Source organism: Mustela putorius, unplaced genomic scaffold, assembly GCF_011764305.1.
Source record: "Mustela putorius furo isolate JIRA1106 unplaced genomic scaffold, ASM1176430v1.1 tig00003899_pilon_pilon_pilon, whole genome shotgun sequence".
Classification (NCBI taxonomy): Eukaryota; Metazoa; Chordata; class Mammalia; order Carnivora; family Mustelidae; genus Mustela; species Mustela putorius.
The window spans coordinates 20,208,416-20,331,713 of NW_025422048.1; the positions used below are offsets into that span (position 1 = coordinate 20,208,416).

At 46.9% G+C, this 123,298-nt stretch overlaps 3 protein-coding genes across 4 annotated transcripts; 1 reads left to right on the forward strand and 2 right to left on the reverse strand.

The window, feature by feature from the left end:
* The first annotated feature begins 3,505 nt into the window (after positions 1 to 3,505).
* ZDHHC9 (zinc finger DHHC-type palmitoyltransferase 9) lies at positions 3,506 to 36,057 on the forward strand. 2 transcript variants are annotated; one of them, XM_013050011.2, is made up of 11 exons: positions 3,506 to 3,721; positions 4,070 to 4,138; positions 5,346 to 5,647; positions 15,997 to 16,157; positions 20,405 to 20,563; positions 26,944 to 27,081; positions 28,010 to 28,058; positions 28,820 to 28,922; positions 29,762 to 29,865; positions 30,475 to 30,571; positions 34,499 to 36,057. In XM_013050011.2, the coding sequence occupies exons 3-11, from the start codon at positions 5,481 to 5,483 to the stop codon at positions 34,613 to 34,615; spliced, it is 1,095 nt and encodes a 364-aa protein (XP_012905465.1). In that variant the 5' UTR covers positions 3,506 to 3,721; positions 4,070 to 4,138; positions 5,346 to 5,480; the 3' UTR covers positions 34,616 to 36,057. The 2 variants fall into 2 exon arrangements, with proteins under 2 accessions (XP_012905465.1, XP_004780593.1); XM_004780536.3 differs by lacking the exon at positions 4,070 to 4,138.
* Positions 36,058 to 45,475: 9,418 nt separating this feature from the next.
* SASH3 (SAM and SH3 domain containing 3) lies at positions 45,476 to 59,194 on the reverse strand. The gene is made up of 8 exons (XM_004780538.3): positions 58,945 to 59,194; positions 51,987 to 52,082; positions 51,170 to 51,316; positions 49,364 to 49,505; positions 48,213 to 48,361; positions 47,853 to 48,062; positions 47,563 to 47,713; positions 45,476 to 47,005 (listed from the first exon to the last, which is right to left on the reverse strand). Exons 1-8 carry the CDS (start codon positions 58,999 to 59,001, stop codon positions 46,815 to 46,817), a joined length of 1,143 nt encoding a protein of 380 aa, XP_004780595.1. The 5' UTR covers positions 59,002 to 59,194; the 3' UTR covers positions 45,476 to 46,814.
* Positions 59,195 to 67,025: 7,831 nt separating this feature from the next.
* XPNPEP2 (X-prolyl aminopeptidase 2) lies at positions 67,026 to 94,930 on the reverse strand. Its single transcript, XM_004780535.3, has 21 exons — positions 94,668 to 94,930; positions 92,325 to 92,401; positions 90,765 to 90,875; positions 89,600 to 89,663; positions 88,561 to 88,665; positions 88,225 to 88,311; positions 87,160 to 87,306; positions 83,999 to 84,100; positions 83,276 to 83,357; positions 82,792 to 82,987; positions 81,954 to 82,043; positions 80,654 to 80,763; positions 79,821 to 79,898; positions 78,535 to 78,606; positions 76,446 to 76,506; positions 75,033 to 75,102; positions 74,484 to 74,588; positions 73,983 to 74,042; positions 73,432 to 73,508; positions 69,597 to 69,686; positions 67,026 to 69,032 (listed from the first exon to the last, which is right to left on the reverse strand). Exons 1-21 carry the CDS (start codon positions 94,714 to 94,716, stop codon positions 68,838 to 68,840), a joined length of 2,028 nt encoding a protein of 675 aa, XP_004780592.1. The 5' UTR covers positions 94,717 to 94,930; the 3' UTR covers positions 67,026 to 68,837.
* Between the last annotated feature and the right edge of the window lie 28,368 nt (positions 94,931 to 123,298).

The following is a 123,298-nucleotide window of genomic DNA, read 5'->3' on the forward strand; positions in this document are numbered from 1 at the left end:
GTGGGTGCTCAGTACATACTTAGTGATTGGCTGATAAACCAGTTTATATTTCGGGCCACACAATCCCTTGAGGTCAGCTCCTGGAATGAGAAGCTGGACAGAGTCAGAGACTAGGGCTGTGCTGGGTCAGTATCAGATGCTGTCACTTGGATATCAAATTTAGACCATAATCTAGGAACCTCATTTACATAAAACACCTAACATAATCCCTGGCTCAGAAGAGGTTCTTAATAAGTGGTCTTTATTGATGAGAGAGTTGTCTTAGGGCTAGTGTTGAGGGTTCAAGCACAGCACCTAAAACCATTCAGCCTGGAATGGCTAGAAATCCAGTCTAGAGATGAAACAAAATTGAGAACCAGCAGGAGCAGACAGGTATCACAGGCAGAGACAGAGGCTTGGTTTGAGTTCAGCAGTGTTGGGGATTCATCTGAGACAACAGTGCTAGAGAACAGCCATTTGGCTAGAACAAGATTACTGCCCAAGCTTTTCCTAATCAGGAGTGGGGGTGCCCCTAGAACTGGGAAACCAAGAGGTCAGTCAGATAAGGATTAACTTCAGTGACAAATTTAGAGGCTCAGAAAACACGGATGACACAGATTCAACAAAGTGAAGAATGGGTTTCCTCCTTCGTACCCTTCTACCCCTAGTCAGCAGCACAGGTAAAGGAGGGAGGCGGGCCAGGTTTGCTACATATAGACGTTCATCATAACATATAGCATCGTGTTTCTCCTATATGCAAGACATTTCCTGCACATTATCTCTAATCTCCCTTATAACACTATGAAGTACGTATTAGCTCTATTTTACAGAAGCTTATACAAGCTACTGAGAGCCAGGATTTGAATCCAGGTCTATCTGGCCATAAAGCTTTTGTGCCTTCTGTTCTGCCTCTTCTGTGCCAGTCATAGCAGCTGGGGCCCCAGCGAAGTAGCTGCTGCCTAAGAACTAGTTGCTTATGTGTGGGCAGGGTGTCCCATGGTTCTTCCCTTTGCTCATCAATTCATTATACAAATATGTATTTATTTATAGCCACGGAGTTGGGAGAGGAGTGCAGGTCAGGTAGGCAGGGTGGTAAGGGACACACATGTGTGGGGGGAGGGCAAGGGAACATAGGAGGGCTGAAACTTGAGAAAGCAGAGCAAAAGAAAAGGGTCGTCATGAGCTGGAATGCAGGATGGGGCCTGATTTCGGGGCTCTGTTCTTGGATGCAGTACTAAATGGGTCTTTGGGTGTTTCCAGAAGAAATACGTGGAGCAACACTAGTAGGCAAGCTGTAGTCCACTGGCAGCCCTCAGACCTGCGCTTTATACCAACACATCCACAACACACACTAGCATGGGAGCCATAAATGTGGAGACAGGTAGGTATCTTTAAACAGGCACACCAAAATGTATATCACACAATGGCAGCTGATTGCAGTGGTGTTTCCAGTGCTCATCACATTACTGTTAACTCCCCTTCAAGGGAACCAGTGCTCATTTGGATACGTAAAGTCTGGGAGGTTTGTTGAGAGGAGAAGGAAAGAGAAGAGAAAAAAGAAACAAGCTCATTTTTTAGTCAAAATTTAGTTGTGTGTGTGCATTAAGACTTTAAGGATTATATGAAATGATGTAACTACAGAGAAGGAAGTGCTATGGAATGTTTGTCCATATAAATCTTACTTATATTTCTTTTAGTGGTAAACACAAGTCATAACAGATAGTAATAAAACAAGCCTGACCTACACAGCCACTTAATCCCAGAGAGATGTGACCCAGAGCAGGGAGGGGCAGAGCCCAGGAATGCATTGCTGTGACACATTGATTCCAGGACTCCTTGGGCTTCACCTGTGCCTGAGATATGGACAAAGTATGTTTGGAAGCTGCAGAGATTTATTTGTGACTGTTCCATAGTCAGGGGGATGGCAGCTAGGGTAAACATGCTATGCCTAAGGGCATCTAGTGTACAAAGGTTTGAGAATCCAGGGGTCTGATGGGGCTGAGGGAAGTTCCTCTCCCTTCCATACCAAGTGTGTGCAGTACCAGCACCCTCCAGTATTTAAAGGGGGGAATTGAAGACAATGATACTGATCTTACAGTTTATAGGGAATAAAGCAATGATTATAATCAGCATGAGTGCTAAGGAACAATAGAAGCTTTATAAAGACATACTTTACCCTACAAATTAATTATAACACATCTCTCTCATTAGAGAATTACCTAGCGATTTTTTAATCCTTTTAAATTTTTGATAGAAGGGTGGTGCCATGAAAGTGTCAAATGTAATTATCACTAAATAGCTTTTTTCTTCAAATCACGTGGGACCCAAATACTGTAAAGGAGAAATAGTTCCTGACCATGTATATGGTCCTTCAACTAACACACACAAAAACTGCCTTGGGAAGAGCTATGGCAATCTCCTCTCTATTAATTGCAAATACTCTCACCTTAGAGAAACTTGATTCAAGCTCAGAAATTGGCTAGCAACCTAGGCACTATCCCCAACAGTGTGACGGGTAAGGAGAGGCCACCGTCAGTCCTTTCTCATATTTCCCCTTGTATTTGGAAGCCAAGAGTCATACTCGCGGAAACAGACCTGATGTCTTTTAAAGTCCTCTGTATAATATTAATGCCCTTGTTCTCAATTGTTTTTCTCACTCCAATCTCGAACTTCTAAAGGATGTGGTTCACTCAGATCAGGAGCAGTAGCTCATTATGGCAGTAGCTGCAGAGGGGGGAAGCAGAGGGACAGAATCAATGTGGTTGGTGGGTGGGGATTGTGCCTTGTATCCCCGCCCCCCTCCAATTATCATAAGCTCTCCAAAGTGAACAGTAATTTACAACCTTCTTGGAAACCTTACTTCATTCCCTACCTGGAAGAATTTAAGCACTGGCAGTAGAGTTTCTCTAACTTCATCACAGTCAATTACTTGTTTTCGGTACCGCAAAATGATTCTGCGTTCCTGGGGACAGCTCTCCCTTTCAAGTTCCTTTTTATGTTTGTTGTGTTCAGGAAGCCTTAGAGATGCAGGCCAGGGTGACTGGGACAGAGGTGAGATCCCTAACTACTGAATGGGACTTGGGAGGGAGAGGACTTGTTTTTACGCTGATAAAGAGTAAAATCTGGAGTCGCGATCGATTTCAGGCACGTAGGGCGGAAGAGGCCCAGAGCAGACCGAGTATGGGGTGAACACCAGGATCTGTGAGCCAGTGTTGCTTCAGCGTCTCACCCTGTGTGTGAGGGGAGGCTGGTAGTCCGTCCCTCCTTGTCCCTTCAGCACTACCCCTCACCTCCGTCTCTGCGTAACTATATCAGTAGAAAGGGACGCTTCTCACATTGGCGCCCGGACCCCAAAGGGAGGCTCGCTGTGGCTTGGCAGGTGGGCACGAAGCCGGGAGATGGGTGGGGGAGTGGGGCGGAGGCAGCGTCGAGTGGCGTTTGGAGTAGCCAATGGTAGTTCGGGGCAGGGGTGGCAGGGGCGGAGGCACCAAGGCGGAGCAGCCAATGGCAGGCGAGCAACTACTGGAACGACCTGGTGACGTGAGGAGCGTTCCATTCGGCCAGCGGTGGGCGGTTGCCACAGCTGGTTTAGGGCCCCGACTATTGGGGCCCCTTGTCAAGAGGAGGCAGCCTCCGGGCTGGGGAGGAGAAGTCGCTGCCACCTCTGGCAGCTGACGCGGTCCCCTGGGAAGGTGCACTTCCTGCCCTCAGTTCCCGGCCGAGTTCGGTCTCCCGGGTTCAGGTAACGAGGGGTGGGGGTTGGGGTCTCCTGGGCTCGGCCGCATGGTGGGCTGCCAGCCCCTCCGCTGAGCCCGGCCGCGCGGACGTAGGCAACTGCCCTTTTCAGCCGGGCTGCTGCCGCCGAGCCCCTGGCCGCGGGTGACTACACGTGGCGGGCGTGTGTGAGTGTGTACGAGCGTGTGGAGGTGGCGCGCGTCCCAACCTGCCTGGGGCGGTGGTCCGCTGCGTGGCGGAGGCAGGGCTGGCCTCCCGAGGCCGCGCCTGCCGTCCGCCCCGGACTCGGGCCTCCGGTTCCCGGCTGGTGGGCCGGTCGCTGCCTCTCGATGGATTTTGATCTTTGTTCTCCCAGGGCCCGGCTCCCTTTCCTGGTCTCTCGTCTCCCGCTGGGCCGGTTTATCTGGAGGAGATTGTTTTCCAGGTTAGTTTTACACAAAGGAAGTGTTCTCTGCACCTCTGGTGCTCCCTCCCCTTGGCCAAGCCTTCTTGCTTTCTCATTTCCCTGCTCATCTCCTGGTCTCTGTTTGGACCTTTGCCCTCTCCAGCCCAGAGTGATTTTGGGTTGGTTGTTTCTCTCAGTCAGGCGGGCTGCAGGCTTCCACCTCATTCTTGCCAGCGTGGGGCATGTGGTGTCAGTAAATAGAGGCCACAGCACCACACCTGAGAGGAGAAGGGATACAGTGGTTGAGAGAGGCTGGGCCCCCGGGGTTCAGGACGCCAAGTAGAAATGGCACTTATGAAATGTCCCAGAAAGCAAGCACCTTTATGACGTTTCTTAGCTCATGACTCTGCCATGTCCACCCACCCCCACCCCCAACCATTCCAAAACCTCTCCTGCTTAAGTCAGCCTTTCGCCTATAGGTCTGTGATGTGGTTTCATTAAGATTCCCGCAAATGTTAGGCTAGGCTGGCAAGATTGGTTCATTTCCCGAACTCAGGAGGTTGCAGAGGGTTTGATTAGGGGAAATCTGTTTTGAGTAAATACAACCTGGGTATGTGTACAGAATGTCCAGAACCTCCTAGCCCTGCCAGAGGGTGACTTGTTCCCGGGTGTGATTCATATTTGAGTAGCTAATTGAAGAAAGAAGGTGAAGTGGAGGAGGGGAGGGAATGGCTCCTTAAGGACAGAAACTCTACTATTGTTTTTAGAGTCCTCTTACTGATGATTATAGAACAGTGTGGTATATGGAAAGTGCCTTGGACTGGAAGTCAGCTTACGTGTTTTCTTGGCTTAGCTTTGCAGCTGTGGGACGCTGGACAAGTTACTTCCTCTCTATGGTCTTAACTTTACTTATTTCCAAAACAAAGTAATTGGGGTTATCACCCATAAAATCCCTTCTAGTTCCAGGGTTTTATGATGATCAGATCATCAGTATTATATTGGAAGCATAGGGATTTACTTAAGAAGATATGTTAGCCCCCTTCTTTTTTTTTTTTTTTTTTTTTTTTGGAAAACCTTTAACCTTTTTTCCTTTTAGAGGACAAACGTGGATTGGAGATAAACTTTTCCCACTTCCCTACCCCTACCCCTTCAGGCAGTGCTCGTCTTTCCACCTGTGGGAAAGGAAGATTGAACTGCATTTTCTTGTTCCTGTCTCATTTTTTTTTCCTTTTGTGCTTTTTCTTAGGGCTAGAAATTGGACTTTTGATGATGTTTGACCCCGCGGCAGCAATAGCAGACATCGTGATATCAAAGCTGGGCTCAGCTTCTGTTTCTTCCCTCTTGTAATCACAAAACCCATTTTGGACCAGGAATTCCAATCATGTCTGTGATGGTGGTGAGAAAGAAGGTGACACGGAAGTGGGAGAAACTCCCAGGCAGGAACACCTTCTGCTGTGATGGGCGAGTCATGATGGCCCGGCAAAAGGGCATCTTCTATTTGACCCTCTTCCTCATCCTGGGGACATGTACACTCTTCTTCGCCTTTGAGTGAGTTTCCATTGAGTAGAGTTACCTGATGATGGTTTCTTTGGGGCTAGAGGAAGAACCTTCTTTCTGGGAAGTTTGTGGATGGTCTTTGGATGGCACTATCCTCTTAAGCTATGTCCTTAGATCATGCCAACCAAATTCATTTCTTTGTGCTTATAGCAGAGTACCTGCTTCCTAAAAAGGCCAAGACCTTTGACTCCAATTTTATAGCACTGATTTGGGGTTACCCCTGGCACACTTGGGTAATAAAGGAATTTGTCTTTGTTATTCACCTCTCCTTTTCAGTGGTCTCCTTAGGTGCTTAGTGAAAGACTCCCTCTTCTCCACCCCTTTTGGGGCTGGGGCAGCCCTCATGGTCATAACTCAATACCACAAAACTGACCTATTCTGTTATTCTGGGTCCTATTTCCTTAGAGCTCAGCTCTCTGCTACCTATTAAATTGAAAAGTCATCTGAATCGGGGACCTGCAGATCAGTTCCAGCCTCAAACTAGTTTGTACCACAAACTAGCCACCTGTGTGGTACATATGTGCTTATTAAATGTAAGTTTCTCTCAGGATCACTCAACATAAACAACTCTGTATTTTGTGTGAGCCTGATACTAGCCTTGAAGTTATTTTTTCTTCGATGTAAAGCTAATACTAGAGCCACTATTTGAATCCTGTATCAGTCGCTGCTCTAGGGAGGTGGCCAGTTGGATTCTAGGGTACAATGGCATGACTACTGGGTGTGCTGATATACTCTAGGGATGGGAGAAATGCTAATTGGTTTAGGATTATTATGGGGAGAGCTCTGAGGAGCCAAAAGGAGTATGTGTAGACTGTGAGCCACACCTGATACGAGCCTGCTATAGTTCATATACTACAGTGACCTGGAAATGGAGCTCCCATGCTGGGGCATGGCCATAGGAGGGAAGAGGGGGCTCCTTGGCCAACCTTTGTGGTAATTAAAATGAGCTCTGATCTCTTGGAGCTCAATTTTGCCCTTCTTCTGTAAGGGCTCCAGGCTTTCCCAGTGCATCAAGAGTGATTTTTCAGGCTGCTTTGCCAGACTTTCTGCTCGTTGCAGCTGGCTTGAATAACAGCGAGGGGGGGGGCAGTTTATAACAGGGCTAGGAAAGGAAGGTCAGAGAGGCTCTTTGTCAAAGGCACTTTTGCTGCTGCTGTTGCTGCTGACTTCGTGAAGTATTTGGCAAAGTCCGGTTGGTGATGGCTTCTTAGCTGCTTTCCAGTCTGAGGTTTATGGTGGGGTGTGTGTATGTGTGTACTTGTGTGTGGTACAAATGAGCATGTGCGGTCAGGCAGGAGTATGTGAAACATTAAAAAAAAAAAATGTTTCCCTTCTCACCATTCTCCCCAAGTTTTTGTTTTGTTTGTTGTTATCTTTGCTTTTTTTCCTGCCTTGCTTCTTTTTGAAAGTGCAAAGCCGAACTCGCTATCATTCTCCCTCTCTTTCAGTCCTCCCACTGCTGAATCACTAGCTCTTTCTGCCACCACACCCTTCCATCTTAGAGTTAAATTTTTGTGGTTGGAACCATTTGAAACAGGGATGAGATTTGTTTCCAGGCCCTGAGTGAGCTAGTAATTCTGGGCCCAGGAAACCTCTGGTTTGGCTGTCCAGGGGAACTTGAAATTTGGGGCTATTGGCGTTTGGCCCTTTCTGTATCTGGGAGCCAGACAGAATCTGATTTGAATCTGTCCCACTTAGGCTCCAGAGGCCTCTGAACAAAACTGCCTGTGGGATGAAGCTTATAATTAGCTAAGTTACTGTTTGATGGAGGCAGGTTGAGTTTTCTACCAAGATCACTTTTCCCCCCAAGTTATTTCTTGTGCTTTGCCCTCAGATATGAAGGATAACGTTGTTTGTGAACTGCCTTGAGTTCCAGCAATCTGTGTGATAGAGTAAATAGTTTTAAAAGACTTTATTTATTTATTTATTTATTTATTGGAGAGAGAGAGAGAGAACAAGCCAGGGGAGGAGCAGAGGGAAAGGGACATGCAGACTGTGCTGAGCATGGAGCCTAGTGCAGGCCTCCATCCCACAACCCTGAGATCATGACCTGCGCTGAAATCAGGAATCCAACACTTAACCAACTGAGCCACCCAGATGGAGTAAATATGTTTGAGGGTAGGGCTGGGGAGGGAGAAGGGAGAAAGAAGTTAATGTGTGAGCAAAGGAGTGGAATGGGAAAGCATAAAACTGACCAAAGGGGAGAGGACACTGGTGATGAATCCTTTTAACTGAGAGTGGTGGAATCTGTTTGTGCACATGTGTGTGTGTTTCTTTGTATGTGTGTGTTTGTGTGTGTGTCTCCCATGTGGAGACACACAAACACTCTGAGTGCTGGCTGCCTTATGCCTAGTTAATGACAGGCTGTACAAAGGACACCAGCATGCCTCTGAGGCATGAAATCTCTTTCTGGTCAACCTTTTCTTTGGAATATATAATTCACTACCAACCACACAGAGGGGGATAGCATTTGGGAGGCAGAATATGGACCCCTTTGTTAGCATTAGAATTTAAGGAGACCTCAGGATATCAGCTGATCTAGTCCCCTGCCTTCAGGCAGGTGAGGGCATCTGAACCACCAGTGACTGAGAGCTGTCTATTTTCATCCTCAAATTGCCTAGGAGTATAGATTCCACATCCTCTGGCTGCTGCATTTTTGCCTTAAGGAAGTATAGATCTTGCCGCACATCTGGACCTGCATTTTCATCATAGGGTCTTGCCTGTAGCAGGTGCTTAGGAACAAGTGCAAGTTGATTTATAGCTGCCCATGGCACAGCTCTGCTTTGGCCAGATGGCTGGAGAAATCTGGTCAGGCATGTGGGCACCCCTTGATGAAAAACATGCAGTATTAGTAGTACCAGTGTATATTTATATATTTTGTTTTTGATTTTGCCTTTACATGTTTAGACTTCTCAAAGGAGGATCCTATAATTTTCAGTGGACAGACAGTAGGTCGAATACGTAAAATGAAAGAAGGTTGTCCATCTAGGAGCTAGTTAGCTCTATATTGTTAGAAGTGTTTCCAAAGACACTGGGTGGCCATCTCTCAGGGCTGCTGTCTCAAAGTGGATTCCTGCCTAGGATGGGAAATTGGGCTAGATTATCACTAAGCCTCTTGCAACTCTGAGAGTCTGAAGTTCTGTGTAAGTTTGTCTAGAAGATTCAGATACACACACTGAAAAGGAAAGGTTGGATTTCCAGTAGGTAGCTGTATTTAAATATATTTCATATTTAAACACAATTATATCTATGGTAAATGTATTGACTTTAAAAGCAGAGTGAAAATTTTGCAGTGCTTAAAAAGAGGATTTCCTAATTTATTTTTAGGGTGAGGTATTTAGGAAATGTGAGTGAATATGCCAGTTTTAGCTTTGACCACATGAACCATTCTCGGTGTTTTCTGCCCAAACCCTGTCCAGCTTGTGTGAACACATAAGCTTGGCCACCAGCTTGCCAGTTATGTCAGAACATTCTAGTGGAATGACACAGACAACTGTGAGGTGTTCAGCTACTCAAAGACTATTATGGTGTTAGTCAAATTCAATTTCCTGATAAAGCTTGGGGGAAGGACCAAGTGCAGTGTCTTCTGGAATTGGCTTCCTATCTGTTTCTTTTAACTTTATGACCAGACTATAGGTGGGACTATAGTCTTCTATAGTCTTCTATAGACTTCTCTCGTGGCAAGAATGACTAAGTGACTCTTGACCCCTGAAGTATAAGCAGTTTGCTTCTATGCTCACTGCTTATGCCTCATTGTGCTCTTTGTAGAGGAAATTGTATCAAGGCACTATCAAACCCTGCTGGACTGACCCTTGCAGGTGATTTTGATGTGTAGAGGAGTCATTGAATTATATGAACTGAAAAAAGCTTTGTAGTGGTGCTTCGTAATTGACCCACTTCTAGCCTATCCAAATTCTACCTTTCTTTCACGTCCCTTCTTGAGTCTTCCTTCCTGAAACCTTTCCAGTAATTTCTGCACATACTGCTCATCTAACACATCATCATATGACATTTCTTAGGTTTCTAAATTCTATGATTATTACACTTTGAGCTCGTTCAATGCCAGGGATTATCTCCTATATCTGTGTAGCCCTCCATGGTGCCTTCCACCAGACCTTACGTAGAGTAGGTGGTTAATAAATGTTACTGAATTAATATGTTCTGGATACACTTAAAATATAACAGTCTTGACTCACAGAATCATAGAATGGTAGAACTGGAAGGGCCCTTGGAAACTATCTCCATCCTTTTGCAGGCGAGGAAACCAGGTGCACAGAAGAGAGGTCCCATTGTCAAGATCAGTCAGCCAGCCAGTGCCTCTGTATGACACTACCTTTCATTTCATTGTTCCCTTGAATATGGAATCCTGAAGACATTCAGATTTACTAAAGTGTGCATAGTGCCAAATGCTAAACTAGCGTATTCTAGGTTCTTGCTAACTAAGGATTGTATTACCTAGTGGCATCTAGGTTATTTGGGCCTCCTCCACTCAAGCTCCTGGGAAATGAAGGTGTCTTTGTAGAAAACTAGTAGCACTCTGGCATAGCATTCTGGTAGCCTTGCAGGAACAGAGAGGCCCATCTTTAAGTGTGAGCATAGAAGGGAAACTTTGTGAGTTAGGAGGGATCATCACCTCTGTGACTACTCATAGTCCCTGCTGCCCAAATGAGAATGGTTTGGAGAAAAATTAAGCAATGTGTGCTCCCTACCTCATTACTATGTGGGTGATCCTGATGAGAGGGGCATTGTGTCCCTGTGGAGAGACGGGAAAGACAATATGACAAAACAAAGTTACCAGGTTGAGGAAATACAGAGCTATGTAGACCAAAGCCAAACTGACATGGCAGAATATTGCGCTTATAGTTCCAATGTCCAGGTTCCTGAAGTTACTTAGATGAGATTGGGAAGATGAAAAAGTGACTTTGTCATGATCTCTAACCAAGAGAACGTTTTCTGGAAAATTTTTCTATGGAGGTTCTGCCTTGTGCTTTACCTAGCCCAAGATTCTAAGACTTGGCCAACCAAATAGCAGTTTTAGAAAGTCATAGTTGCCTTTCCGATATCAATCTGTTAAAGTACGTAGCTAAGTTCAACTTGCTGATAAAGCATGTTCCCTGGAGAAGGGTTGGATTATGTCTTCCAAATGGTATGCTTTCCTTTCTTTATAGTTCTGTCATTCAGAATTTATCTGTATATTTTCAGCCTTACTACCTTTTTTGGTGGTAAGTTTCACACTGTTGATCTCTACTGAATGCATTTCCCATCTTTTTTTTTTTTTTAAGATTTATTTCTTTATTTGAGAGAGAGAGAGAGAGAATGATCAGGAGGAGCAGAGGGAGAGGGAGAGAGGATCTCAAGCAGACTCCATGCTGAGTGCAGGGCCTGATGCGGGGCTCAATCCCAGGACCCTGAGATCATGATCTGAGCTGAAACAGAGAGTTGGATGCTTAACCAACTGTGACACTAGGCCCCCCTCCCATCTTTTGAGAATGAGTCTTAATTGAGTATAGTGATCTTCTATTTTGGGAAAAGCAAGCACAAAGAACAGGGATTTCCCCCAGCATGCTGATATCACTTGAGATGTTTATTGAGGTAAAGAAGGGATCTCCTAAATCTTCTTCCTCAGAGACACCCGAGCTGGTATCATGTTTAAGAACAAAGGAGGCACCTTATGCCTTTGCAATAGCAAGAAGCCAGTGAATTCAGGGTAATTAGGGGGAATATTTCTGGAACGGAGCAATGAGAAGGCAAAAACCTTATGATGGTTATTACATGAGGCCAGTTAATGGAGGGCCTCGGAATAACTGGCCTGTGGGGTTCGGGGATTAGCATAATAAGCAGCAGGGAATTGTTCTATGTTTTGGGCAGGAGTACATTATAATTGAAATTTGTTATTTATTATATTTGAAATTTTGCTATTTTTGTTATAATCGAAACATGAAATTTGCTGTTATCACTGCAGTTCAACAACTGCTTAGCAGGTTTGTCTGGCTAGAGATTTTGGCCCTCCTTAGTGAGAAGATGGCTCATTGCCTCAGAATTGAAAATGTCCCTGTTTGGTTAATTTTCCCCTTTGCTACTAGAGCAAAACAGACTTATGCCTTTTCCTTTGACCTTCACATAGCAGTCAAACTAGAGACTGATTTTAAATTATGTTTTCAGTGTCCAAGGAAACTTTTCCCTCTCAGCAAACTCTTGAGTGTCATCACGAGAGCCTTGAGCCAGTATAGGTGACTCTGCATGTTTACTGTGCTTCCGAAGTAGGTAGTGTGTAAGAGAACAGACAACTGTCCATATCAGTGGGGACTAATAGCAAAGGCTTATTACTATTATGTGGGACAAGGGCCATAGTGGGACTCTAATCTTGAGCCCTTTCTTCTGTTCTAAGCATAGCTTTTCCTTAAAGCCACCCTTAACAGCTGCTATGGGAGCAGTTTTAAGAAGCCACCAGCTTCCCAAGAGCTCTTCTCTGACCACTTATAGTCCTTAGAGTCTGAATCACCATCCTAACCCTTGATTATTGGTCTTATCTTATTCTTCAGCTATTTCATATGTTAGTTATGTTTTTCCCAACAAAATTAACTCCTATTTTCTCTTGTTCTTCATTTGTTAGAACCATAAACACTTGTTGGCTGATTGATTGCACTGAGCTATTAGGAAGACTTGGAGGTAGAGTATTGTATAGAATACCAATCCATGCTCCCAGTCTCTGAGGCAGAGCCCTGCTATGGAATCTGTCTGGTTTCTTACCAACTCCACTCATGAATCTCTTTTGAATTTTTTCCTATCAGTTAAAGTCTGTGTCATTATCATTGTCCCTCCAGTGAACTAGCATGCTAGGGATGGGGGATGGGACATGACACACCAGCCCAGCCTGGCACTGCTAGTTACTGCTAGACAGTACCACCATGCGGCCCATGGGACATGTGGAAGTCCAGTCATGTAGTCTGGCTATGAAAGCCCGAGGCCAATCAAGAGGTTGATAGAAGGTGGCTTAAAGTAATGATATTTCTTCAGGTGGCATAAAGGAAGACCTAGGGGAGACATGGTTGTGTTTATAAAATTCACAAGGGAGAAAAGCAACTTCTGAACCCTTTGGAAGGGGGAAAGCCTCTTGGTACTCTGAAGATAAAAGAGAGTTCTGTTTCAAAAAAGTATATGGATATCATTATTCCAAGAAGTGATATAAATGGAAAATACTGGGGGATTTAAAAAAAACAGTTAGCTTATATTCATGGATGACAGATCTAGTCTTCCAGTAAGACAAATTAGTGATTTAGGAGACTCCTGACTTTTCAGGTTGATATTGGGAATTGCCACCAGATTTTCACATACCCTGGTCCTGTCAGAGGCAGATCTCTAGCTTAGTGCAATTATGGGATTAATCCAAGGGGGTATTTAAAAAAATATTATATTATTTGAGATAGAGAGGTAGTGAAAGAGAGCAGGAGAAGTGGGGAGAGGGAGAAGCAGGCTTCTCACCGCTGAGCAGGGAGCTGGACATGGGGCTCAATCCCAGAACCCTAGAATCATGACCTGAGACAAAGGCAGAAGCTTAACCAACTGAGCCACCCAGGCGCCCCCTAAGGGGGTATTTTTGATCATAACTATTAAAGACAGACATACATGATAAGTTGTAGTTAACAGCAGTTTTAGCTACTGTCTCTCCAAGTTTCCTCTTACTTGGAGTGGAAAGGCCTGCTGGTCCCACATCTGCCTTCCCAGCCACACCCACTCACTAGTGACAACTGACTGCCAATAGCCTCATCTCTGGAGAACAGTACAATGGGCCTGTTGTGTACTTGTTGACATACAGAGTGGATTGTTTTAGCAGGTGCAGAAGATAGTCCGTGTGGAGATTACAGAGACCTTTATCCTTGATGGCATAGCATAATTCAAATTTAAGTTGTCCTTTGTCTGGTTAACAAGCAGGTGTTGGAATGAGACTTAGTTAATCTTAGGTCCTTCATGCATGGGGGCAACATTGATTGTGTGTGTGTGTGTGTGTGTGTGTGTGTGCATGTATGAGAGAGAAAGAGAGAGAGGAAAGAGAGTTCTGTTTTCTCTGTATCTTTTTCCTGTAATAAAATGATTTAAAATCCCTTTGGTGGCCAATCAGATAGCTCTGATTTTTCTGTTTATTGGAGACCATACACCCAGAGCAGTTCAAGTCCTAGAGAATTTGTTTGTTTTCAAGAGTGATCTTAGAAATAGGCAATGACTAGAAAGACGACGGTTTTCTGTTAGTGTGGTAATTTTACTTGGCTTGCTCATGAAACAGAGTCTTAATGTTTCTTCTGTATCCTCTGGGTTCCTGATAGGCAGAGGTAACTTTTGTTTCCAAATTCACTTTTTGGCTACTTGTTCTACTGAAGGTGGAACAATGGAAAAGAAGGTAATCCACAAGCTAGTGATCTGTAAGAACCTTAATTACCCTGTGTGTAGTCAGATCCTTCAGTTCTTCAAATTTTACCTCCTACCCTTAGCTTTTAGGGGAAGGAAGTAAATCATACAAAATCAGGCTATGACCGAGGATTTTGTTAAAAACAAACAGGCAAGCAAACAAAAAGCCACAAAATCATTTTGCAAGTTCACTACATATGTTCATCTTCTACTGACAAATTGCTCAGCCCAATATTATGTTGGTTCTCACCCGCCCACCCCTGCACTCGTGTGTGTGGCAGGGAGGCAGGGGGAGGATCTCGTGTGGATTTCCAAAACTACAGTGAATGTACAACCTGGGGTTAAATGTTTGCTTTGAGTGGACAGCAGCTTGCTTAATCCCCATGCCGATGAGGTAAGCCTTTTTCCTTAGCTTACTTTCTCCACTCTCCCTCTGGCCCTTGCTTATCCACTTGTAGTCTGCCTCCAAGAGAAGATCTCTGTATTGAAGGAAAAAATGTGCCTCAGGAGGAAAAGAATAAAAATAGGTCAGTGATAACTCTCATCACATATTCCTATTTGAAATTCAGCTGGATGCAACAAGTATTTGTGGATAGCTTCTTTGTTCCCATACTTGCATTAAGCTCTGGGAGATACAGAGCCACGATGGTAAGACGGGAACGCTAAGAGCTGACATTTACTTAACGTTTACTATGTGTCAGGTGCAGTTCTAAGCACTTTATTTATATTCATGCATTTGATGACACAGTGACCCTGTGTAGTACTATTACTATCCTCATTTCACAGCTAAGGAGACTGAAGTTAATTAAGTCACCCAAGTAGGAGCTGGCAGAGCCAGATTGCAAACCCAAACATTCCTACTTCACAAAGACAAGGTTTTTCCTCTTACAAAGTGCAGCTGGGGAAGACGAGGTCAATATAGTGAAAAGCAGCTAGGAAACAATACAAGGCTCTGGCAGTGAGGACTACGGCGGTAGAGAAGGGAGAGATTAGTGCAGCTTAGGCTAGGCCTCTCAGAAGAGGCAAGACTTCTCTAAATCCCAGATTCTCCAGCTATCCAATGGGTATAATAGACTTTATGTCATAGATTTAGTGTGAGAATTGAATGAGATAATGCATATAAATGGCTTAGTGCAGTGCCTGGTATATGCTGAGTGCTCAGTAAGTTGTGATGGTGGCAATGATGGCATTGATACCTCTGGGACCTGGAAGATGAGTAGATCTGGGATATCCAGAGAGGAAGAGGGGTGGCTTTCTGGGTGAATTATGAGGAAAGAGGGGGAGCAAACATGATGTTGGGAAGAGGTGCTGAGGAGATAAAATTTTCTTTTTCCTTTGCCTGAGGTCACTAAGTACCTACTAGCAGAGCAAATTGAGGAGAGAAGAGGATGGATGTTGCAAAGTCAGTCAGCAGCCCTGAAGCTTTTCACTAGCCTTGAAGCGTGCCAGAGGTACCCTCTGACGCTGGGACCCTGCTTCATGAATGGTCCTCATCTTTTCTTCCTCCTCTTTGAGCTCAGGCCTAATGCCAGATGAGTGATTATGAAAAGCTCTAGACATTCCCAGAGTGAGAGCAACCTGTGGTATTTACAAGTCCAGGCTCAGTTGCTTCCCTGACCCTAGTAGGTGTGAGCCTTTCCCAAGGCACAGAGGAAATGTGGTCCTCAGCAGGCTGACAGGAGGAATTGGACTTGGTGATGGGGGTTCCCTGGAGACTGTCTTCTGAGGTATAGGTGACATCAAGTAAGCGTTGAGCTCCTACTATGTGAAGAACCATATATTAGGAGTTATGGGTAGTTCAAGAGAAGAAAAAAGCATGGTCTCTTCCCTCCATGTACTGCTCACTTTATTGTAGAGACCAGATCGACATGCTGGTAACAGTTTGTGGTCAATATAGGGTGGATATAACTAAATGTTCAATCGCCCACTTTCTTCAGATGTCGCTACCTGGCTGTCCAGCTCTCTCCTGCCATCCCTGTGTTTGCTGCCATGCTCTTCCTTTTCTCCATGGCTACACTGTTGAGGACCAGCTTCAGTGACCCTGGAGTGATCCCTCGGGCCCTACCAGATGAAGCAGCTTTCATAGAAATGGAGATAGGTGAGTGTTCTAACCAGCTGGCAAGATGCTGTGGTGACTTTAATCACTAAAGGAGTGGAATCATAATAGTAGTTGCAGACTAAGAATAATATCTAGCCTTTTCCCTGTAAGATCCTGAATCTGAGATCATGGCTACCCTGTGGTTTTGGTAAGGCAGGGTTAGCAAGATTTGAAAGCCATATGCTTCATTCTTCTTGTGTTGGGTTGTGTCTCAGGAAGGGTTTGTCTTACTGCACTCTTCCTAAGAGGATGGGATTTTTTTTACCTTTGAGGGGTCATGAACTCATTTGATTTTTTTTTTATGAAAGCTATAAGCCTTCTTTTCATAAAAATATTCTTTTATGTTTGATTATACATATAATTTGGGATGTAATATGTAATTTCAGAGATTCACAGATCTTTTGAAGCACAGTCGTGGGCCCCACCAAGAACTCCTGCTTTAAGGCAATACACAAGGTGGGAGGAGACAGCTATGATGCCAGGAACCACTGAGAATTCTAGGAAGGTAAAGGGAGTAGTTACAGGCTCATTACGGTGCAGTTTTCAGCTCAGGGTAGGTCTCTTTGGGACAAAGATAAAGTGCTACAATAGCCAGGATCCAGGGTGGCTCCACAGATTGAACCAGAAGATCCCAGAGCTAGAGGAGGGACTATCCTAGGAGCTCACACTGGGAAAGAAGGCCAGGATATCAACACTCATGGGGACTGGGAGCCTCCCAGACTCCACAGCAGTGCTTGCCTAAATTGTTTGCAAGTCCAGTAGCCAAGTAGCTTGAGTTAGTGTCCAACCTAGATAGATTAGAAGAAAGGGGCCCAGGACTTATAAGACTAATAAGACTAAAAGCAGTGCCCACGGACCATCAATCTATGGTTAGCCTTTAGATTGTTAGGGTGATTGTTTTTGATTTTTATATTACTTTAATTAAAAATACACAAACATTAAAGTTATAATAGGTATTATATTACATTTATATTTTTGAGAGAATTTACATTTATATAATATTATCTGCCTATCCAAGAAAATACTATGTCTTCATTTTAAGATTGAATTTTATGCCCTTGAATAAAATTTTTATAGTTTTAAATTCTAGTTTCTATATTTCTTATATTGAGTTTATTCCTAATGTTTATATGCATGCTATCATCAATGAAATATTTTCTCCCATTTCCATTTGATGTTTTTTCCTCCAGTTTTATCAGGATGTAATTGACACAACATTGTGTAAGTTTAAAGTATACAATGAGTTGATTTGATACTCCTTTACAGTGCTTTGAAAGTGTCCAAGCTTTTGTATTTCTTTTGTTTGTTTTAGCTGCATTTCCCTCTAGCTTCTCAGTGAATTTCTTTTTGAAGAATTCTAGCCTGTTTTAGTTGAGCTAAGAGGGCATAGTTTGTGCACATCTGAGCTTGAACTACTTAGGGATGGGGTAAGAGTGGGAATAGTGGGGAAAAAGCAGAGGCCAGGTGTGTTGGTACAGCTGGAGTTCAGGGGAGACCTGGTAAGGCTGGGGTAGTTAGGAGTAAGATAGGAGGAGGGAGAGTTGTGTGTGCCATCTTTTCGCCATCTGTGATTATTCTTTTATCATCATCTTTCCATTCACATATGGAGAAACTGAAGGTCAAGGCAGTGCCTTGACTTGTCTTTTGCATCTCCCAGCAGGTGTTAGCAAGGTTAGTTCTGTTTTGCCAGATCACTGGGCCTGGAGCCCACGCTTGAGCTGTCACATTGTGACCTCTCCTTTTAGCATGTTTCTCTCCATAGAAGAATACATTCTTGCGTTCATTTGTATGTTTATGTTAGCAAGTTTTTGTCAATTTGCACTCATCCCTGTGCTGGAGGGATGGGGCAGATGTGCATGGAGGTTGGGGCAGAAGACAACATTGTGATTCCATTGCAGCATAGCGCCTCATGGGGAGGATGAACCATGAACTCTATCTCACAAGTGCGTTCATGTAAAGGTCATGCAAAGGAATATTAAGGTGGCATGCTGGTACTTACATCATTCTCTAATGAAGAGCTATCCCCATCCTTTTAAGACTTGTGGCACACAGTTATTGTTTGATTTCACAGCATCTACCCTACTTCGCAAAAAAAGGAAAAAAGTTCCATATGGCAGATATTTTTAAAATCAAAGTGAATTGAAAAATTATTCTGTTTTTAGAATTACCCTGCACATCTAGGGTGCAAGGAAACAGGCATTCTCATATGCTGCAGATGGATGGGCGTGCAAATTGATACAATCTGTCTGGGAAGCATTTTAGCAATAAGCAATATGGGCTTTAAGGATTCATACCCTTTGACACAGTAATTCCACTTCACTTAGAGTTTAGTTAAAGAAATAATCAGATTCATACAAATTACTGTAGAAGGATTTTCAGCATGTCATTTTTTTCTTTTTCCTTTTTTTTTCTTTTTAATGTGGGCCTAGCTGTTTTAATGCCAGCAACTTCATATATTACTGCTCAGACTTCAACATGCTTTTCTTTTTTTTCTTTCTGTTTTAGAAATTAATTTTAATGCATATTAAATAATATATATTCTCTTTTTTAAAAAAGATTTTCTTTATTTGAGAGAGAGGTGGGGGAAGGGGCAGAGGGAGAGGGAGAGAACCTCACGCCGACTCCAAGGTAAGACTGGAGCCCAACTCTCGGGGTTCAGTCTCACCACCCTGAGATCATGACCTGAGTTGACACCAAGGGTTGGATGCTCAACTGACTGGGCCACCCAGGTGCCCCAACATATGGATATATTGTTGAGAAGGGGAGGTGGAAATTGGGGTGGTGATCAGAGGGGATTTAAACTTTATCTGTAACATTTTAAGTTTTTTTCATATAACATCATTTAAATAGTAAAAGCCCAGAGGCCATTTAAATGCCCTACAATATGGAATGGTTAAATAAATAATAGTATGTACATATGATGGAATATTATATTGCCAGTATTAATATTTTTTGGAAGAGAAATTAACAATCATGGAGAAGTGTTCACCATATAGTGTTAAGCAAAAAATAGAGGATACAAAATTATATTTATAATGTGATCTCAAATTTTTAAAAATCATGAATGTTTATTTACCTGTTAAGGAAATACACCAAAACATATTCCTGAGTTGAGAGCCTATCAATGATTTTTTTTCTTACATACATCTTCTGTTTTTTTCCAAACTTTTATAATAAGCATGCATTACTCTTATTTTTAAATGATTATTTTTCTGATTCTAAGTATTACCAGCCTTTTTTATGCATATATTTTATTTTTGCAAGATAATATCCTTTTATGCATGTTACATGCCTTCTAGTGTACATTTTCATTTTGCAATATATTGTGAATATTGTCCTGTGTTTTCATTCACTTGTCTACATCATTTTAAATGGTTGCATAATATTCCATCCTATGCATGCATTTACTTAGCCAATCCCCTGTGACACTGAGGTTATTTTCAGGTTTTCACTGTTAAAAGGGACTCTGTGACAAATATCCTTCCATCAACATCTTTTGTGTATCTCTTTGTAGTTTTGTTAAATTCCTAGAAACAGAATTGCTGGGTCAAAAAATATATGCCTTTAAAGTTTTGGGAGCCAATGCTTTATCCCTTACTGATTATGTATAAAAATACCTTCCCATCCTTGCCAATCCTGGGTATTTTAATTATTTTTTTATTAAAGATTTTATTTATTTGTCAGAGAGAGAGAGAGGACACAAGCAGGGGGGAGCAGCAGGCAGAGGGAGAGGCAAGTGGAGGGAGAAGCAGGCTCCCCACTGAGCAAGGAGCTCAATGCTGGACTCAACCCCAGGACCCTGGGATCATGACCTGAGCTGAAGGCAGACACTTAACCGACTGAGCCACCCAGGCATCCCATTTTTATTCTTTTTAATATTTGTTAATATAGTAGGAGGTAACAGCATCTTTGTGCTGATTTTTATGCCTTTGATTCTTAGTGAATTTGAATGATTTCATTTCATATGCTTTTTAGCCATTTTTATTTCTTTTATAAATGTTTTTCTTTGTAATCTGCCGAAAAAGATGAAGAAACCTCTTTTCACATATGCAGAAAAGAATTGCATGGTATTCAGTGGAATTTGATGGGATACTTGATGATATTGACAGTGCCCTTAGGCAGTGCTAGTCTAGAAAAGACAGTGGGCCTAAGGAACTGGCGATTGCTCCCTCTGCTTTTGGAGAAGTGAGACTTTGGGGCTCAAATAATGACTGGCAGTGATATTAACTGTCTTTACTGACCTACAGAAGCTACCAATGGTGCAGTGCCCCAGGGCCAGCGACCACCTCCTCGTATCAAGAATTTCCAGATCAACAACCAGATTGTAAAGCTGAAATACTGTTATACATGCAAGATCTTCCGGCCTCCCCGGGCCTCCCATTGCAGCATCTGTGACAACTGTGTGGGTGAGTAAAACCGAAGGGGCTTTGTCTGGGGGAAAGGCTGAACTGAAGGAGAGGGTCAAGGTTATTTTTCTAGGGAAGAATCAGTAGTGGTGGGAAGATTGATTTAGATAGGAAATAAGCTAGATTTAGTTAGGAAACTTTAGGAAGCAAGGTACTGAACAGCTGTAGATCAATTGTACTTCTATAGATCATATCATAATTGAAATATCCTCTAGTCTGAAATGTATTTAAAAAACCTTTTTGATAAACGGGGAAGTAAACTTGACCTGTTTTTCAAATCCGGATTTGTTTCAAGTGGAGCCTGCCTTACTTGGGGGGAGGAGAGCTCTAGTCCACTGGAGGGCAGCATCGGGGAAGGAAGGGTTATGTAAGAAGTAGTGTTCCCAAGAAGAAAGTTGCTAGCATTTATTGAGTTCCTACTATATCCCAGGCACTGTGCTAAGTGCTTTCCCTTTCTCTTATTTAAGACTCATCAGAACCCCATGTGTTGAGTATTATCCCCTTTTTACGATGAGGAAATAGGTGATGCATCTTTGTGCCGGCTCACGTAATTAATATGATATGAAACTGGAGTAGGTCTGATTCCAAAACTGTCATTTCATCTTTCTCTGCCGATGTTGCAAGGGTGGTGGGTATGCATAGTACATGGGTCTGTGCTTCTGTCTGCATATATGTGGCTTAGTTGTAATCACTGCCTACTGTGTGTTGAACCCTGGGAAAGATCAGAAACAGGCAGTAAATATGTCTGTTCATAATATGCAACTCCTTACCTTACCAATAAGCATACTTTAAAAAAATTTTTTTTTTATTTGAGAGAGAGAACACAAGTGCACATGTGTGCGGGGTAGGGATTGGGGGAAGGAGCAGAGGGAGAGGGAAAAGGATAAACAGACTCTGTCCTGAGAACAGAGCCCAACACAGAGCTCGGGGTTGATCCCAGGACCCTGAGATCCTGATCTGAGCCAAAACCAAGAGTCAGATGCTTAACTGACTGAGCCACCAGGCTCCCCAAGCATACTTCTAGGACTCTTTGTATATGCCATGGAACATGCCTCACTGAGTACATTGCTTTCTTCTTATTAGCCAATTCTTTGGGCAAATGTTGGGAAGATAAAGCTTACTTTATTTGGTAAAAATCTGTATGTAGATAGGACTTTTATAAATTAAAACTTGTTTTAAATTAGCTAGGAAGCTTGATATTTCAAGAAGTTCTGATAAGAAGTTTTTTTTTAAAAAATATTTTATTTATTTATTTGACAGAGATCACAAGTAGGCAGAGGAGGAAGCAGGCTCCCCACTGAGCAGAGAGCCCCTGGGATCATGACCTGAGCCGAAGGCAGGGGCTTTAACCCACTGAGCCATGCAGGCGCCCCTAATGTGAAGGTTTTCATAAAGACTTTTCTCTCCTTATTAATATTCTTAAGTATAAAGAACTTTGATTTTTTAAAAAGAAGCACTAACATTCCAATAGAAATATGGACAGTTTGTAAAATAGGAAAGGTAATTAACTAGTTAACATGGAAAAGGGTCATCCCTACTAAAAATCAAAGAAATAAAAATTAAAACAGGGTCTCTTAAAATCTAGAACATTAGCAAATAAAACCTGATAATGCTTAGTGCTACCCTGACAGAAGTGTAAATTGGAACAAACTTTTTGGAAGACAACCTAGTGAGATTCATCAAAGCTTTAAAATATGTATACCCTTTGATGCCAGTGATTCCCTTTCTAGGGATAGATCTCTAGATAGAAAATAATAAAATAAAAATATTCTCTTTCTAGGGATAGGTCCCTAGATAGAAAATAATCAGGGATGTGGTAAAAGATTTAGGTATGGAAATATTTACCTCAGGATTATCATGATGATGAAAAATTGGATAAACCTAATTGACCACCCGTAGATAAATGGTCAAATAAATTGTGGGATGTCCATGCAATAGACTTGTGGGGAAAGCTCAGATCAGAAAGCTGAATGAAGGGCGCTGGCGTGGCTTAGTCGTTAAGCATCTGCCTTCAGCTCAGGTCATGACCCCGGGGTCTTGGGATGGAGGCCCGCATAGGGCTCCCTGCTCAGCGGGAAGCCTGCTTCGCCCTTTCCCACTCCCTCTGCTTGTGTTCCCTCTCGCTCTGTCTCTCTGTCAAGTAAATAAACAAAATCTTAGAAAAAAAAGAAAGCTAAATGAAATAAAATAGGAGATAGGCTACATTTATAGTGTGATCTCAGTTACACAGTTGAAAATATATATATAAAGATATATGCAAGGAAATATACCAGAATGCTTATGCTTATAGTTTCTTATCTATAGGTTGTGGAATTATGAGTGATTTTATTTCCTCTATTTTTCTTTTTTCTTTTGAGTTTTCTGTGATGAGCATATATTAGTTATATTATCAGAAAAAGTATGATTTAAGGGGCATCTGGGTGGCTCAGTGAGTTAAAGCCTCTGCCTTCAGCTCAGGTCATGATCCCAGGGTCCTGGGATCGAGCCCCACATCAGGCTCTCTGCTCAGCAGGGAGCCTGCTTCCCTTGCTCTCTCTCTCTCTGCCTGCCTCTCTGCCTACTTATGATCTTTGTCTGTCAAATAAATAAATAAAATCTTTAGAAAAGAAAAAGAAAAAGTATGATTTAAAATAGTAGGGGTGCCTGGGTGGCTCAGTCGGTTAAGGGTCCAACTCTTGATTTCAGCTCAGGTCATTAATCTCAGGGTCGTGAGGTCAAGCTCTGTGTCGGGCTTCACGCTTAGCATGGAGTCTGCTTGAGATCCTCTGTCTCCTTTCCCTCCACCCCTCCCACCATAAAATAAATAAATAAAATCTTAAAAAATAATATAATATACAGTAAAAATGTATCTGTATAAATCTACAGTTTTCAATGTTTTTATATGGCAGTTTTGCTTGAAGTGAGGCCATATCTGTAATTCTTCTTTTCTAATTTTTAAATTTTATTTTAAAAAAGATTTTATTTATTTATCTGACCCAGAGAGAGAGAGAGAGATCATAAGTAGGCAGAGCAGCTGGCAGAGGTGGGGGCGGGAAGCAGGCTCCCTGCTGAGCAGAGAGCCTGATGTGGGGCTTGATCCCAGGACCCTGAGATCATGACCAAAGCCAGAGACAGAGGCTTAACTCACTGAGCCACCCAGGTGCCCCAATGTCTGTAATTCTTGATCCAGATATTACCCTAATCAGTTGGATGTGTCTTTTCCACATATTCTTATCCTTTGCTGAGAAGATATATTGTAGCCATTTAGCCAGGAGATGTACCATTCTTACCGTCTTAATTTTGACCAGTACATAGCCCATTTTTTAAATGCTGTATTTTATTCATTAAAATAACACATGTTCATTGTAGAAAATATGGGAAGTACAGCAAGTATAAATAAAACTTAATCCCAAATTTACTCTCCATTTTTCTGTATCTCCTTCCACTGTCGCTTGTTTGGAAGTTAGAGCACACGTGATAGAGTTTTTTTTTTTAAGAATTTATTTATTTATTTGACAGACAGAGATCACTAGGAGGCAGAGAGAGAGGAAGGGAAGCAAGCTCCCTGCTGAGCAGAGAGCCTGATGCGAGGCTCAATCCCAGGACCCTGGGATCATGACCTGAGCCGAAGGCAGAGGCTTTAACCCACTGAGCCACCCAGGCACCCCACACATGATACAGTTTTTAATCCTGCCTTTGTCATTTAACATTATATCCTGAGCGTTTTTCTACATCTTTAATAAATATTTTTTGAATATATTATTTTAATGACTGCATAATCCATCATATGGCTATATTCTAGTTTATTTAGGTAGTTTCCTCTAATTAAATATTATTTACTATTCCATTTTACTCGTTATTATTACACTGCAATCAAAATGATTAAATTTAAGGATGTGAAGAAATTGGAACCTTCATATACTGCTGGTGGGAATATAAAATGGCGCAGCCACTGTGGAAAACAGTTTGGCAGTTCCTCAAAAAGTTAAACATGAAATTATCATATGATCCGGCAGTTCCACTCTTGGATGTGTGTGTGTGTGTGTGTGTGTGTGTATCTAAATTAGTCTGTTCAGACTACCATAACAAAATACCATAGACTGGGGAGCTTAAAAGAAATTTATTTTTTCACAGTTCTGGAGGTTAGAAGTCCAAGATCAGGGTGCTGACAGGATTGATGTCTGGTGAGGTCTCTGTCTCTGGCTTGCAGGGGCCTCTTTCTTGCTCTGTTCATATGGCTAGTTTTCTGTGCTCATGCACTCCTGGTGTCTCATCTTCTTCCTATAAGGATACCAGTCTGACGGGATTAAGGCCTTACTCTTATGACCTCATTTAATCTTAGCTACCTCCTTAGAAGCCCTGTCTCCAAATACAGTTACATTGGAGGTTAGAGCTTCAACATATAAATTTGGGGGGGGGGCGACACAATTCTGTCCATAAAAACACCAAAAAAGAATTGAAAATAGATACTCAAACATTTCTGTATATCAGTGTGCATGGCCGTATTGTTCACCATAGCCAAAAGATGGAAACAACATCCAACAACAGATGAATGAATAAACAAATGTGGTATATCCGTACAATGGAATATTTCTGAGCTATAAGGAGAAATGAAGTGCTGATATATGCTGCAATGTGGATGAATCTTGAAAACATTATGCTAGGTGAAAGAAGCCAGACAGAAGAAGTCAAATACCGTATGATTGCACTTATGTGAAATTTCTAGAATAGGTATAGAGACAGAAAGATTAGAGGTTACCAGGGTCTGGGGGAAGGGGAAAATAGAGAGTTACTCTTTAATGGGTACAGAGCTTCTCTTTGGTGTTGGTGAAAATTTTTGGAAATAGGTAGTGGTGATGGTTGCACAACACTGAATGTAATTAATGCCACTGAATTGTACACTTAAAATGAATAAATTGGCAAATTATGTATTATATATTTTGCCACAATAAAAAATCTAATAAAAAATTACTAAACTTAAATTTCTGTACACATCTCTATTTCCTTATGAGAAGCTACTGAAAATGGATTTATTTTGCCTAAGGGGTGTGAGCTTTATTATGGCCATTGATACACACATTGCTTTTCAGAAAGGCTCTCTGAATTTATACTCCCACAAAGAGTATATTAGTATCTATTTTATGCTATTCTTACCAGCACTGGATATTATTTTATTTTTTTTATATTCTTATTTTGATAGGCAAAATTCTTATTTTATACTAGTATTGCACTGAATTATTAGTGAATCTGAAAACATTTAAATATATGGTTATGTGGTATTTAACTGTTTTTGCCCTTTGGCTATTTTCTTGAAGGAGTATTTTGTATTTTGTTACTGATTTGTAAGGTTTTCTCAAATACTAAGGTACAAAATTGACATATATTTCCATTTTTTCCCTGTTTAATATTCTTTTATAGTATTTTTAACATGTATAAAATATTTTTAAGATTTATGGAATCAGGTATATTTTTCTTTAACATCTGTGTTTTCCTCTATTAATTTTATGCTTACTTAGAAAATCCTTATCTGTACAGTGGATAAGTGTTCATCTATTCTTTTTTTAAAAGACTTTATTTATTTTCGAGAGAGAGAACAAAAGCAGGAGCCCGAGGAGCAGAGAGAGAGAGAATCTCAAGCAGACTCTGTGTGGAGTGCAGAACCTGACTTGAGGCTCGATCTCACAATCCTGAGATCATGACCTGAGTCCAAACCAAGAGTTGGCCGCTCAACAGGCTGTGCCACCCAGGCACCCCTCATCTATTCTTTATGGTTATTTTTTTGTTATATTTTGTTTTTATATTTATTTTAAAAACTTTTTTAGAGAGGTGAAGGGGGCAGAGGGAGAAGGAGAAAGAGAATCTTAGGCAGGCTCCACACCCAGCTCAGAGCCCAGTGTGGGACTGGATCTCACAACCTTGAGATCCTGATCTGAGTGGAAATCAAAAGTCCGACACTTAACCAACTGAGTCACCCAGGTGCCACTGTAGTTTTATCATCTTTTTTAAGCTAGAGGTTAAGAAAAACCACACTACTCATTTTTCAAAATTTCCTTGGCTATTTTCACCTACTTATTCTTCCTGAACTTAGTAAGTCCACCTAAGATTTTTCTTTGGAAAAGCAAAATCTCTTGTCACCTGGCAGTGGGGCAGCTTGCTTGACCCCTCAGTGCCTTAGTTTCTTCAACTGCAATGTAAGAAAAGAGTATCTTCTTTTGCTTGACTTCCAGAGTGATTGTGGGGGTCAAATGAAATGGCTGAAAACATTGTGAAAAATAGAAACCAGTGTTTTTATAATCAAAATCGGCAGTGATCTTGGGGGTCTCTAAATCAGGCACTATGTGGAGGGCATGCTATGCTTTGTTTTGGAGGCTTTGACACTGGACTCTCTCTTTCTCCCACAGAGCGCTTCGACCATCACTGCCCCTGGGTGGGGAATTGTGTTGGAAAGAGGAACTACCGCTACTTCTACCTCTTTATCCTATCTCTCTCCCTCCTCACGATTTATGTGTTCGCCTTCAACATCGTCTATGTGGCTCTCAGTGAGTATGCAGGGCAGTGTCTGTTGGTGAAGGGTGGGAAAACATTTTGAGAGCTGAGGGGAGTGGTTGGGTTTCTTGGTGGGACTTTACCATTGCAGAGGCACCCTAGGACCAATTAGAAATGAATACTACCCTCTGCTCTCAAGCTTAGCGCCAAACCTCAGCTCACATCAATCCATATTCCTGAGAATGTTGACCTTGTCCTTGGCCTTCTGCTGAAGACCGAGGCTCTGATTACTGGTCTGTACCCAGAGTAGTGGGCATTTCTGAGGTGATCCCAAAGGTTGAGGATGTATTTTAGCTCCGCATCCTTTCTTCTGTCTTCTAAGACCTGCTCTGTGCCAGGTGGTAGAAGTGGTTATACAAGAGAAATGTCTTTCAGTAGGTCGTGGTCTACTTTGGGAGACAGAAAATACACACCCACATGTATGCATGTGCACACACGCACGTGTGCGCACACACGCACATGCACACACACCAAGTCACCCTAAAGCCAGATGGGGTGTGGAGTTAAAGGAGGCTTCTTCATCAAGAGATGAGTTCTCAGCTGGATTTTGAACAAGGGAGGTTGATGGATTGATGAGGAGAAAGGATTTTTCTTGAATATTTCTGATTTCTTTCATCTATGAATGAATATTCCCCATCCATGCCCATAGTTGGGGGCTCAGGAAAAGGGAGGGGAGCGGGAAGCTTGACTTCTGCCAGACTCTGTAGTCCAGTGCCAGGTCCCGCAGTGAGAATGTAAACTCTTTAGTGAGGATACTGCCAGCTTGTAGGTGAGAGTCCCTTGTTTGAATGAGGGCTTAATCTCTTAGCAGCTTGTAACACGGGATAAGGAGGGAAGGAAATGAGTGGGTACTAGGATAAATATGCATTTTTTTACCAAAGTCATTGATTTTTCTTTCTACTTGCCCTCCCAATTTAACAGAATCCTTGAAAATTGGCTTCCTGGAGACGTTGAAAGAAACTCCTGGAACATATCCTCCCCTGGCAGTATGTCCCTGTGACGCCCTCTTAAACTAGTTTCGAGTAGGCTTTCTCTCTGCATTTCTCCCACCATCTCATTTTTTATCTGTTAGAGAGTGCCAAGATCTAAAATTTAAAAAAAAAAAATGTAGTCTTAATGGTAGCAACCAGAATGGAAGATGGCCAGGGCTTAAAGGGAGGTCTTTCCCTCACCCTTTTCTCCACTGCCTCCCTCCCAAGTCCTTCTGACCCAGGCTCAGCCCTGCCTCCTCTAGTGGGCTGTGTTTGTTTCAGTACACCTCTTACATCACTTGACCGAAGTCCCCCCTTTCTGTTATAGCTCAGGCTTATTTTGTACAACAGTTGCATTTCTGAGAAAGAGATTCCGATGGGATTTCTGTAAGTCACGTTCTGTTTTTCCCACCAGTTTTTCATTTATAAAGTTTATTTTTTGATGGATTTTCCACTGGCAGTGAAGGCCAACATTATTTAGCTTTGGCCTTCTTCTAAACTTTCTCTTCAAAGAGCTAATGATGAATAAACAAACACTTAAAAACACCAGAAACATTAGACAGCTACTCGTAGGGAATAAATAGGAGTCCTTTACCTTTCATATATCCGATGAGTTTAGAATTCATCTGTTGTTATATATGGCTACTTGGCCATTTCTGATATATGTTCTGAGAGGTAAAGTCGGTATGATTGTTGCCATGAGGCTGAGGCATTGAGTTGCCTGGTGTAGCTTCTTCAACATTCCTTAGCATCACCTCACTGTCCTAGAAGTGCTTATTTGCTTCTTCACACTGTGGTCCGTCGTGGGACTGACTGGATTTCACACTTTCCTCGTGGCTCTCAACCAGACAACAAATGAAGACGTGAGTCAACTTTTCCTCTTCTTCATCGCGTTTTCTTCCTTCTCCAAAGCCTGTGCTCCCATTACCTGCCCGAGAACTGAGTCTCCAGGGCTGGGTAGGTCAAGGCAGACAGAAAGCTGGTTTGGGAGATTGTTAAATCCAGTGTGTGGAAGAGGAAGCACACTGCTTTTTTTGGGAAGAAGAGGTTCAGTGGTTAAGTGGGTACAAGGTCTTCAGCTGGTATAGGTCCTTACAGGCTAGTTAGGGCCTCTGGATTTGGAATGGAGAGGGACAGTTGCATTGAATAAATCCTTGCTTTTTAAAACTTACCAATTAAGGGGCACCTGGGTGGCTCAGCCATTAAAACTTACCAATTAATCCATGTTCATTGTAGAAAATCAGAAAATGCAGATGAGTAAATCACAGCAAGTAAGTCCCTGTAACTTTACCTTCTGGATTTCACCATGGTTTTGTTTTTTTAAGTTTTTATCTAAATTCACCATTGTTAATGGTATGATTTGTAGTCCTCCAGACTTGTTCCTGTGTTTGTTTAGATGAATATATATTTTGTATTTTTAATTGGAAATAATACATGCCGTTCAGCCTCTGATTTTTCACTCGATTGTCAATATTTTTCTATGGCTATGCGAGTATTTCTTTTTTTCCTGTTGTGGTAAAATATACCTATTATAAAATACACTGTCTTAGCCATGCTGAAATGTAGAATTCAGCGGCAGGAAGTACATTCATGTTGTTGTGCTACCATCACCACCATCCATCTCCAGAGCTTTTCATCTTTCCATGCTGCAGGTGTTTCTCTAACATATTTTTTACTATAGGCCTTGGCTTTTATCTTGCAGATCAAAGGCTCATGGACAGGGAAGAATCGTGTTCAGAATCCCTATAGCCATGGCAACATTGTGAAGAACTGCTGTGAAGTGCTGTGTGGTCCCTTGCCCCCCAGGTACTCAGCGGACTAGAAGATTCTGGGATTCTTGGGACAAGCAGTTCAACCTGATCCTATTACCTGGCCTGATGAATCCTTTTTTTTTTTTTTAATTAGAGAGAGAGCAAAAGTGGGGTGGGAGGGGGCAGAGAGAAAGGTAGAGAGAATCCTGAAGCAGATTCCCCGCTGAGTAGGGAGCCTAACACGGAGGCTCGATCTCGGGGCCCTGAGATCATGACCTGAGCCAAAATCAAGGGTTGGACACTTAACTGACTGAGCCCCCCAGGTGCCCCTGATGCATTCTTCTGACTGTGGCCTTTTGGGGTCAAATGGGCTTTCCTGGGGATTATCCCTTGTGCCGTATCTACATGGACCGCAGACCACAGGGATGACCTTTTTTTTTGAAGGGATGACCTTTCATTCTTATTTGTTTGTTCCCTGCCTAATGTGGTGTTCCCTGGTCTGTTGAAGAAAAAAACCATGGAAGACAGGAGGCATGTGCTAGGAAACACTAGGCTGCTAAAGGGCAGGTTCATGTTTTCTAGCACACACAGAGAGGTTCTGGTTGGGGCAGATGGGTGGAAGGGTGAGTACAAAGTGCTTTATTAATGGTCCTCTCTCCTTCAGTGTGCTGGACCGAAGGGGTATTTTGCCACTGGAGGAAAGTGGAAGCCGACCTCCCAGTACTCAAGAGACCAGTAGCAGCCTTTTGCCACAGAGCCCAGTAAGTATTCCTGACCTAACAGCTGAGTCAGTGATAGAAGGTGTAGGCTAATTTATACCTTTGAAATATAATTAGGCAATTTCATGTCCAGTCATTCCAGCTTCACTGTCTCTGCTTCTGCCCTGACATTGTCTTTAGATCTTTGTGCCCTTGAGGTGGATTAAGAGCTAATCATTTCTTAGACATTCTGTGCCAGTCACTGTGCTAGGTGCTAGGGATATGCTGGTGAACATGACAAACAATGTCCCTGATCTCAAGGAGCTCATTGTCTAGTGGGGATGTGAGACAAGAAAATATGCCATTGCTCAATGTTATGAAAAGTGACTTGAGGAGGAAAGCATTAAAGTGCTGTCAGACCTAAGACAGGGGTGAGGGCAGTAGGTTTGAGTTAATGGAGGGGTTATCTTGGTAGAAGGGGGCTTCTTCCCTGGCATACGCAGATGTTGTAGAAGATCTCCCAGTTCTCTTGCTCAGGATATGCTTTACAAAGTATGTTCCTAAAAAGTTGACATTTCTTTTTAAAATTTATTTATTTATTTATTTATGAGAGGGAGAGCACAAGCAGCGGGGAGGAGCAGAGGGAAAAGCAGACTCCCCACCCAGCGGGGAGCCAGCCGGATGTGGGGCTGACCCTGGGATCATGACCCTGAGATCATGACCTGAGCCAAAGGCAGATGCTTAACCATCTGAGCCGCCCAGGCAGCCCTTGACATTTCTATTTTTTCATAATAGCTTTATTGAGCTATAATTCACATATTATAAAATCCCTGTTTAAAGCCCCTTTACCAGTAGGGCCTGTCTTGTAAAGCCCCTTTATGGCTCACTGTAGCATATTCAGAGTTGTTCAATCATCAATTGAATCAATTTCAATTTCAATCAACAATCAATTTTAAAACATTTTCATGATCCCTCACCAAACTACTGCACCCATCAGCAGTCACTCTCTCTTTTCTTTCTAGTTCCCCCAACCCCATCCTTAGGCAACTATTAATTTACTTTCTTTTGCTATAGATTTTCCTCTTCTGTACATTCCATATAAATGGAATTACATCATGTGTGGTCATTTATGTCTGGCTTCTTTTATTTGACTTAATATTTTCAAGGTTCCTCCATGTTGTTTCATTCCTTTATATGGCTGAATAATATTCCCTTATATGGATAATACCACATTTTGTATTTACATTCCACCTTGGGTTCTTTGCATTTTTTGGTTATTACGAATAATGCAGTGATGAACTGTCCTGTGCAAGTTTTTGTGTAGACACATATTAATCATTTGTCTTGGGTGTATACCCAGGAGTGAAATCACTGGGTCATGTAATAACTCTATATTTAACCTTTTGAGTACCTGGTGGACTATTTTCCAAAGTGGCTGCACCTTTTTGCATCCCCTACCGTGAGTGTATGAGGGTGTCAGTTTCTCCACATTCTTGGCAACGCTTGTCATTATTTGCCATTTTGGTTCCAGCCATCATAGTGGGTGTGTAGTGGTATCTCATTATGGTTATGATTTGCATTTCCCTAATGATGTTGAGCATCTTGTCGTGAGCTTATCAGTCGTTTGTGTATCTTCTTTGGAGAAGTGTCTATTCAGATCCTTTATCCATTTTTAAATTGGGCATTTTTTTAAATTATTGTTGAGTACCAAGTGTTCTTTATATATTCTCTGTGTTAGTCCCTTATCAGGTATATGATCTGTGAATATTTTCTCCCATTCTGCGGGTTGTCTTTTCACTTTCTTGATGGTGTCCTTTAAAGCAGAAAAGTTTAAATTTTGACGTAGTCCAATGTATCTATTTTTTTTTCTTTTGTTTCTTGGGCTTTTGCTGTCAGATCTAATAAACCATTGTTTAATCCAAGGTCACAAAGACTTATGCCTCTGTGTTTTCCAAGAGTTTTATAGTTTTAGATCTTATGTTTAGATCTTTGATCCATTTTGAGCTAATTTCTATATATGGTGTGAGGTAGGAGGTTCAGATTCTTTCTTTTGCATGTGGATATCCAGTTGCCTCAGTATCCTTTGTTGAAAAGACTATTTCTTCCCCATTGAATTGTCTTGGCACCTTTGTCAAAAGTCAGTTGACTGTAAATTCAAGAGTTCGTTTCTGGAGTCTCAGTCCTATTTCACTGATCAATATATCAATTCTTGTGCCAGTATCACACAGTCTTGGTTATTGTAGTGTTGTAGTAAGTTTTGAAATTAGGAAGTGTGAGTAGTACAAATTTATTCTTTATTTATTCAATTGTTTTGGCTGTTCTGGGTCCCTTGAATGTTCATATGCATCTTAGGATCAGCTTGTCAATTTACAAAGAAGCCAACTGGAATTTTGATGAGGATTGCATTGAATCTATACTTTATTTTTGGAGTGTTGTCTCTCTAGTAAGATTAAATCTTCTAAACCATTATTAACATGGCTGTCTGCACTTTTTTAGGTCTTCTTTAATTTCTTCAACATGTTGTGTTTTTCAGAGTATAAGTTTTTAAATTTTATTTATTTATTTAGAGCGTGCACATGAGAGTGGGGGGAGGGGCAGAGGAAGAGGGAGAGAAAATCTCAAGCAGACTCTGTGCTGAGCACAGAGCCAAATGTGGGGCTTCATCTCATGACCCTGAGACCATGACTTGAGCTGAAATTAACAGTCAGATGCTTAATCATGTGAACCACCTAGGAGGCCCTAGTATAAGTTTTTTTTTTTAAGTTTTATTTATTTACTTATTTTTTTAAGATTTTATTTATTTATTTGACAGACAGAGGTCACAAATAGGTAGAGAGGCAGGCAGAGAGGGAGAGAGAGAGAGGCGGAAGCAGCCTCCCTGCTAAGCAGAGAGCCTGATGTGGGCCGTGATCCCAGGACCATGGGATCATGACCTGAGCTGAAGGCAGAGGTTTTAATCCACTGAGCCACCCAGGCGCCCCCAAGTTTTATTTATTTAAGTAATCTCTACACCCATCGTGGGGCTCAGACTCTTCTCCAACTGAGCCAATCAGGCACCCCCAGAGTGTAAGTTTTATACTACTTTTGTTACATTTATTCATAAGTATTTTATCCTTTTTGGTGTTATTGCAAATGAAATTATTTTCCTAATTACATTTTTGAATTGTACATAGGGAGTATATTCAGCTGATTTTTATATTGATCTTATATCTTGAAAACTTCCTGAACTTGTTTATTCTAATAGATTTTTAGTAGATTTGAACATTCTTTTCAAACAGAATCCTACTTTTATTTTTATTTATTTATTTATTTGGAATCCTACTTTTAAAAAAGTGACTGATTTCTGTAAAGTAAATAATTGTTCTCTACTTTGCCTTTCCTAAATTTTCAATTTTCTTTTTTTTTTTAAGTAAAGCAAACTCTTGTTTATATATTACTATCTCATTTTGAATATAATTTTTCTGACGAATCTGATCTTAAATCATAACAATCTAAGTTAGTGACGCTAAGTTGAATGTAGGACAGGGTAGTATTTTAGAATCGCTCAGGGGGCATTTCCAACCACGTATACCATCTGAAGATTTTGCCAGCCTACCTTGTTTGGTTTAGAATCACTGTTCTAGTGAGCTGTGTGTTAGAGGGGATAAAAAGATTGAGAACCACTGGGTCAGGCCTCGTTAGATAAGTATGTTATAACATTCTGTTGTGAAGGTGCAGGGGTCCGGGTAATTATTTGTGCCCCCTTTTATTATTATCATGAATAATAATGGAAACATCTATCCACGACAACGAAGAAGAAAACTCACACTTCGGTTGAATTCTGTTGAGAAGACTGTAGTTCAGTCTTGGTTCAGAGTTTGCTTGCCAGAGGCTACGTATCTGGAGCATCAGTCTGGTTGATGGGTTCAGAGGAAGAGTTCAGTATCTATGTATTATCTCTGTTTGGATTTTGAGAGCTTTGGATTGATTTTGATACGTTCTCCTTCTCAGGCCCCAACAGAACATATGAGCCCAAACGAGATGCCGGAGGACACCAGCACTCCTGAAGAGATGCCACCCCCGGAGCCCCCAGAGCCACCACAGGAGGTGACTGAAGCTGAGAAGTAGCCTATCTATGGAAGAGACTTTTGTTTGTGTTTAATTAGGACTGTGAGAGATTTAAGGGGAGAAGATAAACCTGAGACAGAGAGCAAGTGAGCTGTCCCTTTTATTGTTTTCCTTTGGTCTTTATTCACCCAACTGCACACTGGCATTTTCTTGCTGCAAGCTTTTTTTGATTTCTGGACTCAAGGCAGTCACAGAAGATGTCAGTCACCTCTGGTAACTGGACAAATGGGTCTCTGGGGTCCCGGCACTGGCTTTCCATGGCCTCAGCCACGGAGTCTCCTTGGACTCCCTTGTGTTTCCTCCAGATCCCAGCTCTCCTGCTTGGGATCATTGGGCCAATTCTGGGGTTAAAGGTTCTTGAGACCGGCTCAGATCCTCTCAAGCTGCTGTATGTCCTGAGTCCAGAGACAGTCACAGACAACCCTGACCAGGGAATCCTAATTAGATCCTTGGGGCCTTCAGAATTGAAGAGGCTAGAGAGTGGGCTGGGAGGATGCTCCTGGCTACAAAGTGCCAACATTGCCAGCAAATCCTTTCAGGAACGGGGCAGGTAACTTCCACTTGTATTTATTCATGTAGCTTCTCCTTTGTCTCCTGCCCACTCTCTAACACCCAGGCCCCACTCTTCCAGTTAGATATATGTAAGTAGTTACTGTAGAGATAACAATTCACATTTCTTGTAGACTGTCCGGAAACTTTTTAATACCTGTGCCATCCTTAGTAAGAATTTATGAGATGCCAATGGCATGGCCCCGTGCACTCTTTGTCTCACCTCTCCTTTCTCGTTAGCCCCTTTTGTTTTCCTTTTGACTCCTGCTCCCACTAGGAGCAGGAAGGGCAGTAATAAAAGTCTGCACTTTGGTGGTTCCTTCTCCTCAGAGGAAGCTGGAGTGCTCACTTAAACACTACCCCCTCAGACTCCCTGTGTGAGGCCTGTAGAGGCCCTGAATGCACAAATGGGGAAACCAAGGCACAGAGAGGCTCTCCTCTCCTCTCCTCTCCCCCTATGTCCCCTCAAAAAAGAAAAAAAAAAGAAAAAAAAAGAATAACCAGTACTTCCATTAGGCCTCGGCTGAGTGAGGAGGGAAAGCCCAGCACTGCTGCCCTCCAGGGTAAACCCACTCCAAGGCCTTGGCCCACCTCGGGCTTGGTAACCACACGGGGGCTTCCTCCAAGCCCCGCTCTTCCAGCACTTCCACCGGCAGAGTCCCAGAGCCGCTTCATCCTGGGGGTGGGCCATGGCCCCCAGTCAGCTCTGCTCAGGACCTGCTCTATTTCAGGGAAGAAGATTTATGTATTATATGTGGCTATATTTCCTAAAGCACCTGTGTTTTTCTCTTTCTAAGCCAGGGTCCTGTCTGGATGACTTACGGGGAGGGGGGGGAAGTGTAAACCAGAACTTTTAATCTATTTGAAGGTGATTAAACTGTGTCTAATGCAAACTGCCTGCCTCCTCCTTCCCCCTTCCATTTCAAGAACCACCATGAGGTTGTGGATGTCTGTGTTGGGGTGGGGGTGGGGGTTGAAGGGGTTGCTTGTTACTACCCATACTTCCATTTTCTAGGGGGCCCTTGTGTTGAAGAGATAGCTCCCAAACTCTCCATTGATCTATACCACATTCAGACTGAAGTTTACCTTATTCCGGGCTATGAGAAAAGGGCTTTCAAGGCAATATACAGTGTTAACAAGATTGGGAGGGTCAGAGGGGATTATATTTACTGAAAAATACCTGTTCTTTATTAAGATATTGTTTTTATGCAGAGGGATGCTGTTAATTGCAAATGAGTCTTGGTTATTGAAGCAGGTTCATCAGGGCCTCCTCTTGGAAATACTTTGTTAGTGATCTTTTATAAGTGATGGTATATATTTCTTTTTAAATGGTCTAAAGTCAAGACCCCAACCAATGCCTATCTCACCCTTCCTAGCTAGTTAAAATTAATGAAATTTGGCTGCTTCCAGATTTTTCTGTATGTCTTCCTATTTTCTTTGTTAGCAGGGGTTGAGTGTAATAGTCCTTAGGGAGAGACTGGCTCTGACGGACTCAGATTCCTCTCCTATCTCCCTCCACTTTCCCATTGTTTTTGTGTATCTTTCAGGTTTACCCTTGTAGTTAGATTTTAGTTAGTTCAAAATAAGGCCAAGCCTCAAGAGTTTGGAAGTTGTTAGGTTTTTCCAGTTAACCTGACACTCAGATGAACCGCTTTTTAGTCAGTTCTCAGCCTACCCTGTCTCAGCCCATCTTTTCTTTTGGGTTAGGACAGATTCTCTCCTCACTCAACTTAACCTCAACCACTCTTCTGCTGACCCTGAGGTCTGTCAGAGCTTTCTCTCTGAGATGAAGGGTAAACCTGGAGATCCCTTATCTCTAGTGTGAAATCAGTTTTTTAAAAGTTTCTGCTTTTTTCATACTCCCTGCCCTCTTTATTTCCCTTTATAATTCCTCTGTATTTAAGGCCTTGGCCTGGAGATCTGTCCCATTCATACCACGTACCAGCTGGGACCTAGTCTGAGTGATGGATCACAGAGGGGATTGAAGAATTGGTTCTTCCCTGGGGAATAGGCCTTAAATTGTTCACTCTTTTCAATACCTGACATTCTTTCCACCTCTCCCCTTCCTCTCCATCCCTTAAGTTTCCTATGTACCCCACTTCCCCAGGCCATGGTGGCTGGCACAGATCCAAAACCCCTAAGGAGTGGTGGGATTTGGCCATTTGGGACCATTTCTTCATGTCCATTTGGCTCCGGGGGCCTTCCTTGCCCTAGCAGAGAGTGTCATCTCCCCCTTCGCATTTTTTCCCAGTGGCAGATGTGGGTTCTAATTCTGTAGCAGCTAAATTCCATCCTTCCTGCCCTGCCCTTCCTGCCTTTGCCCCTAAGGTCCCTTTTCCTACTGACCAAATCTCTTTACCTTGTTGCGGAAAAAAAAAGTATTTTGTTTTTAAATCTATTTTCTAACTTAAATGCAATTTAATATGTAAAACTCTGCACTTCTGTGTGAATCTACAAATGTGTATGTGTGGTAGGTTTTTCACTCTCTGGTATTTCTTAATAAAGAAATCTTTCTTTTTGGGGTGAAGCCAATTAATGAAGGAGACTCGAATGGTTTTAGAAATACAGGGATGTCTGTTTCTTTGTGCTTCTGCCTCACGTCTTTCCCTGTGCCTAGTGTGAGTGACCAGCCCGTCTCCCACCTTTTGACCCCCTTCCTTTGAGAGAGCCCTCAGCCTGGTGGGGCAGGGAGAGGGACCTGTCCTGTGTCTGGTACTCCTCTGGGACTACTTAGCTTGGCGCAAGTGGTACCCTTGCAACCTAGCATCCTCTCTCTCCCCATGGCCTAGCCCTATTAGTCCTCTTCTTCCAGCTCTATTCATTTAATACTTCTGAGAATGGGGCCAGGCTAGGGATAATCACCAAGGGATCACAGTGAATGGTTTCAAAAAACCGATAATTTGCCCTTATGCTTGGTGCTACTAAAGAAGAGCAATGCTTTCAATAAATCTAGAAGCATCTGTATCAGTTTTAAGAATACATTCTAGGGGTGCCTGGGTGGCTCAGTCGGTTGAGCATCCGACTCTTGGTTTTGGCTCAGGTCATGCTCTCAAGTCGTGGACTATGCACCCAGCAAGAGGTCTGCTTGGGATTCTCTTTCTCCCTCTATCCCCCCTGCCACATGAGTGCGCTCTCTCTCTCTCAAAGAAATTAATAAATCTTTTTTTTTTTAAAAAAAAAGATTACATTCTAGGAACCACTTGCTATTTTTAGGCAGTAGGGTTTAGAAATAGTATCAAAAGCTTAAACTGTGAATATCATTACTTTTAAAGGATGCAAGCCCAACTCACAAAAAAGAGAGTCATTGTGAATTTCATAATTTGGATAAATATGAAGTGGGAATGGGAACTAGAAATCTGTATCTGTAAATTTTCAAATGTCCTATAGGACATCAGTGTAAGTGGGCAAACCTGGTGTAATTAGTTTGGCCTGATTACTTTACAAATCAACACAAAACATGTTTTTACAATTTTATTTATTTTTTAAAGATTTATTTATTTATTTGAGAGAGAGACTGAGTAAGCAGGGCTAGGGGCAGAGGGAGAAGGAGAGAATCTCAAGCAGACTCCCCACGGAGTGAGGGGCTCAGTCTCACTATCCTGAGATCATGGCCTGAGCCCAAATCAAGAGTTGGATGCTTAACAAATGAGCCACCCAGGTGCCCTTGTTTGTACAATTTCAGTATACACACTGAATTTCCAGGAATGCAACAACTGTATAAATGGAGAGAAGATGGTATTTTATTTAATTCAGAACTTTAGCGAGAGTTGTGACTTTTGAAAATCATGTCACCAACACAGTGCCATTCATGGATTTTTAAGTCGCCAGTGCAATGTACCTGTATTTGTCTTTCTTTGTAGCAATTGCATTCACAGTGAATCTACGTATGTAAGTGGAAGCCTCTGACTGCTTTATTATATCTTTTAGTATAGTCTTGCCCAGGTATTTGCATAATGAAATATATATTATCTTAAACAAACTTCCCTTTTTTCTCCTTTATATTATAATAGTGTATTACATTACTATTCTGGAAATTATGTGTATAAGCAGGTAATATTACCTATGAAAGTCATTTAAGGGTGGCAAAGGGTGCGTCACAAAATATTGTATCTACCATGGAGGATTGGGGCTGATAGGGTTGAGAACCACTATATTATGTCAAAGATTCCTTTCTACCTCTAAATATTTGGAAAACCCAAAAAACAAACAAACATCCCCCTCCCCTCACACCCTTAATGTGCTTTTTAAATTTAAAAACAACACATGCTCATTGTTGAAAATTGGGAAAGTATAAGAAAGTAAGATGATTTTAAAAATTACTTATAAGGGGCACCTGGGTGGCTCAGTGGGTTAAGCCTCTGCCTTCCGCTCAGGTCATGATCTCAGGGTTCTGGGATCGAGTTCTGCATCGGGTTCTCTGCTCAGCAGTGAGCCTACTTCCCCCTCTCTCTCTGCCTGCTTCTCTGCCTACTTGTGATCTCTATCTGTCAAATAAATAAATAAAGTCTTTTAAAAAATTACTTATAAACCCATCACCAAGATATAACTGTTAATGTTTTAATGTATTTCTTTCTAGTCTTTTCTCTGTATATTTAAGTTAAGTAAACTCTACCCCAACATGGGACTCGAACTCAAAACCTGACATCAAGTCTCATGCTCTATTGACTGAGCCAACCAGGTGTTCCAGTATGCGTGTATATTTTTAAACATAATTGGAATTCAACTATAGACTTTGTAATTCTGCTTTTTTAAAAAAAGATCTTATTTATTCACTTGACAGACAGAGATCACAAGTAAGCAGAGAGGCAGGCAGAGAGAGAGAGGAAGGGAAACAGGCTCTCTGCTGAGCAGAGAGCCTGATGCAGGGCTTGATCCCAGGACCCTGAGCCGAAGGCAGAGGCTTTAACCCACTGAGCCACCCAGGCGCCCCCTGCTTTTTTTTAGTTAACGTTTTCCATATCATTAGAAATCATTTGAAAATACTTAATGATTCCATAACATATACACATCCCCCTATTGTCAGCCATGAGGAGTTTCACTTTTCATTATTATAAATCATGTTGTGAATGATGTCTGTGATTATTTCCTTAGGGTGGATTCCCAGAAGTGGAATCACTAGAGTCCAATGGAGTACTCTTTAAAGCCTCTTGATGAACATGGCCAAATCACTTTACAGAAAGCCTGTCTCTGTTAATCCTGCCAGCAGTGTATTGGAGAGCCTGCTTTAACACATCTCATTTAAACATTTGGTAATCTGATAGTTGTAAACTGGTGTCTCAGCGTCACTTCATTTCTATTTCTTTTGTTAATAATGAAGTCAAACATTCTCTGCACCTCCTCTCTGCCTTATGTTTCTTGCCATTTGTATTCTGTGAATTGGCTGTCCAAACCCTTTCTTTTTCTTCTGGTGTTGGGGAGGTTTTCTATTCGATTAGTAAATGAGAGCTTGGAGCTCACACTCTACCACAGGCCAGGAAATGAGGGGGCCTTGATTTAGAAGTGGTTTTACAGTGTTGGAAACATGGTGTAGAATTACCTCCCTGACATTCCATGCCCCTGCACTTCCTTCAGGCCCCCTTCTCATTGCCTTTTCTGCCAGCCACTGCCCGTCTTCAGCTATCTGGTTGTTCCAGTGTGACTAAAGGGTTGTAGCTTCGTGCCAAATTAGAGGCAGGGTGATTGTCATAAAACCAGGGCTCTGTTAAATGATGTTGCTAAAAGGAACATGTTCTCATTTGCTCTCGCTCTCTCACCAAATTAAGTACTGTGACTTACCTGAGATCACATAGACAGTCACTGGTAGAGCTGAGACCAGAACCCAGATGTCTGGACTCCCAGTGCAAAGAGTTCTCTGGCATAACACAGGTGTAGACAGAGAGTTCTAAATAACTCCATGTGTCTACTGGAGATCCTGTTCATTTATTTGACATTCAATAAGTACTTGTCGAAAACTGCGTGCTAGGTTAACTTTAGGAGAATTGCATTACTGACCCCATTCTCTTGTGAGTTAAGAACAAACAATGATTTTTTTTTTCCATTTTGGATTGACTTTACCAATGATCTCTCCATTTTAGGCATAGAGAGAGCTGACTATATATAGTCAGTCTGATATGGGGGTGGTTGTTGGGTTTTGTTTTAAACTTAAATCTCTTAAATATTTCTCCAGATCCCTGCACTTAGGTTGAACTGATGGTAGGGTTTCTTTAGCACAGAAAGTCAGGAAGTTGCCTTGCCTGGTTCCCACAGTCAAGTTGGCTGTCCTTTGTGAGGGTCATTGCCCTGGGCTCCTTCTGACGCTATCCCTGGCAGGTCCCAGAGGCAATGGTATACAAATGCTCTATTGGTAACTGTGAAGTTATAGGAAAAGATGAAGCCTACATATCAAGTGCTATAGAATTCCATTTATTTAGGGCCTTCCTGGAGGAGGAGTCTTGGCTGAGTCTAGAAGGGAGGCAGTTCCTTCCCACTTGATTGTGTTGTTGGCTGAATAATATAGAATGTGGCCGACGTTGTGTGAAAAGCTAAGGTGGCCTCTATTGTGAAGAAGTGGGAGAGCCACTTCTTTTCCCCAGCTGGGAAACCTCATACCTCATCCTGAATTTCCTGCCTTAGGTCGGGGGGAAGGTGTTGGACCTCACTGAGACTACGGTGATCAGTGCCCTTTTTTCCTTTTAAAACTCTGTTTAGCTTTTGTTTTCATGCTCTTGGTCTCTACTGGTCCTGCCATGGCCTCCACTCATGCGAAAGATCTGGGTATGGGGGTCTGTATGAGTGAGAGGGTTGGAAGCCATGGCTAGGGGGCCGGGCCAGTGACGAACCACACTGCTGTAGGATTTGGCAAGTAGGAGAGAGAATTTGTGGAGTTGACAGCCTTCGTTGTGGGGTTTTAGGGGAGCTGATCAGAACCTATCTGGGGAAGTCTAAGGGAAGCTTTGAGAAACAGGGAGAGCAGGTTCATTCAGGTGCTTTTCCCCCCAGCTGCTTCCCTGATGGGCCGGGGAGGAGGAACATGCTCCTAACCTTGGACCGGGCTCTGACTCCTTCTTCTTGAAACTGGCCTGTATCCTCTTCATTCTGGTAGCCCATGGATGTCCAAGGAAATTGCCTGAAGTAAGTCTAGTGTTCAAGGCTGATCATCCTATTGTGAACGGGGCAGATCCAGGGCTCCCCCCCACTCCTCATGTGGGCTTTCTCTCCATCACCAGCCTCTCCGGGCACCAGAACTGACACCCTCTACCCTGAATCCCAACACCACCTGGGAGCTTGGATAGCAGTTTGCCTCTAGAGTGTAGCAGTCAGTCTGCAGACAAGAGCATTTGGACATGGCCTTTGTGGCCATTCTTAAGTTTAGTACCCTAGAGATTGCAAGAAAGTCAGAAGGCCACCATTTATTGTTACCTTGGGCCAGAACTTTATATGCTGATATCATTTGTATCTCTAACAACCCAAAAAGGAAGGTATTATTAGATCATTATTTTTTAAATTTAATTTTAATTTTAATTAGTTCTTATTGAGATATTATTAATATATAACATTGTATACATTTAGGGCATGCAGTATGTTGGCTTTATATATTTATATACTGCAATATAGATTATTATTCTTACTTTACAGAAAAGAAATGTGTATGTACATGATTACCCCAAGTCATGTAATTAGCAAGTGGTAGAGCCAGGATTCGAAGACACTTTAGTTTAACTCCAAAGCCTTTGCTCTTGGTCACTACGTGAACTAGGGGTTCAAGGTGAGATGGGCCTTGAAGGAAGTGAAACAGAGGGAGCAAGGTGATGTGGATTTAGGGGATCAGACACATTGTTATTCATTAGGCATTGATTTTTTACGGGACACTCTGCTGAGTATTTTACATACACTAGTTCATTCAGTCTTTGTAACAACTTCACGGGGCTAGTACTATTTTCGGGCTAGTACTATTTTCCTCACCTTACTGATTTGGAAAGTGAGGCCCAAGGAGGTTAAGTGACTTGTCCAGGATGACTCAGCTAAGGGACAAAGGCAAGACTTGAACTCAGGTGGGCCCTGACTCTTAACTGCTAGGCTTTGCCTGTCCTAGAGGATTTTCCACCTGCTGTCCCCAGGCCCTGGATGGGCCCAAGGTCAGAGGGAGAGCCCCATTGTGCTTTTGGACTAGTCCACTTCCACCCTTCCAAGGGGAGTTAGAGGCTACAGCTGCCTGGGCGTCAGACATACTAGGCTGGCGGTGGGGGTAGAGGGTCTGCATCTGGGATGACTCAGCCTCTTGGACTGCAGTCCTTGGTTTGCTGGACTTAGGGGACCTCTTGGCATCTTCTAGATGTCCATGCACTGGAGAAGAGGTTCCGGAAGCCCTGCCTGGAGGAGGAGCTTCAGGCCATGGCTGTAGCCTCAGCTGGCACTGCCTTTCTCCTCCCTAAGGCCCTGGCCTGTAAACTACATTTCCTCGTTGCCCCTCCTTACCTGCCCTTCCCAAAGTCCTGTGGTCACTGGAGTCTTTGCACGACTATCTACTGCTAGCCTATATCCAACCTGTAGACCCAACTGGGGCCCGATAGTTCTGAGACGCTCCCACTTTCCTCCCGAGGCTGGGAGGGGCGTTCACATCATTTTCTCAGTCTCATTTTGCTGATATTTTCCTTTCCCCAGCTTACACCTAATAGACAGATATTACCCAGGGAGTTTGAAAGGGTTAGGGATCTCCTCTGATAAGGTCCCCTTGCTCGTGTGTGAATTTTAAGTATTTGCGGCATTATTCAATCCCCACTCCTCACCTTCCCAGAAGCCTGGGCCAAAAGACAGCAGGATAATGGCTTTGCTGCTGCCCCAAATTGGCGGCCAGAGGTTTGGGCCTATTTATTTGGTTTTATTTTTTTCAAAAGTTAAAATGTTCCTTTTAAAGTAGATACAGAATAATAGATACTTTTGAAATTCAAACAGAAGAAGAGTATAGAAAGCACTTCTCTCCCTTACTCCATCTCTCTTGTCTCAGCGGTACCAATTTGGTGCAGATCTTTCCAGTTTTTATTCTTTTTATGTTTTCCTTTTCTTAAATAAAAATGAAATCACCCTAAAAATAATGTGTTAGTATTCCCCTTGTCCCCCATGATAAAGCACAGACTTCTTTTACAGCAAGAATGGTTGTACATTATTTGTATAATTTAAACATTTTTAATTAAACAAAAAATCATGAAGGTGTTCCCTGTGTCACTAAATATTTTTCTTGCGCATTAATGGCTACATAGTATTGTGTGAACGAACTATAATGTATCTAACTGATTGCCCATTTGTGTTGGTTCCAATTTCTTACTTTTACAGACAAAGCTGTTATACGTTTGTCCATACATCTGTGTGCACTTGTGTGGCTCTTTCTGAGGATCAGATCCTTTGGGGGGGGGCATGGCTGGGTCCGTAACCCCGTTGCAGAGGGTCAGATTGCCCTCCGGAGGGCCGAGGACCTCTGAAAGCTCGTGGGACTCCCTACTCAACTTCTTCAACCTGTCTGAGCTACAGTTTCCTCCTCTGTGAAATGAGAAGAGGACGGTATGTACCTCAGCGGGTTACTGTGATGATTATCTGAGGGAATCAAGGCAAAGTGCTTGATTTCAGGCACCAGTGTGGGTGCCCGCTAAGTGACAGTAGTCAGCACTGTTGGAGCTTTGAGGCTGGGCTTCTCCTTGTTTCTTTGGGGAGGGTAATGCTTGCCGTCTCCTGCTGCCCACAGCCACTAAGGGAAGTGGGCTGAGTGCAGCTGAGAACAAAGCCTGGAAGCCGAGTGGCCTTGTCTGGGCTCGGGGGCCAGCTCTCAGTCCAGTTCGCCCTCCCTGATGCAGTTGGCACCGGCAGAAACGAAGGAAGCCAGGGGTCGCTGTCTTTGTCCCACCTCCTGGGAACTGGTGTAGCTTCAGTGGGCACAAGGTGGGACCCAAGAGGTGGTGGCCTCAGAGGGAAGGCCCAGCCAAATCCAAATCTCTCCCTTTTGGACCCTGGACAGCCCCTAGTGCTGGCCCTTCCTCGCTGGGGAAGCCCTCAAGGCTCCTGTTAATCATTCTAGGAAGAGGCCACTCTCCAATCCCAGCAAGGCCTATGGCCCTGGGTGCCTGTACTCAGGGGACAGCTCGTTAGTGGGAAGAGCAGAGACCATTAGCGCTTCAAACTGGGCTTTAGTCAGCGGGATCAATGGCAGTGGGCATCTTCAGAAAAGGGACAGATGGCCCTGAAAGGACAATGGAGGTCATTGTGCCAAGTACAGCTCCAAAGGATACTGGGCTGACCCTCCCCCAGCCCTCTCCCCACAGGAAAGATAACTGGAGACTGTAATTAGTTCTACCTATGTTTATTGCTGCCAACTCATCCCCCCATCCCCTCATATTTACACCCAAACCCTTCCCCCAAGCTAGCTTTTACCAAAGTTCCTCGTAGTAGGTCCAGAAGTGTGTTCACTAAGCAGGCAGTCCTAGATGTAGTGGGCACTGTCCCCAGGCCAGCTGGGCCCAGGGGGAAGGGTTGCTCTGCGAATTCATGGCAGACTTGATACTGAGGTCAAGGGAGGCCCCACCAACAGATGTACTTCCTCCCCTTCTGGAGTTCAGGGTATATTAAAACCTTTTGCAAAACAAAGCTGGGGTAGCAGACTCCCCAGGGTCAAGCTTTGTGCTTTCTTTGCTTGTAAGAACCCACACAGGCAGCCAAGTCTGAGTTCAGACTTGCATGTGACTTCCAAAGGGCAGTTCTATCCTTGGAAGCCAGATCTGACCATCGGCCATCGGGCTTCAGGACAGGGCCAGGGGTGGAAGGGGAGAGAGCATGTTGCACGAGGTCTGGGCATTGTTTTAAGCTGGGGGAAGCTGCAGCTTGTCTTGAGTTATGTGGGGAGGCATGGAATGAATGAGTGGGAGGAGCCATTTCATTTGGAAGCCCAAGGCCCCTTCAGCTCCCTCAGTAAACCCCACTGGTGTCCTGGGCCACAGGTAACAGAACAGACATTTAATGTCTCAGAATGTCAGAGCTGGCAAGGCCCCCAGCAAAATCCATTCTAATCCCCACCAGTTAGTGGCCAAACCTCCAAAAAAAAAAAAAAAAAGTTAAGGGGAAGGAATGTGGGAAAGGAACACTAGGCTTTCTTCAAGCCTTGTTTGGGGAAATCTATCCACCCTTTGGGGGAAATCTACCCACCCGTGATCCTTCGGGTCTTTTTAAAGGGCCAGCTTCCCTAGGGTTTTGAAACTGACTTGAAACACTGACTTGGCCCCCTTCCCAGGAGCAATGTGACAGGGGAAAGTGGTGTGGGAGTGAGGAGGGTTTGGGGGCCTCAGTGGTGAGGGTTGTGGGTCTCGGTGGTGAGAGTTGTGGGTAGGGCGGCTCCTCCATGTCCCACTTGCTGTGGCTGGGAGCAAGCAGTGCCCAGAAGTTCTGTGCTGTCAGTAGGTGTTGGAGGGAGCAGGCTGGGCGGGTGTGATGTGCCCTTGGGTGCCTCCTCATCCGCTCCAGACAAGCCTACGGAGGCTCTGGCTAGCCCCTGCGGCCCTGGGCGCTCCTAGGGGAGCAGGGCCAGGCTCAGCACCAGTCCTTCAGGATCTGGGCCACCGTGGGAGGCCGGGTCCCTCCCTGCAATATTTGCTGCTGGGGCCCAGCCTCGGCCTGTGCTGCCACCTCTGCGTCAAGGCGCCCCGGCCAGGGAGAGGCCGTGCAGCTGCTCCTCAGCGCCTGCCAACTCCGCCTCATCACGTCCGCTCTCCGAGCCCTCGAAGCAGCCAGAGTCTCGAGGAATGTCCACCTTGGGTTCAGACACTGTGTTGGCCACTGGCTCCTGGCTGCTTTCGGCGCCCTCTTCCGCCTCCTCGCTGCCGGCTGCCGGGGCAAAGAAAGAGATGGAATATGGAGGGGCTTGGGCCTTAGCCGGGAGGGGTTCAGAAGCCCCAGGAAGCCCCTGTTTGGGGGGATAGGGACTCTGGGAAGTCCACTGTAGGCCGTCTCTCCCTCTGGGCACCCCCCCACCAACCCTGCCCCTCTCACCCTTTCCGGCTTAGAACCAGGTAGGGGTGGTTTCCAAGACAGTGACCCTGCCCAGGAGCTCAAACTACTTTAGCACCCAGCTAGGAGGTGGAACGCTGCGCTTGTTTCCTGGCTCTGCTTTTGCCCAGTGTGGAGGCCTTGAGTACATGCCTTTCCTTCGCTGGCCTTAAGTCTCCCCTTTAACCCCAAAGGGACCTGGACCTGATCATCTCTAAGGCCCCTCTGTTGGCAGACTTTGCCCGAGACTGGAATTCAAGCGTGGAAAGGGCCTGACCCCCGCAGAGGGGTGCCCGGGCTGAGTGTGGTCAGGGGGCAGGCCGAGGCAGGCCTCCCCTCCCCGGAATACCTACAGGCACCACCCCTCCCCCCCACCGGCTCCTAGACCCGCTCACTGTCATAGTCCAGCAGCAGCTCGGCGGCCGTGAGCAGCTTGGCCCGGTGCTGCGGGTCCATGATGTTCAGCTCGTTGAGGTGTGTTTCCCGCAGCTCTTTGAAGTCCTCCAGCGTCTGGTAGCCATTGAGCAGCAGGGTGGACGTGTGCTCCTGCAGGCAGAGGTGGACCACCAGTGCGGCCACTTAGGAGCCACCTCGCTTGGGACCCCTCCCCTCCCACACAGCTGACCGTGTGCTAGCCTCCAACCCTCTCCGGGTCCTAGACCCCACCGCAGATCCCAGCTCAAACCTCCAGGCCTATGCGCTCCAGCAGCTCATGCAGAGTCTTGGGCTTGGGCCTCTTGCCCTTGCTTTGTCGGCGACTGGGGCGGGCGGGCCCCACCGCCTCCTCAGGCAGCACATCCACATAGATGAACTTGAAAGACCCCAGCCTGCCATTGAGCAGGCCCAGCCACGTGCCCACAGGTGGCTTTTCAATGATCTGGATCACATCTCCTTTCTGTGGGAGGACAGGAGAGCAGAATGGAGCAGGGGTGAGGAGACGGGTATTCCCTTGGGCTCCGTGGACAACGTCCTATCCCGGCTCAATACAGCCTCCTGTATGGGCACAGCCTGGCAGGCTCAGGAGAGGCCTGGATGCCAGCCTTACCTGCAGTTTCAGCGAGTCATGGTCGTAGGGGCTGGGAGTGAAGTCAGTGTGGACTCGTGCCCTGCCACAGAAGGGCCCTGTGTACTGGGGGGCAGGTGCTTCCTCTCCGAAGCTGCCAGAGCCTGGGCTGGGGCTGCAGAGCTCACTGCCTGCAGGAGACGGGGCAGGGAGGAGGGTCACCTTTGTCCCAAGACAGCCGGGGCAGTGCCCAGCAGGTTCCTGCCAGGGTTTGTGGCTAGAAATCCCAAGGCCACCCTGCAGGAGCACAACCTCAACTTTGGGGCCTTAGATATGAAAGCAGTTAACCACAGAAGGAAAACTGTCTCACCGACTAAAGAATGAGCAAATTGGGAGGGCCTCTAGAGATCAGCTGGGCCCAATGAACACAGATAAGGAACACTGAAACCAGACAGGCCCACTGAGCGCTGAAGACCTCTCGCTTTATAATTGGTAGCACTGGGTCCACTCAACTCTGGGTCTCCTGACTCCCAGTCCAGTGCTTCTGGAAGATGTCTTCCACCTGGGAAACCACACCCTAAACTACTATTTTAATTTCTGTACATAATAAGACTCAGCATCTAGTTACAACATCACATGGAAACTCAGAAGGGCTCTTTCTCTCTGGGAAGGGCAGGATGAAGAACATTATAAGATGCCAAGAGGTCCCCTAAGTCCAGCAAACCAAGGGCTGTAGTCTAAGAGGCTGAGACTTCCCAGCTAGAGACTCTCTGTCCCCCACCCCCAGCCTGGGATGTCAGAGGCCCAGGCAGCTGCAGCCTCTAACTCCCCTTGGAAGGGTGGGCAGGCTAGTCCGAGAGCACAGTGGGGCTCATTGTCTCCCTTGGGCCCCTCCGCGGCCTGGTGACAGCAAGTGGCAGCTCCTCCAGGGTAGACCTGAGTTCAAGTCTGGGTCATATTGGGCAAGTGAAAACCTTTCTGAGCCTCAGTTTTCACATCAATACAGTGGGGATAATAGTGCCAGCACCATGAAGTTACTGTGAAAATGTAACGTGAAGAGGGCTGGAAAGTTCCGAGAAGGCAAACTGTGCAGGTCCCTTTCTCTTAGCTCCCTCCCAGACAGCCCCCTGCCTCGCCTTCACCCAGTCCTTTTCTCCAGACTCAGCAGATGTCCCCTTCTGTCCCCTACTCACCTGTGGATGCCTGGCGGCTAAGTGCTGGGAGTTCACGCTCTTCCTGCTCAGAAAAGGCCAGTGCCATCTTCTCAGGGCTAGGGCTGTCCAGGCTGCAGTCTGGAGATGTCGGGGAGTTTGAGCCCTCCTCCAGAGTGTCTCCCTGCGGGGGGTGGGAGGCAGGGAGCCCTGAGCAGCCTTGGCTGGGATGCCCATGGGGCAGCGCCGAAAGCAGAGGAGATGGGCCTGGACTCTCTGGAGGACTGGGGCCGGGCTCGAGCCCTCGCTCTGCCGCTCCGAGGCTGCCCCACAATCTCTGAGCCCAGGTCCCTGCTTCTGTGAAGTGGGAATGACCGTCCTCAGCCCGCCGATCTCACGCAGTGGGGCTCGAACAGGATGCTGCTTGAATGTGCTCTGTCAGCGTAAAGCACTGATGTCCACGCACAAAGGGCTACCGTGCCAGAGCCTGTACTCAGAGCCGCTGCTAGGGCAGAGTCCAGCTCGCAGGGACGCTGGCGACGAACTACCTTCTGCTGCGCTCCTCCGTGCCAGGCACGCCTGTCCGTTCACTGCACCCTCACAGCGATACTTGAAGGTAAGCGCTATGCTCATCCCAAGTTTATAGAGGAGAAGTCATGGAGGAATGTTCCCAAGGCCACACAGGAACCCCAAACCAAGCTGGCCAGACTCCAGAGCTCCTCCGCCTCACCACGCACTTCAGGGCGGTGGCCACCCTTTCACAACCTGCTCTCTAGGAATCGAGCCCTGATTCCTAGCAGCTGCCAATTCCTGTGCTGTAAATACTGGCCACCATGGAGGGGGTCGCTGACAGAGCAGCGCACCACGGGGGCTCACGGCCCCACACAGAGACTACAGATGCAAATAACCTCAAGGGCACAGAGAACACTGAAAGGTACCATAAGAATCAGGACATTATGGGGGCGTCTGGGTGGCTCAGTGGGTTAAAGCCTCTGCCTTCGGCTCAGGTCATGATCCCAGGGTCCTGGGATTGAGCCCTATATCGGGCTCTCTGCTCAGCAGGGAGCCTGCTTCCCCCTCACTCTCTGCCTGCCTCTCTGCCTACTTGTGATCTCTGTCTGTTAAAAAATAAATAAAATCTTTAAAAAAAAAAGAATCAGGACATTATGGGTTTTGAAGATTGCCCATAGTCTCTTTATTTTCAATAGAATTTATTTAATTCTAAATTTATAGAATGTAATTTTCAGTAATGGTTCGGTTTCACACCTGGCTCACAAAGTTCCTGAAAATTTGACCAATTACTCTCCTCAGCAGGTAGGAGCCAGTACGAGCTGACTCAGTCACACCACCCCTGGGCAACCTTCCGTAAGAGCCATGAGCACAGCCGACTCACTGTGTGACGTCAGCTACTTGCACGCCTGCCCCACAGCTCTCTCTCTCCCTGGGCCCAAGCCAGCCTTCTCTATTTTCTCTCGCAGGGGCCCCTCTTCCAATCCAGTCTTCCCAATCCCAGAGGCTAGTTCCAAGTGAAACTTTGAGGTGGACGAATTTGCTTCCAGCAATTGCAGCTCCCTTTCAAGTGCCACTGGTCCTCCTCAGGCCTGCCTTCCTCAGAGGCTTCTGTTACCCAGACTTTCATCCCTCCTGAGACCCCACTCCTGCTCCCTTAGGACCACCATGTCTTGCTGCCAGGTCCATGGTGGAGTGAGCTCTCCTCCCATATGACCTTCCTTCTCATAATGAACCAGACCCTCAGGCCCAGTACTCGAGCTGCGGCCGTCAAGGCCATGCTCACACCGGGCCAGAGCCCTGCGTGTCCTCCCGGCCCCCCTAGACCGCAGGCCTCACCATCTCTTCTGACAGCGCCTTCACCATCATCTTGCCCATCTTCCTGTTCATGGTTCGGGAAATCACGGCCCTCCACTTTTTCCCCAGCTTTTTGCCGCTCTTCCCAGCATCTTCTGGGGTAGGGACACCTGACTCATCTTCTGGAATCTGTGACAACAAAGGAGGAGGTCCAGGATTTAGGGGTAGAAGGAGGCCTTCAGGTCCTGGCCGAGGATGGGGGAGGATATGGGAATGAGAGGCCCTCATCCCCTTCCCGCTTAGCCCCCAGTCCCGTATTCAGCCCTATTAATGTGTGATTAATTTGACAATTAGAGTTGACCCTTGAACATGTGCAGGTTAGGGGTGCCAACTATCTCCACCCCGTGCAGACGAAAATCCGTGTATAACATTTGACTCTCCCCAAACCTGATTATTAATAGCCTACTGTTGACCAGAAGGCTTACTGATAACAGTGGATTAATACATATTTTGTATGTATTTGTATTATATTCTATATTCTTACTACAAAGTAAGCTAAAGAAAAGAAAACATTATTAAGAAAATGAGGAGGAGAAAATACATTTCCAGTCCTGTACTGTATTTATTGAAAAAAAAAATCTGCGTGTAAGTGGACCCATGCTGTTCAAACCGTGTTGTTCAAGGGTCAACTGTAATTTGTAATTGAAAATAATGTGGGTGATTTCTCGGGGCCCAGAGTTTTGGCGGATGAGAGGGCTGGCCTTCTGTATGTAAGCAGGCTTTCCTCAGCAATGCCCAGATCGCCTCTTCTCCCACCCAGGGCCGCAGCCAGACCCCCCTGAGAGGCTCTGCAACTCACATTCTCATCCAGATTAAATTCCTTCTCGCTCACCACGGGGGAGCCGGGTTTGGATTTGGCGAAATCCTTGAAGCTGCTGGAGCGCTGGAGGGAGAGCTGGAAAAAGCAGAGGTGGGGCCCTCAGTGGCTGGAGAAGGGCTGGCGGAGCCTGGAGCCGGGAGCCCTCCTGAGCAGCCCCCCCGGGGCTAGGCAGCACCACGGGTGCCCTGCGGAGCCGGGGCTAAGGAGCTGAAGCGTCAAGGTGTACTCGGAGCCCCCTGGCTTCCTGCTCTTCTTCATCTGAGAGTAGCCCCCACTGTGGGCCCCCAGAGCAAGCTCTGGACCTCAGGAGCCTCCAACGTCAGCTAGGCCTCACACAAAGCCTACACGTCCACCAGCACCTGCACTTTGGTCCCCAGAATTCTGGAGGCAAACACCAGATGAGTCTGAGCAAAAGTGTATCTCCTGCTAGAGACGCACCTCAGCATGACGACAGCGCCACCTTTACCGACAGTGTCACCTTTACGTCACAGAGCAAACCTTCCCCAACCCTGCAGCTGCCTCTTTGCTCTGGCGCTGAAGCAAGAAGAGCAAGGCAATCCCCCCAGAATCAGTAAGACCTGGCATTCTGCTTTCTGGAAACCCTCGGTAGAGGCTTCTTAAGGAAAGGGGCCAACAGATTTCGGACATGAATGATTGGAGCTCATTTAGGAAAAGAATGTTGCTGTTTTTTCTTCCTTCATCTCGGCCTTTAACCTTAGGCACTAACGTGATGATGACTGCTGATGACGTGTGCCAGTGTTTGGACTTTTAAACCCGGCCGATTGTTTGCACTGATGAGACTATTTTCAGGAAACGAGCTTTCTTAACTATCTATGTATGCTCAAGGCAAGATAGCAACCAGAAGCCAGTGCCCGGCAGGTAAGGAGTCGGGCTTTACACACAAGAAGTAAGGCTGAGCCCTGAATCAAGATCAACAGTCAAGACCAGAGACATACACAGGAACCAGGGTTCACAGATGGCCAGGAAGATAGAGCGGGATAGACTGCAGACACCAGAGATAAGTGCTTGAGGAACTGAAGCCCCAAACCCACACAAAGCTGAAAGTTTCACATCCTCTTTCCTATGAAAGGGGGGGGGGTCCACTGACAATAGCACCTGCCCCCCAACACACACACAATTGGCCCCAACTCCTGGGGACTCCAGTGGGGACTCCTGGGGACTCCAGTGGGGACTCCTGGGGAGTTTGGTTCTCCTGGTAGTTCTTGACCAAGGCACGTCAGCCATCAGGGCCAGGGGTCACACCTTCCTAGAGGTTGCAGCAAGCTAGTGCACCAGAAACTAGGTCAGCGGCCAGGCCATCAGACACTACCGCCACGAGGGCTGCCTGGATGCGGCACCCACGGCCTCCATCAGAAAGCCTCCTCTGGGGGTGCCTGGGTGGCTCAGTGGGTTAAAGCCTCTGCCTTCAGCTCAGGTCGTGATCCCAGGATCCTGGGATCGAGCCCCGCAACGGGCTCCCTGCTTGGCGGGGGGCCTGTTTCCCCCTCTCTTTCTCTCTGCCTGCCCCTCTGCCTACTTGTGATTTCTCTCTGTCAAATAAATAAATAAAATCTTAAAAAAAAAAAAAAGCCTCTTCTGTGCTACACTGGGGAGTTGGGAAAGGGGCGGCCACAAGTGGGCATAGGCAGGGGACGGCATGACCATGAGGTGACCACTCGGGTTCCCAGGCATCTCCTCCTTCCTCCTTCCTTGGTTTCACCCACCCACTATTCTTTCCTCTTTTTTCCCCCTTTCTTTCCCCCTCTGTCCTCCACCTTTTGTTTATTTCCTCCTCTTGAATGGCTAGGATGCAGCTGCCTGGATAACTTCCTCCTCTTATTGCCTGGAAAAGAGGGAACAGAGAGAGAGGGTGGGCACCAGGCTGGCCTGGGCCCAAGCAGGGCAGGCTGGGCTGCTATTTATAGATCGATGGGACCTGTTACGGCCTTCCCTTCACTGCCCCTCAGTTTGGTCTGCAGACCGGGAGGCTGAGAGTCGCCCCAGAACCCCCAGGGACTGCGAGTCTGGAAAGCATGACAGAGGGCAGGCCCGGCGACGGAAGTGGGCTTTGTTGGGGAGAGAAAACTCACCACCGGGCCCCAGTTCTTTCCTTTTCCTGTCATTAATCTGCAGTCTGGGGGCTGGGAGGGGGGCCTGTGGCCCCTGGAGACCTTATGTCAGGGCACCTCTGTCCCAGGTTTAGCTCAAAGCAGGAGGAAACAATCCAAAAGTGCCATGGGGGTGGCGCTGGGACTTGGGTCCTGCTGGCCACTCCTCAGCCCAGGGACATGGGTGAGCACCTCCAGGTGCTCCAGGTGACTAAGGATGAGGTCCTGCCAGGGTGGTCTTTTGCTCAGCCTACCTCCAACCTTGGGGCCAACCCCACATATCCTGGAAGCCTCTGGTGACCCTGAAATGGTCCCCTTCCCGAGTATGAGGTAAAATTCTTGAGTGCCCTTGGATTTTTCCACCTGGTTTCCCTTTGGGGCGAGGCCTTCCTGGGGGTCCTGTGCCAGTCAGGAGGTAGTACCCTACACTGGTGGCCCCTTTTCCACGTCGGAGGGGAATATTGTGGGCCTCTTGGAAAGAGCTACTTTTCTGGCATCAGACGTTGGTGAGTTCAACTCTGAGATGTTATTTTATTAATGAATTATTTAAGCTCTCCGACCCTCAATGGCTCTGAGCTGGCAGGTCGTCACATCTTGGTTCTGCCGTTGACCAGCTGTGTAAAGCAGGGGTTATTCTTCCACTTCTCTGGGCTTCCATGTCCTTGTGAGTAAAATGAAGACAAGGGCGCCTGCCTGGTTGGTTGCTGTGAGGATAGAAGGTGTGACTGCTAACGCAGCAAGCCCTCAGCAAATGTCCACGTGTGCTTAGCCTTTCCTCCGACCCCCTCCACACTCTCACCCAGGGCGTGCCCCACCTGGAACCTTCCATCCTTCTCCGTCAGCCAGTTTCTCCCTTCCTTCAAAATCCAGTGAGACTGGAAACAGCCCACATGCCCACCAACTGTAGAACGGATACAGGAATTGTAGCAGTCATCAAAGGGAATGGTACATAGCGATGAGCCAGGGATAGCTCTCCCTAACAATATGGATACACTATAGAGCAGAAGGGGCCAGCCACCAGAGCACTTTATATGGTTCCTAGAAACCATAGAAAGTTCAAAACCTGGCAAAACTAAGCTAGTCATTGGAAGTCAGGATAGTGGTTACCCTTAGGGAAAGGGAGCATGTAGTGACTGGCAGGGACATGAGAGAAGCTTCTGGAGTGTTGGAAGCGCTTTTTGTTTGTTTGTTTTAAGTAAGCTCTATGTCCAAGTGGGGCTTGCACTCACCACCCCAAGATCAGGAGTTGCATTCTCTACCGATGGAACCAGCCAGGTGCCCTGAAAGTTCTTTGTTTCTTCATCTGGGTGCTACCTATGAGGGAATGTTCCCCTTATGGAAGTTCATTGAGTCCAACACTTGTAATTTATACACTTCTTTGGACAGATATTATACATCCAAAGGTTTTCCAAATCCAGTTTCAAAGGCGCTGCCCTCTGTAGGAAGACTCCTCTGATCACCCCCTCAGAACTTCACACTGCTCCCCATCAGCATCATCTACCCTTGCTTCCTGAGAGAGCTTGGCGTTCACCAGGTGTCTCAGCAACTAGCCCGTCAGCCCTTCAGCGTACCAGTCACATACCCGGCACCCTCTGGGCTCCAGACTCTGGCCTGTGCATGTGTGGGAATCCTGTAAGAAAGCGGCTAAACACCTCCCACGTGCCCTGCACCCTGTCCAGCCCTTCCTGTGTGCCGGCTCACTCCAGGCTTACCACAGCCCCATTTTAACATCCCTACTGCCCAGCCAAGGAGATGGAGGCTCAGAAATGAAGTGTCCAAGGCAGAGTTACACAGAGGACAGCAGCAAGAACAGGTGTTTGAACCCTGGTCCGTGACTCTGGAAGCTATGTGTGTTGCTGTGTTCAGAGCTCCGTAAGTTACCTCCTGGTATAGAAATGCATTGAGTGTAATGGAAACTGTCGGTGGTGTTTGGAGGGAGCTTCCAGGACAGATGGAGGGGGAAGGGTTCAGGAGGGCTTCACGGACGAGGAGGCATATTTAAGCTGGGCCATGCAAGGGAGCCAGGATTTCTCCAGGAGGAACTGGGAAGGGTTTAAAGAAGAATGATAGAAACATTCTGAGCATAGCTGACTTAGTGGGAGGTGGAGCAGCAAAGGCCATGGAAGGCCCCAGCAAGCTGTGCCAGGAACTGGGGCATTAGCTTGAAGTCAACGAGGAATCACTGGAAATGCAACATGTATGCTGGTGGGGGTGTCACGTAGAGGTGTGCTTTCCTACTCAGGGGTAGAGTCTCTTACACTCTTCAGATTCTTCTAGTGCTTCTGGGATCAGTAGGGGGATAAGGGAGTAAAGGGAGAAGGGATTAAGACTCTGGAGACTCACAAATTTTGGCTTAGATCCCTGCTCTGCAGCTTACGAGCTGTGTGAACTTGGGTAAGTCACTTTATCTCTCTGAGACTTGGGCATAAAATCGAGATAGGGGTAACATCTGCCCCTGCTTCACAAGGTTCTCATGAAGAGCCAATGAGCTAAGATACAGGCAGAGTGCATGGCACCTGGCGCCTGGTGAGTCCTCCCCCAGTGAAGGCTCTGAGTGCTTTTAAGTCTTGTTTCCTCCACTTCAGGGCAGGGATGGAGGCTTGGTCTTCTCTGCAGTGTGCTCCCCGTGCCCCAGCCACGCCGGCAGCATGCACTCTGTCGTGTGCACACGCGTGTCCATGAGACAGCGCTCTCTCGTTTATTGTCCCAGGCCCTCTATACAGCCTCCTGAGATGTGCAGATCAAGAGCTCACCTGCTTTTCCAAGGTGAAGGAACCGTGGCCCGAAGAAGGTCAATGAACTGTCCAAGGTCCTACAGCTAGGACCTGATGGAATTCAATTCCACTTTCTGGCCCCCTGCCTAGCGCATTCCCTTCTGGCAGGCCTGAGAGGAGGAGCAGGGACAGGAGAGAGAGGCCTCACTTGCCTTTGTGCTTTCCCCTCCACCGTGTCACCTCAGCCACTGAGAAGAAGGGACTTGCCCAGGGTCCCAGTGCTGGAGCTGGGCTGCTGTCTCTGAGCACGGGGAAGATGCTTTCTCTACCTTCTAGAGACTTGGCGTCTCCAAGGCCATTTCCATGGTATTGAGGCTTGGAGAATGGCTCTTGAGGCTGGCCCAGTATCAGACAGGGGTGAGGCAGGGTTTGCTTTGATGATTTTTCCTAGAGGGATATATATACCTCAGAGTGCCACATGGGCCTTGCTTCTTCTGGGAGAAGCCTGGGGGAACAATCCCAGAGGCTTAGCCACCAAATACAGAACCCGGATAATGGAAGCCAGAGAAGAAGACAGGGACTTCCGGCTTCTGTGTGTCCCTGGGCACCTCTGTCTGAGATGGCACAGGGTCCCAGTGTCAAAGTGTCAGCTCTTTCTCAGGCTGTTTCCCCCAGCTCAGCTCCCCTGTGGTTTGGGGCCCAGCATTGTCTACAGCGGTCTCTGCTTCTCACCCCCGTCAGCCAGAGAGCAAGGGGAAGTGGGACCTGCTCACCCAGGAGTGGCAGCCAATGGTAAATCTGCTGGGCCTAGCGCCGAGCAGGGCTCGGATGGGGGTGACGGAGCCTGTGTGAAGACTTGTGAATCTCTACCACCCCCTCTGCCTACCTCCACTGCAACTTAGAGAAGCACCTGGGGTGGGGAGAGTACAGCCGGAAGTGGCAGCCACCCCAGGACCTGAGATGGGGCAGGATATATACCCCAGTGCCCAGGAGCACAGTCCTTCAGCTGGCTTGGCCTCCACTTGGGAGATGCTCCACTGACAAGGGGGCTCCCCCATTGGGCACCTGGGCTGAGCTCCTGGGGAAAACAGCTGGACACAATCGGGGCCTGGAGGCCTTCCGAGTGGGCTCTGGGGCTAGGCCTAGATCTCTTGGACCTGGTTCAGGCCTGCTTGGGGATGGTCCTAGGATCCCACAGGATGTGTGGAATGTATCTGCTGGTTGCTTGGGAGAGTCCTATAACCAATAAGTCTAGCAATCCTCAAATCCAACAAGAAAAATCTAGATCTGGCAGTCTTCAAGGAAACTTCTGGTCTGTCCTCTGCTCCAAGAAGAGGAATATTTCAACTGTCCACAACAGCTGCTTTTCCTCTTGGCCTTTAGAATCCCGCCACTGAATTTTTCCTCCTCAGCTCCTACTTCCTATCTCACCAGCTACATTTCTCATTCTTCACAATAACTTCTTCCCGCCTAGGAAGAACCTGTCGAACCCCTGTATCCACTGCAGGTTTGGAGAGCCTTTTCCTGAGTCTAGAAATCACCTTGGGCCCCCTCTCCAGGTTGGCGTCCTCTCCTGTGGGCCTGGGGAGCTGCAACCCAGCTGAAACAAATGGGCAGAGTCTGGCTATGGCCAGAGGGCAGGGGCCCCAGGAGCATCATGGCGCCTCTCGGGGTGGCCCAGCAGGGCCCTTTGAGCGAGATGGCTCCTGAGAGGCCAGGCTTGGGCAGAAGCAGTGCCAAGACTAGTGTAGGGGAGAGAGAATTGAGTACAGTCTAAGGATGTAACTCGAGAAGTGAATTTTATGAAATCTAGTCTAGACTTCTGGCCCCTGATTTTAGATCTCTATTTTAGATCTCTATCCCATGATTGTAGGGTCGAATTCTGTAACTCTAGACTTCTAAGGGTCTGTAACCCTGATTCTCTAGATTTTGAAAGTCTCTTCTGTACTTGTGTTACTCTAGTAACCTTTGGGCCCCTGTACTGTTGTCCTTGGGAGAATGACCCTTGCTGACAGACACAACGTCTGGCCTTTGGTGCTTCCCACTTCTAGGAGTCCCAGAGGGCTGCGAGAGCAGAGGGAAGGAAGAAGCAAGCTCCCAGAGGTGCCTCCTCACCTTTCTCTTCTGAGTGGGCTCCTTATCGCTGGCATTGGAGGGTTTGCGGCGCAACATGGTCCTCTACCTTGGTGACGCTCCGTCCCTGCGATCCTAGGTGTCGAGATGCCGAGGCCTCTTGCTCAGCCTCGCGAGCACCGTTCAGGGTGCACGGCATGGACCGAGCCTCTGGCCGCCACTCTGAGTGCTGTGGTGGCAGCTTGGGGGTGCGGGCCATGGACACCCGGCGGCAGCATACAGGAAGCTCTGCCACGTGACCTGCTCTTACAGCAATCGCGGCCCCTGCCGGCCCCTAGGGAGGAAGGAAGTCCCAACTTCGGTCTCCAGAGATTCTGATACAGACTGCTCTTAGGTTGAACAAGCAGAGAAAAGTCCCTACCCTGCCATCTCACATCAGTCGTCACCCGTCCTGCTCCGTCTTCTTGGAGGTGACCTATCAGCTTGACATGACATGGCCTCCTCAAGCCGCTGATCCCGCGGACCAGAAGCCAGAGCCAGGAGTGGGGCCATCTCTGTCTGCCCGTCAAGCCGATGCTTCTGGTCACCTTGCATCACCAAGGTCATCACTACTACCACTACCGACCCCACAACCATGACCCTACAGTCATCCCCACCGTCATCAGCACACCGACAGCCATCATCTCTCTAACAAGCACCCTCCAGCCAGCACCCTCGGCTGTCACCCCCACAGTCATCACTGCTGCTAGCACCCTCACTGTCATCAACCTCCTGGCTGTAGCCCTTATGGATATCCCAGCTAGTCACCGACCGTGATTGGACCCCTACAACCATCAGCCCTATAGCCATCACCTTTATGGCTGTCAAGACATCCCCTGGGGTCACGGCGGCAGACATCCCCACTGCCATCAACCACCACTTGCTAGAGCAGCCACCCTTCCTATCAACACCGCTCAGCTGTCTGCCTCTGTCTGCCCCACCACTGCTGTCCTGGTCACGGCCATCTCCCTATAGCATTCATCCCCGCTGCCACCAGCACAGCTAGAGCCATCCTCACCAGAGCAGTCATGCTTGGAGTCAAAACACCTTGGCTCCCCTGCCCCCACCCTGTCTATCATCACAACAGCCAGCACCATGAAAAAGACAGGCTTCCGCAAGCAGCTTCAGACCATCAGCAAATGTCCCGGGTGAGAGGTATTTCTTAAATGCGTGTGGGGTTTAGAATGTTCACTTTGTGGGTTATCTGTGGCAGGTATTTTAATAACTTCAGTTATCTTACAGAAGCGATTCATATTCATCACATATAATTTAGCAAACACAAATATACAAAAAGAAGAAAATTTAAAAATTTTCCATAATTACAATGTTTGGATAAATATCTTTTTCTTTTTTTGAGCATTTAACTACTACTACCCCCCCCCCCATTTTACAAAAATGATACTTCACAGAAAGCCCATCTGTGGTTTGAGGGGATATGGAGAGGAGGGAGAGGTCAGAGAGAGCACAAGGACCCTTTTGGGGGTGATAGATATGTTCACTATCTTGGTTGCCATGGTGGTTTCATGGGTGTATATGTATGTCAAAACAAATCATACATTTTAAAAACGTGCAGATTCTTGCAGGCCAATTATACCTAAACAGAACCATTTTTATATTTTTAAAAATTAAAAGAGGTCACACTTCACAAACGGTGTTGATATCTGCTTGTCCAACTGAATACAGTATCACTGAGATTTTCTCAAGCTATGAGATATTCAACTCTGCCATTCGTAATGGCTGCCAAGCAGCGCATCGTATGCATGTACCATGATTATTTCAACACCCCACGGATGAACTTAGGTTGGCTTCATTTTTTTTTTCTTACTCTTCGTGGTACATCCTTAAGGTAAATATTCACATCCACAATTTTTCCTTTGGATAGATTTCCAGAAGGGGAATCCTGGGGTAACATGTGCGCATCTTTTTAAGGCTTTCCTTTCTGTGGCACTTGTGAAATCCTGGGCTGCCCCCCCTCCCCGGTTCCAAAGATCTTCTTGTGACTTCCTCCCCGCTGTCCCCCAGCTTGCCCCACGCCCTTTGACCATCATTCCTTCGGGGTGAGCTCAGTGAAGACAATCCTTCTCCCCCAAGTTGAAACCATACTTCTTTGGCTCCTTCCTGCTCAGCTGGCGGGTCTGGGGGCCAGCACCCCAGTTTGCTCCCCAATGGGCCACGCTCCCCTCGCTGGGAGCCAGAGGGTGCTAGCGCTCCCACCGCCCGGGTTAGAGGCCTTGGAAGGAACGCGTCCACATAGGGGACCTAGCCGGAGCAGGGGTTGGGAGGGTGACCCCGCGAGTCGGGGGCCGGACACAGGACTGCAGGGGCTCTGGGCGCTCGGAGCTGGCTGCACGAGCCGTCGGAGGCGGAGCCCACCGCAGAACCTTCAGGGCCTGCGTGCGTCCGCGGACCGGCGTGCAGGATGTGCCCTGCTTCCTGTTTGCTCAGCCCCAGCCGCGAGCCGAGCTCACACACTAACCGCAGAGCCTTCAAAGACAGCCAGTTAACCAGGGTTCTAGGCGGCCACCTCGCCTAGGCCTGGGAAAAGGCGGGGTGGTGGTGGTGGCGGTGGTGGTGGAGGGGAACCTCTATCTTGTGAAGTACAGAGAGGCCACCAACCCCCCCCCCCACTCCCCCCAACCCCGGGACAGAAGGGAGCGAGTGTGTTCTGTCTACGCTGCCCTTCTGTCTCCTTTTCAGATGTGCCTCCTCTGGTCAGCAGCTCCTCCCCACCCCCTCTCTGGGGACCCAGGGCTCCCCTATTTGGACTCGCCTTCCCCCAACTTTTCCCTCCCAGTACATTGCCCTGGCCCTAACACATTGCCCAGTCCCCAACTGGCTAATGGGCCCTAAACACCTTTTAAACAGGTTTCCCTTCTGGGCAACACATTACCATTGTATAGGTCACTTCGCCAGGTACACAGATCCCTCAGCCAAAGAGGTGGTCTAGATCAGTAGGGCAGTGAACAAGGCCGCCTCAGTCTTGATAATGGGCTGGCAGACAGGACCTAGGACTAGTTCTGGGCACAGAATTGTACTGAGCACTGTGAAGAGATGCAAAATAAATAGTTGTCAAAGTCCCTTGCACCCGGGAACTTCCATCTAGGCAGGGAGGCAAGCTCGCATTTGCCCAGCACTTGCTCTCCGCCAAGCACTCCGTTAAACCCAACACAACCTCTGAGGTAAGCAGTTTAAATTGGAATTACTAAAAAAATTAAAAAATAAAAAAAAACTGGGCTTACTATGGCAAAAATGTGCCCAGTATAAATGTGGGGTGGGAAAGCCCTGATTTAGCAGCAATATTGCTATTGTGTGTTTTGGGGTAGGCGGTGGCACAGATAAGTGAGATGCGTCTGAACCCTCAGAGGGTAGACAATAGGGCTATGAAGACACGACGGTTATGGTCAGCTGCGTTCACGTAGCGCAGCCCACCCCCTACCTACACCCCTGAAGAGATTCTAATTTGGTAGAAGATCATGGGAGGGATATTGAGGGCAGTTGGGACCCCGGTATGTGTGAAAGCGTCCCTCCCTCGCACTCCTAACGGGTACAATCCTGGTTTGAGAGAGTAAGGGTTTGGGTATGGAAGGATATCTATATTTGGATAAACCTCCCAAATGATTCTTATTCTCACCTCTCCCGGCCACACACGCACATCCGGTGGAAAAGAATACTCTGTGGCAGGCGGTGGGAGTGAAGAGAAAGGGGAGGGCATCTGGAAGTCTGATCCTGTGCACAAAAGCTGAATAGTTAGGGCCGTGTATGTGTGTGTGTGTGGGGGGGGTATCTATAGGGGAGTCCCATCAACCTGGGGGGTACTCAACACCTGTAATATTTGGCTTAGAGGTTTGGAGTGGAGAAGCAAGTTGACTTCGAACAGCTGTCATGTAGAGGAAAGGATCTATTCTGGGTGGCCAGGAATGGTTGGAAACATAAATGGAAGGTTTGGGTTTCTTCCCAGGAAGACGTTTTCGGGGTGTGTGTGTATGTGTGTGCGTGTGTATGTGTTTAGAAAGGGAGACAGTGAGTGGGAGGGGAAGAGGCAGAGGGAGATAGAGAGAATCTTAAGCAGGCTCCAGTGTGGAGCCCCACACAGGGCTCAACGCATGGCTCGACCTGGCGCTTGTTCTCACAAACCTGAGATCGTGACCTGAGCCCGTAGCGAGAGTCAGAGGCTTAACTGACTGAGCCAGGCAGGCGCCCAGACATTTTCAATATTTAGATGGTACTAGTTCAGCCCTGGTTAAGTAGTAGAGCTTCCCATCTCTGGAAATGTTCAAGCAGAGACTACATAGTTGCTTGGAAATACTTGGACATTTCCAAGGTGAAGTCCACTTTGGAAAGCCCAGCCCGTTAGCAGATTTCATGGTGGTAATCCTAGGCAAGGAGGAGGGCAAGAGCCTGGACAGGAAGCATCCATTCCTCGGGCACATACACAGTACATGCAGAGTGTACAGCTCTAGGAGTGTTCGGGAGTCCCTGGTAGCAGGGGCTGATGGGAGGGAAAGTCATCTCTGAATCTCTGAGCCCATGATAAGTCTTGGTTTAAAACAAAGAACACCTGCAGGCAGCTGTGGCTATGACCGCAAAGAAGAGGCTGGGTTTTTTGTTTTTTCTTTTTTCATTTATTTGAGAGAGAGAGAGAGAGTGAAAGAGAGCATGAGAGTGGAGAAGGTCAGAGGGAGAAGCAGACTCCCCATGGAGCTGGGAGCCCAATGTGGGACTCGATCCCCAGACTCCAGGATCATGACCCGAGAAAGGCAGTCGCTTAACCAACTGAGCCACCCAGGTGCCCAAGGCTGGGCTTTGGTGCTCTGATAAAAACACACTCACTACTCACTGTAGGGCCTTTCTATGGGAGACTGGGATGAACAGGCTACTCTGCCTAGGACTGTGTCCTGAGGTTACAAGGACAAAAGTCGCTGAGCCGTCTATGGGACAATTATCTAGGGAAGAGGAAGAACAGGAGACACCTCCCAGAAATGGGGTCCGGTAGGACTGGATTCAGATTGCCATATATCACAGGTTGCGTGATCTTGGGCAAATGACCTTGGGCAATGCGGTGACAACAGTGACAATGTGGGCCTTGTTTGGGGAGTATGTGTGTATGTGTGTGTGTGTAAATAACCAGAGTTACCCAGATGACATATTAGAGAGAATGCTGTCAGTCCAGTGCACAGCTCATGCAAAATGCTTGGTACTTGGCAGGGGGACTCTCTCAGTTCACTCCAGGCTCCACCCACAGTGTCTCCTCTTGCCTTGGCACCTGCGTCTACATCTCATCTGGACCCCATCTGAGTCTCTGCTACATGACTCTGGCCCATATCCTGTGTGTCTCCACCTTGCCAAGGGCAGGGTCCCTCAGCCCAAGTTAGTCTAGGACACAGAAGGTGTGACAAGCAAGAGAATCTAGAACTACTCAGGACCACTGGGAGGGAAATTAAGGCCTTGGCTATGGACCCCTGGGGTTTTCTCACCCACCCATCCTACCCTGCTTGAGCTGCCAGCTCAGTTCCTGTTTCACGAAGAAACAAGGAAGTGCGGAGGTGGGTGGAGGTGGGCCAGCCTGAGGGCAAGGGCTGGCTGGGCGCGGCCAGGGAGCACCTCCTACTTCCAGCTTAGAGAGACCCGGAGGGCAGGGATGGACATGGAGGAAACAGTCGCTATCGAGTCTTTCATATTTCCACGTACTTTTTGGCACCAAGAGCACCCAGCCACTGATTTGAGGAAGTGCGGGGTGAGTTGGTAAAATTCGCTGCTGACGTGTAGCCGAGTGAAGGCAGTCAGCTCCACCCCTTCTGTGGTCCCAGCTCACGAAGCACTGGAGCCAGCTGGCTGGCAAATGAGAGAGGATTGGCTTTATTATTATTTTAAAAATGAACCATTTAGATTCTTTGTGTATATACATAAGTAAGTATGTATGTATGATCTCACCCAGGTTCTTTCCTATTCCAAAAAAGTTTTAAAGCATCAAAAAATGTAACTCAGGCCCATCATCACGCATGTGTGACCGGCAACTAACTGGTCTCCTTCGGCCTCAGTTTGCTCCTTAGAGGACACACTGAAAGTCCGAGAGGAGCGAGCACAGTTGAGTCAGGATGCTGGGGATTAGTCCTCGCTTGGGCCCCAGTGGGCTGTGTGACCTTGGGCTAGTCCCTCCTTTTTCTGGGCTGCTGTTGCATTTCCCCATCTCTACATCAAAGGGATGAAACCCGTTCTTTCTTAGTTTTATTTGGTTTGTTTGGTTTGGTTTGGTTTTGGTCATGGAGCTCCCAGTCCAGGCTGGCTGTGGGATTTGTGGGACCTGGTAAAAGTGAAAATGGAGGGCCCCTTGTTCAGACATTTTTAAAAAAAGATTTTACTTATTTATTTGAGAGAGAGACAGTGAGAGAAAGCAAGAGAGGGGAGGTCAGAGGGCGAAGCAGACTCCCCTTGGAGCTGGGAGCCTGTGGGACTCGATCCCGGGATTCCAGAATCATGACCTGAGCCAAAGGCAGTTGTTTAACCAACTGAGCCACCCAGGTGCCCTGTTCAGACATTTAAAAAAAATCTCAAAATGATGACAGCAGAGCACAGGGCTCTCCTTTAAAAAAAAAAAAATCTATTTATTTATTAGAGAGAGCACGAGCAGTGGGAGAGGGGCAAACGGAGAGGGAAAAGGAGATGCCCCACTGAGCAGGGAGCCCAACATGGGGCTGGATTCCAGGACCCTGGGATCACGACCTGAGCTAAAGGCAGATGTTTAGCCAACTGAGCCACCCAGGCGCCCCTGTACAGGGCTCTTCTAAGCACACGGCCCTACATGATTGCACAGGTCCATCGCCCAGAAGTTACCCCTGCAACTACTTCCAATACAATTTTAAGGGCAGCCCATGCAGGCTGCTTTTGGCTGGAGCTCTGCTTTTTGTGGCAGTCCCTGTGGCATTTCTAAGGAACCTCGGGCTCTTAGGAAGCATCGCTGGAAAAACACAAATTAGATACTTGGTCGAAAGCCTGTGTAGTTTCGATGATGTAGGTATAAAATTTGGATCCCCAGTTTTTTCCTTACCTACCTCCGAAGGTGAGGCAAGAGTTGAAGTTGTGCTGAGCGAGTAATAGCATTATCATCTCCCGTCTGTGTGGCTTCCTGGCTCACAGAGTGCAGTCACATCCGGGTCCTATGAGCCTCTCACTGTAACCTCATGTGGAAGGTGGTATAAGTGGTTTACGGAAGAGAGAACTGAAGACCACAGAGGCAAAGTGACTTGCCTATAGATACACAGCAGGCCCAGCTAGAACTAGAAACCTAGAATCTGAACTCCTAAGTAAAGGGGCTTTTCCAAGGGGGCATTTCTTTCTCTTCAGTTCCTAATGATGTCTTAACTGCTCCTGCGTGGGTCGGCCTTGCTGTGTATGCTTGAGCGTTGCCCTGTCTGGTGCAGCATGAAGCCCTTCAAGCAGGCTGCTCAGTGTGCTGACAATCCGGGCCCCAAGGAGGGATGAGCTGGGGTAGCCGCAGCCGCCCTCCCCACCCCCCGCCGACCCAGCCATACTTCTGATGCACTCCACCCCACCCCACGCTGGTGGCTTGGAAGGGGTAGGTCAGGGAAGCGGTGAGGCAGAGCCCCGGCTCCTGCACTGAAGGGACGAGGAGGAGCACGTGAGCTGCCCTGGGCCGAGAGGCCTGTGAGCAGGTCCCTGTCAGGTTTCCCAGGCCCGCCTGCTGCCTGTCAGAACCCCAGGAGCAACGTCAGGGATCAAAGGGAAAGATCTGGGGAAGCAGGATGCTGTGGAGAACAGCAGCTGAGTCATCTGACTGGTTTGAGTCCTGCTTTTATCATGTCCTTGAGGAGTGACCTTGAGCAAGTCGGTTAATCTCTATGAACCTCACTCGTTTTCTTCTCTTGTAAAACAGGAACAATAAAAGGACCTTCTCAGAGGTTGTGGACATTAAGTGAGAAAATGAGATAATGTATGGTGCACTTGACAATATATGAAAGGGTAGATCTCATGTTTACCATTCCTATCACAGTAAAATAAAAAATATTTTTAAAGTGCATATAAAGCACAGTGCCTCAAATATACAAAACACTCAGTGAATGGTAGTGTTGATGACGATCGTGTTAACTTTAATTTTATTAGTAGTAGCTGTCTTTGTGGGGTGACCTGGTGAGAGAGTAAATGAATCAGCAAGTTGAGGCCCGCTGGTGGGTGCCGTAGGCTTGCAGTGAGGACGGCTGCGGCCTCTGGATGCGAGCCTCAGTGGTGATAACTGTCACAGGTCATCATCACTCAGTAAAATAGGCCTGGTGGTCCCAGGCGGGGGGATGACTCTGCCTGGCGCCTTTGCCCAGCACTCTGTCCCGGAGACCTGGTTCTCTCCCCGCGCAACCCCGACCCTGCTCAGCAGAGCACAGGCATTGCTTCCAGCTTTCCTGGACCGCATTTGCCAAGCCCTGCAGCATGGGGCTCCCTTCCATCCTCTCCAGAAGGCTGTGACCTTTGGCACAGGCAGTGATTGACTGGGCATGGCATGCCTGTGAATACGTGAATGGTCACACACGTACGTGCACGCAAGCTCACATGCCCATCTCAAGCCCGTGTGCTCCCCAACGGAGCTTCTGAGAGCCTCACATCCCTCCCCGCCCCTCTCCCCCTCCCCTTCCTCCCCCACCACAAAAGCCACAGGTAACAGCAGTCCCCAGCAACACAGAAGACACAGTGTAAAACCCAGAGGCAGGCTTCGTTGCCATGCTGTTTTAAGTATCGAGCAGGATGTGAGCCCAGGTGGCTAACGGCAAGGCTGACCAAAGAAAACTCCCTCCCTCCCCTCCGCCCTGCCCCCAGCAGCAGGCTCAGTGAACTTGGAAGGGGCTGGGAGGTATGCTAAGGGATTTTACATGGTGCCAAAGGGCAAAATAGCTGGACTGCGGGCCCATTCTGACTCCACCATGTCCCAACCAAACACTGTATCCTTGGAGAGGTCCCCCGTGTCCGGAAGTCAGTTTTCCTATCTGTAAAATGGGAAAAGCAGAGTCCCACAAGTTGAGCCAGCCCACACAAGTTAAAGACCATCTGAGGATGCTGGAGGATTTGTTGGCATTGTCATCGTAGCTGCATTTTGGAAGGTTAAAATGGCCACACACGTGCTGGGGAGTCTGGGAGACTGATTGGGCACTGCTGCTGAGGCTGTTGCCAACTTTGGCTCGGGTCATACTCCAAAATGCGTCCCACATTCCCTCCTACCCCACGGCCCAGTTCCTATGGCTGAACTCCCTGTCTTGTGCCTTGGCATGGAATCCACCCAGGGTTTAGAAGTGACAATCTCACGTGGGGGGCAGGCTGGTGTACGGACGTGCCCCTTTCTGGCTGGCCTCCCTGGTTGCAGAAGACTCAGCCTTCTTCCCTTCCTCTCCCTTCACAGGTTCAGCAGGGACCCTAGGCCGGAAGGGCGCTGTAGGGCCAGGGGCGGGTTGGGGGATGGTCAGAAGCAGCTTCAAGGGTGTGGAAAGACCAAGTCAGGAGCCAGTGGGGGTGGGAAGAGCTCCGAGTATATCCAGCAGGGGGCTATAGGGTGGGGCTCTGGGGGGGGGTGGCATGGAGACCCTGGGGATAGGGTACTGCCTTACACTGGTCTTTGCGGGGGTGGCAGTTATAGGTTAGGCCTACTGGGCTCACAAGAGGAAAGGTGCCAACGGACTCTCCTATCCCAGGGCTAGGGGTTGGGAGCCTAGGGTGAGGTGGACAGGCCCACCGGGGACATGCCAGGGCCAAGAAGCCCTGGGTCGCTGGGGTTTAGTCCTGGAGAAGAAAGCTGAGGGCAGTGGTTTCCGGGCAATGGGCTGGCGGGGGCTCTGGGAGCGCGGGTGGTGCAGGGTGAGGGGCGATGAGCTAGAGCGTTGGCCAGGGAGTCTGCGCGTTTAGACGCTCCAGCTGAGGATGGAAAGAGAGGAGACTGCCAGCAGAGAGGCCAAGGAGGCAGTACACGGGGCCCTGGCGGACAGGGGCTCTGTGTGCCGCTGCAGCCACTCCAACTCCTCCAGCAGCAAGCGCTGCTGCAGCACTGGGCCCACCTTCTCGCGGATGGTCTGGTAGTAGCGGTTCAGGTACTGGAGCTGCAAAGGGAAGGAGGGCTGAGGGCCTCCGCAGGCCAAGCTGCCACGAGAGGAGGTCTTCGTGCCAGCCAGTCCACTCGACGGTATTCCGGCTGCCCACCCTGGCGCCCAGCCACCATCAGGCCACAGACATTCTCTGGGGGCTTTTCAGAGGCAGTTTGCTACAGTGACCATTTAGTGTCACGGTGACTTTCTTGGGGAGGGTGGGGGATGGGAGTGGAATGAACGTTGGGCAAACATTATTATCCCCATTTTATAGAAGAAGAGACTGAGGCTTATATTAGGATTTCAGGTGGCAGAGTCCAGAGACTCAGTCTCAGACTCCCCAGGAGTTCACTACCTAGGGTTGGGCAGGTTGGGCTGACCAGAGAGTTCTAGAAGCTTTGGATTCTCTGGGGAGCCCCCAGTGTGTGCCTCCAAGCCAACAGTGTGGACTGTCCCAGGGGAGGGGAAGTGGCAGAGGGTCTTGGGGTAGGGAAAGCAGAGGTGAGAGAGGCCCAGGGTTAGGAAGAAGGCAGTCATGGTTCATGCGCTGAAAGATGGACAGTGCTGAGGGTCACTTACGTGTTCGGGAGACAACAGGCTGACGTCAATGAGGTTCCGGTCATAGGGTACCAAGGACACCACTTCAAAGGTCAGGTAGGACCCTGGGTACTGGAATGTCAGAGGAAGGGAGGAAAGCAGGAGAATGAGTGAGTAGGAGGGACTTGGCTGAGGGGCCCCACACAGAAGCCATGGGTGCAGGGAATGGGCCCTCGTCAAGCCCGAGACTCAAGGTAGGCTGGACGTCCTACAGCCCCCATGTCCAGCCCCCACACCCAGTCTGCACTCAGCACCTCATCTTTGGTGCTTATCAGATCTGTATTTCTCTCTTTTTAAAAAAAGATTTTATTTATTTATTTGACAGAGATCACAAGTAGGCAGAGAGGCATGCAGAGAGAGGGAGAAGCAGGCTCCCTGTTGAGCAGAGAGCCTGATGTGGGGCCTGATCCCGGGACCCTGAGACCATGACCCGAGCTGAAGACAGAGGTTTTAACTCACTGAGCCACCCAGGTGCCTGAGATCTCTATTTCTCAAAGTGTGTGCTCTATGACACCGCGGGGGCCTTGTTTAATATGTAGATTCCCAGGTCCACCCCCCAGACCACTGGAGTGAGAACTTCTTGCACAGGGCTGGGAACTCACATTTAAATAATTTTAAGGTAAGTTATTAGGTTTTTATATCTATCTATCTAATATATATCTTTATATATTTCTATCTCTATATAAATCTCTTTGCATCTCTTGATTGACCTACCTATAGAAATAGGCATAAAAAAGACAAAATAGTCCATAATTCCCATTTCCCAGAGATCCCTTGCATGGATGTGCTTAGAAAATTCAAACTACCATAAGATACACAATAAAAATGGAAAGTCTCCTCCCTGCCCAGTTCCCTTCCTGAAAACATTTAAGACATATACAGTAATTAATCCATTAATTAATTATTTTAATCCACACAAAATGGATCCTACCACATGCTTTTCTGCACCTTCTCAACACCCTGTTGATGGTAAATGTATGCAAGCGCTGCATATTAACACGAGGATATCTACCTCCCTCTTTTCTAAGGGCTGTGTAAGGGTCCACAGTATGCATGACGATATACTTAACCAGTGGCGGATACTTAGGCTGTTTCCACTTCTTTTTTTACTATGACTATCGATGCTACAACCCACATCAATGTACAAAACATCTTGGTGACCTTGTGGGACTAGATCCAGAAGACACATATCTGGGAGAGGGATTGCCGAGACAAAAGGTATAGGCATTTTATTTTATGTTATTTTATTTTATTTTTAAAAAGCTTTTATTTATTTATTTGAGAGAGAGAGAGAGAGTGTGTGTGTGTGTGTGAGAGAGAGAGAGAGAGAAGGAGCAGGGGGAGGGGCAGAGAGAGAAGGAGAAGCAGACTTCCCACTGAGCAGGGAACCCAGATGTGGGGCTTTTGGCTTCATCCCCAAGACGCCGGGATCATGACCTGATCGGAAGGCAAATGCTTAACTAACTGAGCCACCCAGGCGCCCCAAGGCATTTTAAATAGATATTTTTATTGATATTGTCAAACTGTCCTCTAGAAAGATTGTATCAATTTGTGCTTCCTCCAGCAGTGTGTGAGAGGGCCCATTTCCTCATAGAGTCACTGTGAGTCAATCTGGATATCATTAAAATCACTCATTGTTTGCCAATCAGATAGGTGAAACATGGTAATCTATTGTTATTTTGATTTGTGTTCCTTTAAGAGTAAAGTCGAGCATCTTTGCTTGCTTATGGATCATTTGTGTTTATCATAGAGTTGCCTCTTCATGTCCCTTGCCTCTTTTCCTGATTTTTGTCTTAATGATTTGTAAAAAGCTCATGGCAAAAGAAGGAAACGCATGCTTTCCCTGTGGTACCTACTCTATTTGTCATACATATTTTCACTTTGTTTATGATATTGTTTCCGTATATACAGGGTTTTTCTTTTTAAAGATTTTACTTATTTGAGTGAGAGAGAGAGAGAGAGAGAGAGGGAAAGAAAACATGAGCAGGGGGGAGGGGCAGAGGGAGAGGCAGACCCCCCACTGAGCAGGGAGCCTGCTGTGGGGCTCAATCCCGGGACCCCGGGATCATGACCTGAGCTGAAGGCAGACACCCAGCCGACTGAGCCACCCAGGCGCCCCTCCATATAGACAGTTTTACATTTAATTTATCTATCTTTTTCTTCACGGCTTTTGGATATCTTGCATAGAAAGGCCCATTTCCACCCTCCGATTATAAATGAATTTATATAGATTTCTTCCAGATCTTTTATGGTTTAACCTTTAAATCTTGATCCATTCAGAATTTTATTTTGGGGTAACAGGAAGGTTCTTCACTTAAGTAGCCCCCCAAATGACTAGCCATTTCCCCCTGCCCATTTATTAAATCTCTCTTGTCTTTACTGTTTTGAAACCCCGGTTTTATTATAAATTAAATTCCCATTTTGTTTACAGAACTTAGAAGGGCACCTGGGTGGCTCAGCTAGTAAAGCATCCGAGTCTTGATTTGGGCTTAGGTCGTGATCTCAGGGTTGTGAGATTGAGCCCCATGTCAGGCTCTACCCCCAGTGTGGTGCCTGCTTAAGATTCTCTCTCTCTCCTTCTGTTCCACCCCAAACCCCAAGAAAAAAAGGAAATTAGAGGGTATATTTCTGGATTAGTTGTTTTGTTCCACTGTGACATCTGTCTCTCCCATCTGTGGTGCCATACTGTTTTCATTACAGTAGCTTCATTGTATGTGTTAATATCTGAAAGGCCGGTTTACCTTATTGCTCTTCTTTTCCAGAAATTTCCTGGCTACCTAGTTATTTTTGCATGTTAATTTTTTTATTTTTTAAAAGATTTTTATTTATTTACTTGGCAGATCACAAGTAGGCAGAGAGGCAGGCAGAGAGAGAGAGAGAGAGAGAGAGGAGGAAGCAGGCTCCCCACTGAGCAGAGAGCCCGATGCAGGGCTCGATCCCAAGACCCTGGGATCATGACCTGAGCCTAAGGCAGAGGCTTTAACACACTGAGCTACCCAGGTGCCCCCATGCATGTTAATTCTACAAACAAACAGTACTATCATTTTGTGAAGTTACAAAAGCATCCCGCTAACACTGAAATTGAGGTGGTCTTGAATTTATAAATTGATTTTGGGAAAAATGACATCTCCATAATATTGAGGCTTCTTTCCAGAGAGCACCATTTACTTAAATCTTTTTTATGGCCCTCAGTAGAGATTTTCTCTGTATAAGTCTTTTTATGTTTATATGTAGGTATTTTATCCTGTCGGTTGCTATTATAGGGAATCTTCGTATCTAACAAGCTCCCCTGGTGATTATTATAGGCATCGAAGACCAATAATTTAGGACAGGGATACTGATTCATTTGGTCTAGAGTGGGACCTGGGCATCAGCATTTTTTAAAACTACAGGTGATCTTTTTGTTAGTTTGTTTTAAATATTTTATTTATTTATTTGACAGACAGAGATCACAAGTAGGCAGAGAGGCAGGCAGAGAGGGAGAAGCCGGCTCCCCGCCAAGCAGAGAGCCTGATGTGGGACTCGATCCCAGGACCCTGGGATCATGACCCGAGCCAAAGGCAGAGGCTTAACCCACTGAGCCACCCAGGTGCCCCTGGGCATCAGCATTAAAACCAAAAGGCTCTTCTGATGATGCTGATATTCTAATGTGCAAACAGGCCTGAGAAATTCTGAGCTATTATGGAATGTTTCTGGAGCACAGGAAAACTCTAAATCAATTCATGTCCACCTATTAAATGTCCTTCCTTATACGCCATGGAGCCCAAAGTCCCTGCCACGCTGTCTGCAGCTCTAACCCGTCCCAGCAGCACTTTACCTTGGTCTTTGCTTCTACCACGAGGGCCACATCTTCAAGACGTATCCCAAATTCTCCATCCTGATAGTAACCAGGCTCTAGGAAACACAGAGATGCTGGTGGTATTAAGCAGGAGAAGGACCCAAGTCCGTGTTTCCTGTACCAATCGAGGAGTGGCTGGAGGCCCAGCTGCCTGGCTGCTCCAGGCTCAGGCAGACCCACCGCTGACCATAGGGGAGGCCAGGCCTTATGGCCCAGCAGGGAAGACATAAGAGCTCACTTGGATCCTGGAGGCACTCCTATCTCCTGGCGTGCTACTGTCCTGTTACCCCAGCATTTGACTGGAGACTCCAGAGTTTGGATGTACAACCAGGAACCAACTCCCAAGCGCAAAAGGAAGGTTTGAGCTGAAGGGATTTAGGGTTCGGATGGGACAATGCACTTGGGGCTGGGAGTGCGGGAGCCCAGAGGGCCTGTGCCTGGCATGCTCTCTGAAGGCTGGAGCTCCCTCAACTGCAGTCATACGCTGGTCTTAGGGTAGGGAGGGGGGTGGAAGAGCCCAAGAGCCATACCGATGGACGTGAACATGCCCTTGGCCATGGGGAGGTTGCCAGACTGGAATCCCACTGGCCCTGGAAAAGTAGATGTAGGCATGATGTCAACTCTCCCATACTCACCAGCTTGGAAACTAGCAGGCTCTAGGGAGGAGCAGATAACTGGGGACTGCTGGGGGTTCTCTAGCAGCACTTGTCCACCACATCACTGTCTTCCTAGGGCTGGTATGGAGACCAGACGGGCTCTGCTTTTCATTACTCTGACATTGATGCCAGCCAGCTGCTAGGCCTTGACCTGCCACTCTTCTCTCTGAACCCTTCCCCAATGCCAAGCAGGCAGCAGGAAGGGCCAGTTCCTACCATTTCTCACTTACCTTGTGGAGCATCACCTCCCACCAGCTGGGTAACCCTGGGTGGGTCACTGCATCCCTGTGGGTCTTAGTCGTTTCCATACCTGTGAAATGCTCTACCTCCTTCATAAGACGGGGGACCCCAGGGAAGTGTAAAAGAGACACCTACACTCGTGCACGCACAGGAAGTTGCCAATGCCATGGCCTGTCCCGTGACCATAATTGAGCCCAACATCCCACAAGGCTCTTCGGGCAAAGACCTCCATCACTCGCCCTGGAAGAGAGATGGCTCCAATCAATCGGCTGGACCCCAGACGCTCTGCTTCACCCCATGCTGCTTTCTTGTCCCGGGGCCAACTCCCAAGATGGTACCTGTGGAGAGTTGCTCTTGAGAGGAAGCTTAGCTAGCACGCACTTTCCCCAGCACGTTTCACATCGTACCTATGACTGCAGAGACCCCACAGAGACCTCACCCTCCCCATGGACATATAGTATTGAATTAGGAGGCAGGAGGCCTGGGTTCAAGGCTTCCTCCCCCAGTAACCTTCTGTGTGACCTTGGACAAGTTGCTTTCACTCTCTGGGTGGGATCTATACAATCTATACAATGGATGGGGTGAGGGTATAATCCGTGCCCCAATAGCTTCCCAGGGTGGCCATCTGGGTCCAGTGAAATCAGGGCCTGAGTCGCTGGGCCCAGCCTGCTTTCCAAAACCCACCTGATGTACTAGCAGGAAAGACGAGTCTGGACAGATTGATATTTCCAATCAACACGCGGGTATATGCCTCCTGATGGGGAGAGCAAGAGGTAACATGCTGAGTAAGAGGAGGGTCTTGGTAGTTTTCAGGTGCTCAGCCTGGGCCCACACAGGTGTATGGGTCCAGGCCTGCAGGGGGGCTTAGTTGGGGGGAAGGTGTGTGCTCAGGTGTGGTCACTCAGGTTCTGGAAAATGGTCAGGGGCAGCTGAGGGGACCTGTTGAAACCTGGAGCTTGGTCCATGTGGTTCTCTTTGGCTGGCCCACAAAGGACATTTATATACATGGTGGCGGGCTGAGGCCTGACAGTAGGGAGTTGGGAGTCGGGAGGCAAGCTCCCTGAGCTAGAATCCCAAGCTGGCCACTCACAAACTCTGAGACTTGGGCAAGCAACTTTAGCCACTCGGTGCCTCAGTTTCATCCTTTGTATTGGAATGATCAGAGCACTAGCTCAGAAGGCTGTTGGGAGGAGTAGGTAAACTCCCACACATAAGGTGCTTCAAACAGTAAATGTTCAAATAGAAGTCAGTGCCCTTATTACTGTTATGCTCATCCTTCAGTTTTCTTAAGGCCTTGGGTTCGGGTTGGGGCCCCATAATCTGGGAGGTCAGCTTTGCTTGGGTGGGCTGGTCACCTTGTGGATAAAGGGAGGGAGATAGGCTGACAGAAACCTCTTTATTCCTTGTGACAATGTGGTAAGTTCCTTTCATCATACACACACACACACACACACACACACACACACAGAGGCTTGTCATCTTGTGCAGGACAGCCTGTGGACTCAACCCATGAAACTGTGAGCTCCTAGAGACCTGGCCAGCTTTTGATTTTTTCTCTCTTTCCAGCACCATGCCTGAGTCATGGTCTGCTTGCCGAATGCATCAATGCAACCCCCACCCCCAACCCCGCCGCTTCCCACCCATTCAGAGGCGCTCAGTGCATGCAGGGGAAGTCCTCGCTTCTGCTCCAGGTGGACCAGCCCTCGCTCCTTTCTGGAAACCTCCAGCTCCTTTCTACCTCACCTCTGAGACTGCCTGTGCTATTTCTCTCTGCCTAGAATGCTTTTTTCCTTCCTTCCTGCTGCACACAGGTTTAGGCACACAGACAGCACCAAGTAAATATTTGTTCACTGATTTCCTGAAAAGGGATGATGAAGAGCTTCAGCTGAGGTCCTGTTGGAAGCTGAAATATCTTTGGGGAAATAGCCAGGAGCATTCAGTTTTCTAGTTCTACCTTGCTGTGTGACCCTGGGCAAACTGCTTAACTTCTCTGGGCCTCAGTTTTAGCCTCTGTAAAATGAAGGGCTCTTGCTGGAGTGATTGCTTGGATGTCTCTTGGGTAAAGGTGGGTAGAGGAATTCTGGGTCCAATGCTTACCTTTTGGAAAGCAGAGGGGGTACCCCAGTGGATTGTTCTGGTGATGTCTGTGGTTCCATCCCTGTGGACAAGGAAAATCAACATATACAGTTCTGCTGAGTACCTCGGAGTAGGGATCGTGGCTGTGTGCTTCCCGTGTGCTTTCCACTCGGGTTCGAGCAGCAGGAATGGGGGGGGGGCTGAGGTGGCTTAGGGGTAAAGGAAGAGCACAGATGCTATTTTTTCCCATTTTCAGCATCTGTGCATAAAGGGATTCTGCCAAGCTGTTGAGTTCAAAATCGCTAGGTTGTGTCACAATCCTGATGTCCCACATACATACCCTCACCTCCATATCGCCTATTTTGGCTGTTTTATAAACATGAATTTCTTGGGTCAGCTTGGCTTTCAAAGCAGAGTTTCTTCCAGGCTCTCAGGGAGGCCGGAGGGAGGGAGATATCCCATTTTTACCAGTGGAGAAACTGAGGTTCAGCGAGATCGTCGCACTCTTACACATTCACATAGCTATTTCCCATTTCTAGAACACTTTTGCAGCTCCCTTGGAGAGGTAGCAGAAGAGGCCACGCTATCCTCATTTCCCATTACCCTCACTCCCCAAGTGAGGCCATGAGCTATCTCCCTTTCCGAGCCTCAGTGAAGCCAGGCCTGGAGCAAATGCTGACTCTGCACAGTCCTCTCCTTGTAAACATGGATCTGACCCAAGGACTTGCTCAGAGATCCAGGGAACTGAAGCCAGGAGCCAAAATGTCTGACTCCCAACCACCAGCGGCAGCTGTGCCCCCAGATGGCCCCTGTGGCCACCACCAGGGAGGGGGAGGGGAGAAATGGTCCCAGCGCCCTGGGGATTCCTCCCTGGGAGCAGGTCACAGGGCGTGGCTGACTTCTTCAAGAAGGAGAGAAGAGGAAGTGAGGTGACCATTTCCCTGGCCTCACCCTGCTCAGAGAGTGCCCCAGTCCAGCAACGCCCTACAAATCCACTTCCTCTTTACACACTGGCTGTCTCAAGTACACAGTACACACAACGCCAAAGTGGGGATGAGCAAAGTCTGCTAGGCTAAGCTCTCGTGTTAGCTCCCAGAGCTGCGCTTGGAACAAGCGAAGAGCCATTGTCATTAGCACGTTCATCATTTCCACGGGACAGACAATGGGAAACGGTTTGAAACTCCTTGCTCCTCCATCAGTTCAGCACACCCCTTGCTCCCCCCAACCAGCCCCACCCACGCTTTCCACAATCCACTTGCTTCCTAGATGAGAAGGGAGGAAAAACCTACTGGCTCATCTCAACTTCTGTGTGAATGATGGGTCACACATTTGGAAAAATTGGGTCAGCCTATTCTGCACATCTGTCCTGTCTAGGTGTTCAGACTGTGCACTGTACAAGGGTAGCACGGCTAAAGGGGTACCAGGCACTTCGTGGTTATATAGGAATGCCAATGAGAGCACACAGGTAGACAGACACACGGATCGTGGAGTCTTGGAGCAGGGGACAGGGCCCTCCTACAGAACGCAACATGGCCACGCACACACTCACGCATATCTACTCACAGACACATACCCGTGCTGACAGGTGTGCCCAGTTCCAACTGGGCTCCAGGCATCCCCCGAGACTGCTTTTCTTACCTGCCTGCTGCTCTCGGAGGCCTGATCTTGCCCCCTACTCCAACCTGACATGGGTACCTCGTCTGCAATGTGGGGGGAACTTGTGCTGCTGGTGGCATGGGGACCATGTCTTGGGTACACACAAGTGGATGAGAACATGGGCACGGTGTCTGTGCGGCCAGGCAGGGCTGCTCAGACTGTGTCATGATATGTGAGCTTCAGGAACGTTTTACTTGAGCAAGGAGAGATGATTCCTGATTCTCACTGAGGTGCTGCACAGGCAGCCCCACTCTTGAGGTTTTTGTGTGTTTTCCACCGAGCAGGGGTCCCCAGGTGTGCAAATGGGCAGGATGCTCAGGCTCATTCCATCCAGGGCTCTCCTTTCTCAGACAGAGGATTCACACCCAGGAAGGGCAGAGCTGTGGTCTGCTCTTGGGAAGCCCTGGATGTCTGAGCTGAGGTAGTCAGCCGGGGCAGGGTGGGGGATACTTACCAGTATTGCCCCCCAGAATCCAGCAAGTACATCTCATCTGAAGACAGCTTCCGGTGCTGCTCCTTGGTTGGACTAGGAAGGGGAGAGCCACTGAGAAGGGCGCGGCCTAAGCCTGCACTGGGCAGGGTGGGGGTCCTGAGTGGAAGCAGGGCACCCCCTCACCCCTTATATCCCCAAGAGCCCTGGGCAAGTAGTCGGTTGATGCCATGAATGTCCTCAGTGCACTCCTGTTGATCTTGTACCTCACCGAGCAAGGCTTCCAGGAAGGGAGAGAGATAGGAGCCTGGAAGGCGGGAGCCTGGAGAGCCTCAGAGAGCATCCAGGGCCACCATCTCCTCCTGCATAGGGAGATGCAGGCCAGCAGAGGCTCGGTGGCTTGTGGGAAGCTGTGTGGTAAAGCTGGGAAGGAGCTGGGCCTGGACGCAGACGCTCAGTCCCGTGCCCCCTCTAACTTTCTATGACCTCTGAGAGCAGAGGGCTCCGAGAAGCCAAGACACAGGAAGGGGGGAAGGGAGGGAGGTCCTTGAGGGTGAGGCTGGAAAGCAGGAGTCGGTAAGGCCAAGGAGCTCCTCTCCTGCTACTCTCTAGTGGGCCAAGGCAGCTGCAGGCTTGGGAGGTTCCAGGGGAGGGAATTCTGGAGTAGGACAGACTGGCCCTTGGAGGGCCTTTGATCTGCTCTTGCTGAGCCTGCACCAGGCTGAGGCCTTCTGATCAGTTTGGGCCCCCAAATTCCATCAGGCAGGCCTGTAGGTGTTTGTTTTCTACAGAGCCAAACATCTGGTTAGCTCACCTCTGGGCCCACCTTCATCGGCCCAGGCTGAGTAAATAGGCTTTTCTCCCTGTGTATTCGATCGTGAGCTTCAAGAATTAGCTAATATAAATAACTCACAGGAAGCCAAGGAAAAGCATCCAAAAGCAGACCTCCCTCCCTTCCAGATCCCTCAGCCCTGTGTGCTCACAAAGTCTCAGCCTTTCCTGGCAGAAAACTGCTTGGGCCTTTTCATTTCAAGAAGACTCTCGACCCCTGACTGAGGTCCACTGCCCACCCGTAGCCCCCACAGTACTAAAGTCCTCAAACCTTAATGTGGACTTGGGTCCCAGAGCCACCCCCGACCCCTGACTGAGGTCCACTGCCCACCCGTAGCCTCCACAGTACTAAAGTCCTCAAACCTTAATGTGGACTTGGGTCCCAGAGCCACCACCAACACCCCCTACCCCCTACCCCCACCACATACATCACGGTCTCCACGCCCTGGGGGCCTAGAAAATTTCTTCTCCTGAAGTACCTGTAGTGGGCTAAGGCAGCATTCAGGCCACTGGCAGAGATGGTTTCGAAACTGGGTCCAGAGGAGAACGCTTCCTCTCTGGAAATCACATGGCAGAAATGGTCAACAGACGACTCAGAAGCTAGGCAGGGCCCAGGATATCTAACCAGGGCAAATGAAGGTCACAGCTGCCTCTACCTCAGCCAGACTCCATTGGGCCCTCATCACCACCTCCGGGCGCCATCTTCCCAGGCTCCAGTCTGTCAGCTACAGAGCCTTCCAGGTCAGAGAAGGAGGGACTGTAGACACTAATTACTCCCCTCCACCTCCATTTTACAGATGGGAAAACCAAGGCCCATGGTCCCACAGCAAGTTTGTGGTAAAGCAAGAGTAAAGAATCCTAGCTCCTTGTGTCTGAAAGCTTCCCCAGGCCCAGGGCAGCAGCCTGCACCTCAAGCCTGCTTACGGCCTGAGTCAGACGTGCTCTCAGGGAAGGTCGCTCCCAACTTGGTATTTTCAAGCTGTTCCAGGAGCCCCACCTGGCCTGACCCAGCCTCCCCACCGCCCTCCCTGCAGGGGAGAGAGGGTCTGTGCCTGAAGCAGACACTAGGGGGCACTGATGGGTTGTGGCCCTTCAAGTTGGCCTGCTTTCAGCAGGGGGCCGGGGACTGTCATGGAAGACGCCCTGCCCAGTCTCCTACTACTCACGGACCTGTTACTCCTTGTTCCACAGAGGCCCCCCAGTAGGAGGAGGGCCTTCCTTCCTGCTGAAGTAAAGAGGCCAAGTCTCCCTCCCTGCCCCCACCCCCAGACTTAAAGATAGCCCGTTCCAAAGGCGGGTGGCGGTTCTTCACCTGCGGAACTGGTCTAGCCACTGGGCCCCTGAGAACTCATCCACCGTGCCTTTGGGCACGTTCTTCTCCAGCCACACCAAGTAGCGGATCACAGCCACGGCGTCCCGCACCTGGAGCGGGCGAGCAGAGCAGGGGGCCGGCTGAGCTCGCAGCCCCGACTCTGGGACCGGGGAGATCAGACAGCTGCCCCCGGAGCTGAGCTCCCCACACTCGAGGGCTTCCCTGACTGTTTGATGATATTAAGGGATTCTTGTCCAAGTTTATATATGATCATAGTGTGATTATGTTTTGAAAAGAGTTCTTATCTTTCAGAGATACTGACTGAAGTGCTATCTTTTAGAGATACTAAAGTTTTCACAGGAGAAACCGGATGATAGCTGGGATTTGCTTTAAAACCATCCCTGGGCAGAGGATGGGCATGCAGGCAAGGACCGTGGCCTTTCAGACCAAAGGGCCACAAGCTGCCTAGTGCTGAAGCTGCGGGAGGGTGCGGGGTAATCGTTAGGCTAGTTCTTCTACTTTTGTATATGTTTAGACTTTTCTATAAGAAAAAGTTTGGTAAAATGAGGCGATTTCTTCTCGTCTGGACAGGAATATCCAAAAAAGCAAGCCATCTTCTTGCAAGGGTGGGGAAATCAGGACAGCAAACATGTGGAATGTGCCAGGCAGTGATCAAAGCAATATATATATATATATATATATATATATATATATATTCAATATAATTGTATTGTATTTATATAATTATGTAATTCTGTTTATATATGTAATTATATATTTATAAACTCATTATATATTTATCTAAGTGCATATTTCTATTTATATGTATCTATTTCTATGTAATTGTATAAAACACGTGTATATGTGATTATATATTACAATTAAATATTAATTAAATATTACTTGTAATTTTATAGCTATCATATATTATATAACACATGTTTATTTATCTATTTAATCCTCACCACAACCCTATGCTGTAGATTCCTGTTACGATATGCATTTCACGTATCTAAAGTAACGGAGGCCCAGAGAGATGAAGCAACTTGCCCAAAGTCACCCAGCTTGGAGGCGGGTAGAGGAGCTGAGATTTGAATTCAGACACTCTAGCTCTGGGGCTCAGGCTCTAGACCATGGTACCAGGCTGGGGATAAGAGGACGAAGCTCAAGTGGGTGCCCAGGAGTCTGGGGTTCACTTCACTGTTTCCACTGAACTTCTTCGGGTTCCTTGGCAGGCTCTCCTTTCTAACTCATCAGACCAGGAGTTCCCAACAGGCTAGGCTGCCTTCTCGTGACTTACGTGGCTGGCCCTGAGGAGGGCCTGCTCCTTGCTGTTTTTCACTGCCTTGGTCACCATCACTGGGGAGTAGGTGTCTTCTATAAGTTTTTCCTGTCATGGACAGGGAGGAAGAGGTCAGGGAGCATCTCCAGGGCAAAGTGGGATTTGGAAAGGATTGGCAGGAAGTCCCAGCTAAACCGAGACTTGCCATTCCCTATAGTGACAATGGCCTTTCCGTCCAGGGTTTTCTGGCTGCCTAGGTCTCCCCCTGTCTTCCGTGTCCGGCTGAATCTTACCTCCCTCCCTGCCCCCGAATCTGGGATTCTCTGGGATGGATCAGAGCTTAGCCCCTGCTGCTCCGTGGGCTGTCTAACAACGTGGGTTTCCCCGCACTATCATATCATCACAGATAGCATTTATGGAGTGCTTGCTGTGTGCCAGGCACGGGGCCTCACATGTACTATCGCCCTCTAATCTCTTCAGAGCAACTCCTCTGAGGTCCGGACTCTTACTGCCATTTTGCAGGTGAGGAAACAGAGGTCCAGACCGGCTAAGTCACTTGTCCAAGGTCATTACACGGTCAGTTCAAGGTAGAACCAGGACTCAGACTCCGGTTTGGCTACCTCAGAGCCTCTGCCCTACCAGGCTGTGCTCCCTCTAGTCTGCTTGACAACCTCCGGGCTCTCTGCAGATGGACACCCGCTTCCTCTTTTTCCATCTCTTCACAAGGAGGCCTAGAAGGGAACTGACCAACTAACTGTCTGAAGGGCCGAGGGGCTGTGGCCCCACTTTAGGTCGAGACTTATCAGGGCTGAGCTGGGGGTGATGCCTGGCCCAGGCGGGGGTCTGGCAAACCTACCACAGGTATCACTTCGTAGAGCCCGTATGTCGTGTAGCTGGTTCCGATCCAGATCTTCACGTCTCCGGAGGCGTAGGTCTGGACGATGCCACGGACCTGGCTGTAATCCTCGAGCTGCACACACATGGAGCCCGGGCAGCTGGAGTTCAGGTACTTCTGGGTCTCAGAGTCAAGGCAATCCTTGTTTACAAATAACCTGGGTCAGAAGGGTCAGGAGGGTCCTGAGGGTCTCTCAGGACAACACAAAGACAAGGATCTCTTCATTCCTAGAGGTCAGAGGAGCCCCACCAAGGAGCCAAGCAGACCAGATTTGCAGTAGGTGGGAACAGAGGTTGAGGGTCAGGAAAAGCTGACTGGAGGCTTCCTAGTGGGCCCTCTTGGGAGCAGGCAGCAGGATCCCGGGAAGGCTGCACATTAGGGCAGGGTAAGTGGTGGGGTGGGCGCGGCGCAGAAGTTGGGGGAAGTCCCAGAGAGTAAGCCGTACCTGATACAGGAGTCTGTGAGCAGTGTGTAGGAGTAGAAGAAGGGGTTATAAGGGATGTCACTGCCTCGAAGGTTGAAGAGCCCTGGGGAAGAGAATTGATGGGGACTTTTTGATGCTGATCGGCCTGAGGCAAGTCCATATCTCACCTTTGCCCCACCGTTTGCTCTGCCCAACCAAAGAGTCCCAGCCATATGCCTGCACATCTGCCTCTGAATGTTTTTCAGGGGTTTTCTTGGGGGGGGGGTCTTTCAGGCACTGATGAGAGCTATGTCCCCTTCCTCCCAGTAAAACGAAGATGCCCAGCCAGCAGTCGGCGTAGTTTAGGGGTGTTCCCAGCCAATCTGAAGCCCAGTGCTGGGACAGAATCAGGCAGCACGTGGTGCTAAAGCGGGGAGCGTGAATGCCCCAGGCTGGTGGCCGGCCGATGGCAGGTGATAGCTGGGCCCTTTCCCTTCCTGAGACAGCCTTTGCCGCTGTGGTCAGCCCATTCCTCTGATGGCCCATAGGTGGCTCCAGCTTGCTCTGGACCTCCTGGTTTTCTTATTCAGCCGCCATGATCTCCTGCCCCCTAGCTTTCTCAGTTCCCAAAAGCCATGGCCATGGACTTCACGGAACCCATGGTTATAAGGTGATTGGGGGAGGAATCCAGTGCTGCAGGACCCAGGAGGCATGGGGGTTGGGGGGGCCCAGGTGCCCGCCCCGTGTCCACAAGTCCATACTCACAAGCCGTCTCATCAAGTGCCGACAGAAGGACTGCAGTTGGGCCTTTGCGATGCTTCCGCATCTGGCTGCGGATGTCAGCTACCTTCTCCTGCCAGGTGCTCCCTAGAAGCAAGGGTGCCCAGAGAAAGCATAAGCAACATACTTTCCCTTTGGCACACTGTTTCTGAGAGGGCTCCCTTAGGGCAATCATTTTCCACGGCTTTCAAAGCAATAGAAACCTTTCTCCAAACAAACTCTCACTAGTGTAGTTGTTAAGGACATGGACCCTGGACCAACTGTCTGCATTCAAATCCTGGCCCTGCCATTACTAGTCATGTGACCTTGGACAAATTCCTTAACATCTCTGGGTCTTATCCTGCATACCTGTAAAATGAGAATGAATTATCATGATAGTATCTAGTCAATAGGGTTATGGGGCTCAGATGAATTAATATTTGTAATGCACACAGAGTGGTGTCTTGGTGTATGGTAAGCCTGATGTAACTTACTGATCAATAAATAAGCATGCAGAAAGAGATCAAGAGAGCAGCCTTAGTTGAACGGTGAAGGGATCAGACTAGGTCATGTTCAAGCCTCTTTTCTGAAATGACCTGGTGCCCAATTAGCCATGAGTCCCTGAAAATTGTTTTAATCCCTCTTTGACCCATTTTACAGATTTTATAGAGACTTCAAGGAGGAAGAGTGACTTATCTAGGGTTTCATAGCTAGCAAGGGGGTAGAGTTGAGATTTCCAGGTAGGTCTGTTTCACTACATGACCCACCCTCTTACTCTATATGGACACTGGACTGTCTTGCTAACATTGTCCGTCCCCAGACTTGTCCTTAAACTCTGTGTCCCAGAGCTGTCCTTTCTAGGATGCTTGTACCCTGGTTCTAGTTCTCATCTTTTATTCCTACTCTCTGCAATGTAGATGAAGAGTCTGCCCTTAGGCAGGGCTCATAATTTGCTGGCAGAAGGTCGGAAACATTAAGGTCCCAGTTGGGCTCAGAGATTAGGCATAAGTAACTTAATGCCATTTAAAAAAAAAACTTTATGCAAATGGGTAAAAACTATTCAACAAAAGCCAGAGTTTTGGGTGATACTTTTTAAGGATTATCTTATTTTGTTGGGTAAAATATACATACAGTAAAATTTATCATTTTAACCATTTTAAAGAGCACAATTCAGTGGCTTTAAGAACATTCACATAATTGGGGCACCTGGGTGGCTCGATTGTTAAGTATCTGCCTTTGCCTTAGGTCATGATCCCAGGGTCCCAGGATGGAGCCACATCTGGCTCCTTGCTCAGCAAGAAGCCTGCTTTCTCCCTGTGTTCCCTCTCTCCTGTGTCCCTCTCTGTCAAATAAATAAATAAAATCTTAAAAAAAAAAAGAACATTCACATGATTGTGCAACCACCACCCCTATCTAATTCCAGAACATTTTTATCATCCCAAAAGGAAACCCTGCAGCCATAAGCAGTCACTCCCCGTTCCCCTTCTCACTCAGCCCCTGGAAACCATTCAGCAGCCTTCCATGTCTATGGATTTACTTGTACTGGATATTTCATACAAATGGAATCATACACTATGAGGCCTTCTCTGGCTTCTTTGTTTAGAATTATGTTATCAACTTTCATGAATGTGTGACAACAAATGAAGGCAAATTTAAATTGTCTGATGCATACAGGTATCTTTGAAGAATTAACTTTTCACAGTCTTCTCTTTTCCCTTTGCCCCCTTTAAAGCCTATCAGTTGCTAGAGAGAAAGTCTCGCTTGCCTCTGTAAGTTTATAGATGCAAGAACTCTGTGCTTGGGCTTCTGGGCCCAGTTCCGGCTCTGGATGGCTTTTCCTTGAAGACTAGCAGTCTGTGAAGACTCAGGATTACCGTCACTTGTGGGCAGTGACAAATCCCGTATGAATTCTCCCTCCATCCTTGGAAGGCTTTCCCCTTTATCCCCTCCCTTTCCTGACATAACTTCACCCTTCTTTATCTGAAAGGGATGAGTTTTACTTAACGATTACACAGTCTTGGCTAGCAAATTTCTTTAAAAACTTTTTCGAGATACAGAATGATTCTGTAAATTCTATCAGAACAGATAAAGAAAATGGGACACCATTTTAGCTTGTGTCATCATCCTTGCTATTTTGAAATTTCCCTCCTGCTTTCTTTTTTTTTTTTAAATTATTTATTTGACAGAGAGAGATCACAAGCAGAGAGAGAGAGGAGGAAGCAGGCTCCCCATTGAGCAGAGAGCCTGATGCGGGACTCGATCCCAGGACCCTAAGATCATGACCTGAGCCGAAGGCAGCGGCTTAACCCACTGAGCCACTCAGGCACCCCTTCCCTCCTGCTTTCTTGACTCCTTTTCAAACAAGGAATGTACACGGACCTGCATGAAGATAGGGACCTCTCGGATTGCCCAACATTCCTATGAATCCACATCCATGTGCTCTTTTGGAATTCCTGGGGAGGTAGGGGGTGGTGGTGGCCAAGACAGTGATTCATCATCTGTAGCCTGGTCCTGGTCAGGATTTTAGTTAACTACTTACCAGAATCATTGAGCATGCCGTTCTTTTAGGACATATTTAGATGGTATCAATGAGGTCAAAGTGAAGATTAGCTATGTTAGAATTTGGGGGGATCACTTCACTTTCCTTTTGCTCTGGCCAAAACCTGAACCGTAATTTGTGCCGTGGATTGTCCCTGAGCTTAGTTATATACTTCCTTTGTCAGCCAACCCCTAGTCATCTTACTCCAGGAGGGCTGGAAGGCAGGGTTTGAATGAATCAATACAAGCCAATCTCCACGACTGGACAAGCAGCTCATATCATGTTTTTTTCTCTCTTCAAAGGGGTAGGGTTCTTTATATATATATATATATATCTTGCTCTGACTCCCTTGTTTCCTCCTTTCCTGTTCCTTCTTGCTTCAAATCTTAACACTATTTATTCCAGCATTTTCTATATATGGTGTGAGGACCTTTTGATTCAGACGGAGATCTTTGAGATGAGAGGGTCCAGACGTCTGCTTTTTCAATAAGCATCCCAGGCAACTCGGGTGCACAAGAAAGTTTGAGAACCTTTGCTTTGGCAATTCCCAGGACAACATTTTCGGCCAAAGGAGCAGCAGTAGGGACCGTGTTGCTTCAAGCTGGGAAGAACATGCTTAGAGAATCACCTGTGAATGCGTCCTGCAGGGCATAAATGGGCTGGCTTGGAAACAGAGGCTTCTCTGATCCCCATGCCAGGTCCACAAGGTTGGCTGTGGTGGACGCCAGTTTTATGTTAGAGTTTTTGAGGGCCAGGTCGTAACTCTCCCAGGAACCTGCAGAGACAGAAATCCGTCACTCGTCCCTTTCCTGTTTACACCTCAGGAAAAACCGTGACTCAGGCAAAATTAGACCTTGTCTGCTCTGCCTCCCACTCCACTCCTGCTGCCTCAGAGGCCCAGAGCAGGTCCAATCAGTCTGGTCCTCCTGGGGTATGTCCTCCCAGCCCCCTCGTTCTGCTTTCAAAGCCCCATTGCCTGGGGCCCACTCCAACGCTGCCCACAGCCTATTGGCTAGGTTTATCTTTCTAAGCGCCAGTGGCAGTGGGGCCTTCTCAGTACTATCCATTTTAACAGCACATCAGTGCCCCTGCCCAAAGGAATGGTGATGTTCACACCATCACCATCAGAAAGGCTGACAAAGAAGCCAGCTCTGAAGGGGGAGCCTTTAGATACACATACATGAAGACTTTGCCCTTGGGGGGGGGCAGTCTGGCCAGCTGGCTGGGGTCCCAGAGCTGAGGGAGCTGTATTTCTGGGAGGAGGGGAGTATGTGCCTTTGCTCAGAAACCCACTGAACTCCTTTGACCTTCCAAGCTGCCTTCCAGAAGAGGGCTACCAAATGATTCTAGTGCCATAACTGGTAGAGCTCCAGAGCATAGAGGATGGCTCTGGGTTCAAGAACATCCTGGCCTACTGTCTGCTAGACCTTGATGACTCCTCAAGTCTTCTAGGTTGGGTCTCTGTACTCGTGACTTTGAAAAAAAAAAATCTGCATTCATTCTTTTAAATATACTTTCATTTCGCAATCCATGAATAAATCTTTGTTGCAAAATATTCTGCAACTACAACTTCAGACACTATCTTTGGAGTCATCCTGTCCCTCCTTCTACCAAGGAATGCTTCTTTACATCCCAGAACGGCTGAGTCACCCTTTTTGGTGGGGACAAATGCAGGAGTGAGGGACGAACATACCGATGGAGAAGAGAAAGGGGTCGAAGCCCACACTGCCTCCGGCAGGAACCTCAGTGAGGAGCCAGGTGGCGATGGAAGTTATGTCAACTGAGAGGAAGACAGGAAAGAATGTAGTGTCACCTCCAGGGCCGGACCCAGGCCTTCCTGTCAGACTTCTGTCTGTGACCGGCCTGTCATATCTGTCCTCCTCGATGTTAGCTTCAAAGCTTAGGGACGGCTTCAGATTTCCAGAGTCTCCCATAGAGGCCCATCATGGCTTTGCATGCATTTTCTTACCTGTGCCTTCTTGAACCTCGTCCAGGTTTCAGAGTTTGGGGGACATGCGACCCCTTTTACCTTCTTTATGTAGCTCCCAGTTGCAGTCCATCTGCCGCTCAGCCTGGGTCCAGTAGCGACTGTCGGTCCAGAGACCTGCTTTCCCCATGGTCACCACTGCCGTTCCTGGGGCAGAGCAGAGAACCTTGGAGGTGAGGATGAAGGTGGGGACGGTGGCCTTGGGTAATGCCTGGGCAGTATGGTGCTGGGCAGGATGGTGCTGGCTCTGAGAATGTCACAGGGGCCTCTGGAAAGAACTTCTCTCCTCCGTTGCAAGGAAATGAGGCAGGAGACACTGAGGAAAGCATTAGGGAAGCCAGCCTGGGCATACCTGCTTGGTGTTGAGGGCCTCGCCTAAGGAGGGATGAGTGGGTTCTGCTTCTCACAGTCCCACAGACTCAATGCTACATGTAGATGCTCTCCGGAAAGACGGTATGGTAGCTAGTCTCAAGACCCAGTGACTGATAAGGACACTAAGCCAGGGGCTTAGCTGAAGACAGGCAGAGGAGCCAAACCCAGAGATCTTGACAAGGGAGTGTGAAGCCCAGGGGAAGAATGTTTAAGGATCAGCAAGGGAAGCTTGGATGTCATTCGAGGGGCCAAGATCAGGGTAGGAGGTCCCTTCAGAAACTGGGACCCCATAAAGGGCCTCTGTGTTTGCGTCTCATTTGGCTACAGGAGGTGTTGTCCAGAGAAACAACCGGCCAGGTAAAACTGTCCCCAAGTGAGACACGTGTGAAGGGAATCAGTGGGCCCCTAGTGGCTGGATGTGGACATAGCAGCTGTTTTTGAAAGGGAGCCCAGGGTGTGCTAAGCTCGGCCTGGTGTAGCAGGGCAGCAAGCACAGGAGCAAAGCCAGGACAGTCACCTGCCTCAAGCAGATGTGTAGCTGGTGAGCTATGATGTGTGCCCTGGCGACCCTTTTCAGAGTGGTGGAGGGGAGGCGGAGCCTCTGACACTAGGTACTGGGGTCCTGGCTTCTGAGAACTGGCCACATCAGAGCCTCTGGGACCACGTGTGGGTCTACCAACAGAAGCAATAAGGGCTGAATGGCTCTCACCTGCCGACCCTGTAAAGCCTGTAATCCATGCACGCCTCTTATCACGATTGCCGATGTACTCACTCTAGGAAATCAATAACATCATCATTAGCCTTTTTCATGGAGTTAGACCCCTACCCCCCATGGAAGACCCCCCAACCGCTTCCCAGTTCTTTCTGTCTGGTCAGAAGCCCAGGCACACTGGGCACCTCTTCCAGGAAGTCCTCTGCCACTCCTCCAGATCTCAGGATCTCCTCTTCCTTCGGACAGCTGTGTTTCTCGGAGTCTAAATCCCATAGTCCAGCACTGGGCCGAACAGCCTAAGAAATCTCATCTCCCTGGCCAGAATGCAAATTCTGTGCAGTCTGGGATCATGTCTTTTGGTCCTTCTGGGTTCTTCCCTCCAGCTGTCCTGCCCCTCCCCAGTCTAGTACAGTACACTGAATTTACATCATCAAGAACTTCTGCAGAGGGCTTCACATATTATTGTATTTTGATCATCATCATCCTTCAAGACAGATGTCAATATTTACATTTTGCAGAAGAGGAGACTGAGGCTCAGAGAAGTTGAGACACTTACCCAAAGTAAAAAAAAACAAATTCAAGCAATCTCATTGATACTGAAAGTGGCTTCTTTTCCCAACAGCTAGTGCTGGGACGGTGAATGGGATGGAGGTGGGACCAGTGGTGGGGGAAAAGATGGGTTGGCTGCATAGGGTTGTGGCTTTGGGAAAAGCAGTTCTTACTCAGACAATCTTGTTTCCTGTCTGCTCCCCTCCCCCAACCTACACCTCAAACTTGTGTAGCCCAGGCCTCTGGATCATTCCAATGCTCCATCCATCAGGTTATGGGAAGGTTAGAGTTCCTCCAGTCCAATTCCTAGCCCATACTCTAACCTCCTAGGACCAGAGTACCCTAAACATTCATTCTGGATCTGCCATCTGAGAATGATCGAAATAGGTTCTGAACTTATTAATAGTTTCACTGCCTGAAGTCAAGGAAATACATTCTCTCTGCTTCCCTAAAACTCCCATGTCTAAGCCCCCTACTTCCTTCCCTTTGCCTTTTGAATCCTTTCTCTGCCTTCATCTTCTGAGCCTTAACGGCCTCTGGTTTGTGGCTGGTTCTCACTGGCGGTCGACCCAGGATAGCGGAGGGCACGGGTGGGGGAGAAGCTGTCCCTCACCATGTGGGCATCCGTTTCAGGGATGATGTAGGCGGAGAGATTCTTGATGCGCATCTGCTGGCGGAGGGCTGTGAGCCGTGCCGTGGTATTGACCGCAGTAACTGGAAGGTACTGACAGGTGACAGGAAGACACCAAGACACACACAGAGACACACTGCTTAAGAGAGGATGATGCCTGGGCCCAGTGTCAGGAGGCGCCGCCACCCTCTCCTTAGGCAGGTGTTGGGAATGGTTAGGCTGGGCCAGCCTGGAGAGGAATGGGGTGGCAGCCGATGGTATGGGTTAGTCTTGATTAAGGGGCCTGGGCTAAGCGGAGATGGAGGTGTTGATGAACTTGGAGAGGAACTCCTTGTGACCGTAACGGGACCTGGGTTTGGGATGGGGGCATGAGTGAGAACGGCATGAAACTGAGCCCTGGCCCTGGGCCAGGCTGGAGGGACAGTCTTTCTCCGGATACCTTGGAGGCGGAGTTGCCAATTTAGCAAATCAAAATACAGGATATCCATCCAGTCACATTTGAATTTCAGATAAGCCACATACAATGTTTTAGTATAAGTATGACCCATGCACTATTTGGGGCATACTTATACTAAGACACATATTTATTATTTGAAATTCAGATGTCATTGGGCACCCTGTATTTCATCTGGCAATCCTTACCTTGGGGACTTTTTCGAGTTTCTACTCAAATGGCAGAGGAGAGTGAATGAGTACCCCCAGCAATTTGAAGCATTATCCAGAAAGATCCCCTCTAAGCCAGACATTTCTTTAAAGGCTGTTTTATCTTTAAAATGAAAAGTATGGGTTTTTGTTTTGTTTTACCTTCTGCTTAATGACATATCCATGTTTGTTTTCCTGTAGAAGCCTACCCACCAGCCTGCCCCAGTGGTCTCATAGTTGAGACTGGAAACCCCACGGGCCCGGAGGCTTCAGGAACTGCTAGCAGGCCACCAGCCTTCACCTCTGTCTTGCCCCTGCCTGAGGAAGCTCCTTCACCATACTCTGGTTGTGGGAAGAATCTTCTGGTCTCCAGGTAGGAAGCCGCTTACCTCTCACCTCCAATATGTCAGACCTTCTCCCCAGTCACACCCTAGACCCCCCTCTTGTCCTTTCTGTTGGCATTTCTAGTTCTCTGTCTTCCCCCCTCCTCTTTCTGGGCCTCCCTCTGCGCTTGGCTCGCAGTTCGTTCCTTTAGAACTTTTGTTTTCTCTCCTCTCAGCCTCCTGCTTGCCTCTGCCTAGCCTCAGCCAAAGGCTGGCTAGGGGCCTCCACCCTCTTTCCCACCCTCCCCGATTTAGGGGAGCGGCCCAGGCCGGGACTGAAGTAGATAACCTGCTGTGGGATGGGTGGGCAGGAGGGAGCCATGCGGGGGTGTCAGACACCTGAGAACGTGAGGCCCGCCCTGAGAGATGTTAATCAGAAACAGGGGCCCCAGAGTCCGGAAGTCAGGAGAAAGGCTAGCAGTGGGAAAGGCTAGCAACTGAGCCAGTGGGGGGATGGGGAGGAGATGGGAGCTAGGGGGCAGGTCCGGGGCGGGGCAAGTCCGGGGCAGGGCCTTACCGGAGGGCTGATGGAACAGTTTCTCACATCCTCTCCTCTTAGGTCCACTGGTTTAGGGCGGCCCCAGGCACCCAAAGCTAGAAACGGCGGAGGGGAGAGGTGGGGAATTAGGGTCACTTGGAGACCAGTTAGCTTCTAGAGAGCACAGGTACTTGGTCCCCCAAATCGCACTCCCTATCCCGCCCTGGCCTTGGTCCTTTGAAACAAGCAGTGCTGTCCAACTCGGGGATAAAAATAATCACATTTCATGGGAAATTGGGTGGAATGGGACGGCACCCTGGGTCACAATCAAAGAAACCTGTTTCATCGACAAGTGATTGCCACTTTTGCAGGGGTTTTAGTGCTCATTAAATCAATTTTTCCCTTCTAATCTAATTGGGTCTTTTCAGGGTTTACTGAACTGTTGTGTGCAAATTAAATTTTTGTAATCAAATTTTCTTTGAAATGCTCTAGAGGATCTCGCTAAATAATCACCCCACCTTCATTTTACCCTTCTATAAATCTAATTTTATATATATTGGGTTTACTTAAGTTCAAGGCCCGCTTGTGCCATTTATTATCGTCCAAATCTCTGGCTCTCATTCCAGGCCCATTTTAAATACATAAAACAGTCAATCCCAGTCTGACATCGTCGCCTGGTGGAGAAAGGTAGGTTAGCATTTAAGGATCTTCTACTATGCGCCAGATGCTGAGCTCAGTAATTTATCTGTAGTATCTTTCTCTATACTTGCAACCAGCCTGTGAGCTGGGTATTACTGTCTATTTTCTACAGCGGAGGAAGCTGAAGCCCGGATAGGTTTGGTAACTCGTCCAAATTTTGCCGCAGTGAGTCAGTGGTAAGCAGGGATTTGAACCTGGGCCATCTGAGAACAAAAAGTTAACCACAGAAGGGTGGGGACACAGAAAGGACAGAGTATATGAAGTCTTAGTTTCCAATTTGGGCTCTGCCCCAAATTTGGTGTGACTTAAGGAGAGTCACCCGGTATTCACTGGGCAAACATTTCCTAAGTACCTACTGTGTGCCAGATCCTGGGCTAAGTCCTACCGTCTCGGGCTTTCCAGCCCCGAAAATCCAGTGGTCTCTGATAGTCCCTTCCCTCCATCCCTGGACTTTAGGGGGTGTCCTCAGAGGGTAATGGGGGCCTGGGTAGAGGGAGACCCTATACTTTTATCTCCTGAGTGGATTGAGCTACAGATAGGAGGGCGGCTGGCATCTAACTCCATCAACCGCTTGCCCTGCTGTCTTGGTCTCCTAAACTCAAGGGGGGGATGAGACCCATGCTGTTGGTCTAAGAAAATGATCCCATTTCTGTAGGAATAGATTGTTGGCAAAATGGTATCGCTGAGATGCCAATATAAGAAGGAAGACTCAGCCAGCCTGGGTCCCTCTGGACACCCAGATTGTTGTTCTCTGAGGCAGGGGCTGTGGCTCCCAAGGGCAGGCTCTGCGGCTGTGTCTCTCTGTGTTTCCTGACGCAGGGCCTGAACTTGGGGCAGTGCTCAGGAATTGGGTGCTGACTGAACGAGCGGGGTCTTGTGGACAGAAAGGGGAGGGAAGGGAGGCATCCCTAAGGCTGGGGATGGAGTACACGTGGAGAGCATTGAGCTGGGCATCGAGTTGTGACCAAAGAGGAAAACAGAGCACCAGAGGAGTGACCAAGACTGAACTTTAGGCTCTTTCAAGCCGCTTTACTTGGATTTGACTTTGTCTATGTCCATCCTGTCCTTGCTGGGTCTGCATCACCCAGTTCTCAATAAGAATCTTGCTAAGCCCGTTTAGAGATGAGCTCCCACCCTTAATATCTGATCACCTTTGCTATCTGATCAAATTCCTCATCCTTCACCCTTCATATCTCTTCACCCTGGCCTGCCTCCAGCAAGAATCCTATAAAGTTGGCTCAGCAAGAACCCCCCACCCCTGATGTCTCCTCTTAGTAATTTTCTATCCACTGTCCCCCTCACTCTGTTCATTGGCTCCAAATCCTCAGCCATCTTGGCTGTATTCAGGGTTGAGCCCGATCTTTCTCCCCTATTGCAATACCCTGATTGCAATAGCTTTGAATAAAGTCTGCCTTGCTCTTAACAAGTGCCAGAATCATCTTTTCTTTAACAGGCAGGAATGGAAAGGTGCCAAACCAGACTTGATGTGAGTCTGGAAGGCCCCAAGGACTGACCCCGGGGTTCTTCTTTCGCAAGACAGAGAGGAGGACCAGGAGAGAAAGAGAAACCCTGGGCCCCCGCCCTTACTCCAACCCTTTCTGAGCCCAGAGGGGAGAGGCCAGAGCTGCTCTCCAGCTGGACCTGCCCTCCCAGTGTGGGAGGGTGGGACCAGGATGCACATACCACAGAAGAGGACAAGCCAGGGGCAGCAGCCCCAGCGAGCCCAGGCCATGGGGTCTCCAGATGCTGTTGCTGGCTGGATGGAGGGACGGGGGAGAAGGGGCAGGCTCTTTCCCTGGCCTCTTCCTCCAGGCCTTCCCAGGGCAGGAACAGCCAGGGGATTGGGGCTGGCGACGGGGAGGAGGCGTCCGGCCGGTGGATGGAGAGTTCCCCTCTGGTCTCTTGCATCTGAGGACTCCGGGAGTCAGGAGTGGGGAGTACGGGTGGGTGGGGAAGATTGGGCTCTCTGAGCCCGCCCAGTGCAGAGTCCAAAGATCTCCTGGGCAGAGGAGCAGCAGCTGGTCTCAATCAGCCTGCTCCCCCCGCCCCCGCCGCCCCGTTAGCAGCTCGTCTCAGTCGTTCCTGATTACTGTCCCCCAGCAAGCTGTTTCCCATTAGCTCCCCCACCCCCGGCTCTGGCTCCAAGATGAATGTTTATCCTTCCTCCTCCTCTGAGCTGGCCTATCTCAAACAAAGCCAGTGTCCTCTCTCCCTAGTGTTTGGGAAGCCCCACTGCACCCCTCGGGGAAGTTGGTTACAGCTGGAGAGCTACTTTCTTCAGTTGGGGTTTGTCCCTTCAGGAGAGCCCACTCTGTAAAATGTGCCGCCAGCCACTGGCAGAACTGCCCTTCTCCCGGGATGGCGGGGACAGTGGGGTCCCACTCACTATTCAGCCATTGGAGCCATTCTTGGAACCATTCCTGTGTGGGAGGGAGTGAAGGCCTTGTTTGGAGGGATCAGAGGATGTCACTGAAGAGAGAAAAAGACTCAAAAAGGGGAGTTCGGGGGCTCCCAGAAGACACATTTGGTGAACTGGACATGACCTTTCTGTCATAGCTTCTAGAGCAAGGCTTTGGTTCCCCCGAAGTAAGGATCACTCCTAACCAGCATGAGTCCCTACAGGGGAAGTGGGGAACACAGGCCCAGCCTCGTCTCCACACCTGTGGCCTCAGTGGGCAACCGGCACCGAGAAAGCTCCCAGGAAATGCCCTCTAGAATGTGTGGCCAGAAAGCAATACTTCCAAGAGACAGACAGACCCAAAGGACAGGTGCTTACCTAGTCTAGAAGGCCCCAGAGGTAAACTTTTGATTTCATTTTTAATGTATTTATACTCTGCTTACATCCACAAGTTTAAGATGGCTTTCAAATCATCCATTCAAATACAATAAAATAGACTCATTGAGGAGAGCAAAAGGGGGTCTTCATGGGACTCCCTGAAGAAGGGGAATTAAAATGAGTGAGGAGGTTCAGTGAACTCCACCTCCAGGAGTAAAGGCAGAGGGCAGAGCCAATGGCCCCAGAGGATAGATTAGCCAGGGATGAGGACTGTGAGAACCTTGAGTGGCTCTGGGACCCCTGACCCCCTTCTGTCTTTTCCCTGTCCCCCACCCCGTATTCCAGGACTGGGAATGACATGATTCCTAGAGACCAGAGGACGGGGGACTTGTCCCCACAAAGGCCCTTTCCTCCCCTGTGCACTGTACTAGCCATCCTGAAGGGCAAGCAGGTAGACTTGACCAGGCCATGCAGAGGAGGGACCCCAAAGACAGACTTTTAGGACAGACAGCCCCACCTTTCCCAGTGGAGCCAGACTTCTTTGAGTTTCCTACCTGTGAAATACAATAATCATAGGACTAACTTCTTAGCAGGGTGATGAGGACTAAATGAGTTCATGTTTGTGAAGCTCTCAGAACGTGCTTGGCATAAAGGGTCAATGCGATATGAGTGTTTGTGAAGTCAAATATGTAACTACAACAAAAACCGGTGTTGTCTGTACCTTGTTCTCTCTGCCCCTGGCATCCAGCACTGCTGAAATGGCAGTTAATATTATAGCAGAGATTAGCTGGGCGGAAGTGTCAACCCTGGAAGCAAATAAACCAAGCAGGCCCCCTCCCCCCATCTTCTGGACTCTGCTCCAGGGATGGTCTTGGAGGCTACCGAGGCCAAACATAGTACTCAGCCCTGCGGTCCTGTCCCCAGTCTCCCTGTCTTGGCTCCGATGGCAGTGATGACCTCACCTGCTTTCACGCTCAGCTTATCTCATCTCAAAAGCAATGTCTTTACTCATCAGTTGGGGAAACTTGAACCCAAGTTTGCAAAAGGCGTGGAGTGGGAAGAAATGATTGAGAGTGGGGAGGGTGAATGACCAAGAGTCCTTGTATGGAAGTGGTTTAGAAGCACCGTAGCGAAGTCCCTGGAGTCTCAGTGTGGCCCGCACGGGCAGCCTGCCTCCGTTGGTCTCACTCCAAGGCCCAGGCCTAGCTGAAAGCCCAAGTTCTGAAGGTGGAAACATTGTTTTGTCTCCCTCCTGTCCATGCCTCTCGTTTCGCACCCTGAGCCCCCCTCAGGCTGGTCACTCTGTCTTCTGACCTGGGTCTGCCCTCCCTGGGCGATGGTGTCTACCTAACTTCCAACAGAATGCACCTACCTGACCTGCATGTTTTCCCGCTTAGGGACAGAAGGTGTCCCAAGTCAAGGGCGGATCACAGGAATGACATGTTCCCTGCATGTGGCAGAAAATCCATGGAAAGCGACTGGTGTGTGGGGAGCCCTAGCACCGGGGCTTGGTCTGCTGTGGTTCCCTCTGGAAGAGTGGAACCAGAGGAAGGCCTGGGAAGGGAGGTGAGAACCAGCAGGCCAGAGGAGCAGAGGACGTCCTGGCAGTCTTGGGGAGAGGCAGTAGGGTGACCACTGACAGGAGAGGCACAGAAGTGACACCACAGGCAGCAGTCATGGGCTGGGTGAGCAGGGAGCAGATTGGTGGTAATGACATCAACAGTAGGTTGAGAGAGCCTGGCACAGCCCCAGAGCTGCAGGAAGGTCAGAGACCCACGGGCGGGGTGCGGGAGTGGCTCTGAGCATGGCCAAGCACCCTGCTGGGGATATCTCAAGATACTACTGAGGATGAAACCTTCGAAGGGGAGTCCCATGGTTACAAAGGTGGGAAGGAGAGTTCAAACCTAACAGCTGATATGACCTCGGAGGCTGAGAGACTGGGTGCCCTTGGCCAGGTGGACATAGCCCCTTCCCAGCCTTCCATCAGGCTTGTCAGCCATGCTGGGCGACAAGTGGTGTCCTGACCTGCAGAAGAGGAGACCGGCTGGAGAAGAATAGTGGCTTAGCCCAGGTTCCAGCTGATCGGTGGCAGGGCATGTTAGAGCCCTTGTTCCCTCCACTGAGCTTCCTCGATGCTCCCGTCTGAGGTTCCTCCACGGCTCCCAGTCCTCAGGACAGAATTCAGTCTCTCCGGTTCGTTGGCCATGGCCTTCCTCCCTGAAACATCCCATCGCCCATCTCTCCTCAGGCACATTTTCTCCATCCATCAGAGTCTAGTTCAAAAGTCACCTCATTCACCATATCCTGACCTCCACCTCAAATTCCTCCCTCCATAATGGGGGTTCCCATAACATTTTGTTTGAACCCCTATTTAAAAAGCTTTGTGTTGGGCTGCCTGGTTGGCTCAGTTGGTTGAGCCACTGCCTTTGGCTCAGGTCATGATCCTGGGATCCTGAGATTAAGCCCCACATTGAGCCCCCCATCAGGGTCCTTACTCTGGGGGGAGTCTGCTTCTCCCTCCCCCCTTTATCCCTCTCCCCACTCATGTGCAAGCTCTCTCTTAAATAAATAAATAAAATCTTAAGAAAAAAAAAAGATTTGTGTTAGCCCTTTGCTTTCTTGATTCTGCCCTTCTGGGTCACCCGTCCCTGAGGGGCAAGAGCCTGCTTTTATAAATTACTGGATGTACCAAAGCATCCGGGACAGAGTCCGGCGAAGAGTGGGCTCAATAAAAGTTTGGTGACTTAATGACAAACAATCAACCCCAATAATGTGTGGTCTAGCCTCCCATCCTGAACCCAAAAGGAATGCCCTTGAACCCCCAGAAGGCTGCCACAGTGCTGTGGGTGGCCCTTCTATCACATATGCCCTGTTTGTTTTTTTTTTTTAAGATTTTATTTATTCATTTAAGAGAGAGACAGAGAGACAGAGAGAACACAAGCAGAGAGAGGCAGAGGGAAAAGCAGACTCCCCACTGAGCTGGAAGACCCCAATGTGGAGCTCCATCCCAGGACCTGGAAATCATGACCTGAGCCAAAGGCAGATGCATAACCATCTGAGCCACCCAGACGCTCCCAAATATGCCCAGTTTTGACAAAAGGGCAGCACTGCCTGAGTTGTGTGTGTGTGTGCGTGCATGTGTATAAATATGAGGGCTGTCCCAGAGGGTGGAGGCATGAGTCAGTTTCATAGAAGCAGGTCTTTGCTGTGATGAGACCCAGAACCTCACCCCCCAGCCAGCCAGGCAGCAGGAAGGGGGTTTATCAGCAGGAAAGTGTTTATCCCCTCAGAGCAAGGGTTGGGCTTTCCCTCTGCTGTGATTAGAGGATGCAGCGGGCAGCTCCCTTCCAGCAGGAGGCTCCTTCTCCTCATGAAATAAGTTGGTGGTTATGGTCCAAGAACTTTGTTAGCGAGGTACAGTGCACCTGGCTGGAGCCCTTGTGAGCCAGTTAGCTTGGTTCAGTTTTGTGGGCACAGACTGAGTCACATCCTGAGCCCTGGCTGCGTGCTAAGCTCAGTAAGTCATGGTACAAGCCTATGCTGCCCCCCTCAGAGGCCTTGCACTACATGTGGTCAGAGCACCAGTGTGGCTCTCCAAGGTTCCAGTCAACTCCATGTAAGCCTCTCTTTGGGGTCCTTGGGCATTGTCCCAATTATCTCTCTTTGGTAACCTGATCCCTTTCAACTTCTCTGTCAGCTTATGCCTTTCTCCTCACTGTGTCCGTGCCAACCACACGGCCCTTCTGTCAGTCTCGAATACTTGACATGCCCCGTCTAGCCACAGGGCCTTTGCTTGTTCTTTTTTCACCACCTGGAATGCCCTTCCTTCCTCTCTTGCCCTGTGAACTCCTTCTCCTTCAAGTCTCACCTCAAGTATCACTTCATCCGGAAAGCTTGCCCTGACCCCCTTGGTAGGTCGAATTTCCCTGTTAGTCCTCTTACTGCCTTTGTCACAGTTCCCACCATCTGCCTCCCAACACTTCCCCAGACATGGAGAGGATCATGGCTCATGGCTGTCTCTCCCCCTCACATCTGCTGTTACTCTGGGTGACAGCAAGGCTCCTTTCAACAATCTAACTTATTAAAAAAAAAAAATCAAACTACCTGATGTCCTAGTTCTTTAAGTTCAAGCCCCTCCACTCAAAGTCTTTTTCCTCCACTTCTCTTCAACTTCCTACACCAGAAGCAGCACCTTGGGCTTTGTCATTGCTTGGGATCGCCGTCCACTGATCTAGTGAACTCCAGCTTCCCATTCTCTGGCCACATCCTCTTATACTTCTGTCAATAGTCCTCTCTCCCTTACTCTTATTATACCTGCTTTTTTACCTCAGCAAAATTTCCTGTTACTTACTGTATCCTACCTACCACTTACCTTACTCCATCCATTTATCAGCATTCCCAGTCTCACTTCCCTCCCTTTTTGGTCCAGGTAACATAACCCATCACCTCAACTTCCCTTTTATTAGCATATTTAACTTTTCTGTACCTCTGTCCTTCCATTACATCCATCCTGCCAATCTCCGTCTTCAAGTAAAGCACAGGGCCTTTGCACACTCTGGTCCCACTAATAGGAATGCTTTTTTTCCAGGTATCGACATGGCTCACTTTACTTCCTCAGACCTCTATTCAAATGTTACCTCTACAGAAAGACCTTCCCTGATCTTATTTGAACAGTGCCTCTGTCATTCTTTATCCTCTTACTCTGCTTTATTTACCTTCCGACCATTAACCTGACAATATATTGTTATCTGTTTGCCTATTTTTGTCCATCTCTCTCACTAATAAGCAAGTTCCATGAAAGTTGGGGCTATTTATTTTGTTCTCTGCTGTATCCCAGAGCCTAGAAACATGGCTTGGCACTTAGTAGGCACTTATAAATATTTGTTGAATGAACGAATAAACCCCAGGGCATTTGAACTGTCTTCTTCATAGGAGAAAATATCACACCTCTGTGGGGGTGGAGTCACTCCAGATTCATGGTGCCCCGTGATGCTACCTGGCAATCCTTTTACTTGTCCTGGGTCAGCTCCCTTTCCTGCTGCTATTGTAGGTGATTCTAGGCTTTTATCCTGGTCCTCAGACCCCTAACCTGCCTGCATTCCATGACGGATGGACCTTCTGGTTGTTTCTGACTTGCATTATTTCAAACAAGTGCACTAAAAATCATTGCACACGTAGAAAGATTTCTATAGGAGCTATGTCTAGAAGTAGAAAGTATGCTTTTCTCATGTCAGTAGATTTTGCCAAAGTGCCATCCAAGAAAAGCTATACCAGGTCACACTCATACTAACAGGGTATGAAAATAACTGTTTCTACAACCTAATCAACACAGATATCATTAATTTAAAAAACTTTTTTCAAATTTGATGGGTGAAAATTGGTTTCTCGTTGCTTTATTTGTATTTACCCTATTGTTACTAAAGGATGACTATGTTTCCGTATGTTTTATTTGTCTTTTATTTTTTCATCTCTGAATACCTGTTCCTTTTCTTGGTCCATTTTCCTGTTGGGTTGTTTGTCTTTCTTATTGATATAAAAAGATGTTCATATATTTTACGTATTCCTCTCTTATATGCTTAACTAATTACGACGATTTATATACTACAAGTATTTTCTCCCTTTTAGCTTTGTCTTTTAAAAACTTAGTTTTTTATGTAGTAAAAAAAAATCTATCAAGATATTATTTTATGATTTCTAGGATTTGTGATCTATTTGAAAAGGAAATATCTGACTTATTTTAGAGAGTTTGTGATTTGTGTGTATGTGTGTGAGTGAGTGAGAGAGAGAGAGAAAGAGTGCATGTATATTTAGCTGTATTTCATCTGGAATTTATATTTGGATCTGGTAAGAAGTACAGATCCAAAGGTATTTTGGGTTTCTTTTTCTAATTTGGACAACAAATTGTCCCAACATCACTATTGACTAATATAGCTTTCTCACTGATTTATAATGCCTACACGGGACTGTACTAGACTCTATTCAATAGATTTATTTGTGCCAACATCACACTATTTTAATTATTATAGTCTGTGTTTTGTTTTGAGAGCTGATAGTGCAAGTCTTCTTTCCCCTTCACAAGTACTTCTATTTCAGGGTGTCTGGGTGGCTCAGTTGGTTGAGCATCCAGCTCTTGGTTTTGGCTCAGGTCATGGTCTCAGGGTTATGAGATCGAGCCCCACCTCGGGCTTCGTGTTGAGCCTGCTTCAAGATTTTCTCTCTTTCTTTCTCTCTCTCTCTGACCCTCCCTGCTCTTTCTCTTAAAAAAAAAAAAAAAAGTTCTCTAGTCATGTTCTAGAAATAAAGAAATGGTAAAAAACAAACAAACAAACAAACCCAAACCAAACAAACAAACACCCAAATATTTCTTTGTTATAATTGCAGTTTCTTCTTTAGGTGATCTCAATATCAGCTCCTCAAGTCGGACAAAATTCTGTTATCAATTCAAGTTGAGGTTGCATTAATGCATGAATTAATCTGGAGAGAATGTCTATCTTTATAAGACTGGGCCTTTTTATTCTGGAACATACCATGTCTCTTAATTGATTCAGGTATTTTATGCCCTTCTCTCAAGTTTTCCATCTTCACCCTCACCCACTGTGGCCAGATTTCAGCCCCTATGACTCCACCACAGGTGTTCTTGTTAGACTCAGCAATGACCTTTGAGGTGTTCTCCCCTTGGGTGTGGGGGACCATGCCTACTCTCTTTGAAGTTGGGTGGATTTTTGTGGCTGTTTTGACCAATAACATATGGTGAAAGTGACACCATGTGGCTTCTGCGGCTAGATCAGAAAAGTTGGTACAGCTCCTGCCTCGTTTGCTGAAATACTCCTTTGTCTTAAAAAAAAAATGAGGTGAAACTTACATAACATAAAATCAGTCATTTTAAAGTGAACAATTCAATGGCATTTAGTATATTCACAGTGTTCGGCAACCACCGCCCCTGTGTAGTTCCAGAACATTTCCATCACTCCACAATGAAACCCCATATTCGTTTCCTCCCCCTTCTCCCTGCCTCTGGCAGCTACTAACCTACCTTCTGTCTCTGTAGAATTACCTATTCTAGACATTTCAGAATAGGTGGAATCATCCACTATGTGACCTTTCATTTCTGGCTTCTTTCACCCAGCACAATGTCTTCAAGGTTCATCCATGTTTCAGTATTTCATTCTTTTTATGGTTCAATCATATGCCTTTGTATGGATATATCACAATTTGTTCATCCATTCATCCACTGACTGAAATTTGAGCTGTTTCCCCCGTTTGGCCATTGTGAAGACTGCTGCTATGAACATTCATGTATGAGTTTTTGTTTTAACACCTGTTTTCAATTCTTTGGAGTATATACCTAGAAGTGGAATTGTTGGGTCATAGGGTACTTCTCTGTTTAACTTTTTGAAGAATCACCGAGCCATTTTCCACACCATTCTACATTCCTAGCAGCAATATTACAAGGGCTTCAATTTCTCTACAGCCTTGCTAATGCTTGTTATTTTCCTTTTTTTTTTTTTAAAGATAACCGCACTAATAGGTATGAAGTAGTATCTCATGATTATGATTTGCATTTTCCAAAAGATTTTCATGCCCTTTTTGGTCATTTGTATATCTTCTTTGGAAAAATGTTTATTCAAATCCCTTGCCCATTTTAAAATTGGTTGATTGTTGTTGATTTGTGAGAGTTATTTATATATCCTGGACACTAGGCCTTTATCAGAGACATGGTTTGCAAATATCTTCTCCCTAGGTTATCTGTTCACTTTCATGATAATGCCTTTTGATGAACAAAAGTTTATCATTTTGATGAAATCCAATTTATCTATATTTTCGTTCTTTTGTTGCTCAGTTTTTGGTGTCATATCTGACTCCTTTGCCAAATCCAAAGTCATGAAGATTTACCTCCATGCTCTCTTCTAAGGGTTTTATATTTTTTTTGTCTTATATTTAGGACATTGATTCATTTTGAGTTAATTTTTGTATAATGACCTGAGAACCCTTGTAAGAAATCAATTGGCCATAAGTGCTAGGGTTTATTTCTGGACTCTCTGTTCTATTCCATTGGCTATTCTGTCTGTCTTTATTCCAGTACCACACTGCTTTGGTTACTGTAGCTTTGTAGTAAGTTTTGAAACCAGAAAGTGTGCGTCCTACAACTTTATTCTTTTCCAAGAGTGTTTTGGCTGTCAACCCCCCTTGTAATTTCACATGAATCTGATACTCAGCTTCCTCTTCTGCACAGAAAGGTTATTGGAATTTTGATAGGAATCGCATTTGAATTTTTTTTGAAAGATTTCATTTATTTATTTGACAGACAGAGATCACAAGTTTGCAGAGAGGCAGGCAGAGAGACAGGGAGAAGCAGGCTCCCCACAGAGCAGAAAGCCCCATGCGGGGCTCGATCCCAGGACTCTAGGATCATGACCTGCGTGCGCTAAAGGCAGAGGCTTTAACCCACAGAGCCACCCAGGTGCCCCCGCATTTGAATTTTTAACTCACTTTGGACAATACTGTCATCTTCACAATATTAAATCGTCCCGTCCATGAGAAAAAGATGTCTTTCCAAGGACTTCCTTCATTTGTTTCGGTAAGCCATGTCTTGTACTTTTCAGTATACAATTCCTTGATTATGTATTCATTGATACAGATCTTTTCTTTTGCATGATATTATAAATGAAATTGTTCTGTTAAGTTCTTTAGGACTTGTTTGTTGTTGTCGTATGGAAACATGTGGTCCTCATTTTCAAAGTCGTCAGCTGCCATGTAAGCAGTGCATGTACCCTGAGACCTCCAGGCTACCAGGAGGCTCAAAGTAGCCCATTCGAGGGGCAGTTTGGAGAGGCCCTGAGACCATATGAAGAGAGAGAGAGATGCTCAGGCAGCTCCCAGCTGCTCCAGCTACCTCTCTCCCCATAGTGTTCCAGTTCTGGCCACCCTGAGCCAGACTGCTTAGCACCCCAAATTCCTAACCCATAGAAACAATGAGAGATAAAGGGAAAATACACTGATTTTTGTTGTTTGAAGCCAACAAGTTTTAAGGTGATGATTTTTTTTTACATAGTAGTAAATAAACAGAACAATCTTCTAATGACAAATCTAAGGGACCATTTTGAGAGCACTAGACTCTCTGTGGTAGATGATCTGGTAGAACTGTTCCCTCCTTGAAACTTTCTCTTTCATTGACTTTCTGGATAGTTCTTCCTGTTTTTGTTTTTGTTTTTTTTTTCCTTCTATCCATGGCTATTGCTTCTTAGTCCCCTACCTACACTTCTTTTCTTCTACCTTCCCCTCAAATATTGATAATCGGGCCTCGGTCCTCTTTTTTTCTCTTGCATCTCACTCTCCCTGGAAGATCTCCCATCTACGAGGTGATGCTAGCCTGGACCTCTTTCCCGAGCCCTCAAGTTGTAGCACGAATTGCCCACTGACCACCTCCACCTGGATATCTCATGTTCACCGTGGCCAAAATGGATCTCTTCATTTTCTCCACAGCTCATCACATTCCTCACCCAATCGTCTCCAATGTCCCCATCTCAGTGACTGGCATCCCTATCCACCCAGCTGTCCAAGCCAGAATCCTGAGACTTATTTCAGACCCTTCCCACTCTCCGGCCTTCACATGCAATGATCGCTGTATTTTGTCATACCCACCTCATAGCTACCTCTAAAGATCATTTGTGGGTGTCTTCCACACCTGCATTCCCCCCTAATCAACGCAAATGCACACACAGTCTTTCCAGTTCAGTTCCACCATACCTAGGCCACAGCTGGTGCGGTCACGAGTTTGGAGCTGTTGGCTTCGCTGATGAAGATGAGCTGCTCAAGCCAGCCAGATTTCTCTAACTCCAGAGGCCGTGTCTTCACCACCGGCCACAGTGCAGGGGACTAGTTTTGGAAGAGGAGAACGGAGGCAGACAAACCAGCCGGGGACAACTATCACATCTCTGCCACTCACTAGCTCTGTGACCTTAGGTAAGACATTCACTTCTCTGAGTCTCATTTCATCTGTAAGATAAGAATAATTTGCAAGGCCATTGCCAGGATTCGGTGAGATAATGCAGGTGCAACACTTTGCATAGTGCCCTGCACACAGCAGATGCTCCATAAATGACTGGGGGCTGTTGAAGAAGGAAACTGAGACTGGCTGGCTCTAGAAACTCACCTTCTTTGCTGAAGATGACAGCTCCACACTCGAGGACCACGTCTGTTGTGGCTTCGTTATGTTGGGTCCGAATAGGGCCGACTGTGTGTATGTTTGTATTGATTAGGAGAGAGTGTGAGTGGTGAGAAGACACTGCATTTTCTCCCTGAGGTCAGGGAGGCAGAATGGGGCTGCAGAAATTGGGAGGTGCGCGGAAGGAAGCTGACTTACCCTACCTGGAGCCAGCATATCTGGATCCAGACAGCAGAGGGCAGCAGAGCTTGATGTGACTGCAGGGCCCTGGGTTGGTGTAGGGGTGGGGGAGGTGGGGAAGAGAAACTTAAAGGAAGAACTTAGGGTCCTAATTCCAAATGCAGGGTGGGCTAGGGAAGCTGTCCAGAGTAGAGGAGTACTCTTGGGCTTTCTCTCCCTTGGGGTCTGGGATGAAGATGATTATGGAAGTAGGGTGGCTTGGGAGGGGCAGAAGGGGCTAGAATTTAGGGGTGATTGGTGACTGAGTTGCGATATTTATAAAGTATATTAAAGAAAACACACCTATCCTAGTCTTGTGTGTGTTTGGGCCTTCTCTCTTTTTTGGAGTCCCACTGTCCTTCTAAGGGCAGAATTATCCACTGGGGACCCTAGAGTGTATACACTTCGTTCGGTGTGTTAGATGATGAATTTGTAGTACAGGCGAGGAACATGTCTCTAAGGTCCAGATGAGAAAAGCCTCAGGCTCAGGAAGAATCTAAGGCCCAGGAGAGGAGAAATGACTAGTCTAAGGACATATAGGCAGTATTCAAAGTAAAATCAATACTTACCAAAACCTTACGGGTACTGCTGAACACATTACATACATTACCCCACTCAGTCCTCACAATAACCTTACGAGGCCGAACTGGATGTTGTATCATCACATTTTACAGTGAGGAAACGGCAGTTCAGAAAGGCTAAGCCACTTGTCCAAGGTACACGAGGGTATAAACCCAGCCTGACTCCAGCTCCTATGCTATTAACAGCTGTATTCTCTGCTACTAAACGAGAGCCAGGATTAGGTCTTTAGACTCCCAAATCAGGTTTTGTTTTGTTTTTTTAAAAATCATTACCATACATTGTATTGGATGGAAACACAGTTTCGGTAAGTCAAATCCTGGTCCCAAATTATATATAAGAGCAAGGCAGCTTGCTACTTCAAATGGATTCTCAGTTAATTCTCTTTAAGGTAAATACCCCCATTAAGAAAAGACGTCCTCTTACTCATAATTGACCTGATTTGGGGTGTTCCTGTCTTGTGTGAACTATGTGGGGGATGTGTGGTTGGTGAGTTTCCCACAGAACATTCATGCCTATCTGTGTTCTGCTTTGGGGGTCATCTTTCCCAGCCTGCTCTGGCTCTCTTCTGGGCTGTCTTCCTACCCCAGTGTCACTTCCTACACCAGTGACACTAGCCTGTCAGTGTAGGTCCAGGGACAGTGAAAGAAAGTTAAGGCAATGAGATTTTGAGAGTAGTTCTCTATTTTGTTTTCCTTGCACTAGTGCTTGTTGGGGACCGAACAACTATTCTTACTCTTATTCAGTGCTTGCACCTACTATGTGCCAAACACTGTGCTCGATCCTGGCAGACACAGGGATGAACAAGGTATGCACAGTCTTCGTCTTCATGGAATTTTGAGTCCAGAAGGAAATTGCATTGATTGTAAATCATTGCCTCTCAGTTGTCCCTTGATGCATTCTCCTGTCTTCTCCATCCCTGTTACTTTAGCTTGAGCTCTCACCATCTGTCCCTTCCTTGGGTCACTGCAGCTGATCTGCCAGTCTCTGCCTCCTCCCAACCCCCCACCACAGCCTGCACAGAGCAGGCAGCAGCAGACAGACTCCACCTTTGAAAACATCCCTTTCAACATATCACATCCTTCCCCTGCTCAACCTGCTCAAAATCCTTCAATGACTCTCCATTTCCTGTCAAATGCGGTCCAAATTCCTTTGCCATCTGGCTAGAGCCAAGCAGTTCCGTGAGCCCATCCTGCGCTGTCTTCCCCTCCCCACACTTCTCTCTCACCTGTCCCCCTGCTCTAGGAAGGAGGGTCTTCCTACTGTTCCCACACACTGCCATCTCATTCCTAATCTGTACTTCAGATCCATCTGCTCATGTCCTACCTGTCCTGCAGAAGATCCAACTAGAATTACCACCTCCTGACGGAAGCTTTCCAGTAAAGACTGCCCCCTTCCTCTGCTCTTCCTCCCTGTAATCGTGGGCCCAAATCCTGGCTGGTGTGAGGATCAAACAAGATGCCATCATGGGCAAATGCTTTGTATCTCGTAATGAGGTTGTCTTCATATCTTCTCATATCTACCATTTACTACCATATCTACCATTACTATCTCTGCCAGATGGTGGGAATCAATGGTTTACAGACATGGAATCCTCATAACACTCTATGGTATAAATAGTATCTAATATTAGACCCATCATTCAGATGAAGAACTGAGGCTCAGAGAAGTTAGATATCTGGCTCAAGATCACACTTACAGGTAGGTCCATCTGGGGAGCATGTGCTCTTTCAGGAGATGGGGTCGTTGGACTGAGCTTAGTTGAATCTCAATTCTGCTTTTTTTTTTTTTTTAAGCTCCCTGTAGTTCACCTCTACATGGTCACTGAGGGTTTTTTTACACTTGAGTTTTAAAAGTCCCATTGATGTATCTCCTGGTCGTGACTCTCTGTTTTTATTTTGTCATTTCTTCTTGTCGTAAGCCACTTCTAACCTTTTGGGAAATGAGATGAAGTGCACTTCTCCTACCTTCCCTCCGAGTGTGCAAGAGAGAAGTGGGCACCAATGCTGGACAAGCACCACCTAACCCTGAGCTCTGTGAGGCCTTGAGGAAAAAGGCAATCCAAGTCAGAAGCCAAAAACCAATTCTTTCTGTGAAATAGAAGAGAGCAGAGTCTGTGCCAGGTCCTCTAGCGAAATGCCAAGCTGTGGCATGGACTCTATTTCCTGCCATGGTTTTATTTTTATTTTTAAAGAGCCATCAGGTGGTAACAGATGATTCATGCTTTACTTACTCTTCTTGTTTATTTCCCTTCCGCGACCTTCAGATTTTTTTCCCCGTAATGTTTGTTCCGGGTTTTGACAAAACACTGAGGTACTAGACTTGCCTTGGTAACCTTTTTTTTGGGGGGGGGGGTCTAATGTCTTTTTAGTGAAAAAAAAAATGAAAGGAAGTGACAGTATTCCAAAACCATCTTTTATTCCATCAGTAGACAGATTGCACCTGCTACATCTAAGGTCACTCTCCGATCGTTTCCTTTTTCAGTAAAACCTAACTCAGAAGACACTCATGAGTACCACAAGTAGGCTTGGATCCTACCTGGCCCTACTTAGCCCACTTTTGGCAGAAAAAGCCATCTGAATAAATGGACTCCTTGCACTCACAGAATTTCCATACTCTAGGCAGCAAATTTTGTCACTCCTTTGGAAGCACCATTTGCATAAAATTGATTGATGCTGGAAATTCTTTTTTTTTTTTTTTCATTAAGGCAAATCTTGATTAGGCTACAATTTGTTAGCCTACTTGGAGCAACTGTGAATTATTCAAAGCAACAAAGCTTCATTTCTTTAGAAGTAACCTACAATACAAATGGTTCGCTAATTTGAAGGGCTACCTCCATTAGTTTGAGTAAGTGAGGTTGGACTATATTCAGTAAGAATTTATTGATTTCTGTCATCATTCAAATCATTCTCCCTAGGCAAGCATTCTTTTAAACAGCCCCAGCACTCTAGGAAGACTGGAACAGTGGGCTTTCCCTCGGAGACAAAAATGTGCTGGCCCCTCACCTGTCCTTAAGTTGGAACCTTAGTCTTAGGGATCCTTTTGCACTGACATATGCACATGCTTGCAGTCTGTCTTCTGTGGTTAAAAAACATGGGCTGAAAGTTCATGGTCAGGAGATGGCTGGACTGGAGGATTGTTTCTGTGTGATGCAGTCCAAGTCGCTTTCTCTCTCTAGGTTTCAGTTGCTCATACTGAGCCCGCGAAGAAGGATAAGGACAGTCAGAGGCCAGGGTCAGGGCTCCGACTGGGAATGAAGAACTTTCTAATCCTGACTGCCTTGCCTGCTTATAGGTAGCCCTGTGTTCTGCCCATTGAGCTAAAGACACAAGACACTACACAACTAGAGAAGGCTAGAATTATAATACAAAGACATTGAGGAAGGTGGGGGAAAGATACCGGATAATTCATATTCCCTGCACAGTACTTAGTCACTTTCTGTTAAAGAAGGCAGGAAGGAGAAGTTTGCTCCCGCAGTCACTGATGTAACGAGACATTCTCAGATTCCGAATAGATATTTGGAAGGGGTATCTTTCCTTGCTGTGAGTTTTTCTCTGGGAGACTCGGGCCATGGCACACGGCTGAGTATGCTTCCGTGAAGTGTCTCTTCTTTCCCTATACCAAGGGTGGGGAGGAAAGGAGATGGGTTGGGCCACCTTGGCCATGTTTGAGTTACCAAATGACAATAGAATTCCTGCTTAGAATGCTAGGGAAATGGGTTTCTCTGATCTCCTGGGAGGAATTGTAATCACAAGATTTGAAAAGCCCAGGGAATCTGTAACTGAAGGCTGTCTTTCATTTGGGACAGGAAGAGACAGACACGGAGGGTGAGACTGATAAGTATAAGGGCGTGAAGCACCACTTCCCCCTGCAGGATGCTGGAGCTGGCCTAGAGGAGAGGAGGTGGTGGTGGGGCTGGGGAAATCTACCCTACTTGATCTAAAGGCTTGCAACCACCTTCTGAGGTCATTATCATTATTATCACTGTGTTACAAGTCAGGAAACTGAGGCACACCGAGAGAGAGAGAGATCACATGGCTAGTGAATTGCAGAGCTGCAATTTGAACCCCAGACTGTCTGACGTCGGAGCCTCCCGTTATGGTTATTTGGAAATACACCTGGAGTAGCAGGGAGAGATGGCGAAGAAGAGGTGAGGGTTATGGTAACATGGCTTCTCAAGGGTCCTGAGGTGGCCTCAGTGCCAATGGGTAGCTTAGTGCAGTGGTTAAGACCATACATCAGAGGTTCAACAGTGTAAGTCAACAGTCTGGGTTCAAATCCCAGATCTACGATTTCTTGACTGTGTGTCCTTGGGCCAGTTACTTGACCTTTCCATGTACCTACTTCGTAGGGTTCTGTGAAGGTTGAATAAATCAATGCAAGAGGATGTTTGCTACCACCCAACATTCAGTGAATGCTACGTACTTATTTAATGTCTAGCGTAGCGACAAAGCGCCCGAGTGGTAGGTCTGTGGTCACCTGAGAGCTCTGTGAGCCTCAGTTCCTCCTTGAAACCTGCTTGGGGGTTCCCGTGAGACGTTGAGGTGATGCCTAAAGAGAAGAGCACACAGTGAGTACTCGATTCCCACTATTACATCAGCCCCGTGCAACTAGCCCCAGGGTAGAGTCCACATTCTCCTGCTGGCCTAGGATTTAGGAGTTCAGACGTTAAATGAGTGGATAATTGGCAAGGGATGGGGAACACCTTGTGTTGTGCAAGGAATTCCATTTTTAATGCACGTGACCTTAGGTCCTGCTGACAGCTAAGAGTGAAAGAGGCCATGACCTCAGATATCACTGGGCCCAGGTTGAGGACCTCAAGAATCCAAGCTCTGCAAGGTGGTATCACTGATGAGGAAGAACTCAGCGTCCAGAGCCAGACCTGCTTGGGTCCAATCCCAACTCTAGTACATATTTATGAGACCTCAGGCAAGGCATTTTGTCCCTCCATGCCTCGGTTTCCCCACATGGGAAATGAAGATCATAGTTGTACCTTCTTCACAGTGATGTTATTGGGATTAAGCGTGTGAACACATGTGGAGAGCTCAGAATATTGCCTGGCACGTAAGATGATTATTGTTGATTTATTTCCAGAGAAACCAGGAAGATAAATGAAAAAATGAAGGAAAACTGTGGCACTCCTCCCCACCCTCTCCCCTTCCCCACCGGCTGGAAGACACTCCCGTCCAAATGGGAAATTGAAGCTAAAATAGCACAATAAAGGAAAGGAAGCAGATGGGCTCCCACTCGCTGTCCTGAGGAATGTGCTGACTGTTCAGGAACAGGCCTTTGGCAGTCACTTAACACAATCACGAAGCAAAAGGACATGATCAAGTCTGTCATCAGGGTCAGTGCCAATTTATTCAAGAAAGTGGTGAGGCTGGAAAAGAGGATGTGGGGAACGGGAGGCCTCATACATTCCTGGAGCTAGTTCACAAAATCCCCGGGGCGGCAGTGCCAGGTGATTATGGTGGAAAAGCATCTGCCTTCCCCCCTTCGTCCTTTCCAATGTCCTCAAACGAGCAGCCTTGACCAGAGGCCGGGACTGGGAACTTTGAGCCCGCCATGATAGGAGGATTGGTGCTCTGCTTGGGGGCAGCGGGGTTCAGGAGGGGCTCTAGTGCTTCCTTTATTCAATTTGGCAAACTTGTAACAACTGCCTTCTCTGCCAGGCAGTGGGCTAGGAGCCATGGGGGATGCTGGGAAGAGTGGTGCAGGTAAGGTCTTTGCCCTGGAAGAAATCCAAGAGGATAGAAACTCTGAAGGATCAGGGACCAAACTGCTACCCCTTTGCCAAGGAGTTTACATGGAAAAAAGAGAACGTCTGGAAAAGATAATGTTTAACATGAAATAACCTCTATTGGTGGAATTAGCGGGGGTGTTATTTCCTGGGGGGTAGAGTGACCTGACAGACTGTAAATTCATTAAAGGAAAGGGTTCAGCCTCCGTCTGTCCCTTGACCAGTCACTAGCATGGTTTTACTCTTAAAGAGACTTACAGGCAGGACATTTAGAACTCGGTCCTACCAGCTCTGACTGAGAGCTCGGTGCCAGGCTCGATGCCACGTGCTTGCCCATGCTTGAATGTCACAGAAAATATATCTGAGGGAGATCAACGTAAATATTGAATGATTTGGCATGAATCATAGAGAGGCCTACAGCTGTAATATGGCCCAGTGGTCCTCATGGTGTGGTCTCTGGACAAGTAACATCAACATCACCCGTGAACTTGTTAGAAATGTAGTTTCTCAGCCCCATTCCACATGCACAAAATCAGAAACCCCGGTTGGGGGGTTGCCCAACAATGTGGCCCTCCAGGGCATGCTGGCGCAGGCTCAAGACAGGACCAGTGTCCTCATTGGGTGATCTCTAAAACCCTTTAAATTGGAATCAGAGGGAGTGAACCATGAGAAACCCTGAACTCTAGGACACAAACTGAGGGTGGCTGGAGGAGAGGGGGTGGGGAATGGGGGAACTGGGTGACAGTCATGAAGGAGGGCCCGTGACGGGATGAGCCCTGGGTGTGATATGAAACTGAGGAATCACTGAAATTAACCTCTGAAACTAATAATATGCTATATGTTAATTCATTGAATTTAATTAAAAAAAAAAACCCTTAACATAGTGATCTGAGGTGCCATGAAGGTTCTGGGGAGACCTCTGGGGAGTAAGGGGCTTGAGCAGCTCTGTTTTCATCTGCCTCACATGCTGAGCTGCCACCTCAGATCTTGTTTCAAGAAAGTGCTCCAGACCGACAAAGTTTGGAAACTATAACTTCGTTCTCCCTCTCCTGCCTCATCACCAATACAGACGGGGACACTGAAGCCCAGAAAGGGGAAGTCTCCAGGAAGCAAGGATGGACTAGAAGCCAGGCCTCCGAACTTTTGGCCCAGGATGCTCTGAGGCATCTCGGCCGGCCCCCACATGAGAGAAGAAACAGGAAGACGAGCCTTTGAGCTATATTTTATGAAGATCCTGGGGGCAGTCTGCTTTTCTTTCTAGTTATGCCAGGAAAGGCTTTTAAGGTCCTTAGAAGTAGCCCTTCTGGTTTCCTCTCTCCTCCTTTGGCCCAGGACTTGTAGCCCCAGACCACCTCCCAGCCAGCCTGACTCCCCCTACCAACCACCAGCATTCATTTCAAGGTGGAACATCATGGGGGTCTGCCTGAACTCCCAGCCTCTGCCTCCATTCCCCAGCCTGGCTGCTCGTGCCAGCCTGATGTCTGAGGCTCTGCCCAAATCTACAGCGCCCTGGTCTCCATCCTTTGCCCAACGCCACCCCAGGCCCTGCTCTTGCATTGGTATCACACTTTCCCAGCCCCCAATGCCTGCCACGCCTATGGCTCCAGCAGGCGGCTCACAAGGCACGGGACTAAAGTCTGTACCACCCACTGCCAATTCTGCCTAAGGCCCAAAGTCTCAGCTAGCCCGACTTCCCTGACTGCTGCCTATGGTGTCTCAGATGCCCGGTATCATCTTTGACCTCAGACTTGAGCTGCTGCCAACCTCTTGTTGTTGTTTTCCCCAGGGCAACAGCACTCAGTCCAGCCATCTCCACGTGGTGGGGAAAATGCAGCGGCTTCTCTGGGAGCCAAATGACAGCGCTGAGGCTAGTGGGGGGTCTCCAGAGGCTGAGCCTACGTGAGCAAAGTCAGGGCGACTGTGGTGTGGCGTGTGAGTCAGCTGCTTGGCTCTTCACTTGAGGGTGGGGGGGAGGAGACAGGCAGAGACAGAAAGAGAGAGAGAGAGAGAGAGCGCACGTGCACACACAGGGGAAGAGGTAAATTCTGGAGAACAGAGCGAAGGAAAAGAAATTGAAAACATGACCACTAAAAGGCTAACATTTGCAGGCCAAGCCAGCTCGTCTTGAATGTCACGCAAAGAACGAAAGAGTGTGTGAAACCCTAGCCAGGCGCCCCCCTGTCTGACATCTTGGCCTCCGTGGACTGACAAAGCGGGAAGTTCACGGCTGGTGGAAGCTAGCAGTGCGAGGGAAGTAGTTGGGCCTCCGCAGTCAGATGGACATTCACCTCCGGGCTCTGCCACTCACTAGATAGTCAAACGTATGTGAGGGACTTCACCTTGAAATTTGGTTCCCTCAGCTCCAAAAGAGGAATGGCAGTATCAGGTTGAGCCATATGAAAATGCTATTTGGTAAGTTAATAAGGTGGAATATTGCCAATTTGATATTGGCTCAACCCAATGGCATCTTTCTCCCAGAGCTCTTGTGCAGATTAAATAAGGTAATATAAAAAAAGCGTCAGTCCCTGACATGTAACAAGGACCCACTAAAGGATAGATGATGATGACAGTGATGACAGTGGGTATCTAACGAATGCCGGTCATCTCATAAATACAGGTCCTGGACCAAAATGCCACTGACTTCATCTGAGGGGTTAAATACAGGTCCTGGACTCAAAAATGTCACTGACTTCATCTGAGGGGTTAAAATGGACCCTTGGCCAAATATCCCTCCTCTTTGGACTGGGTCAGTTTGTAAAATTTCTTGCTTAGGGGCACCTGAGCAGCTCAGTGGGCTAAAGCCTCTGCCTTCGGCTCAGGTCATGGTCCCAGGGTCCTGGGATCGAGCCCCAAATTGGGCTCTCTGCTCAGCAGGGAATCTGCTTCCCCCACCTTCCGCCTGCCTCTCTGCCCACTTGTGATCTCTGTCTATCAAATAAATAAATAAAAATCTTTTTAAAAAATGTCTTGCTTATAGGTCACTCTTTGCGGTGAAGACACTCTCCCCAAAAGCCTCCCATTAAAGAGTCACAAAAGGGAACAGATTCAATCACTGGCTCATTGACCCACTCAACCATTCAGCAGCTGGCATTGAGTGTCTGTTGTGTGAGAGGATCTGTGCTAGGTGCTGGGTTGCAGAAGGTATGGTCTGTGCCCTGGAGGGACTTGCAATTTGGTATAGGGAAAAGCCCAAGCCAGGTGCTGAAAGCCCATTGTTGATAAGTGTCACAGTTGTAAAAACTGTGTCCCAAGGCCCGTGGGGGTACGGGGGAGGGATCATCTAGCTTTGTTTGGGTTTAGGGAAGTCTCCACAGAAAAAAGTGACATGCCTGATGGACCTTGAAAGAATTCTTTGGATGGAGGAAACGCAGCTTCTAGTAGAACATTTCAAGCAGGGGCAATCTGATATATAGAGACACAAAATTGCAAAGCCGAATGATTGGGATCAGTCAAAGTTCAGTGACAGAGACTGGTCTGAAGTTCAGTGCGTCTGCAGTATGGAGCAGGAAAAGGAGTATCAGGAGCTGAGGCTGATGGGTAGGTCAGGACGGGGTTAGGAAAAGCATTGTGTGCCAACCTAAGGGGCTTGGACATGATCCTATAGGTAAATGAGAACCAACAGATAAGGGTTTCCCAGAGTATCCAGACAAAAAACAACCTGATTTTATCTGAAGTGGGTCCTGGGAATCTGAGATAGGATTTTTTTTATTGTTAGTAATTATTCTCAGCTTTATTGAGGTATAATTTACATACAATAAAGTGGACCTATTGTTAAGTGTATAGTTCAATGAGTTTTGACAAATACGTATACTTAGGTAATAAGTACCAGCTTCAGACTGGGCAAATGGAGCTCCTGCCCTCTGGCCTACACCTCAGTGTGTGTGTGTGGGGGGTGTCCTGTGCTTTGTAACACCTCCCTTAAAATTGTCAAAGTTAGGGGTGCCTGGGTGGCTCGGTGGGTTGGGCCTCTGCCTTCGGCTTGGGTCATGATCTCAAGGTCCTGGGATTGAGCCCCACATCAGGTTCTCCGCTTGGCGGGCAGCCTGCTTCTCCCTCTCTCTCTGCCTGCCTCTCTGCCTACTTGTAATCTCTCTCTCTCTGTCAAATAAATAAATAAAATCTTTTAAAAAAAATTGTCGAAGTTCCCCTTTAGTTCCTGGGAGCAGCCAGGGCCAGCAATATCATCTGAGTGGGCTGCCCATTGTACAGGGTGGGTCGCAGCTTGACATGGGGACATAATCCATGTTTCTTCTCTTCAAGACGCTCTTTGAGTCTCTAGACTCCTCCCCCACTGTGCTTGGGGCACACCAGGTGTTCCAAATAACTCCAGGACTCTCACCTTTGGGACTCCTGATTGGTACTTAGTTCCAAGAGGGCAGTGTGGCAATGCAGTATTTCTCTGACACAAATGCATGAGATTGGGTCACTAGAATGATACTGGCACACTGATTTTGGATGATTTAAATAGTTCCTATAGACAGGAGCTACCTAAAATGCACTTTCTCAGGTTCTGAGCCCTACAAATGGCTGCGTATATAAGACCACCCGTGCAATCAAGATTTACACCATGTGCATCATGGCAAAAAGTGATCTTGAAGGATAGCCAATTTTACTCCTACTCCCCAACCTTGACTACTACCTTCTTGCTTTCTTTTACTATTAGGTCAGTTTTACCTATTCAAGAATTTCAAATAAATAGAATATTATAGTATCTCACCTTCTATGTCCAGTTTCTCTTAATTAGCATAATGCTTTTGAGGCTCTCCATTTTGTAGTATATTCCTTTTTATTGTAATATACCATAGTATATGTTACATATTGATACAAACTTTATTGTGTATTGATATACAATATCGTATTAATTACCATTGTATTAATATTAATTATATTATTATTGTATATTAATGTATTATGTATTACAATTGTATTAATTGTATTAATATACCATTGTATAATATACGTTGTATTAATTGTATTACTATACCATTGGTCCATTAAATGGATATACCACAATTTGTTTATCTATTCATACATTTCTGGACACCGGGGCTATTTCTAGTTTGGGGTTTTTATAAATAAAACTTCTCTGAATATTTTTGCACAAAGTTTTTGTGGGCATATGTTTTCATTTCTCTTGGGTAAAAATACCTAGGAGTGGAATGACTGGGCCCAAACTTTGGCTTATATTTAATTTTATGAGAAACTAGGCTTGATTTCCACAATGATTGTACCATTTTATACTTCCATCCACAATGTAAAAGAGTTCCTATTGCTTCATATCTACTTGGTATTGTTATTTTTAAAATTTCAGCTATTCTTGTGGGTGTGTACTAGTATCTCATGATAGTTTTAATTTGCATGTCACTAATGAGGTTGAGCATCTTTTCATGTGTTTAGTGGCCATTTGTTATGTCATCCTTTGTGAAGTGTTCATTCTTTGGGTATAATTTACAGATAATAAAATGCACCCATTAAAAGTGTGCAATTCAATGAGTTCAGTCTTTTCAAAGCACCAGCTTTTGGTTTCACTTATTTTCTCTTTCTCTCTCTCTCTCTCTTTTCTATTTCATTGATTTCTGCTCTTACATTTATTATTCCCTTCCTTATGCTTACTTTGGGCTTAATTTGCTCTTTTTTTTCCCTAGCTTCATAAATTTGAACCTGAGTCATTGATCTGAGTCCATTCTTTTCTAATACAGATATTGAGTGCTGTAAGCTTTCCCCTAAGTACTGCTTTAGAGGTATCACGCAAATGCTGATATGTTGTTTTTGCTTTGTCGCATTTAAAAATACTTGCCAAATTCTTTTTTTAAATTTAATTTTATTTTTTCAGTGTTCCAAGATTCATTGTTTATATACCACACCCAGTGCTCCATGCAATACGTGCCCTCTTTAATATCCACCACCAGGCTCACCTATCCCCCCAAATCTTTTTATTCATTTGAGAGAGAGCGAGCTTGAGTGAAGGGACAGTCAGAGGGAGAAGCAGACTTCCCCCTAAGCAGGGAGCTGGACTTGGGTCTCGATCCCAAGATCCCGAGATCCCAAGATCATGACCTGAACTGAAGGCAGATGCTAAACCAACTGGGCCACCCAGGCAACACTTTCCATTTCCCTTTCGATTTATTCTTTGACCCATGGCTTCTTTAGAAGTGTGACATTTCATTTCCAAATATTTAAGGGTTTTTCAACATCTTTTTGTTATTGATTTCTAATTTAATTCTGTTGAGGTCAGAGAACATATTCTCCATTATTTCAGTCCTTTAAAATTTACTGAGCCTCATTTTATGGCCCAGCATATGGTCTCTCTTGGTGAATATTCCACGTGTGTTTAAGAAAAATGTGTTTTCTGCAGATGTTAGGTGTAATGTTCTATTCATGTCAATTAGGTCAAGTTGATTGATAGTACGGTTCAAGTCTCCTATATCTTATTGATTTTCTGTTTACTTGTTTTATCAGTTACTGAGAGAGGACTGTTGAACTCTCTGACTATAATTGTGACTTTGTCTATTTCTTCTTTTAGTTCTGTCAGGTTTGGTTTCATGCATTTTGAACTTATTTTTAGGTACATACACATTTAAGATTTGTTATAGTGTTCTGATGAAGTGACACTTTCATCATTATAAATGCCTTTACTCTTGGTAATAATCAGTGTCTTGAAGCTTACTTTGAAATTAATATAACCATTCCTGGTATACCTTTTTTTTAAAGTTAGTTAACTTGTGTGTTCATTATAGTAATCTCTGCAGCCAACATGGGGCTTGATCGCATGACCCTGATATGAAGAGTCAGATGCTATTCCAACGGAGCCAGCCAGGGGGCCCTTTTCCCTGAAATATCTTTACCCATCATTTTAGTTTTAAACTATCTGTCTTTACACTTAAAAGAGGTTTCTTATAGACAGCAAAAAATATTTGAAGCCATTTTTTTTTTCATTTAGGATAACCTCTGACTTTTAATTGTACTGCTTAGAGTATATTTACATTTAACATAGTTATTGATGTGGTTGGGTTTATGTCATCCATTTCTCTTTGTGTTTTCTATTATTCCCATCTACACTTCCCAATATTGAGTATTTCCTTAGAAACTTTTTATTTTGAAATAATTTTAGATTTACAGAAGAGTTGCAAAGATAGCACACCTTTTACCCAATTTTCTTTAATGTTAACATCTTATGTAAACATGGCATATTTATCAAAACTAAGAAATTCACATTGTTATACTATGATTAACTAGAGACTTCATTTGGATTTTCCCATTAATGCCTTTTTCTGTTCCAGGGTCTCATCCAGGATACTACGTTTCAATTAGTCATTCTGTCTCCCTAGCTATGACAGTTTCTCAGACTTTTCTGGGTTTTGATGACCTGGACAGTTTTGAGGAATATTAGTCAAGATTTTGTAGAATGTCCCAATTTATGTTTGTCTGGCATTTTCTCTTGATTGGTCTGTGGTTGTGGATTTCAGGGATGGATACCACTGGGTGATGTGCCCTTGTCATCCCATTATAACATGGGGTATGTGACATCAACATGACTTACTGGTGATTTTAATCTTGATTACTTGGTCAAGGTGGTGACTGTCAGATTTCTGCACTGTAAACTCCTGCTTTTCCCTTTCAAATTGCATTCAAAATTATATATATATATATATATATATATATATATATATATATATATATATATGACTAAATTCAGCCCACACTCAATGGGAGGGGAATTACACACTACTTCTCTTTCAATTATCTCTTGATAATTGAAATCTTGTCATAGTCTAGCTCCAACATTAGCTGTTTAGCTATAGCTAGTTTTTTGTTTTGTTCTGGTTTGTTTGTTTTTTTTTGTTTGCTTTTTTTTCTTTTTGCACCTGCTCTCTGGTTTTAAAAAGCCTTTTTAACATATCACAGTCTACCTTCAAATACAATTGTTCCTTTTTATGAACAACTAATATTCCATCGTATTGGTGTACCACTCTTCACTTACCCATTCATTTTGTTAACTTTTTATTAGCCTTTTTTCCTCTGTGAGCCATTTTGAATATAGCTTCTTTTACTATTTTTTTAACTCACTGAACTTTTCTTCTGCATTGTCTAATCTACTGTTACACCCATCTCATGAACTGATGATTTCAAATATTATATTTCCCACCTCTAAAAATTCTATTTGGTGTGTATATAAACCTAGGTATATATTAATTTCTTTCCTTACTATATTCCCATTTTCTTTAAATCCTTCAGCGTATTTATAATAGCTATCTTAAGGATCCTTGTTTGCTAATTTTATCATCTCTGTCATTTCTGACTGCTTCTATTGACTGATTTTCCTCACTCCCTGGTTATGGAAGAGCACATTTTCTTTCTTCCTTTTATGTCTAATAATTTTTTTGTTGAATCCTAGATATTGTGAATGTTTCATTGTCAAGTGTCTAGATTTTCTGCCTTCCCTTAGCTATGTTCTGGAAGGCAGTTAAGTTACTTGTATTTCACCAGGAGACTTTCCAGACTTGTTTTTATGGTTCATCAGAACAGGTCTAGAGTAGCATCTATTCTAGGGCTGGTTTACCTTTACTGCTAAGATACGACTTTTGAGGCTTCTACTGAATGCCCTGGGTTTTCTTTTTTCTTTTTTTAATATTTCATTTATTTATCTGGGGGGAGAGAGAGAGAGTGAGCATGAAGTGGGGTAAGGGGCAGAGGGAGAGGGAGAAGCCCCACTGAGCAGGGAGCCCAATGTGGGGCTTGATCCCAGGATACTAAGATCATGACCCGAGCCTAAGGCAGATGCTAAACGGACTTAGCCACCTGGGTGCCCCTGCCCTGAGTTTTTAGAACATTTCTCTGGCTTTTGGGAAATTGAATGTCTACCAAACCTGTGAGAGCTCTGGGAAATTCAGCTTACCGTTTTGGGGTATTTTTTTGCCTGTTTTGTGGAGTTTTACCCTACATGTGCATAGCTTAGTAGCCAGCAATCTAATCAAGAGGATCTGTATATAGATTTCTAGAACTCTTTTTCTGTGTTGCTCCCTCTTTTCCAGAACTCTGCCTTGCAAATTCCAGGGACCTCAGTTCCCTGGAATCCAATGTCTTTTTCTTTAACTCAGGGAGACCACTCTGCTTTTCTGGAGTTTCTATGTACTATACCATGGTGTGGAAAGTGCCTTCAGGCAGAATCCAGGGGTTATCATAGACTTCACTTCATTTGTTTCTCTTTTCTCATGGATCCCAGTCCTGTACTGACTGCTGTTCAATGTCTGAAAACAGCTCTTTCATTTCTTTTGTTCAATTTTCCGGTTTTTTAGTGGCAGGAGACAAAGTCTGATACAAGTTACTGCAACGTGATTGGAAGCAGAAGTCCCAGTAGAGAGTTTTCCAGCAGGGGAGAGACATGATCATACTTGTTTTTAAGAAAAAGCTGGTGGCCACCTGCTGGTCCCTTGGATGCACAAGAGGTAAATACTGAGGCAGAAAAACAAATTAAAAGGTTATTTACGTTGTCTCTGAATAAGCTGATAGGGGTTATAACTAAAAGAGAGACAGTGAAACTGGAGAGATATGAAAACCTTTGAGGGCTATTTGGGGGTAGGATTGATGAGAGTTGACGATAGACTGGATGAGTGGGTGAAGTAAAGGGCGGAGTTCGGGATGACCCCCCCCCCCAGTTTTCTGGCTTGAACAACTAGAAGGATGCTAGTCTCCAATGGGACTGGAGCAGGAAAAGATTTTTTCCCTTTCCTGGAGGGGGGTGTGGTTTCTTTGGCGGATAGGTGGAGTGGAGATGGTGAGTTCAGTTGCAGACCTGTGGAATTTGAGGTGCCTGTGAGTCACCCGAAAGGAGAGGGCATTGAATATGTAGATCTGGGATTTGGAGAGGAGCTGCGGACTGGAGAATTAAATTAGGAGTTTATGACATATACATGATAACTGCGCCATGGGAGTGGGGGAGACTGTCCAGAGAGAGGTTGTCTAATGAGAGGAGAAGGTGGTTCAGGATGGAGTTGATGGCCACAGTGAGCTAGATGCTGTCAAGGGCAGTTGTGATGGGGGAGAAAATAGGGTAGAGTAAGAGCTTTGTGGGTCTTCATCCGTTGGGAATAAGCCCTGGGAGGGCCTAATGAGGAGGCACAGACCCTGGGATAGGAAGACAAGTTTCTGGAAGAGAAGGTACAGGGCCCCAGGGCACATTCTGCTGCCTTCACTATTCTTTGGCTCTGGTGTGCCTTCCCTGCCTCACCTCCAGGCACAACCATTAACTTTATTACAAAGAAAAAGAAGACTAGGACAAACAAAGGCATAATAGAAATGGGAATAGTTTCGAAAACCCGAAGTAAGAGAAAACCTCAACTGGTATTTTGGAGGCAACAGCAGCAGTTGCCAGTCTGTCTCTGCCAGGCCAGCATTGTCAACTTGGCCCCGTGCCCTACAGCTGGGCCCTGTGGCCTGGCCACGCTCCAGCCAGCCCACACATCTTCACCCCCTCCTCTGGCGCTGGGAACCCTGCCAGGGCCTCCCCAGGCAGCCAACCATGTGGCCAGGCTCAGGGAGCAGAGCGGGAGGACTCTGGAACAACTGGGATAGACAGAGAAAGGCAGGAAAAGGACTGCTCTGTGTAGGGGTGGTAGGGAGGCCTGGAGCCCTGTCCCAGGTGCCCATCTTCAGCATCCCCCTGGATTCTTCTTGCCTAAATTCCCTCCTGCTTCTCAGAACTAGTGAACTAGCGATGGGGCCGCCATGCAGCTATGACTCAAATTCATCTTTTGTGGCCTATTGTTCTCCATTTGGATGCTCTCTCTTTCTCCCCAGTGGGCTGGGAGCTCCCCAGTGCCAGGGACCTGCTGTAG

Bases quoted from the DNA above. Each gene is read 5' to 3' on its own strand.
- ZDHHC9 (XM_013050011.2), top strand. From the start codon at position 5,481: ATGTCTGTGATGGTGGTGAGAAAGAAGGTGACACGGAAGTGGGAGAAA. The intron at 16,158-20,404 runs GTGAGTGTTCTA...ACTGACCTACAG, and splicing joins TTTCATAGAAATGGAGATAG to AAGCTACCAATGGTGCAGTG. The intron at 29,866-30,474 runs GTACTCAGCGGA...TCTCTCCTTCAG, and splicing joins TGTGGTCCCTTGCCCCCCAG to TGTGCTGGACCGAAGGGGTA.
- XPNPEP2 (XM_004780535.3), bottom strand. From the start codon at position 94,716: ATGGCCTGGGCTCGCTGGGGCTGCTGCCCCTGGCTTGTCCTCTTCTGT. The intron at 88,312-88,560 runs GTAAAAGGGGTC...TCTTCCTCTCAG, and splicing joins CTGGGAGCTACATAAAGAAG to TTGACATAACTTCCATCGCC. The intron at 82,988-83,275 runs GTACGGCTTACT...CTTCTGACCCAG, and splicing joins CTCACAGACTCCTGTATCAG to GTTATTTGTAAACAAGGATT.
- SASH3 (XM_004780538.3), bottom strand. From the start codon at position 59,001: ATGTTGCGCCGCAAACCCTCCAATGCCAGCGATAAGGAGCCCACTCAG. The intron at 51,317-51,986 runs GTGAGTTGCAGA...TTGTTGTCACAG, and splicing joins AATTTAATCTGGATGAGAAT to ATTCCAGAAGATGAGTCAGG. The intron at 48,362-49,363 runs GTGAGTAGGGGA...CGTCTCCTGCAG, and splicing joins TAGCCGCCAGGCATCCACAG to GCAGTGAGCTCTGCAGCCCC.